This window comes from Podarcis pityusensis (genome assembly GCF_964106645.2).
Source record: "Podarcis pityusensis genome assembly, chromosome: 2".
Lineage (NCBI taxonomy): Eukaryota > Metazoa > Chordata > Lepidosauria > Squamata > Lacertidae > Podarcis > Podarcis pityusensis.
Window position 1 is genome coordinate 24,596,449 of NC_138029.1, and position 120,650 is coordinate 24,717,098.

The window sequence follows — 120,650 nt, forward strand, 5'->3', positions numbered from 1 at the left end:
AGGTACTAAATATAGGAGACGCCATAAAATGCCTTCTGCTACTGTTGTTTCACTGCTGAGGGATGTGGCGGTAAGGAACCAAATTCAATCAGCCATTGGCTAATAACTCAGAATGTTACCAGCAGGACCCATTATTTAAAAGAATGACACTGAGAATTAAATTTACGGTGGGAATTTGCGTGTGTGTGTGTGTACACTCTTCTTTATCGTTTGAGGAATCCCACTCCTGCATTTTCAAAGAGGTTTCTCAGCAATGGACCAGGCTTTCAGACGATTTAAGAGAAGTGGAGGCAGGGCTGAATTTTTAAAAAGAGAAGTGTAGCTGGCAGATCCTTCCAGATTTACAGAGGCCATCCTGGTTTCTGATCTTATCCCAGAATGTCCTGCTTTTCCTTAGGATATCACCCAAAAACTGAGTGGTTGGTGGTTGTAGGGTTGACCACGGGTCCTACTTTTCAGGGTACAGTTCTCTGTTTGAAGGTGTCCCGGTCCATTTTATAAATAAGTAACCAAACAATTAAACCCCTGTGTTGCAAACAATTACACTGGTCAACAACAAATTTGTTGTCTGCGTTTTTTCAGCTGATTTAGGACGAATCTGATGCGCTGAATCCAAAAATCACACTGGTTTTGCTCAATCAGGTCAAGTTTTTGAGTTATGGCCACATGTCGTTTTTTTTACATTTTTGTTCACATATACGCTTGTGTGGAGCATTTTAGAAGAAGTTGGTGGGGGTAAAATGCCATGTTGAATAATTGTTTTGATCGGAAATGATTATTTTAATGACAAGAAGTATTCAGGTTCAATAGTTCTGGGTGATTATGTCAAAAAGGGATCAGTTTGAAGTCATAAAACCTCTAAATCTTCCATAAATTGGTGCGGCAAAGCATAAAGTTGGGGGATCAAAACCCCTGGCTCACTCGAGTACACTGAGGGAGAACTATGAAGGGGTGAGGTATGTGCTGGAGAAAATTGGTTATGATCAGCATAAGTGGTTTATTTGTGTTGACCTGAAGATGGTGAACTTTTTGTTGGGACAACAGTCTGGCTTCACCAAGTACCCATGTTTTCTGTGCATGTGGGATAGTAGGGACCGTGCTCAGCATTACATGAAGAAGTACTGGCCTGTGCGGGAGGAATTGGTGCCTTGCAGAAAAAGGAACGTCATCAATGACCCTCTGGTGGACAGAGACAGAATACTCTTCCCACCGCTGCACATCAAGCTCGTCTTAATCAAGCAGTTCACCAAGGCTCTGGACAAGGATGGTGACTGCTTCACTTACTTGTGCCAGGCTTTTCCAGGATTGACCATGGAGAAGTTGAAAGCTGGCATCTTTGATGGTCCTCAGATCCATCAGCTCATCAGGGATCCAGAGTTCGGAAACTCAATGAACGAAGTGGAACTGGAAGCGTGGAAGGCATTTGTTCTGTAAGTGAAGAACTTTCTTGGCAACAATAAGGCCAGAAACTACGCAGAACTTGTCAACAACATGCTGACTGCTTTCAGAAACCTGGGCTGCAACATGAGCATCAAGATGCACTACCTATTTTCACATATGGACCGGTTTCCTGAGAACCTGGGCTCAATGAGTGACGAGCAGGGGGAGAGATTCCTGGAGACCAGGTATCAGGGTCGCTGGGACGCAGTCATGATGGCTGACTACTGTTGGACTCTGAAGAGAGACCTCCCTGCCACTGAGCATTCCAGGAGTTCCAAGAAACAAAAGTTCAAGCCCTGAAGTTTGAAAAATGGTGAAGCAACATGCAATTTACATATACTTACCTTTATCAATGCCCACCATTCAGTTTGCAGTAATCGATGTTTCTATCAGGTAATCAATATATGTTGTTGGAAAAACATTTTTTCTCTCTTAAAAACATATTTAGGATGATATGTGCTGACCAAAATCAGCCGATAATGCCACAAAAATGTAATTGATTTTGTCACAAGATCTGATTTTTTTCAAATCAACATAGCACAAAAACCTGACCTGATGGAGAGAAACGGATGCCATTTCCTGATTCAGCAGTGCAAAAATACCCTAAATCAGTTGTAGAAATCTAGACAACATTCAAAAAGTAAAAAATTGTTGCCCAGTGTTATCAGTAATACCCAAGGCAACACGATGACCAAGTACAACAATGCGATGTCAATATAAACTCTTTATATAATCTATACAGAACATTGAACAGTATAAAATATATGAAATATGCACTCTCTGCAAAACCAAATAAACAGAAATCTTATAAATCTCTGAAAGTCACAAAACATGCACTCTTGATGGATTCTCTTGAAACATAGAACCAAATAAACGTACGTCTTATAAGTCTCTGAAAGTCTTTTTAGACTATGCAAGTCTCTAAAAGAAGCAATGGGTAAGATTCTTATCTGGTGACAACAAGCCGTAAAGCTTTGTTTTATGACGTCCAACGCTGCCGAAGTGGTCCGCAAACAGACGTAGTGAACAGTGATTCCGGATATACCCACTGTTTTGTGGAATTCTTCTTCAGTACAGCAGAAGGATACAGAAATGCTTTATAAACCCATCTATATGGTGAATGGAATTGTATAACAACAACTGCTATGGAGCAGTGGTCATAAAGTTATTTATTTTATAAATAAAGCAGGCAACCAGGTCACCTGATCCATTTCTATTTAAACTTATTTCCAAATGTGCATCTGTTCGTCTGAATTAGCAAGCACCAATTTGCAGAAGGAGCTTTTGACTATCAGTGTTTGCCCCTCCTCAGAACATCCTGTGTTTTGATGTGGTGGAAAGATCACCTGAAGTCGCAATCCAGAACTCCCTCACGGAGTTCTATAAAGATTAGTGGTGAGGACATCTATGTAAGACAAAGGCCAGCAGCTAAAACAAACCTCGCCGACACGAATTGGATGTTGCTGGAAGCAAAACTCAACTCCCCACTTTGCTTTGAAGTCCTCTTATGCACTTGACTTCGGAGAAATTGGTGTCTATCCTGGTTTGGCCAGACAGCCTGCAGCTTTTTAGCATACACGATCTATGAAACTGATCAAGGAGAGATTGCGTAAACGGGACTCTGTGTCTCTTTTCCTAGAAGCTTGCGAGACAGTATCCTCATAAAATCCTTTCCTCCACCCTGATAGAATTGTGGCACACTCTCTCGGCTCCAGGCTAATCTTCAGTCTAAGGAAACTGGCTGCACTCTTCAAAGCAAATGGACTGCAACTCAGAAGATCTGAATGCAATTCCTGTCTCCATTACAGACTTTGTATGTGACCTTGATTGAGTCACTTAATCTCCCTGAGCCTTGCTTCCTCAGCTGTTAAATGGGTGTGTTGCCTTGTCCTTCAGCTAATCCTTTTTCTGTTTATGTAGCCAACAACTTCTTTGGAGAACAGTCTTTATCTTACTCGATGCATTGATACTGTGTTTACAATGCAGGAAGAATCTGATTCCTCTAGATTTTGAACGTTCCCCTTTAGGTGCAAACCTATACATGAAAGCCATGCAGTGGGGAAATGTAATTAAAAGTTACATCAACATTACTCATTAGAGAAAAAGCGATAAAGACATATGAAGGAGCATCTCCACCTCCATCGTTCTGCCCAGACACTGAGGTCCAGCGCCGAGGGCCTTCTGGCGGTTCCCTCGCTGCGAGAAGCCAAGTTACAGGGAACCAGGCAGAGGGCCTTCTCGGTAGTGGCACCCGACCTGTGGAATGCCCTCCCACCAGATGTCAAAGAGAAAAATAACTACCAAACTTTTAGAAGACATCTGAAGGCAGCCCTGTTTAGGGAAGCTTTTAATGTTTAATAGGTTATTGTATTTTAGTGTTCTGTTGGAAGCCGCCCAGAGTGGCTGGGGAAACCCAGCCAGATGGACGGGGTATAAATATATTATTATTATTATTATTATTATTATTATTATTATTATTGAGTCAAGGAAAAAAAAACCCTGCAAGGTATGTTCCATGTGACTTATTGGCAGCTGACACTTAAAAAAAAAGGTCACATATAGATATATAGATACATGGCTAGGCTGCATCTGCAGCCGCACAACCGGACACCTTCATCTGCCCCAGTTGCAAAAAACATGTCTCTCGCGTATTGGTCTAAAGCCACAGCAGACACTGCAACCTTCCAACAGTTTGACTCCACCCCCAAAGGCGCACCCTTCCATGGTCTCCTGAGACAGGCAGATGCCAACAACAACATGTACATGTGCTTGGGTACAGTGGCAGAACTGCCTGTCCATAGCATGTGACTGGTACATACCCTCCAACAGGTGGTGCTGTGGTCTAAACCACTGAGCCTCTTGGGCTTGCCGATCAGAAGGTTGGCGGTTTGAATCCCCGCAACGGGGTGAACTCCCATTGCTCTGTCCCAGCTCCTGCCAACCTAACAGTTCGAAAGCACACCAGTGCAAGTAGATAAATAGGTACCGCTGCAGCAGGAACGTAAACGGCGTTTCCGTGTGCTTTGGCTTCTGTCGCAGTGTCCTGTTGTGCCAGAAGCGGTTTAGCCATGCTGGTCATATGACCCGAAAAGCTGCCTGCGGACATGTGCTGGCTCCCTCAGCCTGAAAGCGAGATGAGCGCTGCACCCCATAGTCGCCTTTGAATGGACTTAACCATCCAGGGGTCCTTTACCTTTGCCTTTTTACTCTCCAACATTTCTCCGATGAAAATAGGGATGTCCTATTCCATCATTGTCATCATCACCATTTTATTATTTATACCCTACCCATCTGACTGGGTTGCCACAGCCATTCTGGACAGCTTCCAACATATATAAAAACATAATAAAACACTAAACATTTTTTAAAACCCACTTCCCTATCAAGAGCCTTCAGGTGTCTTCTAAAGGTTGTATAGTTACTTATCTCCTTGGCTTTGGGGTCGCATACCCTCCAACATTTCTCCAATGAAAATAGGGACGTGCTAAGGAAAAGTGGGACATTCCAGGATCAAATCAGACACCAGGACAGCTTCTGTAAATCTGGGACAGTCCCTGGAAAATGGGGACACTTGGAGGGTCTGCTGGTATATTTTCCCCAGGAGATGTAAAGAACCAGGAGAAGGAATTCAATGTCACACAATTTTGAGCGTTCTGTCAGTGCAAGACATGTTCATTCTGAACAAGGTCCAAATCTCACTGAAATGGGCACTTTGGCTCTGGATCTGGGATTTCTCCAAAGCAAATGCACCTCCTTTATATAAATTCCTTCATGACAACAATAATAATGTTTTGGAAGGATGATCCTTAAAAGAAATATTCACTTTCTAGTTCCCAATCGGAGGTTAATAGGAAAAGGGAGAAGGGCAGATGAAGGTCTGCGGCTGTGAGGAAGAACACAAAACAATTTTATTTGAACACATATGGTGAGAAAGGGGAAGACTTTTCCTAGTTAAGTAGACAGGCCATTTTTATAAGCCTCTCTTAAGTGCATGAAAATTGCTTGTCTTGTTAAGAGCAAGCCCAGAATTCACACCTGTAAGCTGGAGCTGCTTCATCCCTTCCAAGAGTTGGGGATGGCTAAACAGACACAAGACATCTTAGGTCCGTTTCTCTGCAGCTGCTCTAGAAAGGAAACCAAACACTTTCCTTTACACTGGATTACTTTGGAAGAAAGCCGCATTTGTTTGAGATGGCCTGAATAGTGATTTTTGTTTCAAAGGACTGGCTTTGTATCTCTGCCTGCCTTCGAAAGGTCCTGGAGACTCCAAAGCAAAACAGCTTCACAGGAAATCGTTTGACATATGAGTCAGCTGGACCGAAAATGATGTGCACAGATCTTATAATGAGAAGAAGAAGAGGAAGGAGAGGAGGAGGAGGAGGAGGAGGAGGAGGAGGAGGAGGAGGAGGAGAAGAAAGCTGGTCAAGTCTTTTGACAAATTGTCCTTATCCCTTTGGCACAACCTGTCAAAAGTCTCCAGGTTCTTCAAAATTTGCTAATATTTCAGTAGTGGAGATCCTACATTTTTTTGGCTGACTGCTGGTGGATCTGATGGTTGTAGCATCACTTCTCTCGTATTATAGGTAAGGGAACATGGATGCAACTTCCTGTGGAAGAACACAAGGTTTGTATGCATAAGATCTCAGAGTCCAAATGTGGACTCTGCCATCTCCAAAGAATCTCAAGTCATGAGGCGAGGGAAAAACTGAGATCCTAAGAGCCACTCTCCATAAGAGTTATTAGCATTTGGGTAGATAAACAAAGGTCTCAAGTAAGGAGAGGGAAGAAATTCAGTTCTTGCATTTTCATGGAAACCATACACGAGCGCCAACCATCCTTCAAAATGTTCACTTCTCCAAATTTTGCAGTGCACGTCTCCAGTCAAAGCATGTGTGCAAGAATGTGCATACTAGGGAAAAGTGGGCATAAAAATGCATATCTGTGAAAACAACAGACAAAGATGGATTATATTAGAGGGAATGCTTTCAAAAATAGGCAAAATGTTTATACATTGGGAGAAATGTGGAGTAAAATACTGACAAATTTTCATGAGGACTTTTTTTTTTTTAAGCAAACAGATGTGGAAATGTTATGAGCTGAACTTCAGACTGGGGAAAAACTGAGAAACCAAGAAGCCAGGGCGCCCCTATTTCCATTGGAGAAATGTTGGGATGTCCCTATTTTCATTGGAGAAAATTTAGAGGGTAAGGGGCAGATTTGTTCAGCCCTAGTTCTGAGTTAGTATAAAGGCATGTGTGTGTGGTCATGAGATCTAACAAGGCATGGCCTGGCTGTTACGATTGTGGGTTGTGACTGTACACATAAATGACGCGTGGGCAGAGGTTGATATGAAGTGAAGGAGTTGTAGGCGGGCAGGATTGTGAAGCACTTTCAGGTCCAGGATTTGCCTCCCAGCACCATCTGCCCCTTCTGCCTCTTCACGCAAAACTGCCCCACCCACTTCACCGCTGCTCAGTGGCAACCCATCACTTTTGCTACGCCATGCAATGGTTACAGAGTGACATCTGCATTTCTTGTCAACCTCAACCTAATACACAGGGCCATCTTGTCCCGGGGTGCAAGGGGTGCGGGGCACCCGTGTGCCAAATTTTGGGGGGCTCCAGGCACCTGCCACTAAAGCTGCCTAAGCTCTTAACTATCTACCTGTTATGAAATAATAAATAATTTTCAGCAAGAGTCTTAATAGCACAAGGATGGAAGAATGAGGAAATCCCGACTATGGCAAGAGAAATTGATGGACTACGCAGAATTGGCAAAATTGACACACAAACTACGTGACAAGGATAACTGTGATTTTAAAGATGAATGGGAACCCTTTACAAAGTACTTAAAGAAGCAACAAAATGAACTGAACTCCTTGGTAGGTTTTGAATAAACATTTACTAACTTTTTATTGATAACATTTAGATAGATAAGTTAAGGATCTGTACAGTTTTGTAACATGCAGGAAATAACATATGTTGATAAACGAGAGAGAGGAGCTGAGGATAGTCTGGGGGGGGAGGGGGGATCAGGTTGTTTTGGGGGAGGGGGAAAATAAGGGGGGATTCAAGGATGATATGCTTTTTGAGAAAATGTTATATTGAAATTACTAATAAAAACATTTAAAAAATGAAAGAATAAATAATTTTGATCAAGCTAGAAAAACAAAATACATATATACCTAGGTATTACCGAAACAGATACCTACTGACTAAAGGACTTTCAACTTTCTGCGCTCATTTACCAAAGACGTGGGCAGCCTCCATGGGGCCGGTGCCCCTCTCCTCGTCCCCCTCCTGGTACTGCTCCAGGCGGTGCTCCAGGGTGCCCAGACACGCAAAGGTGAGATGCTCCTCAGGTGGGCACCCCCTCCTTCTCTCCCCCCCCCGACCCTGCGCTCTGACGAGCCAGCTTGAGCGCCGACGGAGAGCCACGCCGGGGAAGGGGAAATGCGTGCGGCTAGCTGCCCTTCCAGGACCCCGAGATGGAGCGGGCTTCAGGGCTGGCAGGCTGAGCATCACTTCTCCTCACCGGCATGGCAAAAAAATAGTTTTTTTCCACTTTGGCAAACTCCTCTGCCCCCTGCCCTAAGGTGTAAGCATGGTGTCTGACATAAGCATAATAAAAGTTAATTTGGGGCTAAACTAAATTCGGGGCTCTGAACGGATCTTTGCACCCCGGTGGCACATATGCGAAAGACGACCCTGCTAGTATAGAGTGGATGTAGAGAAGGGGAGACTTGGCCTTCCATGGGATTTGGGCTGGGTTGCAAGCCCAAAACCACAATTAAAAATGTGTGTGTGTGTGTGTTAGCTATTCATATTCTGCCTGATATGCAGGCATTTCAAGGCAGGGACAGTTGTATCATAAAATGCAATACAATCATACGCAAAGACAATTAAAATCAAGTCCAATCAAGCAGCCAGTAACAGTACAGTGGTACCTCGGGTTAAGTACTTAATTCGTTCCGGAGCTCCATTCTTAACCTGAAACTGTTCTTAACCTGAAGCACCACTTTAACTAATGGGGCCTCCTGCTGCCGCTGCGCTGCCGGAGCATGATTTCTGTTCTCATCCTGAAGCAAAGTTCTTAACCTGAAGCACTATTTCTGGGTTAGCAGAGTCTGTAACCTGAAGCGCATGTAACCCGAGGTACCACTGTACTTAAAATTCTACATCAGCAGACCCTCCAGGTGTCTCTATTTTCCAAGGATACTCCCAGATTTACAGAAACCATCCCAGTTTCTGATTTGATCCTGGGTTGTCCCGCTTTTCCTTAGGATGTCCCTGTTTTAATCAGAGAAATGTTGGAGGGTATGGAGTTATGTGTTCCCTGAGTCAAGGAGATAAGTAACTATACAACCTTTAGAAGACATGTGAAGGCAGCCCTAAGGTTTTTTTTTAAAAAAAAGTTTGATGTTTTATTATGTCTTTATATATGTTGGAAGCCACCCAAAGTGACTGGATGGGGTATAATACAACAACAACAACAACAACAACAACAACAACAACAACAACAACAGGATGTCCCTATTTTCATGGGAGAAATGTTGGAGGATATGTAAACAAGGTAGATGGCATCTCTTAAACTCACTGAATTCAACTGCATCGATGAATAGGGAGGTGGGCAAAATATTTGACTTAGAAAATATAAGTTTGCAATTTGCCCAGCAAATCGGAGTGGAAAGACTTGACTATTTTCCCCCCTCCCAGATTTATTCCATCCCCATCATAAATACTTGGTGTTCCTGTTGAAGGGCTACAAGCATGACCAACATCCACTATTGAGGGTGTGAAACAGAGCCATCTAGTGGCGACATGATAAAGTGTCTGCTTTCAAACCTGCAGAAAAAGGAAGCTTAACATTAGGGGGGCGGAGGTTTCCTGTTGCATGTTAGTTGTGACATGTATCAATACCTGTTCACTGCGGCATATGTTAGTGGCCCTATTGGCTTGTGCTTGCCACCATCTCTTCGATTCTGCCACAATATTACTCAGACTCAGCAGCACAGGCCCCGCTGACAGGTTCTGTTCCACCCTGCAAATTGTAACGAGGTCATGATAACTTTATTCGTTTCTTTGGCTCTAATCTTTTCAAAGAACAAAAAAGAAGTACGGGAAGTAAACACAGTATCTATTGTAAACGTGTGGCTTCTGTATTAAGATGATCAAAGCACATTTCCTGCACATATGAAGCTCAGATGCAAAAGTGATTTTTTTGAACTTAAATAAATAAAAGATTGAGCTTTTTATTGTGATGCAAATTCCAAAGGTAAAAAAAACCTGCCTGATGTGCAGTCTGAGGCACCGTGGGCTAGTTAATCAGAAATGGTTGTCCTTCCGTTGTGTGTTGCCGTTTCCCTTGATATCGGATGCATGAAGCCTTTCTTTGCTCTCATTTGCACAGCGTACTTTCATGTGCTAAGGTTTTAAAAGACTCCCGGAACAAATACATGCTTATTTTGCTATTCCGACAATACATGCTACTTGATATCTGTGTGGTTGCTGGCTGCTGCTAGCAGCTGACTATGCTGCGAGATTGTCAGGATCCCAACCCGCAAAGAACATTGAAAGATGGATCAGGCCAAAGATCGACCTGATCTAGCATCCTGTTCTCACACTGATTAAGCAGATGCTTATGGGAAGCCTATAAGCAGGTAAGGTACAGGTAAAGGACCCCTGGATGGTTAAATGCAGTCAAAGGCAACTATGGGGTGTGGCGCTCATCTCACTTCAGGATGAGAGAGCCAGCGTTTGTCCACAGTTTTCAGGTTCATGTGGCCGGCATGACTGGTGCAACGGGACACCGTGACGGAAACCAGAGCTTATGGAAATGCTGTTTACCTTCCCGCTGCAGCGGTACCTATTTATCTACTTGCACTGGTGTGCTTTGAACTGCTAGGTTGGCAGGAGCTGGGACAGAGCAATGGGAGTACACCCTGTTGCGGGGATTCGAACCGCCGCACTTCCAATCGGCAAGCCCGTGATTCCCAGCAACTGGAAGTCAGAGGCAACACATCAGGAACACACCTCCACCACGACTAGCGGCCATACCCTCCATGCATTTGTCTAACCAACATTTTGAGCCACTCGGATTCGCAGCCATCATCACATCTTATAGTAGCAAGTGCCATCGTTCGTTTGTTCATTTATGCATTTACAACCCACACTTTCAAAAACCTAGATGAAGGCCATCTATAACCTATGAGGTTCCGGGGGCGGGGGGGGGGGAGTAAAAACATCCATAAAAACACCGTTGCAAATGACAATGAATTGGCTAAAAAGAAAAAATTCCTATTGCTAAGGCCCATATGGTTCAGAGACATCTGAAAGAAGGGAGGTGGTAGCAATTTTTTGAGGGGCCACCACTCAAAAGGCACCCCATGCACCTTGGGCGGTGGTGCCCAACAGCATACGAGCCAACTCCAGGGGGCTGTGGGTGCTTGGGCACCCACAGTAATATAATTGTGGGGGTCAGGTACTCACAAAGTCAATGAAAAAAGCTGGCAGGCAGCAGCGGTGCTGCATCCGAGAAGCAGTTCAGCTCCACCCTCTGCAGCCAGCCAGCAAAGCATCCTTTCCCAGGGGGTGGGGCTCAGACATGGAGCCGAGTCTGAGCCCCTCCCCGTGGAAAAGAAGGGTTTCTCACTGGTTGCGGATAGGAAGAGGAAGAGAAGTGGCCACCGACACTGGCTGCTGCAACATGGACATGTGACATCACATGCGCACACCTGCACATAGCTCTCTCTCTCTCTCTCTCTCTCTCTCTCTCTCTCTCTCTCCTCTCTCTCTCTCTCTCTCTCTCTCTCCCTCTCCCTCTCCCTCTCTCTCGACTCAGTGAGGTAAAGGTAAAGGGACCCCTGACCGTTAGGTCCAGTCGTGACTGACTCTGGGATTGCAGCGCTCATCTCGCTTTACTTGCCGAGGGAGCCGGCGTTTGTCTGCTTCTGCAGACAGTTTTTCTGGGTCATGTGGCCAGCATGACCAAGCCACTTCTGGCGAACCAGAGCAGCGCACAGAAACGCTGTTTACCTTCCTGCCGGAGCGGTACCTATTTATCTACTTGCACTTTGACGTGCTTTTGAACTGCTAGGTTGGCAGGAGCAGGGACCAAACAACGGGAGCTCACCCCGTTGCGGGGATTCGAACCGCCGACCTTCCGATCGGCAAGTCCTAGGCTCTGTGGTTTAACCCACAGCGCCACCCATGTCCTGGACTCAGCTATACAGCTGCAAATAAAACGTTTTAAGTGTGTTTCAAGTGTAATATACAACATGACACTAGATGGCGATGGTGAGCCTAATGGAAACTTCAATGTACTTTTAGAAACGCTTTTTTTAAAAAGCATTTTCAGAACATTTTTTATATATGTGTAGATTCCACCTCCCTCCCTCCCTCCCTCTCTCACATACACAATATCAGGATTAATCACTTTTTTAAAATGTATGCAGTATGCCCACTAACTGGACCTGAACATCTGGCAAGTTCATGGAAATGAAGCACACTTCTGAAAACACAAGTCTTTCATTTGAAGAAGCAGCCGAAAGGTTAGCAGTTCTCTGCTAAAGGAACTGATTTTCCAGAGTTAAAGTAAAGCGTTACTTACAGAGTTAATCTAACGGAATTAAGCTGAGGTTGGAAGGAGGAGGTGGAATTTGCAGGTGCCCAGGTCCTGTTTCAACAAAGATTATTAGCCTTTTTCTTTAAGCAGTGCTGCTTAATGTTGCTTGTAATGTTCATTCATGGAGGTTTTACACAGGGAACCTTTTTCCCCTTAAAGAAATGGCACTGATGGCTTAAAGGGGGGGGGGGAATCCCATTGGTTGTGTTCATTTAGCTGCGTGTTTCTATTTCACAGGGTTTGAACATGGTTGCTTTTCAACTTGGAGGTGCCCCGGTTGCAGTTGCACATCTTAGGTTGCGTGCAATTCAACGATGGTTCTTGTAAGGCCTCTTCCAGAGTTCTTTTTGTGCTAAATTGACAGGTGAAGATTATCATACCCACCAACATTTCTCCGATGAAGATAGGGACGTCCTAAGGTAAAACGGGACATTCTGGGATCAAATAAAAAACCAGAATTGCTTCTTTAAATCCGGGACTGACCCTGGAAAATAGGGACACTTGCAGGGTCTGTATTTTTAATTTTTTTAATGCACTTGCAAACTGAGGGCAACATTTCATGCCTCTGATGAACTGGACTCTAGCCCCCTGCACAATAAAATATTGTGTTGTAACTTCATGCCTTTGGTACATTGCACCCAAGGGATGTGGGTGGCGCTGTGGGTTAAACCACAGAGCCTAGGACTTGCCGATCAGAAGGTCGGCGGTTCGAATCCCCGTGACAGGGTGAGCTTCCGTTGCTCGGTCACTGCTCCTGCCAACCTAGTAGTTCGAAGCACGTCAAAGTGCAAGTAGATAAATAGGTACCACTGCAGCGGGAAGGTAAACGGCATTTCCGTGCGCTGGTCTGGTTCGCCAGAAGCGGCTTAGTCATGCTGGCCACATGACCCGGAAGCTGTACGCCGGCTCCCTCGGCCAATAAAGCGAGATGAGCGCCACAACCCCAGAGTCGGCCACAACTGGACCTAATGGTCAGGGGTCCCTTTACCTTTACATTGCACCCAACGTTCTGCCTGCCATAGGTTTTAAGGCAGTGCGCATGGAGTTCCTATGCAGTCTCTCATCCAGGCACACTGACCACACCCAGGCCTGCTCGGCAAGCTGTCAACAATGGATGCCTTCAAATCCGTCGTCCTTGAGGTGCCACTGAACTCTTTCTTGTATTTGTTGCAGGAAAAACATGTGTTGACTGCTCCCTACCACCACCAATCTTGCATGCAAGGAAAGTGTAAGGCCTCCGCCTTCATCATGCTGTCTCTGTCCCTGGCACACAGCTGCTGTTCCAGCCATATGCATCACGACTTAGCCAGAACATAGACTCCGGCCAGGCACCTTCCAAATTATATTGAGCCCTAAAGGTAAAGGTAAAGGTACCCCTCACCGTTAGGTCCAGTCGCAGACGACTCTGGGGTTGCGGCACTCATCTCGCTCTATAGGCTGAGGGAGCCGGCGTTTGTCCCCAGACAGCTTCTGGGTCATGTGGCCAGCATGACCAAGCCGCTTCTGGCGAACCAGAGCAGCGCACAGAAATGCCATTTACCTTCCCGCTGGAGCGGTACCTATTTATCTACTTGCACTCCGACGTGCTTTCGAACTGCTAGGTTGGCAGGAGCAGGGACCGAGCAACAGGAGCTCACCCTGTCATGGGGATTCGAACCACCAACCTTCTGATTGGCAAGCCCTAGGCTCTGTGGTTTAGACCACAGTGCCAGCCACAGCCTAAAATCACAAGGCTCATTCGCCCTGTTTTAGGACAGAGAAGGTAATGGCAGAGTGGAGTAGCGCAGGGAAGGAAGAGGGTACCTCCAACGTGGCGAAAGATATATCCAGTGCCACAGCTGGAAGTGACGCCTTAGCATCAGACCCCCAGGTCCTATGACTAGACAAAGCAAAAGCTTCTGCACTTCTCCTTTTGATTATGTTTCCTCCTCTGCTTTTTCCTTAATGATTGCTGATGTTTGTTCCATCATACTGTGAGCATACCTACTAGATCAAAATAGCCAGTCGTCTAAAAAAAAATAAAAAATGCCCCCTCCCCCTTTAGGCCTTTGTTCTTCAAAGAAACCAAATAATCTGAATCCTCTGAAAAGCTCAAAGGGTGAAGGCAAAGCATCAGGGCTGAGAAGAACAATGGGGGAGTATCCCCCAATGGAGATACGTGTCTACATCTCTGCATGGTTATTACAATATAAAAAAAAAATATGAAAAAAAAAATGCGGGCCTTGTACTGGAAAATTCCTGGGTCAATTACTGTCACCCCAGGGAGATTTCCAAAGATTTCTTTTATTGTGATTTAATGATTCTGTGCAGCTAACACACACGCTTTCACGCACAAAGGTGAGTTTTTGCATTGCACTCTGTGCATCCTGAGTGCTAGATGGTGGCGAGAGAAATAGTTCAAGAGCACTTAGGTTGCAATTCTGCACCTAACTTTAAAAGGAGTCCTTGTTGGTTTCACTAGGACAGGCGAGCATAGAAGGCCTGCTGGGTTGCAGGTTTCAAAGAGCTTCTTCCACTTCAAAGAAAAGTAACAGGTTGCCTGGTTAGGTCCAATGGATGGGCAACCCACTCACTCCTGAACCTTCGGTAAACCTGTACAGGGAGCCCCATGTAAGGTGGCCACCCCTACACAACATTACAGAGACAGGTCATCCAAGTATCCCTATTTTCCGGGGAGAGTCCCAGATTTACATAAGCCGTCCTGCTTTCTTATTTGATCCTGGAATGTCCCGCTTTTCCTTAGGAGAAATGTTCACTATATTCATCGGGAAAATGTTGGAGGGTATGGTAGGGCGTCCCCATTTTAATCAGAGAAATGTCGGAGGGTATGGAGTTATGCGACCCCTGAGCCAAGGAGATAAGTAGCTATACAACCTTTAGAAGACACCTGAAGGCAGCCCTGTATAGGGAAGTTTTTAAATGTTTTATTATGATTTAGATATGTTGGAAGCCACCCAGAGTAGCTGGGGCAACACAGTTGATGGGCAAAGTATTATTATTATTATTATTATTATTATTATTATTATTATTAGAATAGGACATCCCTGGGAGCATGAATGAAGACACAGCTTTGTATAAAATGTGTATCTGAATGTTTAGACATACCAGTGTTCTGACTTAAATGGAGATACATCTCACTATAGCAGGGAAGGCCTACTTAGCCTGTTGTCCAGATACTAACTGCAGATGGGCTTTGTTATGTATTCAGTGGTCTGCGTTTGCCTGAGCTTGAGTCTGGACTAAGGATTCTGAGTCCCTGTGTTCTGATTCGATGCATGATATCCAATCACAGAACATTTCAGGATTTGGGCCTCTGCCATTGGCCCTTAAACTCTGTCATGATTCGCAGCTTGGAAGTTTAGACAGCCAACCACGTTGGGACTGGGAGTGGCCCAGGCCTTCAGAAATGTATATAAGCAGTTGCTTTGCTCCTGTTGTCTAGTTCTGTTAGTTCTTGCTGTTATCACTGTGTCTTGCCTCGTGGGAACCCACCTACACTTCAGGTTTCTGCTAGTGCAACAGCTTAAATGACTCCATCCCTCAGAACTGACACAGTCCCTATTCTCAGGCTAACCATCTGAAAGCAAGACATGGTGCTATCAGGAGGACTATGGAAAGGAGAATAAAAGGAAAGGATGAAATCAAGTGTGACAAAACCAGAGTGTGAATCACTGCTGGTCTTTATTTCTGCCTCATACTGGTGGACTGCCCATTGATGGCCCCCAAGATGGAGGGGCCAGGTCACATGACAGGCCAAGCAGGCAGACAGAAATGGCGTCGTTCTCATTTTTGTGTGAACAATCGCAAGTCAGGTTCAGGATCTGGTTCGCCACTGTGGAAAACAGGAGGCTAGATGAGTTGAGCCTTTGGTCCAATCTGACACGGTTCTTCCTATGTTCTTACAGCAATTAAAGGAGGAGGGTGGGCAACAGGACACCTAATGGCAGGGGAGGGAGGGAGCTCCGGAACACAGTCTGAATTGTCAGGGGAGAAGAAAAGTCTGACCTTGTCTCCAAGGCAACAGCAGTGCCTCAAGAGTTCTTGCAAGTACATAGCTGGACTCTTCCCCATGTTTAAAAGCATGATGAGTAGGCAGGGCTGATGGTTGGAACAATTTCAAGCTCATGTGCATACCCAGATGACAGATCCTGATCCTGGAATCCTGACTCCCTGGCCTTGCCCCAGAACTGCCTTTAGGGAACTGAAGCTTCTCTCTTGAGTTGGTTTGATCCTGGCCTCATTGCCGGCACCCGGGGAAACCTGGGCTAATTTCTGCTCTTCTCCCGCTGCCGAGTTTGAACTGCCAGTTTAAAGGTTGGCTTCTGACGTAAAGAAAGTGTGCCTGTCTTTCTTGGGTGGGAGCTAGGACACAACCTCAATGCAATTGGCCGATACAATGGTACGAAATAGCACAGCAGTAATATAGAACAAAGGGGTGCTGTGGGTTAAACCACAGAGCCTAGGACTTGCCAATCAGAAGGTTGGCAGTTTGAATCCCCATGATGGGGTGAGCTCCCATTGCTTGGTCCCAGAAGGCCTAGCAGTTCGAAAGCACGTCAAAGTGCAAGTAGATAAACAGGTACCGCTCTGGCAGGAAGGTAAATGGTGTTTCTGTGCACTGCTCTGGTTTGCCAGAAGCAGCTTAGTCATGCTGGCCACATGACCCGGAAGCTGTACGCCGGCTTCCTCGGCCAATAAAGCGAGATGAGCACCGCAACCCCAGAGTCATCCACAACTGGACCTAACGGTCAGGGGTCCCTTTACCTTTAATATATAACAACATATATGAAATGGACTTGTAACCTGTGCAAAACTAGGCTCACTTTGCAGCCAAAATAAAACATTAAAAAGCCCAAAAAATAAAAATGTCCCCATGAAGCTGAATCTAAAAAGAATGCGTTGTAGAGTTTTTAGCTGCTGAGTTCTCCAAATTGTACCTTATTTCATTGCTTCATCAAAACCCAGCTTTATAATATCTAGTGGTTGGCAGGGTGTGTAGCAGGAGACACCAAGGTTTGCATCTTTCCTCCCTGCCATTTAAAGGTATAGGTGGCACTGTCTCCTGGCTGAAACACCTTGCAAACCTGCACACAACACAGCTGAAGAAATCACAGCTCGAACCTGTCCAACACTGGAAGCTACTTTCAGGCAGTGGAGGAGCACGGTTGCCCCAGTTAACAGCCCAAGGCCCGGCCCTCTAACCAAGAAAGCGTTTCATCCCTTTGGGTGCCAAGGTCCGATTCATGCCGCCTCGCCTAAATGATCTAGCTTGCTGCAAGGAGGCTGCAGTCGTCCTATATGGATATCAAATAAGGAGGATCTGAATCGTGTCTATCAAGCTAATGCTCTTTGATCATCAGCAGTCACTCATTATTTACACATCAAAGGAGGGATGCTCAACTCCAGAAGGCTCCAAGTCAGCCTAAAAAAGAAAGAGAGAGAAAGGACTGGCTGAGTATTTATGTCTTCAAGAAGTGCAGTCATTAAAGAAAGAAAGAAAAGAAAAGAAAGAGCTAGTCAACCTCCTGAGGGTAGCAATGTCTTATGCTCCGACAATTTATGCACGTCTCATTCAGCCCATTGCTCTGCTGTTCTCCAATGAGTTAAGAGCTGCCTTCATTTCTAATGTCATCAAGTAATTCTACCTCTGTTACCCCTTACAAAATTATCCCATAGGATATCGTCTCTATTATTTACAGCTTTCTCTTAAAGTTGGTATTATAGATTTATCATAGGGCTGCAGAAGAGGGAAGCGTCGAGGGGTTAGAAGGAGAGAGGGGAGGGGCGGGGGAAGGCTATTCCCACTGCGTTTCCAAGGGAGAACTCCTATATCTTGGCTCTGCTTCTTTGTCGCTATCTGCGTCTCCCCAGAGAACGTTGTTTAGGAGGCCCAGGACGAAATACTTGCACTCTCCCACTTCCCCATCCACAATAAGAAAGAAAAAAAGGGTGGGGGGAAAGGTCCCCCACTAAGCCAGCTAAAAGGAAAGCTGGGGTAAGAAGCAGGAAAAGACAAAAAGTTTGCCTTAGTGTCAAGGAAAGGGGCAAAGAATTCAAAATGGAAGTTTGTTTTGCTGAGGCAATCCGAAAAGGAAGGCAGGGGAAGTTCCGTGGGGACTTAAGATGGTGTGGATTCTTTAGGAGTCCTCAGACAGGCTTTCTATGAGGTCAGATTAAGTACTACATGTTATGTAGTGTAGTTTCACCCTGGGCCAACAGGGGGATACTGTATATAGTTTTCACTCAGGTCTGTAGATAGTTTTCACTCAGGTCCGCGGCAGTTATTTTAGGCGGGAACTCTGGGCTGTTGTGGTTACAATGTTGACAGCCGGCTGCCTATAAATACAGGCCGGCTGAGCTGTTCGCAGTTAGTTCTATTCCAGCTTACCATAATAAAGAGCTACTTGAAGAAATCGCTGTGCCGGCTGCTATGTCAACCCACCACCTAACACTGGCGACGAGGATGGGATTGATGGACATCAGAGCACAGCCAGATGCGGCCAGCCTCTGAACTGAGCTGAATCACTGAGCTGAATCACAGAGCGAAATCACTGAGCGAAATCACTGGGCAGAACCAATTCAGAGCTGACTGTTCTGGCTAGAGCACTGTGTTCCATCCATCGCCCTTCACGCCGGCATCGGAATCATGGCTTCACTTGTGCCTCTACCGCCGTTTGCGCCAGCCTCTGAATCATGGGACTCCTACCTCGCTCGGTTCGACTGCTACCTCCAAGCCAACGAGCTGACAGAAGTATCACAGGAGCGGAAGCGGGGCCTATTCCTCAGCCTCTGTGGGCCTGAGGTGTTTGAGACGGCCCGAGCGTTGGTTGCGCCTGAAGCAGTCCAGGCAACACCATGGGACACGATCCAAGAGAAGCTCCGCAACCACTACGCACCAAAGCCGTCCAAGATTGCTGCCCGCCATGCGTTCTACCACCGGAACCAGGCAGAGGGGGAGTCAATCAACAACTACACCACCGCCCTGCGACAGGCTGCAATGCACTGTGAGTTCCGAGACTTAGACGATGCCCTGATGGATCGAATCGTCTGCGGGGTCCGGGACATCCATCTGCAACGGCGCCTCCTAGCCAAGCCAGACCTCACGCTACAGAAAGCCATTGAGGAGGCTGTGGCCTCAGAAGCTGCTGAACGCTCCGCCCAGGAGATCCGCAAGTCCAGCAGCCCGCGTCTTGCTAGGGAGCCAGTTCCGGTGCATCATGAAAAGGCCAGCAGTGAGGAGGCATCCTCCAGTGAAGACGATGACGTGCACCAGACAAAGCGGGAGCGCAGGAAGTTCCAACAGAAGTCCAAGGGCCAACCGGAATGTGCTGGCTGCGGAGGCAACCATTCCCGTGCCAAGTGTCGATTCAGAGACGCCATCTGTAGGAAGTGTTCCAGAAGGGGCCACATCGCTAAGGTCTGCCGATCGGCTCCGTCTGACACCCCCCCTTCATCGATTCGCAAGTCCAAGTCTTCACTCCAGGCTGCCAAGGAAAGTTGTTTCGCTCTCACCAACTGCCGCTGCCCGTCTGGAACCACGATTGGCCAAACCGACTCGCCTACGCGACGCAAGCTGAATGTCACGGTGCTCATTGAAGGAGCTCCATGTGACATGGAGATCGACACCGGGTCTGCCCTGTCCATCGTGTCATGGAGCACCATCAAAAGACTGGTACCCAGAGTGTCCAAAAGGCAACTCGACTCTCACCGCGTACACCTGAGAGACTACCAGGGAAACGACATTCCCGTGGTAGGCGTTGGCCGGTTCCGGATCGCCTTCAAGGATTTTTCGGGCCTGCTCCGGTTGGTGGTGGTCGAAGGTCAGCGGCCAAGCCTCCTAGGGCTAGACTGGTTTGATGCCCTCGGCCTGGAAGTCACCGGCATCAACTGCATCTCTAACGCAGAGACTGAGGGTCTGGTCAAAGACTTTGCCGAGGTTTTTGACGGCACCTTGGGCCAATATACAGGTACGCCCATCTCCTTTAGCCTTGATCCACAAGTCGCCCCCATCAAGCTAAAGCCACGCCGGGTTCCCTTTGCTCTCAAGGCTAAGGTGGATGAACAACTGGACAAACTGATCGCCCAAGGAGTTTTGGAGCCGGTTGACCACGCAAAGTGGGAAACCCCCATCGTCACGCCTGTCAAGCCAGATGGGTCGGTGAGAATCTGCGCTGACTACAAGTGCACGATCAACAAGGCACTTCAGCAGCACGCTTATCCGGTTCCTGTTGTCCAACACCTGCTGCATTCCCTGGGTGAGGGTAAGGTCTTCGCTAAGCTGGACCTTGCCCAAGCCTATCAACAACTGCCAGTCGATGATGCCACTGCTGAAGCCCAGACGATCGTCACCCACCGGGGGGCTTTCCGTTGCCGCCGGTTGCAGTTCGGGGTGAGTGTGGCTCCTGGCATCTTCCAAAGCCTTATGGAGCGTCTCCTGCAAGGGCTTCCGGGCGTGGTACCATATTTTGATGACGTCTTGGTGTCTGCAGACTCACACCAGCAGCTGTTCGAGCGCCTCCGTGCCGTGCTGACCAGGTTCCAGGAGGCCGGGCTCAAGGTAAAGAGGGAGAAGTGCCAGATCGCCGTTCCACAGGTAGAGTTCCTGGGCTATCTTATCGATGCCTCCGGTCTTCATCCAACCACATCCAAGATCCGCGCTATCCAGCAGGCCCCCACCCCAAAGAACAAAACGGAGTTGCAGGCATTCCTGGGGCTGCTGAACTTTTATAACATGTTCCTGCCCCACAAAGCCACAGTGGCTGAGCCTCTTCACCGACTCCTTAGCACTAAGACGCCTTGGGCCTGGGGTCATCGGGAGACGGCGGCCTTCAACGCGGTCAAGGCTCTCCTTTCTTCAGACAGTGTGCTGGTACAGTACAGTGAATCCAGGCCGCTGGTCCTTGCCTGCGACGCCTCACCTTTTGGCATCGGTGCTGTCCTTAGTCACCGTTTTCCAGATGGAAGAGAAGCACCGCTCGCCTACTTTTCCAGGACACTATCTCCGACGGAACGGAATTACAGCCAGCTCGACAAGGAGGCATTGGCACTTGTGGCTGGAGTGAAGAGGTTCCATGAATACCTCTATGGCAGGACTTTTGACCTCATCACTGACCACAAGCCACTCCTGGGCCTCCTCGCCGGTGATCGTCCAACTCCACCGGTCCTCTCACCACGCATGCTGCGATGGACTGTTTTCCTGGCTGCCTACCACTACCGGCTCATCCATCGCCCGGGGAAATCGATGGGCCATGCCGACGCCCTCAGCCGTTGCCCTCTTCCAGCATTTGTGGAAGACCCGGCTCCAGCCTCATCGCTCCTTCTGATTGAGGATCTTCCAGCAGCGCCTGTATCGGCTGCCACTGTGGCCTCCGCATCTGCCCAGGATCGCACCATCAGCCGGGTGCTCAACTGGGTGTGGAGGGGGTGGCCACAAGGGCCTTTTGCATCGGAGTTCCAGCCCTTCGCAACCAGACAACATGAACTCTCAGCTCATCGTGGCTGCCTGCTGTGGGGAGACCGCGTCGTGATTCCCCAGGGACTCCGTCAGCGCGTCCTGGAGGCTCTGCACGTTGGCCACCCGGGAATTGTCAAAATGAAGGCGTTGGCTCGGTGTTACGTCTGGTGGCCTAATATGGACGATGCCATCACTGCCTGGGTGTCCGCCTGTCAAGCGTGCCAGGAGTCGAGGCCTGCACCACCGGCAGCTAAGGGACACACCTGGGAGACGCCAAAGACACCCTGGTCGAGGGTGCACATCGATCTGGCTGGCCCCTTTCACGGCCGGACCTTTATGGTAGTGGTGGACGCCTATTCCAAATGGCTGGAGGTCGCCCTGATGCCCTCCACCACTACCGAAGCTGTCATCCGGGTGCTGCGAGGCCTGTTTGCAACGCATGGGTGTCCTGATGTCCTTGTCTCTGACAACGGACCGCAGTTCACGTCAGGCACGTTTGAGCGGTATCTTTTGGGACTGGGCATCCGCCATGCCCTAACGGCACCTTTTCATCCATCCAGCAACGGGCAAGCGGAAAGAATGGTGCGCTCGACAAAAGAGGCACTGGCGCGCCTGGACCGGGGAGACTGGCATGAGCGGGTCGCCGAATACTTGTTCGTGCAACACATCACCCCTCATGCGGCCACAGGGAGGAGTCCTGCTGAACTGCTTATGGGCCGCCGCCTCAGGTCACCGCTCGACCGGCTACACCCAGACTTTGCCGTGGCTGAACCCCCAGGCTGTGCCAACGCACCACGGTCATTTGTCCCAGGAAACCAGGTCTTTGCCCGGAACTATGTGGGGGACATCCCTTGGGTGCCAGCCACAGTAGTGGGAGTCACTGGACCTCGCTCGTACCAGGTGGCACTCGAAGACGGACGCTTGTGGCGACGGCACATAGACCAGCTTAGGCGCAGGGTTGGGGACTTGGACACTACCGAGGTGCCCCCAACTGCGCTTGCGGCTCCAGAAGAGACACGTACAGATGGCGAGGCCCCACCTACACCTCCCTCACAAACTGCCAGTGTGGAGCCGAACCAAGCCGTTTCAGAACAGACTCAGACCACTCCACTTGCGGAGGCTCCACCCACAGCAGCGGATCCAGGGGAGTTGGTTCCAACGCCACCTAGGGTCGCACCACAGCCTCAGCGAGAACTGTGTGGCCCTCCGGACTTGGCTACCAGTCCCCGGCGGTCTGGCAGAGTTTCCAAGCGCCCAACTTATTTAAAGGACTATGTTGTTGGACAGGTATCACTGTTGGTCTAAGTATGGGAAATGTAACCGATATGCTTTTGTGCTTAATTGAACCATTACGCGTAGTGCTGTATATAAGGAAACCATTACGATTGTAACTAACGCCTTATCTCGGTGGGGAGGGGTGTTATGTAGTGTAGTTTCACCCTGGGCCAACAGGGGGATACTGTATATAGTTTTCACTCAGGTCTGTAGATAGTTTTCACTCAGGTCCGCGGCAGTTATTTTAGGCGGGAACTCTGGGCTGTTGTGGTTACAATGTTGACAGCCGGCTGCCTATAAATACAGGCCGGCTGAGCTGTTCGCAGTTAGTTCTATTCCAGCTTACCATAATAAAGAGCTACTTGAAGAAATCGCTGTGCCGGCTGCTATGTCAACCCACCACCTAACACTACATATGTCTCAGGAGGACGTGGGTGGCGCTGTGGGTTAAACCACAGAGCCTAGGACTTGCCGATCAGAAGGTTGGCGGTTCGAATCCCTGCGACGGGGTGAGCTCCTGTTGCTCGGTCCCTGCTCCTGCCAACCTAGCAGTTCGAAAGCGTGTCAAAGTGCAAGTAGATAAATAGGTACCGCTCTGGCGGGAAGGTAAACAGCATTTCCGTGCGCTGTTCTGGTTCGCCAGAAGTGACTTAGTCATGCTGGCCACATGACCTGGAAGCTGTACGCTGGCTCCCTCGGCCAATAAAGCAAGATGAGCACCGCAACCCCAGAGTCGGTCATGACTGGACCTAATGGTCAGGGGTCCCTTTACCTTTTATGTCTCAGGAGGAGTAGTGGCTACTCATGATTATGTGACAGTGAGTCAGAACACAAAGCAATCTAGGCAAAGTTCATTTCAAGTGGCCAGCTCTTGGCAGCAAACAGGCATTTTTCTTTCCCTTTCAGACACATTTATGTTATTCTACATCAACCCATTTTCGTTTGTGTCTTCCCTTCTCTAGGCATGCAGGGGGCTTACTCAGAACCAGGGCACAGCCAGGAGTCATACTACAGACAGCACCTTTGAGCATGTGCAGAATGCTTTCTGACCACCACAGATAGCGCTCCGTGTATCTACCACTAGAAGAGGTGTGGTTGTGTCATGTCTAGAGTCCCTTCTCCCCCAGGAAAGAAACTGTTTAAAGGTAATTATTACCATATACCCTGCCCATCTGACTGGGTTTCCCCAGCCACTCTGGATGGCTTCCAACAAATATAAAAACATAATAAAAGATTACACATTAAAATGTTTCCCTATATAAGGCTGTCTTCTAAAGGTTATATAGTGATTCATATCCTTGACATCTGATGGGAGGGTGTTCCACAGGGTCAGTGCCACTACTGAGAAGGCCCTCTTCCTGGTTCCCTGCTCCCAGTCACCAGTCTAGCTGCTGAATTCTGGATTAGTTGCAGTTTTCGAACTGATCAGAGAGATGAGAAGTTGTCCTTGCCCTCTCAGAGTCTCATCCTGGAGCCTCTGTGATCCGTTGCTTTCACCATCAAATGCAGGAGGACCAGGAGCAGAGGAGCAGAACTCCTAAGCTTTGCCCACTGTAGTGTAGAAGAGAAATGGTGCCTGTCAAAGGGGAAAACCCTTCTGCCCAACTATCCTCTTTGGCAGCTGTTCACACCAACTAGATGTACCTTTCAACCTGGAGCCGTAATATGCAAGTATAATACAGAACTACCCATCTCATAAAAGCTTTCTTGGACCATTCCAACTGACTACCCTACCTGACAGAAGGCGGATCCACACCATACATTTAAAGCATATGACATGCCCCAAAGGATCCTGGGAACTGTAGGTTCTTTTTAAGGGTGCTGGGAATTGCAGTTAGGTCAGGGCAGAAACTACATTCCCTGGGATTCTTTGGGGGGAGGGAGTCATGTGCTCTGGATGTACTTTAAATGTATGGGCTGGATCTAGACACATTAAAAAAAAAACGTTTCAGGAAAACATGTTGTAAACCTCATAATGGGAAATCACGTTGCCGAAAGACTGAACTCTGCAGCGCCATCTGGTTCAATTTTAAAAAGCTTTTCATTTATTTTACTACTGTAGCTGAGTCCATGGTGTGGATCTGCCCGTATATAGTAAAACAAACAAACACTTCAAATACAATATCAGTCTCTCAGAGACCAGGAACCTAACTGAATGAATCAACCACTTTTGTAACTAAAGCAATAGTATGCCCAATTAGGAAAATGCAGAAATAAGAAAAATCGTTCTGGAAGATATGGCAGTGACCACAGTTGTAGGTGAATTTTAAAAACTCCCACAGAGTTAGATAAATTCATGGTTTGTAAGCAGCTTTTATGATAGCCTTGACAGAACATCTATGTACAGAAGAAGTATACCTCTGAATACAGGCAATGAGGACAAACTACAGGAAGAAGGCCATTCCCCTTATTTCTTATTTGTGGGCATCCAACAGTAGTTAGCTATTGTTGGAAACAGAAAACAGGGGTTGATGGGCCTTTGGTCTCTTGTATAGTGGTACCTCTGGTTAAGAACTTAACTCGTTCTGGAGGTCTGTTCTTAACCTGAAACTGTTCTTAACCTGAGGTACCACTTTAGCTAATGGGGCCTCCAGCTCCTGCTGCCACCGTGCCACCGCCATGCGATTTCTGTTCTCATTCTGAGGTAAAGTTCTTAACCCAAGGTACTATTTCTGGGTTAGCAGGGTCTGTAACCTGAAGCATCTGTAACCTGAGGCGTCTGTAACCCGAGGTACCACTGTATTCTTGTGATTGCAGCAGCACAACCCAACCCAGTATCTGCTTATTCAGAAGGAAGCCCTACAGAGCTCCGGTGGGATTACTTTTGTGCAAACGTGTAAAGGAACACAGCCATCCCCGAATTTATTTTGGCATTAGGCTGAGGAAACCGAGAAAGGGAACAATGTCACATGTACGATCAACGTGAGATCATTATATCACAAAAGCTTTCAACACCGTCTCGTAAAACTGCTGCAGAAATATCTGGATGTATTTATAATGAAAGACATTTTTTAAAACAGCCATATAGCTTTTAACATCCTGGACTTTTAACCAAAGGCTTAACCTGTGAAAGTTACAGTGCTATTCATATTTAAATCCAATCAGTGCTTTTTATAGGGCAGAGGAAAATATATCCAGACACATATCTCTCATATACGTTTGACATGCATTAAATCTCGCAGGAGAAAGATACATAAGTTTTAAAATGAAGTCAGTGGGCGGGAAGTGGGGAAATCTAATAGGGATATCATCCTGCTTGTGGGTACTTTTCAGGAAGAAAAATTAAAATTCTGCGCGCAGGCAATCCAAATTCTGCGCAAAAGCCTGTGCAAACCAAATTCCGCAGCATGTAAACAAATGGAGTGATCCTTCATGGATCACTGCCTTGCCGTGGCAAAGGGGCTTGAATAACTCAGAGAAGCTATGAACTATGCCGTGCAAGGCACCCAAGATGGACAGGTCATAGTGGAGAGTTTTGACCAAACGTGATCCACCTGGAGCAGGAACCGGCAAGCCACTCCAGTATCCCTGCCAAGAAAACTCCATGGACAAAGACAAAAGACATATAAAAGTTATGACGCTGGAAGATGAGCTCCTCAGGTCGGAAGGCGTCCAACATGCTACTGAGGAAGAGTGGAGGACAAGTACAAGTAGATCCAGAGCTGATGAAGCGGCTGGGCCAAAGCCGAAAGGACGCTCAGTTGCGGATATGCCTGGAAGTGAAAGGAAAGTCCAATGCTGTAAAGAAAAATATTGCATAGGAACCTGGAATGTAAGAACCATGAACCTTGGTAACTTGGATGTGGTCAAATTTGCACAAAGTATAATTTTTACATAACCTATTTTGCAAGTTCAGGTCCAGATTGCATGGTTATTTAAAAGGCCTGGGGAACAGAAGGATCTTCACCTGGTGTCAGAGAGACCACAGAACTGACACCAGGCAAACCTTCCTAGAAAGACTGTTCCATAAATAGGAAAACACCCTTCCCATGGTGGTTCCTGACCTTATTTGGTAGGGGCACCTATAGCAGACTGCCAAAGAGGATCTTAAAATGTGGGTAGCATGAGAAGATAGCACTGAGAAAGTAGTCTTGGAGGAAAGTGTGGTGGCTGATATGGTAGGGAAATGGGAGATCACTCCCATCTTCCACTTCCTGGAAAACCAAACTCTGTTCCTCGAGACACCACTTTCTCTACATATTTTTCCCTCTTGGTTGGCAGCTTGCCAGGCCTGGGGGTTAGGCATCAGTCCTTGAGAAGGTGGGAAGATTTACCTTAGGGGCCTCAACCTTCTGGTCGCAATAGTACATGGTTCTTTGTAGCTCAAGTCACAGTCCGCGAGGAGTGGCAAACTTAAAATCCAGCAAACTACTTCTTTTTCAAAGGCATCTTTGGAGAGACAGAGAGATTGAGAGAGGAGAAGCCTAAAGGACCCTTCATGTCCATAATTCTTTAGCAGTCCTGACAAAGTGGAAGCTCTCACAGCAGCTTAATTAGATAGGAAAAGCACATGGAGGTTATTAACTAATTATGAAGGGAAATCTCCAAAGCAGCTGCCTGTTGTCATCGCGAGTGCTCTTAACTAATGACTTTGAAAGGAGCTGCCCCCAGAATCCACTGCAAATTGTTTCAGGTTTTTAAGGTATTCAGTCCCCTGCCCCACATTCCAGAGAAAAGGCATCGTATACTCAAAAGGCGTGGTAAAGGATGCAAAGGAGCGATAGCCTGTCCTCAGATTCTCTACAGACCAGAAACAAACTCAAGCCCTCCTCTCGTCAGCTTCCCTGTTTTCTGTGAATGTGATTTTTGTGCAGAGCTAATTTTTTTTTTTTTACGCCGTATCCACATCCCACCAATACAGGGTAACAGGAAGCATGTCAGCAATTTCAGATTTTAGGAGGTGAAAAGAGTTTTCCAGGGCAGGATGGCTCTGCTGTTGGATTTATCCATGCAACACGTTGACGATTAATATACACAGAATAATAAATTATACATTCTTTATCAACCTTCTGAGAAAAATACAAAACATTAAACAAAGCCACAGAGACTTGCAAACTACCCAACCTAAGATGAACTTGTAATGTCTGGTTTCAATAGATTTTTCAACTGCTTAACTCAGTCTTTTAGCTAAGTTCATGAAGATACCAACAAAAGGTAAGTTCGGTGTTATTCACGATACCGAGAGATGCTAGTGGAGTTGTAGATAGATGTCAATGAAGTTGTAGACGACAGGGTGCCGGCGTTTTGCACCTGTTTCGCCCTGGCAGTCCAAGTAATCAAGAGGCCACTGTTCGCCCCCCATGGGGCCCTTTTACTGGGGCTTGCAGGTAGCAATACTCTTTCTTGGCTTAAGCTTAATAATAATAATAATTTATTATTTATACCCCGCCCATCTGGCTGAGTTTCCCCAGCCACTCTGGGCGGCTCCCAATCAAGTATTAAAAACAATACAGTGTTAAATGTTAAAAACTTCCCTGAACAGGGCTGCCTTCAGATGTCTTTTAAAGATAGGATAGCTACTTATTTCCTTCACATCTGAAGGGAGGGTGTTCCACATGGTGGGCGCCACTATCGAGAAGACCCTCTGTCTGGTTCCCTGTAACCTTACTTCTCGCAATGAGGGAACCGCCAGAAGGCCCTCGGTGCTGGATCTCAGTGTCCGGGCTGAACGATGGGGGTGGAGGCGCTCCTTTAGGTATACAGGACCGAGGCCGTTTAGGGCTTTAAAGGTCAGCACTAACACTTTGAATTGTGCTCGGAAATGTACTGGAAGCCAATGCAGATCTCTCAGAGATTGATTTGCTTAGCAAGAAAGAGTATTCTCTATAAGATTAAATATCAATATATGTATCAAGATTTTGAGATTAGACAACTGAAGAAGCCCGGAAAACTATCTTGGAAGTGTGCTACCTATTATTAAAAATAGTCTTATAATGAAAATTCCAGTGGCGAACATGCCCAGTACACAGATGTGAGAGGATGGGGCTGGCAACCACCCCCAAGCTGAGGGCAGGTCTGTGGCTGCAATCTCACTCCTAATATTGAAAGTGGAGCCTGAGTGCAAAAATTGAGTTACAGGGCCAAAGTAAATGCAACAGTCGTATCCCTCTCTGCTGAGGCTTAAGGCTCATAGGGGATAAGTCAAACCAGGCAGAGTCAGGTCAGGCAACAGCAGGTCAAGGTAGGTCAAGTCTATTAAGCAGAGAGCCAGGAAGTCAGGACTAAGGACAGCTCCCACCTGAAGCCTTGTGTAAACTGGGAAGGCCTACTCAGTTGCTGGCCCACCTTCTTGTTTTTGCAGCTTCTGTGAGGTCAGGAAGATGAAGGTGCTGTTGGAGACTGATCTCTTGAGCCCAGGATGATGCAGTATGGCCACATCAACTGGTAGGGCCATATCTTCTGGCAAGGAGGGTATCAGAGAAGGTACTGAAGGTACTGAAGGGTCACTCCCAAATGGAGCAGTCCGAACCCACCCTCCTCTGATTCTTCATCAGGGGCCACGATATTCAGAAGTGCAATTTCACAATTTGCTGACAAAATGAGTATGAGACAGATATGTGCAAGAATTGGGCACAGGATCTGCAAAAAGTATTGATCACGTTGCCCATCATGAGATGCAACCGGTCTTGAACTAGTCCAATGCCAGTGCTTCTGACAGCAAGTATTTATAGGCTGCTATTCCCAACCCCTTAGTAAATTGCACAACAAGGACCCATTTTAGCAGTGCAGTTGATTTTCAGTGACAGAAATCTACAGGCATCCAAAATCCCTTAATCTGGGAAGCTGGGTAGATGGAGGTGAGGGCTGGAGGTGGAGGAAGATGTCTGAGACACCTTATATCTTACTTTGTAATATGCACATCGTGGAACTCAATCCAACAGTCAACAAACAGATCAGTTTGTAACTATAATTAATAGGTTTCCCTGTGGTCTCTAATAATCCACCCCAGAACAACACAGCCTCTGTTTTGCTGAGGTATATTAGAAAGCTTTGGGGGCTGTTTCAGACAGAGCCTTTTTCATGAGAGCCATTCATTCAACACCTTTATAAGGGTTGCGGTCGTAGGGAGGGGGCAAGTTTACACAGATGCTAGTGTCCCCGGGATCTGCTAGCAGGTGCCTCCTAACTTCATAGACCACCCTCACGCTGAAGGGACTCTTTTTACTTTGAGCCTGTTTGAGTTACATGACGGTGGTCTTTTCACCTCTCGCACAGCCAGTGATTTATGACCTCCTTGTTGATAATGCCGAGAGAAGGGAGGGGAGGGAGAGAGTGACTGTTTGCGAAGCAGACCGGTTTCAGAACGCCTCTTAAACATCCCAGATCTGACTTTAGCAGTTTTGCGCTCTGCAAAACCCAGGGTGTGCGTGCGCATGTATGAAAGGAGAACAGAAATCTAAGAAATCCATTCACATCATTAAATGCTGCTCTAAAAGGGTGGTTTTCTTGCCAAAGACTATGAGGCTTTTCTTTAGAATTGAGCCGTTAGGATGCCATAAGATGGGTGGCACTCAAACTAGGGAAAGGGAGTGAGATGTCCTCTCTCTCTCTCTCTCTCTCTCTCTTTCTCTCTCTCTCTCTCTCTCTCACACACACACACACACACGAACGTTGACACTCAGAAGTCAAGAACGTTCCTTCTTGAAAGTCAGCTTTGCAAATCCCATTTGCAAGATCTGATACATATCTTCATCCCTCATGTAAAAGTCAAATTCCACCTGTGTCAAGTGCTCTCTTATGCAGAAGCTTATAGGCACAGATCACGGATTTGCTGAAATAGTGTTCAGGCCTCAGGCGCATAACCAAAGATGAGGTTTTCGATGCTGTGATTGCTTCATAATTTTCATGAGATAGCTGGGGGGGGGGGGGGGACCTTGTCCAAGTAAGCCTGGCTGGTGGGAGGGGCGATCTCTGGCAATGGGGCATCTGAAGGACAGACTTGATAACTGTGAGAAGAACTAGGCACCCCTCCCTCCCATCCACCAATTTTTATGAATATGCCGCTTCCCCATTTGCATTATGGTTTGTTGAGATGTGTAGTTCTGTCCTCAAAGGATAAGGAACAGCTACTAGCTTTACTTTCATTCAGAGGACAGGTACGAAAAGTTGAAAATGGCTGTTGGTGTCCCAGTGAGCACTCCATACTTCCTCATTATTAGTGTTAGTACACTAGTTCTTGAAGTTGTCTGTTTTGGATAGCATTTCAGATTTTCGCGGGTTATGATTCAACTCACTTTCCCCACCCTGCCCACCTCACGTGCCTTTCAAAGTGAGGTGGCCAAAAACCGACTCTATTTCTGTGGCGATTACTAGAAACACACAGAGAGATTATACCAGCTCCTTGGTCTTCCGGTTGTTGCTAGGGCAACTGTTTTATCAATATCTATTCATTCCTGGCCACAGTATATTTATTGATTTAAATATTTCTAGGCTGCCCCTCATCAAAATGGATTGATTCCAGGAATGTTTATGATAATTAGAACACAGACATATACACTCACACTACAGGGCAACAAGGGCTCTAGATAAGCTATGTGTTTATGAGGCACAACCAGTCTAAGCTTGGATAACACAGACTGCGTACACACTGCCCCTTCAAAGCACATTTTCCCACTCAAATCATTCTGGGCACAGTAGTTTCCCCCCCACAGAGTTACAGTTCCCAAGAGCCCTTAACAAATTACAATGCCCAGAATGCTTTGCGGAGGGGGAAATGTGCTTTGAGTGTACTTTAGAGGTACAGCCTTATATATGTGGATGAATGGTGTCCTCTAGGGATATCTGTTTCTCCACAATTGCCCACCCTGCCTGCAGATTCCCTTCTTTCATCATAGGCAATGATGTAGATTTTTTTCAATTTCGTTGTTCTGTATGGGACAATGACAATAAAGATTATCGTATCGTATCGTATCGTATCGTATCATCTCTCCTAACTCCCCTTCCCTTGCAGTACCCTTAAAAATAAATACAAACAACCAGTAAACAAGTGACATGGATAATAAAAGCCACCACCTCATATGGGCATTGTTCATATTAGATTGCATGGTTATAACATGCAAGCTTGTTGATGATGAAACATAAATTTAAAGAATGGAACCCTTTGTACACTTTTCAAATGTGCCTGTCCTCACTGAACATTCTATTCATTTTTCTGATTAAACACTGAAATATGCAGCACTGGTTGTTGTTGTTTTTTTTGGAAAACCTCACCTCATCCCTTTCCTCACATTTATTCCTTCTTGCCGGGTGTGTGTGTGTGTGTGTGTGTGTGTTTCAGATCCATTTACCATCCTCGTCGGTTGAGTCTACCACTCAGATTCTCTCAAGCCTCTTCAGTTATTTCCCCCTTTCTCCCTCACCAGCCTCCCAATTGCCCTGCGATTCTCTCCACCGCCACCCCACTCTCGCTTTTGCCCTGCTTGCTTCCCAGCTATACACCTGTGCCACACATGTCTAGATATGGCACGGGCCATTATGCCCACCTGGAAAGGTTTTCAAGCCAGCTTTGCAAAGCCGCTTTCCAGCCATGCCAGGAAGTTTTGGAAACGCTCAGTTGAGCCAAAGGGGCTTGACAGAAGATGAAAAAGACCCTTCCCTCGCTCCCAAGCCAGCTGATGTTCCCCTGGCTGTGTGTGTTAAATTACAACCCCGCCTGTTCACTTTGTATCGCCTTGGCACAGAGGTGCAAGCTAAAGCCTTGGGGCTGCACCACACTCTGCTTTCCCAAAAGTATCGCAATTACAAGAGAGCTCTCCGGCAGGGCCACTCCTCTTTGAGCAGAGGAAAAGTTACCACCTGCAACGGATCAAAGTTCCCTCTCTCTCTCTTCCCGAGAGAGCCCCTCGGTTTGCTTGCATGGGTTGTTTATGATGCTTTCCGCGGGAGTGGTTCTAAATTGCCCCAGAGTAGTAGATCTTCATTTTACTGTTACAGTGGTACCTCGGGTTACATAAACTTCAGGTTACATACGCTTCAGGTTACAGACTCCACTAACCCAGAAATAGTACCTCGGGTTAAGAACTTTACTTCAGGATGAGAACAGAAATTGGGCTCCGGCAGCGAGGCGGCAGCAGGAGGCCCCATTAGCGAAAGTGGTGCTTCAGGTTAAGAACAGTTTCAGGTTAAGAACGAACCTCCGGAACGAATTAAGTACTTAACCCGAGGTACCACTGTAGTACTTTTAACCCACAGGTGGTGGGAAAGGAGAGCTTGCTATTTTGCTAGCAAGCTAGAAAAATATTCCAGGATCTAGGGCGTGAATCTAGAGCTTCCGAGCTTCGAGTCTGAGCTTGCCAAATAAGATCTACATTTTTGCTCCCCGATATACCCCAACCTCCCTGGGACCCTCGAGACATTTTGGACTACAACTCCCATCAGCCCCAGCTGTGCGAGTTAGGAAGGCTGGTGTAGTTCAACCTATTTCAGTTGCTTAGGGTGGGGAGAAACAATTAATTTAAAACAGCAAATACAGTGTAACTTCATGAAACCCTAAAGGTAAATAGCAAATGTTTAGTCCTATAATAGTTTAGCCACCATTCCTCTTATCAGGCCCACAGGACCTCCCCATTTGGCCCATGAGGCCATTTTGGCCAAGCTATGCCCACCTGCCCCCCACTTGATGTCATATGTGATGTCAGTGGTGGGGCAGGTAAAGACCTGTCTCAGCTGAAAGCTGAGGTTGCAGGCCCTGCAAAACCAATTTTCAGCTTATCATTGGTACTTTATGGGTTCAATGCCGCACTTGCATTCTAATGTGGTATAGTCCCAGGAAGGCTGTACCATGTTTGTTTGTTTGTTTCTCTCTCTCTCTCTCTCTCTCTCTCTCTCTCTCTCTCTCTCCAGTACAAAACAGTACAGGTTGCATACACTTCAGGTTAGAGAATCTGTTAACCCAGAAATATTACCTCAGGTTAAGAACTTTGCTTCAGGATGAGAACAGAAATCGTGTTCTGGCGGCGCAGCAGCAGCAGCAGCAGCAGCAGCAGGAGGCCCCATTAATTAAAGTGGTGCTTCAGGTTAAGAACAGTTTCAGGTTAAGTACGGACCTCCGGAACGAATTAAGTACTTAACCTGAGGTACCACTGTATTGCAGCAGCTGCCATTTTAATGATACCTTCAGGTCAAGCTGCCCATTCTGAATTCCCCAACTCCCGATTTTGTAACCTTATGAATACAAATCTCATTAAACTGGCTTAAGTCTTAAATTCTCCAGGTTAATTGATGTGAAGGTCTCATTAATTCAAATGGGGCTGATGTGACTTAAGTCCAAATAATCCAATTGGCCTGCGGATCAGATGGGGCTTTCAGAGAGTGCCTCAACTCGACAGTTTGCTCCTCCTGCAAGCAACAAATGCTGCTGTCGCATGCCACATCTATGGTCATTGGCTGAATTCACTTCTTGCTGTTACCAGAAACCTGTTATGCCAGTACCACAGGACTATAATGCCAGTGTAAATACTGAGGCAAATGTTTACATTTAAAGCTATCCCATACAGAAGAAACAGGCAGCAGTGGCAAGCCACAATAGCAGCTTGACTCCTACGTAATCACTGCCTACAACCCTGGACACAGGGGCATTGGAAGGGGGTGCAGTGGGGCGGGTTGCCCTGGGTGTCATCCCAGGGGGGTGACAAAATCCCTCCTGGGCAGATCGCCCCTTGGTTTTGGAACGCTTTGGTTTTGGAACAGACTTCTGGAATGGATTAAGTTTGAGAACCAAGGTACCACAGTAATGGCACAGCCAACAGCAGCTTTCTTGTGGCACCTCAAGTGTAACCGGAGATCAAAACACTGAAAAGAAACAACAGACTCTCCAAGTGTCCCTATTTGGGGGGGACAGCCCCGGATTTACAGACGCCGTCCCGGTTTCTGATCTGATCCTGGAATGTCCAGCTTTTCCTTAGGATGTCCCTATTTTCATCAGAGAAGTGTTGGAGGGTATGGAGTTATACGACTCACAACCCCCAGAGATAAGTAACTATACAACCTTTAGAAGACTCCTGAAGCCATCCCTGTATAGGGAAGATTTTTTTAAAAAAAATTAATGTTTTATTATGTTTTTATATATGTTGGAACCTGCCCCAGAGTGGCTGGGGCAGCCCAGCCAGATGGGCAGGGTAATAATAATAATAGTAATAATATGGAATAGGACATCCCTATTTTCATTGGAGAAATATTGGAGGGTATGCAACAACTCCACTGCACCGGTAAATGTGAGAACCAAATCTACTGACCTAATCCTATACACCGATTTGGAAATAAGCCCCACAGAGTGCCATGGCGGGGTGGGGGGGTCCAAGAGAATGTTTGCAGGAGTCTGGATAAGCATGCTTAGGACTGAGTTGCACGTTTCCTGTTCCCAGACTCAACACTTTGGCCATTGCACTACACATTCCCTCTCCTCTCTTCCTTCTCTACCTAGACATCCCAAGTAATACAGATAGGAGCCCAGCACGTATTATGGTGGGCGCTTGTCAAGCCACACAAAGAGTAAAGGAATCACAATACGCCTTGCATTTTTAGCATGGCGACAAATCCTTGAAAACCCTCTTGGTCCTCCGCCAGTTATTTATCCCTTCCCCTCTACCAAAGCTTACCAAATAATTCCCCCTGCCTGAATAACTCTGCAGTGCGTTTGAAATTCAGATGCAGGCTTTTTCTTCTTCTACTTCTTCCATAGAAATGGCATGATGGCAAATGATGAGGGGATTACATTTCACTTCAATCAGCTCAACCCCAACCCAGTAGGGGATGAAGTCCCAGCGGAAAATATACACAGAGTTCCTTAGGTCCTGATTTGAATCACTTTGTTTTCCTTCCAGACTCTGTGTGTGTGTGTGTGTGTGTGTGTGTGTGTGTGTGTGTGTGTTGCGAGCAGGAGATGGTGGGAGGGAGGAGAGAGAAAAGGAAAATATAAAAGGAGGAGGAGACAGAATTTGGCCTCAAATAAAACATTTTCTTTTTAACTTGAACACTTGAAAATGGCTCAGAGGAAAGCGCTGGAAAATTGTAATATCAGATGCTGAGGAGCAGGCCAGAATGCTTCCCTTTTTTTGCGGGCGGTGGTGGGGAGTGAAGAAGCCAGGGAATGGGTTAGAAAACTAAATGCAGCCCGAAGAAGGAGGAGATTTGCTGCATTTGATCTCCTCAGTCATTGAAACTTCTTGATTAATTCCACTGGGGCCTGCTCATTCTTCTCAGTCCACTGAGGAAAGGAGGCCTGTGCAGCGCACAATTTCAGGTACAGACACACACTATCGCTTCCTCACATGCAGTGCGACAGGGAAATCCAGTTCTGATGTAACAACTTCCACCCACCTTTCTGAAGTCAACTGGAGAGCTGCCATTGTACCCAGTGTTATTTTTCTAGAAAACAGGTGCCGGAATTCACCATGAACCCTTGTTCTCTTATAATGCAATGGCACACACCTGAGAGGTGCCAGAACTGTGTTCCGGCTGGGGGGTGGGAAACAACAACAACCCTGGTTGTATCCTTCCTCTGGAGTCATGCTATAGGAAAGTGATGGGGGTAGCCCACTCTGGCTAATCATTCTCCCATGGATGTCCTAGCATGTTTCAGAAAAAGTGGACCTAAATCATCATTCATATGCACACCCCTTGAACGATTCTATTTGCTAATTTTGTTCACTGTTCTTGGTGTTTTGTCCCACCACCCCAGTAACTTTCGCATGAGCAGCCTCCACGGCACCCTCCTGGTCAGGTCTAAGGTTATGCCTGCAGTGCAGAAACAAGGAACCTGTGGCCCTCCAGATGTGTTACTGGACTCCCACTCCCCATCAGTCCTAGCCAGAATGGCAAATAGTCAAGGGTGATGGGAGTTGTGGTCTACTGATATCCAAACCTTCCAACAATTCTCTGATGAAAATGTTGTTGTTGTTTAGTCGTTTAGTCGTGTCTGACTCTTCGTGACCCCATGGACCAGAGCCCGCCAGGCACTCCTGTCTTCCACTGCCTCCCTCAGTTTGGTCAAACTCATGCTGGTAGCTTCGAGAACACTGTCCAACCATCTCGTCCTCTGTCGTACCCTTCTCCTTGTGCCCTCCATCTTTCCCAACATCAGGGTTTTTTCCAGGGAGTCTTCTCTTCTCACGAGGTGGCCAAAGTATTGGAGCCTCACCTTCAGGATCTGTCCTTCCAGTGAGCACTCAGGGCTGATTTCCTTCAGAATGGATAGGTTTGATCTTCTTGCAGTCCATGGGACTCTCAAGAATCTCCTCCAGCACCATAATTCAAAAGCATCAATTCTTCAGCGATCAGCCTTCTTTATGGTCCAGCTCTCACTTCCATACATCACTACTGGGAAAACCATAGCTTTCACTATACAGTGGTACCTCGGGTTAAGTACTTAATTCGTTCTGGAGGTCCGTTCTTAACCTGAAACTGTTCTTAACCTGAAGCACCACTTTAGCTAATGGGGCCTCCCGCTGCCGCCATGCCGCCGCTGCACGATTTCTGTTCTCATCCTGAAGCAAAGTTCTTAACCCAAGGTAATATTTCTGGGTTAGCGGAGTCTGTAACCTGAAGCGTATGTAACCCGAGGTAATATTTCTGGGTTAGCGGAGTCTGTAACCTGAAGCATATGTAACCCGAGGTACCACTGTACAGTGGTACCTCAGGTTACATACACTTCAGGTTACATACCCTTCAGTTTACAGACTCCGCTAACCCAGAAATAGTACCTTGGGTTAAGAACTTTGTAGTTGTAGGTCATGGGTAGGCAAACTAAGGCCCGGGGGCCAGATCCGGCTCAATCGCCTTCTCAATCTGGCCTGCGCACCGTCCGAGAAGCAGCGTGTTTTTACATGAGTAGAATGTGTCCTTTTATTTAAAATGCATCTCTGGGTTATTTATGGGGCATAGGAATTCATTCTCCCCCCCAATATAGTCTGCCCGCCCACAAGGTCTGAGGGACAGTGGTCCGGCCCCCTGCTGGAAAAGTTTGCTGACCCCTGTTGTAGGTCATATCACCACCTGTCCCCTAGTGGACACCTCAGGATTTGATGGGGGAGCTGTGTGTGTGTCAGGTTGCCAGCTCTTCAAGCAGCCTCTGCATCTAGGCCTTTAAAAGGGGCTTGTTCTGCAGGAATTAGAAGATGAAGCTCTTCATAAGACGGAATTAAAATGTTATCCTTATGCTAATTGCTGAAGATCAAGAGGCGCTTAAAGGCACAACTAACAGGGACCAGCTGAAAGGCTGGAGGCCCTAATTCCATGTCTATAAATACTTTGTCAGGATGCCTCAGACAACCACGACTTCCCCGTTCTTGTCTCCACCACATACTGTTTCCTTTCCAATGTTATTATAGTTGCTGTATCAGGTGCATTGCACAAGCCTGGCCTGAAACTGAAGAGCCAGAAAAGAGCCTGCGAGTGGATGAGGCCAGCTTTGTAAATGATGGCAGATGCATGGTCGATGCCTAGCTATTCTCATGTATGTGAACAGCTAGCCGTGTGAATCAATGTGGGATGTCTCCAAGCCAGAGGCACATCTGGAGGTTGGCTTGGAAATGATCCACGCACAGCTGTGTTAATCCACATGGCTAGCTTTTCACGTGCAAAGGAAGGTCTTGGAGCTCAGTGGTGGAGCACCTGCTCTGTAGGCAAATGATTTCAGATTCAATCCCTGACAACTGCAGCTGAAAGAATTTCAGGTCACAGGGCTGGAAAAGACAGGAGAAAGAGAACCACTGCCAGAGTAGACAATTCCAGGCTAGATGGGCAAATGTCCGGACTAAGGATACAGCAGTTTCCATTTAAAAGCCAGCAATGTGGAAGCCACCTCTGTAGAATGATCATTCCATATTCTGGGTGTGAGAAATTGAAAGTTCCCATCAGTGGAGGGATCCCTGAGGAGATTTGTATGGGAAGAGATGACTCTTGAGAGGACCTTTTCCTAGGCCATTTAAGGCTTTAACCATCAAACTTTGCACTTTGAATTCAACCTGGAAACAAACTGGAAGTCCCAGGCTGCCCTAACATGGCCCATCCTATTAGCTTCAGGCAACTTTGTGGCTGCCATATTGTGGACCATTTGAAATGTCTGGGCAGTCTTCAAGGGCAGCCTCACAGACAGCATATTACAGCAGTCCACTCAAACCTTGAATGACTGACCAGGTTTGACATGACAGGCCTCAAGAAAGGGAGATTCAAGTTAGAAAAAAGGAGATTCCGACTAAACATACAGAAAAACTTCTTGACAGCAAGAGCTGTTCGACAGTGGAACGGTCTCCCCTGGGAGGTTGTGGACTCTCTTTCCTTGGAGGTTTTCAAGGAGAGGTTGGGTGGCCACCTGTCATGGACGCTTTAGCTGAGATTCCTGCATTGCAGGGTGCTGAACTAAATGACCTTTGGGTTCCCTTCCAATTCTATAATTCTGTGACATCTTCAGAAAAGGGCAAATAGTTCTCAATGTTCAGTGTCCTCCATCCCTTCCTGTCCCCTGCTGTGTAACTGTGATTTTTGTCAACATACTTTTTTTTTTTTTTTTTGGAAGGGCTGAATGGGACCAAATGATCTTATTAAAGCTGGCTGGGGCTGAGAGCACCAGGCCCAGCCTAATTCATATACATCCATTTAACAAGCAAACTCATTGATAAGCAAACCACCTGATGCTTGCGCAGCAGAAAAAGAAAACACCTGGTTTTGCCCGTGGCTTGATAAGCCAGTATCTTTAATCTCAACCTGCCCCCCCCCCCCATTTTTTACCTCAGATGACTGGAGTACACACTCTGCGAGACCCTCTGCTCCATCCACACTGGCAAGAGTGACTACGCTTTGATGTCCCCCTCATTCAACAGAATGTTGTTTAGTTCAAAGCAGAGAACAGAGGCACCTTCTTTGCTTTTAAATTATTAGCTCCCTAAGTCTTCTGTAATGATATAGTTTGACTGAAGTGTGCAGTTTATTAACTACATAAAGATGATATTATTAGAGTGGAGAAAGGCAGCTGAAAGTTTTGCCTTTCGGTTCAACAGCAGGGGTTTTAAATACTTTGATCTCAATCAATGCTAAATGTCTTTGTATGAGAGGGGGGAAGAGAGAGAGAGAGAGCACAGCTGAAATTACCTTTGGCACCGGGGCTGCATCAATTATTTAGCTCCTTTTCTTAAAAATTAAAGTCTTCAACTTTTACCCTAATTTCTTCTTCAGGTTCTTCCCCTTTTATCTCGGGTGGACTGGTGGGAGGAGTACAAATTGGAAGACATTTTGCTGCGTGCGCTAATAGAAACCAAGCTGACCTCACCCCCAAAAGGTCTAGTTTCTGATTGTGCCTGGGGACAGATTGATATCGGCAGCCATTTTAAGCCAATCGACATGAGTCAGTTTCCTCTTACGATGGCCAAGCATGCTCCCAAAGAGCAGCGGACCAAATATTTCATTTTGCCATTAGCTTCCAAGCCAGGCACGGCTTCCCTCAGCCTCCGTGACTTCGCCCTTAAACAGAGCTGGTCGGCCCATGAGGATGGATCAAGGGGCCACCTCAGGTGGCACACACACACCCGCCAAGGTGCGGCACCCACATTCTGCTGCCCAGCTTCCAGAATAGAGAAGGACTAGCAGCAAATGTTTGAATTATGGTGCTGGTGCTGGAGGAGACTCTTGAGAGTCCCATGGACTGCAAGAAGATCAAACCTCTCCATTCTTAAGGAAATCAGCCCTGAGTGCTCACTGGAAGGACAGATCGCGAAGCTGAGGCTCCAATACTTTGGCCACCTCGTGAGAAGAGAAGACTCCCTGGAAAAGACCCTGATGTTGGGAAAGATGGAGGGCACAAGGAGAAGGGGACGACAGAGGACGAGATGGTTAGACACTGTTCTTGAAGCTACCAGCATGAGTTTGACCAAACTGCGGGAGGCAGTGGAAGACAGGAGTGCCTGGTGTTCTCTGGTCCATAGGGTCACGAAGAATCAGACATGACTAAACGACGACAACAAGCACCAAAGCTCTGTAGAACACCTCCCTTGTTGCCTAGTTGGCGAGAGAGGACGCATTCAGGCACCCAGCTTTGCCAGACATCTCCCCCACCCCCAATCCGGTAGTGTGACAGGGCTTTGCATCATCTTCTCCTGAAGGGAGAAGCCAGTGCAAAGCTTTGCCACCAGTCTGGAGGGCAGGGATCCCGGAAGGATGTCCACCACAACCCAACGAGGAGACTTCTCCTTAAGAAGCCCTTATGGAGTCTCCCGCCCCCGCCCCCCGGCGTATCACGGGGGTAGCAATGGGGTGTTTTGCCTCCGATGCTGAAATGCTTTGGACTGCCCATGCTCTTAAACAACTTTGAACATTTGGTTTCTGACTATCTCCTTGGTCAAGTGATCTAGATAATATACCCAGTCCTGATCTCCTTGGAGGAAGACAGGCTGCAAACATGGTTAATATTTTTGTTGTTGTTGTTTAGTCATTTAGTCGTGTCCGACTCTTCGTGGCCCAATGGACCAGAGCACACCAGGCACTCCTGTCTTCCACTGCCTCCCACAGTTTGGTCAAACTCAAGCTGGTAGCTTCGAAAACACTGTCCAACCATCTCGTCTTCTGTCGTCCCCTTCTCCTTGTGCCCTCCATCTTCCCCAACATCAGGGTCTTTTCCAGGGAGTCTTCTCTTCTCATGACGTGGCCAAAGTATTGGAGCCTCAGCTTCACGATTTGTCCTTCCAGTGAGCACTCAGGGCTGATTTCCTTCAGAATGGATTGGTTTGATCTTCTTGCAGTCCATGGGACTCTCAAGAGTCTCCTCCAACACCATAATTCAAAAGCATCAATTCTTTGGCGATCAGCCTTCTTTATGGTCCAGCTCTCACTTCCATACATCACTACTGGGAAAACCGTAGCTTTAACTATACGGACCTTTGTTGGCAAGGTGATGTCTCTGCTTTTTAAGATGCTGTCTAGGTTTGTCATTGCTTTTCTCCCAAGAAGCAGGCGTCTTTTGATTTCATGACTTCTGTCACCATCTGCAGTGATCAGGGAGCCCAAGAAAGTAAAATCTCTCACTGCCTCCATTTCTTCCCCTTCTATTTGCCAGGAGGTGATGGGACCGGTGGCCATGATCTTCGTTTTTGTTTTTTGTTTTTAAGTCACACTAAAACATAGCCATAAACTTCAGAATGCAGCAAGAGGGGAGCACCAGATTCCTGAGAATGTAAGTCGCTAAGAGGTGAAAAGCAGAATGTGTTCACGTTCACACAAAGGCGCACACATTTTCCCTATTACGATGATCAAAGTTGAGAAAAATGAGAACACGGTGAACTCTACCAAGAAGTTACGGCCACAGGAATTTTTAAAAGGAAATTTGGTTTCCAGGATGTTGTTTTTTGAATAATAATAATCCTAGCACCTTGGAACAAAACCTAATAAAGAGAGCTGCTTTACATTACATGTTTGTGTACAAACACTCAAGTCTTCATTCTCAGACATGAAGGCAGCACTTTTGTTGGAAAGTGACCACCATGCATTAGCCCACGACTTCTGCAAATCTGGTGCATTTAATTAAGGATTTCTTTATGCTCCGATGGATTTATCGTTGTGCATGTATTGATTTTATACGTGTAAACCACTTGGAAGGCATTTTGGCATGTGATATACGAATTGATAAATAATAATAAAAAAAATGAAATCAAAACAAGTAAAACGTAAGAGAGACACAACATGTTGATCATAAATATCCTATCGCAAGCAGAGTCATTCAAAGTAGTTTTATTTATAACTCATTAGAAGCAAAAACACTTGATATAGATAAAGGAAATATACTCAATTATCAGGAAATCACCCATATAGAAAGGCAGCTATAGTGTGTAATGAGGGCAGACAGCTGAAAAAGCTGTGCAGTGTTGGTTTATTAAAGGCTAAAACAAATATATGAACATAGAGGAACGCTTGATGGAGATGCAGTCAATCTGCAAATTTCAGCTGAACCAAACACAGGGAAACAGAAGCAAAAAATAACCTCAGTGAGAAAGTGGGTAACAAATAAGGGGCTCGTGTTTCAGAAGAATATAGAAGTATCTGCTCTACAGTTTAGACTGGTTTTACATCCCAAATATTATGTGAATGGTTTGGTGAGGTGCTGATAACTCTGTTAGAAAACTATTCTTTCCATACAGAACTAAATCCTACAGTTGCTTGGGAAGAGGGAATGGGTTTTAAACTTGTTTGAACCAAATCGAACTAGATTTGACAGTCTGATCCCCAACTTGTTTGTAGAGGTGTTTTGCATTTAGTGTTTCTGATCTTGTGACTGGTCCCAATTGTAGGGAAGGTCATGGGGATGCGGGAGGGGAGAATACAGATTGAAAATGGACCTAATAAAGAACTGATCTGATATTGCGGTGCCCTTGATGCAGGTACAAGTCCGAATGCATGGCTAGTATACAGAAGTGTTCTTAGTATTTAACTGTGTTATAATAATATAATAATAATAATTTATTATTTATACCCCGCCCATCTGATTGGGTTTCCCCAGCCACTCTGGGCAGCTTCCAACAGAAGACTAAAATACAATAACCTATTAAATATTAAAAGCTTCCCTAAACAGGGCTGCCTTCAGATGTCTTCTAAAAGTCTGGTACAGTGGTACCTTGGGTTAAGTACTTAATTCATTCTGGAGGTCCGTTCTTAACCTGAAACTGTTCTTAACCTGAAGCACCACTTTAGCTAATGGGGCCTCCCGCCGCCGCTGCGCCGCCGGAGCACAATTTCTGTTCTCATCCTGAAGCAAAGTTCTTAACCCGGGGTACTATTTCTGGGTTAGCAGAGTCTGTAACCTGAAGCATATGTAACCTGAAGCGTATGTAACCCAAAGTACCACTGTAGTTGTTTTTGACATCTGGTGGGAGGGCGTTCCACAGGGCATGTTAGCATGAAATGAGGCCTCTGGTCAACCATAAGATTATCACAAACATGAAGTTATTGCAGGCATCTCAGGCAGATAAATCGGTGCAGATGAGATCCAGAACAGTTCAGCGTGTGGACAGCTGGACAAAGACAGGGATACCTTGTGTCTGTCTGTTTGGCTACAGACAAAGTCATTCCCTTCAGCTGTTATTTATATATAAAACAGGAGTGATGGTGACTTACCTTTACAAAACTGTTGAGAATGCAACAAGATAAAAAGATGAATAATATTGCAGTTGAAAGTTCTCTGTTCTCTAAGGGATTAAAAGTAATAACAGACAACGGACTTCCAATTAGTCGTGTCAAGTCTTTGGCTTCGCTGAAATATGGACTATGTTGCAAGGCTGGAGCAACATAAAAAGGCAGGACCCTGCTACCAATATTTCATCAGCTTTATAATTACCCAGACATAGGATTGTCCAGAACCTGAGTCTGATTTCACTCAGAAGCTACAAGCCGTTTATCAGAAGGCAACCTTCATCATCACCAAGAGTCATGTGGATTTAGCAAATAACATTCAATATGAAACAACAAAAAAGAAGAAAAATGTGTCAATTTAGCTACATCAATTGCAGTAGAAGTTCCTGATAAGGAAATATCAATCTTCCCTTCACAGATGTTTGCAAAGGATTTTGTGAAGGGCAATTAAAGTTCAACGAAAAAATGTCATATTTATCTGATAAATGAAAATGATGTTGTATCAAACATATATTTTCCGCTCCAAGATTTGAGTCTAACTCAGAGTTAGATATCGGGCCTGAAGATATAGCATTGTTGAAGCCAAGCAAATGTCAACCTAATCAGTACCTGGTTAGGAGATCTGTAGGAGATATACGTAAATATGACCTTCCAAAGGAAGAGCAGGGCACAGGCATAATAAATACAAATGCAATAGTTCTGAAAGGCTAACAAAGCAGGAGAGTTTCCTAAATACACTTGATGTAGTTAAGAGTTACATAAAAGAAACCAGGAAGTGATGGCACTGAACTGCCAAAAAAAAGGTCAACCTTAAATTTCTGAATTTTGAAATAAATATGTATCTGGGTTCTTGCTTTGCAATCCATGTGGATTATTCTCATTCTTTATTCCATTGCACTCCTTTTAACAGCATTATGAAATCAATTGAACTGTCGGAAATTATACCTGCCAATTCAGGAGCAGGATAAAAAATTAACCATTTAAAAATATCCAAATAGCGTCAAAGGCTTCTTTTTATCCAGCTTTTCCATCTTCTATCAGATTCTCCCATGGGCAGATAACTTCATTTGCAGAATCCTTGCAAGCCCAGTGGCTGCCCTCTTCTTCCTCCTCCGAATCTATTGGGTAGACCTTGCTCTCCAGAGGTATTTCCATTTTTATCTGGAAGAAGCTGGGATGCAAAATGAAAAACTCGTCACAGTGTGGGCATCTGCCAGACAGACAGTCCAACATCAAGGTGTTTGGCCTGGACTTTTGCTATTGTGATAAAATCAAAACAGGGCATCTTCCAGCACATCTGCCTATCAGTTCCACATTACTATGGTTGCCTCAAATTGTTTCTGGGGCAACCAGAGGGTACTGTATTTTTTGCTCTATAAGACTCACTTTTTCCCTCCTAAAAAGTAAGGGGAAATGTGTGTGCGTCTTGTGGAGCGAATGCAGGCTGCGCAGCTATCCCAGAAGCCAGAACAGCAAGAGGGATTGCTGCTTTCGCTGCGCAGCGATCCTTCTTGCTGTTCTGGCTTCTGAGATTCAGAATATTTTTTTCCTTGTTTTCCTCCTCCAAAAACTAGGTGCGTCTTATGGTCTGGTGCGTCTTATAGAGCGAAAAATACGGTATGTGATTTGCATTCTGAGTCTAGAGGCTCCTGTCCCACAGATATGGCTGGCTGATGTATTTGGAATTAAGATGTGAATGAATTTATTTATTTTATTAAAACATGTGTATCCCACCTTTCAGTTCTACAGTGGAACCTACAAAGTGGCTCCCAACCACAATAAATTAATAACTGGAATACTAGGCTACTGATTCCTAAGGTGTAAGTTTTTTTAAAAATGCAAATGCTCTCACAGTTCAGAACTTATGGCTAAACCAGAAGTGGCTTCTTCCAAGAGACACACAAGGGGGGATGTCCATCTAGAGATGGATGAATCTGTTAATTTGAGTTTCTCATTTTCCCAATCTTAAATTCAGTTCTCCACATTTCTGCAGACATATTTGATTTTTTTTAAAAAAAATAAATCCTCATGAAAATCTATCAGTATTTCAGTGCAAATTTCCCCCCAATAAAAACATTTTTGTAGTTCAAAAAATGATGGTCAAGGGTTTTTTTATGTATGTAACTATAAGAGCTAGGATTCTTTATGCACAGAAATGGAAAGATGAGGAAGTTCCCATCAAAGAAGAGTAGATAAGCAAGGTAATGGACTATGCTGAATCAGCAATGTTAACAGCTAAAATAAGGGAACTTAACAATGACTGCTTCACTGAAGAACAGACGTCTTTTTCAGACTATTTATAAAGAAATGTTATAATATGGTGAATTCGTGAGCAGGATTTGAACTATGAGCAACAGAAATCATTGTACTATGATTATGATACGAGAGAGGAAAGATAGGGTGCAGCATAGAGGTGGCGGGAAAACACCAACAAAAATGGGATGGGAAGTCTATAAAACAAAAGAAAAAAATATTATGTATTGGGATTTTATGTGAGATTTGTGGAAATTTAAGAAAATATATTTGGGGGCAAAACATTTTTGCATGCAGTTTTGACTAATATACACATTTTTGTAAGCAATTTCTCCTAACATAGCAATGCATTTCTCCATGTTATTTTCACCAAGAGATACATTTTTATGCACACTTTCATCTAATGGATGTTTTTTTGGAACACATTGGTTGGAGAACTGAACCACCACAGTTCAGAGACATTTCCATTCATGTACAGTGGTACCTTGGTTTACAACCATAATCCGTTCCGGAGGTCCGTTTGTAAACCAAAACAGGTTGTAACCCAAGGCGTGCTTTCGCCAATGGGGCCTCCCCCCAAAAATTGTTCGTAATAATAATAAAAAAAGGTTGTAATCCAAAGAAAAGGTTGCAAACCGGGACATGCACTTCCGGGTTTGATGTGTTTGTAATCCAAAACCTATGCAAACCAAGACATATGCAAACCAAGGTACCACTGCATTGGTTAGATAACAACGACAAATTAGATATTTTCTCATTAAGATGCCTACACAATCAGAGTTCTCCCGAATCCTTATCTCCCCTTATAGCAGCTCTCAAAGCAAAGCACGATGGAATAACTCAGAGGGATACTCACTTGGACACTTTTTTGGACCTCTGTTGCAGTTGTGGGTTCAGACCATCGAGTGGTTGCACTTTCCCATGAGTCACTCCAGGGCACTTGGGTGAGAACGTTGCAAACATTGGAGAGTTCAAGCATCCCAGTTTGAGGAACCTGCCGAGGGATGAGGACATCTGGGGCTTGGGCAGCAGCTTGGTCTTAGAGCTCATAGGGTACTGGGAGCTGCGGCAGGGCTCCAGCTCAGAATCCATGGCGATCTCAGTGCTTTCCATGAAGGAAGGGGCGGAGTTAGAGCTAGGCCCATCCCAGTTCCTGCCCGTGACAGAGGTGCTGTCTGGAGCTACCTTAACAGAGGAGGAGCTAGCACTGTTTGGTAGAGTAATGCACCCAGGGCACTGGAGAGGACGATCACTAGGCACACGGCGGGAGGAAGAGAAAGCATTGGACGTCGATGGAGAGTCAGAGGTACCACTGTAAATGGCCAGATGGGCAACAGGAGCAGTGAATTGGCACAACTGCATGGAAGAAAAGGAGAACATTTACAGCACAGGAAGCAGAGTGGAATTCCTAGGAAGCATGGTCATGTTGTATCTGCCAGTCATTCTCATGCTCCCACCTCTTTACCTTAAGGTCCACAAAACCATGGAGCTGGTCCTGATTTGGATCTCTTTCCCACCTCACCTTTAGCTAGTTAGGTAAAAGTAAAGGGACCCCTGACCATTAGGCCCAGCTGTGGCCGACTCTGGGGTTGCGGCGCTCATCTCGCTTTATTGGCTGAGGGAGCCGGCGTACAGCTTCCGGGTCATGTGGCCAGCATGACTAAGACGCTTCTGGCGAACCAGAGCAGCGCACGGAAACGCCGTTTACCTTCCCACTGGAGCGGTACCTATTTATCTACTTGCACTTTGACGTGCTTTCGAACTGCTAGGTTGGCAGGAGCAGGGACCGAGCAACGGGAGCTCACCCCGTCGCGGGGATTCAAACCGCCGACCTTCCGATCGGCAAGTCCTAGGCTCTGTGGTTTAACCCACAGCTCCACCCGCGTCCCTTTAGCTAGTTACCACCACATAATATGACCCATCCCATTGCTGCTAGTTGTTCTCAGAAAGGACTTGGGTAAGAATATGCCTCTAAAAAACTAATCTCCGTTACATGCTGCAACTTTCTTTAGACAAGGAGAGGTGCTTCAATATCAGACTGAAATGCATATAAATGAAGGGTGGAAGGATAACGTAATGATGAGGTGAATGGTGGGAAGAAACTCTACTATTACTGTTGCAGCTGTGGGTCACATTAAGTCCCCCCCCCCAAAAAAAAAAGATTGTTGTATTAACATTTGGACCCCAATGGCTACAGAGACTGGAACAAAACTCTTCTTTTCCCATCCTATATCCAGACAGATCTAAGTCAGCTGACCCATAAGGCTTTTTATTTAATTCTATGAAACATTAGCTAATCTGGCCAGCCATCTTGCTTCACCTAAAGGAAGGATGCACATAATTCGATTGATCTTCTTATTGCTATTCCCCACCCTCCATTCTATCCAGCAGTCCCCCCCCCCGAAGATTTCAGATCTTCAATCAGATGTGGGGCTTATTGCTTTAGTTCTGTCCCGCGTTCTAATGTTCCCTTTACATTGAAGTATCTTGTGTTATGGAACGATGGCTTCTTGATCAATATACCAGCATGCCATGCTAAATGTTAAATGGCAGTAAAGAAGAGTTTGCTGATACAATGCTCCAGATTTTGTCAGTGCAAAACTCCTGTGATTCTCCGAGTTGGCAGGGTTGCAAACAATTCACATGGAAACGAGTGTTAAAACTTTCACTAGATTCCACCATGATCACATAAAATGTGAAAAGGAACATCACGAAGATAAACGAAAGTGATGGTCTGAATACTGCCAAAGTTGCCTTTCAGTACAGTTATGTGCAAAGCAATGTACAAAGTACCCAATAACCAATAAAAGTTGCTACTAAACATGGAAAAAAGTTAGTGCATTAAAAGGGGAGGAAGAAAATACAGGGGTACCTCAGGTTAAGTGCTTAATTCATTCCGGAGGTCCGTTCTTAACCTGAAACTGTTCTTAACCTGAAGCACCACTTTAGCTAATAGGGCCTCCTGCTGCCGCCGCACCGCCGGAGCACGATTTCTCTTCTCATCCTGAAGCAAAGTTCTTAACCTGAAGCACTATTTCTGGGTTAGCGGAGTCTGTAACCTGAAGCGTATGTAACCTGAGGTACCACTGTAATACCTATCCAATTCAAGTACAGTGGTGCCTCGCAAGACGAAATTAATTCGTTCCGCGAGTTTTGTCGTCTTGCGATTTTTTTCGTCTTGCGAAGCACGGTGTCGGGAAAGTTTTGGAAAAGCTTCAAAAATCACCAAAGTCTTTAAAAACCTCAAAAAAGGCTACCACACCGCGTTCTATGAGTTGCTCCTCGAAGTCAAGTATCAACTGTATTAACGGTGTTAAGAAAAAGGAAACAAACTTGCAAGACGTTTCCGTCTTGCGAAGCAAGCCCATAGGGATAATCGTCTTGCGAAGCAACTCAAAAAACCAAAAACCCTTTCGTCTAGCGAGTTTTTTGTCTTGCGAGGCATTCGTCTTGCGAGGTACCACTGTAAAGATGTTTAATTAAAGCTTTGACACACTGTAATAAATTCTGGTATTCTACTTAAAAAACATGGTCCTGGGAAGAAGGAATCTCACTTTGAATGTCAGCTTCTCCTTCCCATCTCTTACCAAGTTCTTAATTTTTTTTCAAAAGTAGGGTAAGAGAAACATTTTCTCTCTCTTCTTTTCTCAATGATCAGGTGAAGTACATTCGGAGTTGCATGACAAAGCCAAAGCTGCTGATGTAGATATGTTGCTGGTGGAATGAATACATGAAGACAGATGGGAGAAAATATGGGGAATATGAATTTACGCACAGCCTTGATATATGCCAATAAATGAAATGGTGCCGGTCATATTGGTGCAAGCCGGAAGGAAGTGATGTTTGATGGCAGGTACCCAAGGACGATGATCCAGGAATTCATCAGTGACACTTGAATAACCTCTAACAAAATGGCTTGATATTTTATAGGGCATTTGCCCTGGATTGTTTAACTTTATAAAAATTGCATGTTTCACTTACTTTGTGCCATGTACCATATGTAACGAAAGGCTTGTGGACCGATAAAAATGTGATGGAGCCAACCCTATAATTCTGTCTAACTAAATAATTGCATGCACAGAATTCTCCCGCAAGTGCAAAGGAATTTCCCACCCACCCCCTGCTTTCCCCCTAAGCCTGCTCTGGGTTCCCCCCACCCCCAACCCTCTAGAGTGGAGAGTTTGGTTGTGCTTGTGGGAGTTGTTCTGCACATGCAATGATTTAAGTTGGATGCAACCTAAACAACAATAAAGTATTCAAACATGGCTATTTGTTTCAGTGGGTGCCCTTGCATTTTAAAGAACTAACTCATAAGTGCAAACTCTAATGTGGCTTAGTACTGTGTTGTCATTTTTCTAAAGTGAAAAAAGGGAAGCTTCAAAGTTTAACTGATAGCCAATTATCGTGTTGAACAACAGTTCAGACTATGTGAGCCTGCCTGACCATTAATGTCTTCTTCTGAGAACCTTCTAGGTATGGGGAGATTGCCTTTTTGAGTATTGCCATATCGTCTCTGGAACTCCCTCCACCGAAAGATCAAAGAATTGCCTTCTTGGGTCTCATTTCGGCATCAGGTTAAGACTTAATCTGTGCAACAAGGTTTCTAACTGAGCTCTGCTTTTCAAAATGGTTTGGTTTGGTTATTTAAGTGTTTGTTGTTTTCTAGTCTGCTTTGTGGCTATCCAATTTCTCTGTTTGTTGAATTAGACACGCTGTAGAGAAGTGATCCACAAATCCTAAACCAAATATAATGGAGAATACATAGGAGTAGTCCATCAAGCAGAGACAGAATGGTGTGATCTTGCACAGATACTGGGCTTACATTGCAACTACTGTCAGGAATTGTCCTTCACGCGTGAGGTGGGATGCCTTTTAGGCAGTCACCCCTTGGGGAATGGATCCAAGTGTAACTTCACTCTTTTCACTAGATTCACTACACGCTTTGCAGTAGCATAATTGTGTTCCCAGTAAATTTTGTGATGTTTCCTCACCACCACTTTTTCCTGCCATGTGACTGTGGGATAGAGGAGCAAATAGTGGCCAGGTTGAAATCAGCTTCCCTTTATGAAAGCTGCATTCCTATGCCCACTTACTTAGAAGTACGTCTAAGTACAGGTGCATAGGACTGGGGTGTGTATTGTTAGGATAAGGATGTAAATGAGGAGCTTCTGAAGACTATTAGGCTCTGGTATTGCTACAAACACAGCCAGTAGAAGGCAGTTTTAGAAGATGGTACCTTATGATTAAGACATGTAGCAAGACTTAATGTTGACAAATTAAGTAGAAGCCCACCTAATTTGACATTGTCTTACACAATGGTTTTTCAAGCTCTCTTGAAGCACTAAGGATCGACGTATGCACTATTCACCAGTATTTTAGAAAAGGAAAACCAATTCAAACCAATGGGACAGAGGCAACACAGTATGAACAAATGAAAGACGCACAGAAGAGAGGCAAAAGACATGGCAGACAAGCACAGTGATGGTTTCGCTTTCTAGTTTTATTTGACCAGAGGAGATAAAAGAAAGGAAAAGTGAGAAAAATAAAGCAGTATTCTGAAATCCCACTAGAAGTCCCCCTCTTCTTAATTTATTTAACTAGATGTGAAGCCCATTCCATCTTGGGCATTTAACAGAAAATGAAAAGCAATGACATCATATACATGCACTGACATATTTGCTACAAGGAAAGAAAGATGGAAGACAGCACAAGCTTAGAGGCCAACAAACAGGCTTACAGCTCTGTGGTATCTTAAGCAGTTTTCAAGCTTTCTACTGGTGAACTTGAACTCTTTCCACACTGAAGGCCACCTACTCATTACAAAGGGTTTTAGGGTACCTTTTAGGGCATACTGGGTGGAATTCAGTGTAGTGCTAAATGGGGTATTTGTGCACAACCACACCTCCAGAGCAGATGGGGAGAAGGGGCGAGCGGACGTCATTCAATGCACACAACTTAGTTGAATCTCACCCACTATGTCCTTGGCCTTACAGTCATCCCATGTAAATGGAGAATGTAACCTACAATGCTTCCAATGCTCTTCTGTCACTGTACATTGCGGGGGGGGGGGCATCAACACTGATGGGCATGCACTTTTTGGCTGCCACTGCTGAAGTTACCACTGAAGATGTCCCCAAGGAACCTCAAGGTTGCCTGAAACACAGTTTGAAACCTCTTGCTTCAGGCTATTCTGTTGTTTCCATGTTGGCCTCGATAAACAAAGAGGCAAGACAAGGTATGGGGTTTCCTTTAATGAGCTAATCTCCATAGTCGCAGTTTCAAACTTGAGTGCTTCATGGGACTCTGCTTACGAAATAAATGCTTATAACCAGAAAATAAATAATAATAATAATAATTTATTATTTATACCCCACCCATCTGGCTGGGTTTCCCCAGCCACTCTGGGCGGCTTCCAACAGAATATTAAAAAACCTATTAAACATTAAAAGCTTCCCTAAACAGGGCTGCCTTCAGATATCTTCTAAAAGTCTGGTAGTTGTTTATCTCTTTGACATCTGATGGGAGGGCATTCCACAGGGCGGGTGCCACAACCGAGAAGGCCCTCTGCCTGGTTCCCTGTAGCTTTGCTTCTTGCAGTGAGGGAACCGTCAGAAGGCCCTCGGCGCTGGACCTCAGTGACCGGGCAGAACGATGGGGGTGGAGACACTCCTTCAGGTATATTGGACCGAGGCGGTTTATGGCTTTAAAGGTCAGCACCAAGACTCTGAATTGTGCTCGGAAACCCAGAACAAACTTAGTTGGTCTCTAAGGTGCTACTGGACAACATTTTTATTTATTTCCCTTGGCTACCTTTACACTTCCTTGAGCTGGTAGAAGCTATCACTCCTACACTGCTTTTAATATTGCATTTTTGTGGGGTGGGGGGGAGGGTATTTTCTCGCAGCCTTTTTGACTGTGGTGTTCTGTCTGCCACTGTCAGAGTGCATTTTGCAGGAAATGATGAAATGCAGTGACAAAGAGGAGAGAGAAACTGCAAGCAAGCCCAGAGATGGAGCAGATGATAAAGAGATATAAATCATACAGCTGAAATAACTTAATGGGAAAAGAGATGAGTAGAAGGGAGTCCCGATTCCATTCAGATGCCCATAAGATTCCAGAATGTTTTAAACACTTCTTGATCCAGACTTATGAAGCACTGAACATTTAAGGAAAAAATGATATTGCCGTTGTTGTTGTTTTTTGAGAGGGTGGGAGGAGGCAAGAATTTAAGTCCTCCTGACTATGCCCACGAAGGAAACAAGAGAGGCTACATTTTATTCAACACTTCCAGTCAGTACAACTCCGATGGCTTTGACCTATGTTATTTTCAGTCTACACAGCAAGCAGGGATAGATCCCTATGGCTGTCAACAGGCTTTCCACACTACGGCAGAGAAAAAGCCTCTTGCCTAGAATACCATATCTCAGTTCTTAAACTTTCAGCAAATGTAGGGGTAGTCAACATGGCTACCACTCGTCAGTCATGTGATCCTCCCTCCACAAACAAGATGCATACAAATTGCTTGCCTTGTGTTCCAGGGGGTTGGCTGTTGGAGTCAACACAGGCCAGCTGCTTGCCAGAACAGGCCTGAAGACCACCGTAGAGTGCTGCAAGAATATTAGGAAGATTCCTTCCGAAAAGCACCCGTCTTCTTACTTTACAGTATGGCAGCCCCATGTGCACGCCTCTAAGATATTAGGTTCCCATCTTTGGGGAAGTTCACAGCAAATAAAACCAAATGGGACTTGGAGCTAGGTGGAGGAAAACGAATGTTCTCCATTTGTTAGCTTACCTTTTAATACAAGAACCCTAAGGAACATAGGAAGCTGCCTGATATTGAGTCAAGACTATTGATCCATCCAGTTCAGTATTCTCTACCCTGATGGACAGCAGCTTTCCAGGGGATATCTCCAGCCCTACCCAGAGATGTTAGGGACTTAACTTGGGGCCTTCAACATGCAGAATAGATGCTCCAACCCCCCAAGCTACGGCCCTCCCTGTTAGGGAGGCTCTGAATCCATAAAGGACTTCCCCTCTCTATGACCAAGTTGCACCCCGGCCAACTGATACTCCTATTCCACTCAAACGAATATGCATTTGAGCAGACAGCTGCTTCAAGTTGCTTTGGAAATGCGGAATGCATGCTTACATGCACAAGATCACAGTACGTACTGCTTGTTAATTCGTATGGGCCAACTGCGGCCGCTTGGTTCTGTGCTTAACACCAACAAATACTGATCAGAATACCTAATCCCCAAGCATACCCTGAAAAGAAAGGGGGGAAATAATCTACCCTTTGTTTGATATTTAACCGTCTGAACTGTTTGCATGGCAAGGTGAGGGGTGCCTGAGCTGTGTTAAGTATGCACCCTTATTTAGGATTCCTCAACAGCGCCCGGAAACCAGAATGAGCTCTGCCCTGTGCCTCACAGCACACTTTTGCCATCTCTTCCCCTCCATCTTTTGCAGGCAGCGGGAGAAGAGGGAAGCCAGTTGCCATGGTATCTCGATTTCCGAATATTTAGAACCGGGAGGGATGTTTCAGGCAGTTTATAGAAAACATTGTTTCCTTGCCTTGTTTAAAACACACACACACACACACACACACACACACACACACACGCCCATTTGATATGGGGAAAGTCACTGTGAGGTTCACATGGCAGCTTCTGCCATCTGCGTTCAACGATTCTACCAGCGATGGCTTGTGAAGTGACACTACTCTGGGCGCCATGGCAACAACATGCTGTGTGGAAAGGAGGGATGGAGAGCACAGAGAAATGTTTTGTATAATGACGAAGCACCACTGCCACCTGCAGGGAAGAGACAGGAAATGCAGCTCTACATTCAGCCAACACCCTCACGACTCCTCCGCTTGGCCTTTTCACCAACATCTGAGCCCTACTTAGCAGGTGGGGGCTCCTGCTTGAGCTGGCTTCTACGATCCAGCTTGCTCATAACCTGGGTGATGTCCACGTTGGCCGCTGCTTCTTTCGCCTTGGCTTCTTCCTCCTGTTGCCTCAAGACGACGGGGCTGGGGCTGGAGCGGAGGTGCCGGCGAGCAAACGGATTATTAGAGCTAAAAAAGAAAACAGAGGAGAAGACAGTAAGGGGAGGGTCGTTGTGTACGACAGTGGAAGGCGGACGTATCTGAGGGCGTCTGGGGAGGCAGAAAAACACAGGAGCGTCGAGAAACCACATCAGACCCAGCTCTGCGCCAATGGATTAATCAGTGCCTGTTTACAAAACGAATTGCCCTGGCATAACATCCCATAAACTCAGTGTGGTTTAGTAGGTTAAGTGCGGTAGTCTTGTAATCTGGGGAACCGGGTTCACGTCTCCGCTCTTCCACATGCAGCTGCTGGTGACCTTGGGCAAGTCACACTTCTCTGAAGTCTCTCAGCCTCACTTACCTCACAGAGTGTTTGTTGTGGGGGAGGAAGGGAAAGGAGATTGTTAGCCGCTTTGAGACTCCATAGGGTAGTGATAAAGCGGGATATCTAATCCAAACTCTTCTTCTTCTTCTATACAGACAGGGGGAATGAATCAGGGGTTGAATCAAACTGCTCTGGAGGGTAGGACTCGAACCAATGTCTTCAAGTTACAAGAAAGAAGATTCCGACTAAACCTTTCTGACAGGGAGAGTTGTTCGACAGTGGAACGGTCTCCCTCGGGAGGTTGTGGACTCTCCCTTCCTTTGAGGTTTTTAAGCACAGTTTGGGTGGCCATCTGTCATGGATGCTTTAGCTGAAATTCCTGCATTGCAGGGGGCTCGACTGGATGGCCCTTGGGGGCCTCTTCCAACTCTCAAATTCTATGATTCTATGAAAGGGAGACAGCAAATTCTGGAAAGGTCAGAGGTCCTTGCCTTTCATCCCAGGGCTGGATGAAGAACATGTGGCTGTTGCCGGGCTCCAACTCCCTAATCGTTGGCCATGCTGGCATGGGCTGATGAGAGTTGGGAGTCCACAACAACATCTGGAGCGCTGCAAGGTCCCCATCCCTATCTCAGGGTTAGAGGTAGCTCCACCCTTTCTGTAGCATATTTGCTGCACCTACATCGATGTTCCACACTTTCAGTGGCAAATGTGTGCACATCAAAGGGAGAGCAAGATTTCCTACATCAAATAACATGACGTCATTACTCCTTTGGCGCCGCTGGTCTCAGACTCAGGATGGCAGACTCTGGGGGAAGATGGGCAGAGAGACGAGAAAGAATGGGAGGAGGAGGCTGCAACAGATGGAAGCCTCCCTCTGAACTCATCTGGTTCTAATGTTGAGACAGGAGCACTGTCAAGAGTCTCAGGAGGACTCTGAGCTTGGGGTGGCCGAGCAGGATTCAGATAGGGAGGTGAGTCCGATACTTTCTCCCAGGACAAGGCCGTGACTCTGGAGAAGGAAGGTCTGCCTTAAAACTTGATGGCTTGGTGTGGGAAACTTGTTGGGACAACTTCTTAGCTCCTGGGCAGCCTTGCACTTCTTGTTACCAACCCTGGACTTGTGAACCCTGTCCCCTGGCTTCTAGATTGGGCTCATCCCCACCAACCCTTTGCTTTGTGAGATCTTCATGACAGCATTAGCTCATTTCCTGCCGCAGCTTTACTCATGCCTTAATAAAGATCACTTTTGGGTGGCAACCAGGACACATATAAAGCATTACACGGCTCAGAACCTCAACACCTTAAGGAGCACCTCTTCCTGTATGAACCAACCTGGACCCTGTGCTTGTCATCTGAGGCCCTTCTCTGTGTCCCCCATCCCAGAGAGGTTCAAAGGGTGGCAACAAGAGAACGGGCCTTTTCTGTGGTGGCTCCTGATTGCAGAATGCTCTCCCCAGAAAGGCTTGCCTGGCGCCATCACTACATGTCTTTAGGCACCAGGCAAAAACATTTCTCTTTACCCAGGCCTATGGCTATTAAATAATCTATGGCCAGTGAAAGCGTGATCGAGTGGACTGTTATTAAGATGACTATTTGATTATTGGCTGCCTGTATACATTTTATCACTGATGTTTTGTAATGTATTTTTAATATTGTACACTGTCCTGGGATTTTCTGATAAAGGGCAAAATATATGTTGAATAAATAACAACAACAACAACAAAAATAAACATCCACATTTCTGAGTAGAGATCTCTGATGGGGAAGGTTCAGAGTACTATAAAGAATTCCAAGAGATCTGAAAATTATCTAGGATAGCCAGCAAGGGAGCATAGTAGAAATATCCTAGAATTCCTTGATGGATAGGTCTGTCAACAAGCTTGAGATAGTGACCTCTAATTGTCCTCTGTGTGTACGTGTGTGTACTTTTCAGGACCTGTCCTCCAATGCGAACCCCTTCCTAAGATATAATTACTGATTCTATAGATACGTGCTCCCTAAATCCTAAGCAAAACATTTTAAAAAGCAAGCGCTTCTGTTATTAATGCTAGCAACCAAACTCCATTTGGGAGGAACAAGATCTCTCCTTAGATTTTCAGCCTGCAAGTGTTTTCAGAGATATATTCATGGCTGAAAGATGGTAGCAGATCACTCTCTCAGCTTTACACACACCTGCTCTGTGCCACCACTTCATTCTGTACCTGCAAATTATTCCAAAGTGCAGTTGAATGCTGTCTGCAGCCTTCTGGTTATGTGCGAAGCCTTTTCAGAAGCACTTCACAGCAAACACGACTACATTTGCGAGTGCTACTTGCAAAACTGCGCAACATAGCAGCGTTTGAAAATCGCATTGGTGGCAGCCAGGTATTTTAGAGAGCTGCAGGCTGCACACACTTCAGAGTTCAAGTATGACTGGACTTAACTGTCCAGGGGTCCTTTACCTTTTCCCTTTACACCTTGTTAAAATGCAGATAGAAGGTGGCATTTGCAAACACCCTGAAACAGGCATATGAAATTCTCTTTGTGAGACTTTGGTAACTGGGAACTATATATATAAAAAAGACCTAGACTAAGTTCCATCTACCTCATTGACACACACACACACACACACACACACACACACACACCAAATGACAGTCTGGTCCCAGAATAAGAGAGCCACATCCATTGGTGGGAGGGGAAGGCAGGGAGGCAACATTTCGATTAAAGTCAATGAGATTTGTCAGGGAACTGCCATTGGCACAGAGGCGAGAAATAGAAGGGCAGTTGTGTTACAGGGAGCCTCCAAAAATCTTGCGAAGCAGTTCCTCTTCCGGGGAGGAGGAAAGCCCCACCTCCAGAGGGGAAGAGGTGCAAGGACCAGAGGATGCTGGTAGGAGCCTCAACACCGCTCCTGAGCAAGCCGGACAGGAGGGAAACACGCCTTTGCCATCGCCCATCCTGCGCAGTAGTCTGAGGCGCAGAGAGGGGCGGAGACGGTTGGGGGTAACAAAACTCTTATGTTGGGGAAGGTCCAAAAGAAGACCACTCCCAGATTCTGCTAGCGATTGAGCCAGACATGAGCTTTGGGGGCCTTCACTGTAAATAGTTTGCACCAAAATAAAGCCTGTCAAACACAGGTCGGAGTCCTGCCTGGTTACTCTCGAGCAACCGCAACAGCCACCTGACAGGATTACTTTGGAGGAGTGTACCATATATGGCAAAAACATGCTACTGCTGTGAATGAGATATCTTGTTCATTTCTCAATTCAGGATTCAAAGGTTGTTATGTGAATTGGGGGGGGGGGATACTTCTAACTCACAAAGGAAGTCTACAGACGATGACCATTTTGCATGGGGGTCCCATTCCCGGCCTCTGTGCATGTCAGTACTCCAGGTATAAGTATCCCCACCCCACATCCGAAAGGATCCGTGTATTGGCAATCGCTTGGATGAGGACAATGTTGAGTGGACAACATGAGATGCATCAAATCCACTTTAAACTACCATGTGTGCACAGCCTTTATGCACTTAATGAAGGAAACACTGGCCTTGCCACAACAAACACAATTACCACATAAAAAGCGGAGCAGTCCTAAAAAATAGAACACTCAAAAGATTATACACAGAGTATTCAAACACATGCTTAATCTGGGTTTCCCAGAATCTGGTTTTGATTAAACTACGGCAATTCTCTGTCTAGACAAATCTTATACAGGGTAACGTTGAACTCTCTCTCCTGCTAAGAGACAGAACCCAAGACTCACATTCTTAGTGTAGATCCAAATGTTATCACGCAGGGATATGAGATCGATATCTAGTCCTCTGAACCCTTTGTTAATTTATGGGAAGCCACATTGCCCATTCTAACTGCTGTTAACAGAGGGATATAACACATGTTTCCATTTGAGTGTATACACACGGAAGTAAGAACTGTGTCTTAGAACAGGGATGATGGCTGCCAAAGAGCCACAGAGCAAGGGAGGGGGCTCAAAAATTGCTGACTTTCCTCACAACCGGCCCAAAGACTAGAAAGAAGTCCAGCTTGGGGACAGCCCAGGGAAAAGGGTGAGGAGAAGCAGCAGGCAGGAGAAGCACTTATTCATTGGGTAATATATTTCTATGTTGGTTTTCAAAGCAAAAGGCAGCTTCAGCTACCTTCTGTGTCTACTGCTTCTCCCTTGATGTAGCCCAGGGGTAGGCAACCTAAGGCCCGGTGGCCAGTTGCGGCCCAATCGCCCTCTCAATCCGGTCCACGGACGATCAGGGAATCAGCGTGTTTTTACATGAGTAGAATGTGTGCTTTTATTTAAAATGCATCTCTGGGTTATTTTGGGGGCCTGCCTGGTGTTTTTACAGTTGTACCTTGGATTACAGATGCTTCAGGTTACAGACACTTCAGGTTACAGACTCAGCTAACCCAGAAATAGTACCTCGGGTTAAGAACTTTGCTTCAGGATGAGAACAGAAATCGTGCGGCGGCAGTGGGAGGCCCCATGAGCTAAAGTTGTACCTCAGGTTAAGAACAGTTTCAGGTTAAGAATGGACCTCCGCAACGAATTAAGTTCTTAACCCGAGGTACCACTGCACATGAGTAGAATGTGTGCTTTTATTTAAAATGCATCTCTAGGTTATTTGTGGGGTTCATTCCCCCCCCCCCAAAAAATAGTTTGGGCCCCCACATGGTCTGAAAGATGGTGGACCGGCCCACGGTTGAAAAAGGTTGCTGACCCCTGATGTAGCCCTATGTCATTCTACACTAGGGATGGAGGGGGAGAGGGTTTTGATTAATTTCGCATTTAAAGGCGAATCTACCTAATTCACGCTTTCTGAACTCAACAACACTGAAATGCAGCTGCCTTTCGAAATTCGCACTTCTCGTAATCTTGCAGTTCAGAAAGCAGCTTACTAAAAACATGCATGGCGTAACAGCACGCAAAGAACAAATAAAGCCCTGCTGCAACAGCAACAAAAGTGGGGGGGGGGAGGGGGGGAAGTTTTCATAAAGAAGCAGTCGGAATACAGTGGTACCTCGGGTTACATACGCTTCAGGTTACAGACGCTTCAGGTTACAGAGTCTGCTAACCCAGAAATAGTACCTTGGGTTAAGAACTTTGCTACAGGATGAGAACAGAAATTGTGCTCCAACGGTGCGGGAGGCTCCATTAGCTAAAGTGGTGCTTCAGGTTAAGAATAGTTTCAGGTTAAGAACGGACCTCCGGAACAAATTAAGTACTTAACCCAAGGTACCACTGTATTTCAAAAGCTTGCTGGAAACAAGTCACCTTGTTTTGCCATCTGAAGCAGCAAAGGTGGTTTGAGGGAACCGTCCCTTAAAGGTAAAGACAAACACGTCCTTGAAAGAGAAACTGCATCATGTTATTCACCTGTAGGGTGAGCTCTCAGCTTTGCAGTTTGCGTGAGAGTTGCACATTCCAGAAGGCAGAATGCTAAGCCAGCCGCTAGTCTTGTCTTCTGCGCTGCATGTCAGCAGGCTGCCTGGCCTGTAGGGAACCCCTGTTTCTCAGCCACAGCAACATGAGGGTAAACATACAGGCCTACTACACAAGGATGCTAGTAAGGATCTCGAGAACACGCCCATCAAGCTGCTTGGGAAACCACTCCATGAATACACGACTGCTGCTAATATTAACAACTCTTCTTACTGCTGCTGCTCAATAAACCAGCTTCAGGAGCCTGCAGACGGGGCTTACCATAGGGTGGTTTCCATGACAACCAACAGCAGTGCAAGGTACAGCTGTTTCTGTCCAGCTATGCTTTAAAGAAAGAGGGGAATGTGGTGCAGGCTAGTGGCCAGAGGAAACTCCTGTTAGGGCAAAAGGTTTTTCCGCAATAGCCATTCCTTCTTGGAAGCGAAGCATCTGCAGCGTCCAAAATGAGGGGTTATCTGTCTGTCCCGCCCACCATGAAAAACCCACTTTAAATTATGCAAATGCTTAAATCACTTTGTGCCCTCGTTTAAACCAACAGCAAATAACCCGCAATTAAACCCCAATCAGCTTGCCTTTTCTTCACGGCGGCTTCTTGCGGCACAATTGCCTTGGACAGTATTTCCTTGTATATCGGAGACTTTAAATAGCGACCGAACGAATCCTACTGGGGAGAAGGAAAGGGGAAACGGTAGTTATAGATTACAAGCATCCTAATTAAAATCATCTCTCCTTACAGCTGTTTGGGAGTCAAAGTGGCGGGTGGGGGGGGCGTGCAAGGGAAGAGAATAATGTCGCCCAAGAGCACAACGGAACATCTCTTCTCCACATTACATATGTGTTATGAAAACCACTGGTTAAATTAACGCCCATGTGGTTAGAAATCTGTGGCCAGAGTACTCAGTAAGAGATGGGGGAGAGGTTCTCATCCTAGGAAGGAAAAAACATCACATAAGCTCCAACGCTCCCTTCTTCAAGTGTGCTTTTCAGCCATTCAAAGCCAGTGAAAGGAAGTGGGAATTGTATTATTAAAGGGTATATATGCTACGACTCCTTGAAGGCTATGGCCTGATATACCTCGAGTCACCCAGAGCTACTATATTATGTAAGCACCTTTGCAGGGCACATACCCTAAGTGTGGTGGGATTACCTAACTGAGATTGGAAGACGTAAGATGGTCCTAACAACAACAACAACAACAACAACAACAACAACAATAATAATAATTAATTTATTTATACCCTGCCCATCTGGCTGGCCTTCCCCAGCCACTCTGGGCAGCTTCCCAAAAAAATTAAAATACTGTAATACATCAAACATTAAAAGCTTCCCTAAACAGGACTGCCTTCAGAAGTCTGGTAGTTGTTGTTCTCTTTGTTCTCTTTGTTCTCTTTGACATCTGGTGGGAGGGCATTCCACAGGGCAGGTGCCACTACCGAGAAGGCCCTCTGCCTGGTTCCCTGTAACTTGGCTTCTCGCAGTGAGGGAACCGCCAGAAGGCCCTCGGTGCTGGACCTCAGTGTCCGGGTAGAACGATGGGGGTGGAGACGCTCCTTCAGATATACTGGACCGAGGCCGTTTAGGGCTTTAAAGGTCAGCACCAACATTTTGAATTGTGCTTGGAAACGCTGCTGCCGTTTGGGCTAGATGGCTTTCTGGTTTCTTCAATCTATTGGATCTATTGTTCTTGTAATGACACATCATTTTGCCACCATCTGCCCCAACACATTTCAAGTCACATTATCAAACTTGCTGGGGTGGGGGGGGAGGACAAATGTTGTGGTTAAACTATTTCGCTTCCTCCATCCATCTCCTGTGTCAAGCTGCTGTCGGTGTCAGCTGAAATTAAGTTTCCTGTGGTTGCATTACATTTTCTGAAAGCACACTAAGAGGCTTTAAAGTCTTCTGAGAAAGCTGAACCCCAGAGAAATAAGTTGACTATTGAACTGAATGCTACCTTCGCAACCTTCTTCATTAGGCCACTGCTTCTGTAATGTTATGAGGTCAGCCAAACAGGAAAAGAGGCAGGTATGCCTTCATCTGAAAAAGAGTGCCCAGGGATGGGAAAGGGGGTGTTCGCACATAACGCTAAGTCTTGTTTTAACCATTGCTTGCTCAGCAAACCACAAGTCATCCCATAGACGGTGAATGAAGGGCCATAGCTCAGGAGAAAAGCTCCTTTGCACCTGAAATCCCAGAGAGCCGCTGTCAATTAGTTTAGACCACACTGAGTTAGATGGACCAACGGTTTGAAATGGCTTAAGACAGCTTCCTACATAGATGAGCAAACAAGTCATTCTTCATTTCCCCGAAGCTTTAGTGTGTTTTTCAGCTGCTCCAGCCTTGTGCCTCTGCAGCTTAGCAAGCATCTGAGGTAGGGTGGCCAAGGCTAAACCATAGTTAAAACGAGCCATGGTTTGTAAGCCAACACCATACCATGGCTTCACATAATGGATTCCATTAGAAAACAAACCATGATTAGTCTGTTAGACTGGGTTTAGATGTTCAAACAGAAGTCACAGTTCAGTCAAACAAAGCATGGGTTTGCTTTAAGTGCAGACGGGGCCACTTTATAGGAAAATGCCAGAGAAATTAAGAACTGCAGCTCTGTTATACAAAAGATCAAAGCTATCCTGTTTTGTCTTCTAATTTCAAAAATACTGCCATTGTATACATTGGGCATTCTTAGATCTTACATAATTTTATTCTGCATAAATAGTATATTAGTTTCTCCCTCATCAAAGTGTAGCTTTGATTATTTTTGCATGGCCAAAATAAGGGCCGAGTCAACCCCGAAAGGAGGTGTCCCAAGACTGTCACAAAAAGATTATTTCATGTGTTTTCTTCAAACTTCACCAGGGTAGATTTGGACAACAGGCAAATACTGCTTCTCTCAAAAAGGCTTGGGTGGGAGTGATGGCGATGCCACTTGAATAACTGGGAAGGACAGCCAGCCAGAATTAATAAGCAAAAAAACAACAAACCTTCTTCATCAGCATATAAATGTGAGTCTGTGCGGCATCTAAGACATAGCGATGAGGGTGTTTGAGGCCTCTGACCGTGATGCCCATAGTGGTGCCGTCAATATTGATCCAGCGCCTGGCTCCAGGTGCCAAGAAGGTCCTGAAATCGAAAATGAAAATAAAGGGGATTAAAATAAAGCTAGCGAAGAAAGGCTGTAGGGCCATACTTCCTGTTTGAGGCAGCTCTAAATGTTCTCCCGTCGACCGACGGAATGCAATTCTTACTCTTTGACGTGAACAGGTATCGCTAAAGGTCTCCTGTTATCTTGGACGCTGCACGTGTACCTAATGATGTGTAGCTTTAATGCCACCAGTCCTCCACTGGAACCACTCCAGCGGCTCCAGCTGACATTTCACTTAGGATACAGCGGTACCTCGGGTTAAGAACTTAATTCGTTCCAGAGGTCCGTTCTTAACCTGAAACAGTTCTTAACCTGAGGCACGCTTTCGCTAATGGGGCCTTCTGCTGCCACTGTGCCACTGGCGCGCAATTTCTGTTCTTATCCTGGGGTAAAGTTGTTAACCTGGAGCAACCACTTCCAGGTCAGCGGAGTTTGTAACCCAAAGCGTTTGTAACCCGAAGCGTCTGTAACCCAAGGTACCACTGTATTCTAAAGACTCCTCAGTGCAAAAGTCTCAGGCCATGTAGATAGTCTTCCAGCGCTAGAAAGAAGAACGTTCCGGCGTGGCTTATTGCCTGGCAAATGTGCTTACAATCATATTCTTAAGATGAATTTGTGTGACCCTTCTTCTCCCCGTAAAGTAGCTTTTTTTTTGCATCTATCATGTGGCAGAAATCTATGTGCAACTAGGTCACATGAAGACTTCTGCATGGATTTACCAGTGCTTTGAAATCCTACTAAAAGCATGAAAGAAATTGCAACTCAGCGTTTCGTTTCATTATTTTTTTTACAAAAACTGGTACAATGTAGGAAAAGGACACCAGGGAAAGTTTTTGTAACACTATATACTGTGCTCACTTGTAAATTTCTTCTGCTTTTTCTTTCACCTTGGATTGGTCTCCATACTTCAGATCTTCACAAGCTTCCCAAAATCCCAGATTCTCCCCTGAATTAAAAGAGAAAGGAAAATAATCCTGCGTGATATATAACATTTTAAGTCAATAGCCTAAATCGGCTGAATGTGATTCTAGTGTGGTGATGCAAAGGGGGACCCTGAATTGACTCTTCTAGAAGCAGGTGCAGAGATTTTCTTATTTCCCCCTCATGGAAAGTTGCCCTTCCCAGAATTCTTGCTTTTGCACAAATGTCAGAAGTACGGGAGCTTTCTCTGTCTTTGTATCTGGGCATACTACTTCTTGCCCTATTCATTTGTGGCCTTGCAGATACAGAGAGGAGCTACAATATGCAAAAAGCTTTGCGTTTTCAAGCCCATTTAATACATCACAGCAGCCCCTTTGTGGCGGCAGGCTTTGTATTGTTTTATGTCTTGAGCCACTTGGATGTAAAGCCATGGGCAAAAGCTATAATGGACAGATTTGTACTCTTTGCACTGTTACCTCAGGGCACCTCACTTATTGTAAAAGGAGAAAGGAAGCAGGGTTTTTTTTGGAAAATGAGATTCATCTCAGGGGAGCCACGTATGACATCAGAGTCCTCCAGCACTTTAAAGAGGAGCTAGAGAGGTGGAAAAGCAGAGGCACAATTTCACACCCACCGCTGAACTCTTTCTTCAGGAACAGCTGGAAGTTCTGGCGGCCTTTGGGATCCCTCATCAGCTCGCTAAAATTGAAGGCCCATCTCTCCACTCGTGATTTGGTGGGGATTTCCACCCTGCAGAAGTTTAATGGCAAAGAGGTTGCACTGTTTCTTTCTGAAATCATTTCCTGTGAGATTCAGTCTATCTATTTGTGTGCTTTAATAGAAAGCAGAAGCCCCATGCGCAGGCACACACCCACACACACCACACAAACACACCCTCTCTCTCTCTCTCTCTCTCTCTCTCTCTCTCTCTCTCTCTCTCCACACATACCAGGTTGACAGCATAGAGATTTCCCCTCTCATTTCCAATACACCACAATGAGCTCTCGAGTCCAAGTAACTAGTAATTAAGCATTGTTGCATATAGCAGGATAATAATAATAATAATAATTTATTATTTATACCCCGCCCATCTGGCTGGGTCCCCCCAGCCACTCTGGGCAGCTTCCAACAAAACACTAAAATACAATAACCTATTAAACATTAAAAGCTTCCCTAAACAGGGCTGCCTTTAGATGTCTTCTAAAACTATGGTAGTTATTTTTCTCTTTGACATCTGGTGGGAGGGCGTACCAAAGGGTGGGCACCACTACCGAGAAGGCCCTCTGCCTGGTTCCCTGTAACTTGGCTTCTCGCAGCGAGGGAACCGCCAGAAGGCCCTCGGCGCTGGACCTCAGTTTCCGGGCAGAACAATGGAGCTGGACCGAGGCCGTTTATACACAAAGCGTCTGATTCTAATTTGATTCATAATGCAATAGCTTCACTGAGCAGGTATTATTGATTCCCATTGTCCAACGACAAAGCACGAATCCTAATTACATTTTGGAGAAGGCACACCGTAACAAGGAGGCATATATTTGCGTTGGCACCTGCAACTAACACCAGAGCATGCTCAGATCAGCTCTTCACCCAGGGTAAGAAGTGTGCAGCCCTAGACCTAACTTCCTGTAGGTGGCAACAGGGGAGAGACAGGAAAGAAGGCCAAACAGAGAGGATGCAGTTTGTCTCACCTGTGTTTAGCTCTGGTCTCGTCCACTTTTGCCAACCACTGGTTTCAGCTACTTTCCACCACTGACTCTGACTCTGTCCACCAACAGCATGGCTGCCAACAGATTATTCCTGACACAGCATAGTTCTCAATAACAACAACGACAAAGATTCTGCACCCCTCTCTTAGGCCAACATTCATGAGGCTTGAAGCAGCTCTTTTTGAAAACAGGTTTGTAATGGGAAGGTAAAACCTATCTCGGTCAAGAATGCTCATCCGTGTTACAAATGCCTCTCCTCTGCTTTCCAAAGACACATTTTCCAAAACCAGGGGTCTGCAACCTTTAAGACAAAAAGAGCCACTTGGACCCGTTTCCAAAGAAAAGAAAACTGGGAGCCGCAAAACTTGTCATTATAAAAATAACTTTTTTGTCACTTTTTTATTATTTCTTTGTTTGACCCCTCAGAATTACTCCTCCTCATAGAAATAAATGTTAAATTAACAAGTTACCTTTTTTGTGTGTGTGTGTTCTTCACTCCCCTTCAAAACAGTGACCAGCGTACATGCCCCCTTTCAATGCAGTGACCAGCGTACATGCCCCTTACAATGTAGCGGGCGGGCGGGAAGGTGACGTCAGGACGGTGCGTGACTAACGCATGCACCGCCCCCATGCGACGTCACAGCCAGTACAGCGCCCGCCACAGTGGGGAGTGTCGGGGCACACAATGCACCTCCTCCCCTCGCTAGTATCCGCCCCAGAGCTGCGGCAAAGGTGTAAAAGAGCCACATGCGGTTCCGGAGTCGCGGGTTGCTGACCCCTGTCCAAAACAATGTACTGTAAAAACCGAAACACGGTCATCCTTCAAAATGCACACTTGTTCTTCAGCCAAGTAACGTGAATATAATGCATATAATGGAGATAAAGCGTTCATTATATAAGGGGAAATTGCTTTGCCAAAAAAAAAGTGTATATCAAGCAAAATTGCACAGAAACATACGTAAGGAGAAATTTGCACAAAAAAGGCTGGTGAATTTTCATGTGAACTTTTTTTTAAAAAAATAAAATCAAATCTCAAACTGATGTGGAAATGTGGAGAATTGTGCTTAAGATTGGGAAAATGAGAGCCTAAGAGAAACTGAAACTGACAGATTCACCCCTGCTTAGGTAAAGTCACTGTAACTCACAAAATGAATGTAAATGTAGTACATACAGCTTTGCATTGTAATCCCAAAAGTCAACCTCATCTGAGATCCAGGGGTTGCTGGGGAGGCATCCTGAGATTATGCAGTCATTGGAGCGGAACTGTTCACAGTACTTCACAATTCTGAAAACATTGGAGATGAAAACAAGGTGATCATCTGTGGGCAACATCATAAACAGCACGGTAGGAAGGAAACTACGAATGACTTCAACGACTGCACAAGATGAAGGGCGTTCTGTGCTGTGAATTATAACACTTGGAACCTTCCTACCTAGCCCAACAGTGATTTTTATACCCGTCATTTCACAAAACAGTTACAAATTTTGTGTTGGTTCTAAGCTCACTGCAGAAGAGCGAAAAGGCTGAACAATCCATTACATGCATATGCCTATGGGGAACTTAAAGCTGGACAACACATTCCAGAATATCACCTGGCAAAGCCTAGCCTGGACTCCACCACTTTGGAATGCAGGTGAGGGATCATGGGTTTAAATGTACCCCTGAATGTATAAAAAAAACCCCACCTATGTAGCGGAAAGCAACTACATGGAGGGAAAGTGGCATAGCCTAGCCTTCCTGTAGATATGGTAGTTTCTCTCTAGAAAGCTATTTTAACATGGGAGATTATTAAAACCTGCAGTCTGAAGTGCCAATGTCCAGAAAGAGCTGCACCAAATGATGTTTCTAGGCAACCAGTTTGCTTAATCATGCAATGAGTTGATGGGAGCTGGGCCTCCGTTAGCAGACACTCAACCTGGCAGGTATCCAACTTTGTGTTATCTTACTTTAAAAACTCAAAAACCTGGCTGCATTCCTGGTGTTTGCATGCTTCGGTGCAAGCATGCACCTGGGCTTTTTTCCAGCCTGGCAGTGCTTTCCAGCTATTGCTTGCTCATGCATGCCAGAAAACAGACGGCCGTTTTGGCTGAGGAGGCCAGGTGCAAAACCGTAAAGCGATCCTGCACTTTCTTCAATAGTTGTGCAGAACAGGGAATTTTAGCAAGTGTAATTTGACGTGCATCTGGTCCCCTTAGCTTTGGCTTCCCTCTAGGCTAATAGAAAGCTCCTGCTTCTAGATGCTTCCGCTGAGAAAGATTCTGTCCCCCTGCCCTTTCCCAGCCTGTGGAGGATGGGGAGCATTCAGTGGCCCAGCCTGACAAAGAGCAGGAGAGTTCAGAGGGGGAGATTCACATGGCGATGTCTCCCAGGGGCAGGCAGTGTATCAGGCGAAGAGAAGAGACTCCCCACTGCCCTATTCCGTTCAGGCCAGGAATTCTTGAACGGAGGTGGATTCGTGTAACTTAGCCTTGAATAGATGAGCCTTCCAACTCGACAATTCTATGGTTCTATGATCTGAGATTAGAAAGAAAGGCTTCCAGGTCAGAAAGGGCAAAGCTCAAAACAGATACCCTTCCTGCCATTTCTTTTCTTTTCTTTTTAAAATAACCACTAGCTAAATCACATTATTGCAAGTATTGAATTAGGGCCTATCCACACTGACCTTTGGGCCCACTCTTTCTAGACAGTGGCCTGTGCTGTGACACTCGTGTGTCAGAGCATTTTTAATTTTTTGCCCTGAGCTTTCCCCACGAAAACCCGCTCTTTAAAGCTGAATCGGAGCAAGCATCAATTCAGGTTTTCTGTGGATTGACATTTGCTCTGATTGAGCTTTAAAGAGTGGGTTTTCAAAGGGAAAGCTCCAGAACAAACAAACAAAAAATGGGGTGGGTGGGTGTGCTTGGACAAAAAGCTTTAAGTCACGGACTGCGCTTGGAAAGAGTGGCGGAAAAGTTAAGTGCGTGTAAGCCCTCAATCACTAATAAATGGAAGGGCATAATATGCTATGCCTTAAAACAAAGTTAGCACTTACCCTCCCAGGGAGACAGAGGACTTTACTGTGGTTTTCATTATGGCCTGCTGGTAGTACATGATCTAAGCAGGAAAACAGTTTTCATTATGTCAGCAGAACCACAGGCGCTTGCGAGAAATCCTCATCCACCAAGAAGCTAGCAAGAGGTTTCCTATACCCTTATAAGAAGGTTACCTAGGTGAGTGTCCAGAAATCAGCTTCCTGCATTGTAAAATTCTCACAATGGAAATACAAGAAGTTGAAGCAGATACCATTTGGAAGGCTCCATTCATGGAGGAGAAGGCTATCAGAAGCTACTAGGGCCTTTTAGATGTGCTTGTGGGAACAGGGCTATTGGATTAGCTTTTGTTTCATTATGCGCCTCCTTCCCATAGCCCAGGAAGCTTCTGCCCAGCTTAGGGAGGGAGGCGCAATGCTCACATGCGCAACGTCAGGACATCAAAACATTGCTCATGTGACATCGCCCTCACAAACTGGCACCTCTGGCCCTAACTGTTCGCCTATGAAAAGTTTCACCACACACCACTGATCATCATCATCAACAACAACATTATCATTTATTAAATTTGCATACCTCCCTTCCTCCGACGATCACAGAGAACACAAAACGCATAATGAAACAAAAGCTAATCCAATAGCCAATACTGATTGATGATGATGGCCACATTCAACCTCCTTTGTCAGAAGAAGAAGAAGAAGAGCTTGGATTTGATATCCCGCTTTATCACTACCCTAAGGAGTCTCAAAGCGGCTCACAATCTCCTTTTCCCTTCCTCCCCCACAACAAACACTCTGTGAGGTGAGTGGGGCTGAGAGACTTCAGAGAAGTGTGACTAACCCAGCAGCTGCATGTGGAGGAGCGGAGACGCGAACCCGGTTCACCAGATTATGAGACTACCGCTCTTAACCACTACACCACACTGGCTCTCAGAGGGAGCATGTCCCCAAATGCCAGTTGCCTGGAATCACAGGTGGGGAGAGTGCAACAAAAACAAAAAACTCTATACTTGCACTATATAAAACCCTACTCAACAGGAAGAAATATGATTTAGAATATGAAAGACAAAAATGGAGTTTAGAGTTAGGGGTACAGATAACAAATGACATATGGGAGTCAAGTATAAAATCAACAGAAATAGCCTCTATGGATCTAAGACTAAGACTTATTCAACAGAAAATAATATTCAGAGTCCACTGGACTCCAGCAAAATTATACCAGAAGAAAATAACAAGTGCAGACAACTGCTGGGAGTAAAAATGCGAACTTAGTACATATGTTGATTAACTGCCCGATGATAAGATCATTTTGGTGTGAGGTGAGGATATTTATAGCAAGAGTAATAAAAATAAATTGTTATTTAGGGGAATTGAATTTAATTCTAAATTATATTACGGAAATGTGGGAGATTTCAAGGGAGAAAAAAAAATGGGTGTACCGTGCTATATTAGAAGCAAAAAAAACTTGTTTTGATGAATTGGAAGAGCCGCAAAAAGATTCTATTGAGCACATGGATTGATAATATGGACAGATTAGCTACATACGAACAAACTGCATGTCGACACAAAATAAGAATGGATAAATATGAAGAAATATGGAACGAATCCGCCTTAAGCGATAAGGCGGATATTGGTGGGAAGTAGGGCGAGGAGAGAGAGGTGGGGAAATATTGTTTAAAAAGGTGTAGTCATAGGTATATCAGTGTATTCAAATCTGAATTGTCAAATTGTGTTATTATTGTTATTATGGTTTTTGTTGTATGTGTCTTTTGTGGTTGATGTTTGTATTGAAAAAATGGTTAAATAGTGTGTGTTTTTTAAAGTCCTACTTGGAGGCTTCCCGTAGGCATCTGGTCGGCCATTTTGAGAGCAAACCGCTGGACTAGATGAGCCCTTGGCCTGGTCCAGATCAGAGCTCTTCTTCCATCCACGCATCCCCTGCTATGCAAAGAGCCCAGTCTGGGCTATTCCTACAGTCACCTCCATCTGCAACAATGTGAGGCGTGGCTAGTCAAGGGGACCAACATGGGATGAAGTCACAAACACACACACTTGTGCATGGGTGGGTGAACTGTGAGGGTTGTACATTAATTGACGTGTAAGTGCAAATGCGCTACATGTGGTCTCAAGTTGGTAATTTGGGCTGAGCATTGGTAGCTGGGGAGTCGGGGAGCGAGGGCAAAGAGCTGTCCCTGCAATTAAACAGCATGTGTGGACTGAGGGGTTACCAAACCTTCACCAACGATTAAATAATTTGGAATTTTATATATTTCACCATGGCAGGGGGAGGATTTTAGATCTTCTGCACCAAGGTATCATGAAATACTGTTGGAGGGGAAAGCTGTTGCCACGCCAAGGACACAAGAGATAGAAAACCCAGATTGCAGCTCCCCAAGAATCCTTATCTGGCTGCCTGTAAAGCAGAAGTACAAATCCCTCCCTCCCGGGATCGTTAAGGACGATATTCCCTTGGAGTTGATTTGCTGGAGGCTGCATGCTGGCCTTGAATGGGACCAAAGCCCAATGGCAGATGGGGACCAGGGGTGAAAAGTGGGTGTGGCCAGCCCTCCTCTCATTCTGCCATCTTGTTTTCTTGTCATCTCTCTTTCTGCCACAGTCTTTTCTCTCCCCCACCCACCACCCCCTGCCACAGCATGCTGTGAGAAGTGGAAAACTCTTGCCAGCATTCATTTTAATGGGTCTACTTTGAGTAAAACTTAGTTGAAGGCTTGTGAATAAGGTTTCAAGGAAAATGCGGTTTTTACCAGGACTGTATTATTACTTGTTATTAACAGCAACAACAATCACTGATTAATATGTGGGAAAGAAATTACCTCTCTCCTGTAAACATCCATGGTTTTTTTCTGTAAAAGAAAGGAACACGGTAGCAAAATAACAACAACAACAACAACAACAAACAACAACAACAACAATAATAATAATTGACTGGGTGTTCAAAAAAGCTGTATCTGAAAAAATAGTGCATTGCTCTCTACCCAACTCACTTTAACAATTAGTGCTAAATTCAGACTAGCATCTACTGAGCCTATTTAACAAAGAGAACATTGATGTGAAGAGTTTTCCACCCGCTGTACGATTTTGTAAAGCCTAACTTTGCAGATAGCGTTGCCTGTTCCCCTCTCAGCCCATATATGTGTGTGCATTTAATTACAGGGTTATTCTAATGGAGCTAATACAGATTCATTTAGGAGACAGGGATTAGATCATTCAGTATTAGTTAAAGGCGACAGGAACTGACATATTGCAAAACATAAACATAGCAATTAAAAGCCTCAGAAACAATATCTGCTGTGCTTATGCTGCTATTTAAATAGCTCAGATGATGTTATGTGTCATCCACCAGCCAGCAAGCAACTGAAAGCTAGAAATTAACTGCAGGCTGTTTGTTCCTGCAGCTCCCTTTGAAGTATCATGCCGTGACTTTGTTTGGAATAAGCAGATGGAAACAGAGGAGAGGCACGCCAAGCGAGGGCTGTCAGGAAAGCCTCCAAGTTTTGTGGAGGCCCTTTTCCTTCTATGACATCCAAGTACGCACTCAGCTCATGCCTTGCAAACCTGCCATGTGTAAGGGGCTAACTAATTATAATATGCAAATGCATGCAATAGGATGTGGGTGCCCGTTCTCTTTCTTTATTTCTTGGAAAGCCATTTGAGGAGGGCGAGGGATTTGTCAGCCAGATTTCTACTCAAAACTCCCCAACTTCTACCCCACCCACCCTGCTGGATTCCAAATGGATATTTGCATTTCATGGAAGATGGTTTTCCCAGAAAACAGCTAGAAGGGAGGGGTTTTAGCACCCGTGCTCCCCACCCCTTCAAGTGGCTTTGCTTTTTAAAGAGCAGGACTGAACTACTGTCATACACACTAGTGTGTAACATGTAGCTAGGCCCTTAATCCAATATGTAAAGGGACAGCGCTTACCAAATAAAAGCATGCAAGAATTAATCGACACAATAGCTGCTTTTAGACAATCACTGAGCATGCATGAAGCTCTGGGCACCTTGCATGTAGAACCTTCCCTGTGATTAATCACAGCCTCCCATGATGTCCAAACCAGGCACTGTAGAGAATGGCTTCCAAGCACATCTGGATTTGAAAGCCAGCTTTAAACCATTACTTAATTTCCTGGCTCAACAAGAAGCCATTAGCTATGGTTTGCTGGTTTAGATCTAGCAGGAAGCTATAGCTAACTTCAGCTTCTTGGTTTGCTTAGCTGATCTCGCAACAGAAAGAGTGGAGCGGAAGCAAAGAAGCTATGTGAAGATGTGCAGAGTTCATGCATATCCTGGCTTATTTAACCATGAGTTGACTGTCCAAACCAGGTCAATATGACATGACACCAGAAGAGCCACATAGTGTCTATATAATACCTGCACATTTTGCCCCTATGTTCAGAGACAGGTGCAATTTTCAACAGGAAAACAGCGTTTTTGGGGAAGGTTAACCTGCTTTTCCCAGCACTGCAGTCCCAAGTGATGCCAGGGCCAATTGTGACTGTTAAAACTTTTAGGAAACGACAGCTTGCAGGTCCTGCCAATGTCTCATCTATCAACACCCTTAGTTTCTTAGGATGAACCAGGGCTTTCTGCCAGCTGCAATGCTACAGCATAGGGAATACCAGTAGATGTTGCTTCATGCTACTGACTTCTGGAACTATGCTGTGAACACTTAAAAAGTCTGACAATCAGGAGACAATAATAAACTGTATCAAAATTTACAACTGTATGAGGACTTCTTCACAAGCTACAATTGCGCATTTGACTTTACATGTGATTTAAGTGCACAATGCAGTGAGGAAATCTATCCCTGTGGTTGTTGATACATGTGCCTAAACTGAATGTCAAGTTCAGCAAATGGCTTGCCTGTCAATGTAGCTTGCCCAAGGCTTCCCCAATGGAGTCCTTGAGGCTGGGCAACTGTGTCAGGGGTGATGGGCAGAACTGCCCCCAAATGAAGCACATTGATTTCCCCCTTAGGAGTGAATGGCAACTATTAACTGATATTCAGGGGGGAAATTTAAAAATGCACCCACAGACTTCACCTGGTGCGTGACTCTAAAATGGAAACCTTTTTGCATGTTTAGGCAGTTCATCATCCCATTAGAAAAGTCCAAAGTTACACTCAAATCCCATCAGAGTTCCCAGGAAACATTAATTGAATTGTGTGGCTAATCCACAGAAAGCAAGGGTTTTGCATTAAAAGATAAAAAAGTTGCTAATTTAAATTAGATCTGTCCCTCATTCCCATTAATCTTCATTTCCAAGGATGACATTTCTTAGGTACACAGTACAGTTGTATAAGGGGAACAGAGGTGAAATAACAGAATGTGACTCATATGGAGGTTATAGAACTTTAGTCTTCTACGGAACAATCAACCCAGGACTTCACAGACAGGAAGGTCATGCACACATCCCAGAAAAATAAACTGGAAAGAAAGAGAAAAGAAAGACAGGGGGAAATGGTTAATTAACTATTTCAGAAAGAAACAAAGCTCTTAATTAAATGGTTATCATATTTGCTATTCCAACATGAATAGTATCATCCATGCTATTTTCCCCCTTCCATTTTAGTCATTGCTTTGTTATTTACTATTCATTCATTCTCTATTTATAATTTCTCTAAATGCAACGAGCTGTTAGTTCAGGGTTGTCACCCCTATATTCTATTGGTCATGGACTCAACTGAACAAATCCTAGAATTCACTGAAAACAGTAACAAAACTCACAATGCATTGAACTGTCTTACAGAAGCTATTTGCTGCATTTCCCCCCATCGATACAGCAGCTCATGAAAGTGTCTCTCCAGATTTAACATAATCTTCTCGTTTGACATTGACATTGATCAACAACAAAGCACAAAGGGCCTGGACAAAGGGACTCCATACAAAGTGTTCCTGTTGCGCTCTATTAGCTAGTTAAAAAATGTAAAAATGCAGTTTACCCAGTATGGACTTCAAAGAGATTTGTGCTAATCACAAAACATAGCACCAGGGAAGAAGTCAGATTCTGGCATGTTATTATTTGGGCTGTTTGCTCCAAAATAAACCCTGAGTAATAAGCCAAGAACAAACCCTGGATACCACTTGTAGTTTGTTTAGAACTGTTTTTCTCAAACTTAGGTCTCCAGCAGTTGCTGGACTACAACTCCCATCATCCCTAGCTAGCAGGACCAGTGGACAGGGATGATGGGAGTTTCGTCCAATGACAGCTAGGAACCTAAGTTTAAGAAACACTGGTTTTAAAGAGAAACAAACCATGAGCCTGGTTTCAGATTTCATGACAAACCAGACTCTTGCTTGTTTCCTGGCAGTGTGGCAGCAGCAGGAGTGGGACAGGGGGCAGGGGCAGAACTAGAACTTTTCAGCACACTGCTCAATCACATTAAACCATAGTTTGTTTCAAAGTATGGTTTGCCGTGAAGTGTGAAGCAGGCTATAGAATACTCCAAGCACAAAATATAGCTGCACATAAAACACAAAAAACACAAAATACATAAATCTATAAAAACAACCTCCATGTTTCAAATTTAGACCATAAATTCATCATATGGAAAGGGGTGGTCCTTTGGTGAACCAGTCACAAAAGAATTCTCCTTTGCAGGGAGATAGATGTAGCCCAACGATACTTATATGATTCCACTCCTGCCATCACTCCCCACTCTACTGGGCTCATAAAATTCCCACTGCTTTTTGTGTTAAACAAACAAACAAACAAACAAACAAACAAACAAACAAACCTCTATCGCCTTCAATCAGGCTTTCACTTCTCTATTTGATACCAGTTGCCATGAGAGTTCATATTATATCTGTATTTTCACAGGATGCTTATTTAAGGGAAACAAGGCCAAACAGCATCAACCTGTTTCACGTTTCCCAACTATCTTTCCCTGTGCACAATTGCAGTGGGCCTTTCCGGATGTGTGTTCCTAGCCCAAACTGTTGTGTGCGTTCTCCAGATGCCGCCACCCTGAAAGTCTGGATGTGTTATAGAAGAATCCAGGAATCATTCTTCCTACATGCCCAGCACTGTGGTCCTGCGGATATTGTTAGACTCCACTTCCCATCATCCCTTATCATTGGCTTTATCATTGGCTATGGCTGATGGGAGCTGAAGACCAATTAATATCTAAAGTATCATCTGAAGAAGTGTGCTTGCACACGAAAGCTCATACCAAGAACTAACTTAGTTGGTCTTAAAGGTGCTACTGGAAGGATTTTTTTTATTTTGACTATGGCAGACCAACACGGCTACCTATCTGTAACTAATATCTAAAGGTAAAGGGACCGCTGACCATTAGGTCCAGTCTTGACCAACTCTGGGATTGGGGCGCTCATTTCGCTATATTGGCCAAGGGAGCCGGCGTACAGCTTCCGGGTCATGTGACCAGCATGACTACGCCGCTTCTGGCGAACCAGAGCAGTGCACGGAAATGCTGTTTACCTTCCTGCTGGAGCAGTACCTATTTATCTACTTGCACTTTGACGTGCTTTTGAACTGCTAGGTTAGCAGGAGCAGGGACCGAGCAACGGGAGCTCACCCCGTCGCAGGGATTCGAACCGCCGACCTTCTGATCGGCAAGTCCTAGGCTCTGTGGTTTAACCCACAGCGCCACCCACGTCCCATGAATTAATATCTACAGGAATTAATATCTACACGTCCCATGAATTAATATACACGTCCCATGAATTAATATCTACAGGGCCACAAATTCCTCACTCCTGTGCTTGTCTGTCAATTACTAAGGGGCTGCATTTCACCGGCATTTAGGTGTGTCTGTCTGCTATTGCTGTGGAGGACGGGGACTCTATTTTGTCCTAGGTACTCTCATCCGCTCTGCTCACCAGGAAGGGGAGGAACCAGCTCGTCTTCCCCGCACAGCTCCTGCCTCTCAGATTTTCTGCGTCTAAGTCTGTCTCTTTACAACCTGCTGCTCCCACAGCTTCCGCTCATTGTGAAGAAGCATTGATGAGTTCACTATGACATGCCTCTCCCGTCCAGTACCCCAATTCAATCTGCATCTCTCCCCAACAGAAGAGGCGCTTCTGAGTCTCAAGAGAAATGGAGCATTCAACTACATCGCAGGGAGGGAAGAGATTTTAAAAAGACAGAAGCCTTATTAGTCAGGATTGGGGAAAAGATGGAAAGCAGCCAGTTCTGAAAGTGTTGAGGCTTGCATGTGTAAACAGGTCCGGGGAGAGTAGGATTCTGTAGCATTAAAAAAACACACCAAAATCTTCCCTCTCTGTAGGACTCTGTAAATACAAGCATGATATGACATAGTTTGGCATGATAACCTCCTCCTGAAGTCTATATTTGGTCCCCTACCGGCTGACATAGACTCCTGTTCTCCTTTCAAAAAAGACATGCCAGCCACCTCCTCTTAACGGTAAGAGGTAAATCCTCAGCCTCAGCATTTAGCTCTCCTCTTCAGTCTCCATGGCAACCAAGCCCACTTGGCCACCGCAATTATTTGCAGCTGAGAGTCCTCACGCAAATGGAAAGTTTGATTAGTACTGTGCAGGGTTTGATGAAAACAATTGCTATAAAGAGGGTTCGGACAAGCAGCATACAAGCCTCACCTTCAGCTGCAGGCCCATAAATAACAGATCACTTCAACTGCCTGGTTTGCGGTCTCCCCTATTCCCTTCATTCTCCGCGAGAAGCTAAGTTAACATGACTACAGAATGTAATCTCAGCCAGGGGCAGAGGAAGGGGGTGCGGTGGAGGTGGTCCGCCCCGGGGGGGTGGCAAAATGCCGGGCGGCACTCGCTGCAAGGCCTGCAGTGCGCCTGAGCCACGCATCTCTCCTGGGAGTAATGCGGTGGCTTGGGTGCCCACAGGCTCCACGCTGCCCCAAATGGTCTGCCCACTAAGTGAGAGGAGGCAGGCAGACTCCTTGGAGGCCCCACAGAGCGTCCTGTCCCAGCTGGCCCCGCCCCGCTCCCGTGAGCGGCTGGCCCTGCCGTGAGCACAGGGCATGCGCACCATCCCAGGTGCCCGATCGGCTTGCTCCACTGCTGCTCTCAGCCTGCCCTACACAAAATTAAGCTACAGTATCCTATTCATGAAGGGACATGGGTGGCGCTGTGGGTTAAACCACAGAGCCTAGGGCTTGCCGATCAGAAGGTCGGCGGTTCGAATCCCTGCAACAGGGTGAGCTCCCGTTGCTCAGTCCCTGCTCCTGCCAGCCTAGCAGTTCGAAAGCATGTCAAAGTGCAAGTAGATAAATAGGTACCGCTCCGGCGGGAAGGTAAACGGTGTTTCCGTGCGCTGCTCTGGTTCGCCAGAAGCGGCTTAGTCATGCTGGCCACATGACCCGGAAGCTGTACACCGGCTCCCTCGGCCAATAAAGCGAGATGAGCGCCGCAACCCCAGAGTTGGTCACGGCTGGACCTAATGGTCAGGGATCCCTTTACCTTTATCCTATTCATGCTAAGGCCTTGACTGAATTTAAATCTGACGCAGGGAAGCTAGGTTTGGGCTGCACCACTTCGGGTCACAACTAATAAAACTTCTGTCTCTTTAAACTATTGCTGCCAGAGCTTTTCTTCCCTCTGCATTATTGCATGGCTGAATATCCCCCACGAATAACCCCACTCCAACGCAGAACCCTAATATGGGAAGGTAGGCTAGGACCCCTTTTCCATGAGGTGCCCATGATGTTTTTAAATCGAAATCCTTCCACGTAAAAACTAATTAAATTCCAGCTGCAGTCCGAAGGTCAACTAAGATGGCAGAGATCCATAATCACATCCCATACCTCTTCATACAGTGGTACCTTAATTCGTTCTGGAGGTGCGTTCTTAACCTGAAGCTGTTCTTAACCTGAGGTACCACTTTAGCTAATGGGGTCTACCGCTGTTGCTGCCGCCGCCACGCAATTTCTGTTCTCATCCTGAGGTAAAGTTCTTAACCCAAGGTACTACTTCTGGGTTAGCGGAGTCTGTAACCCGAAGTGTTTGTAATCCGACGTGTTTGTAACCCAAGGTACCATTGTATTTTGGCTGTGGGAGGGATGCAGTTCAGTTCAGGACCAGGGCACTGGTGGAAGGGAGGGGTTTAACTTTTCCCCTACACCTGCTTTGCTTGCTGAAATTTGACTCCCCTATCTGTTCCAAGCTGCTATTCGACCTCAGGGGAAATTCCCAGGTGTCAGGGCTGCCTCAAGTCTCAGCTCACAAAAGACCAACGCCTATCTTTTCTTATATACAAAAGTCTTTATTGCAGTTCATTGTTTGCTTCAGATCCGAGGCGCGCAGCCCTACGTCTGCTAGGCTTAGACCGCTGAAGTCCCCTCTGAATCCGTCCCTCCTCTGCACCAGTTTAAGAGGCTTGCGCTGCTCCACCTCTTTCTCTCTTTCCTTTTCCGCAGGGTCTTTCTGCCCGCTGGGGTTTCGCCCCTCCTGGATTCCTCCGACGCGGAATCAGACTGCTCTTGCCCCCTCCTGCGGGCTTTGGGACCTGGCCCCTCCTCCGGGCTCCCTGTACTTCCGCGCGCCTCTACATTTGAACTTGGCGCGCGCCCCCAACCTCTAACTTTCCTTTTGACAGCTACGCTACTCCCTTCACTACTCCCCTCCCCTTCCGGGAGGGTGGCTTGCTCCGACCTCCCTCCTTTCTCTACTGCCGGAGCAGCCTCCCCTGATACACTGGAACCTCCACCCCCTTCGCTGCACTCTGGCGGGGAGGCTGGTCCTGACGCCCAGCTGCCACTTTGGGATCCCCCGCTGGCCCCCTGCTCCTGACACGTCCCCCCTGGGGCTCCCCTGGCCTTGACCACCGGCGCCCCCTTCTGGGAATCCTCTGATTCGCTGGAAAGACTCATGGAATCTCTAGAGTCATTGTCATCCTCTTCCTCGCTGTCCTGGGATTCATCCCCATCGCTCTCCATCTCCTGCCTACCCTGTGCCTCTGTCCCTGAACCCCTGACATCCATCCCCCCCTCGAAGCCCCCCCTTCCCCCCTCCCGCTGCTCGGGCGCAGGTTCCGGGAGCTCCGTTGTAGTGGGGGTAGATGCTGGATACAGTTCATCGACGTCGATCTCCTCTGCTTCCAGTTCAGTGTATGCGTGCTCGAAACCAGGGTCCTCCCCCAACACATCCAAACCCTTCCCTCCCCCTGTTACTTCAGGCGATGCTGCTTGCCAAGGCCCCCTTCGCCACCCCACTTCTGGTTGATCGTCCCACCAATAAGAGCGGTCCGTGTCCACCCCCGAGCACGATCCCCTTGGAGGGCTCGATTCCGGCGTGGTCTCCTCTGCGGAGGAGAACCCCCGGAAGGTGCTGCCTGAAAGTGTGGGCGTAAAAAGCCAGTCGTCAAAATACTCCTCTGGCATGGGCCTGTGTGGGAAGAGTGCATGGAACTCGTCTTTAAGAAGAGGTTCCTCCAGAGCATAATCTGGCACCCAACTGTTGGCGCTGGCCGGGGTACCTTCCCTGGCGAGGAGGTATTCCACTCCCTCCTCCCCCCATCTCGAGTCCAGAATTTCCGTGACCTCGTTGAGTGTCGGGGTCCTCGGTGACTTTTCCCCCCCCTGGTGACTCTCTACGTGGGTCTGGTGCCGTCCCCGGCTCCTGAAATCTGTGTGGGGCCTTGTAGGGTGTAAGCACCGACCTATGAAAGACCGGGTGCATTCGGGAACCTTCTGGGAGGGTCAACCGAAAAGCTACGGGATTGATCCTGCCCTCAACTTGGTATGGCCCTAGCTGTCTGTGTCCTAGCTTCTTCTTAGCTAACGACTTGGCCGGCACCGCCTGGGCTGCTAACCATACCCAGTCCCCCACCTGGATGTCTTCTCCTGCCCTCCTGTGCCTGTCTGCCTGCACTTTGTAGGCGTGTTTAGCTAGTTCCAAGTGCCGTCGTAGCTCCTCGTGGACCTCCTGCAATTCTGCTGCTAAATGCTCAGCTCCCTGCGACTCCCCCTGCGTCGTTGTCTCCAACGCCGGGAAGGTTCTGGGATGTCGCCCATTGTTGGCGAAGAACGGTGTCACCCCCGTTGACGCGTGCTTCGTGTTGTTGTAGGCAAACTCGGCCATCGGTAAGTAGTCCACCCAAGTTGCAGGCTTTTGATTGGCGTAACATCGCAGGTACTGCTGCATGATGGCGTTGACCCTCTCCGCTTGGCCGTTGGTTTGCGGGTGTCTCGCCGACGCTAAGTTGATCTTGACATTCAGGATGCCCAGGAGCTTCTGCCAGAAACTGGAAATGAATTGGCGACCCCGGTCGGACAGGATGGACCGCGGTAAGCCGTGCACCCGGAACACGTGGTCTATGAACAGCTTGGCGGTCTGTTCCGCTGTTGCCACCTTCGCGCAAGGAATGAAGTGCGCCATCTTGGTGAACAGATCTACAACCACAAGCACCGCCGTCTTGCCCCGCGAACTGGGCAGATCAGTAACAAAGTCCAGCGCCACCCTTTCCCACGGCTGTAGTGGCGTCTCCAGCGGTTCCAGCAATCCCGCTGGCTTCTTGTGCACTGGCTTGGACCTCTGACAAGTGTCACACCTGGCGACGTAATCCGCGACCTCTCCCCGCATCTGGGGCCACCAAAAGTCTCTGGCTACTAAGTCCGCCGTCTTTTCTTTGCCGAAGTGACCCGCGCTGGGTGCGTCGTGTAACTGCTGTAAAACCTTCGCGCGGAGATTGTCTCCCGGCACGTAGAGAGCACCTTTGCGGGTCAGCAGGCCGTCGCGTATCTGGAATTCGCCGTCCTTTGCTGTCCCTCTTCGCACCTCCTCCATCTTGGATTGTGCGAACGGATCCGTCTGTAGCGCGCGTCGTACCGCGTCCAGGTCCACGGCGGCGGAAGCGCACGCCCACGCTTGCGGTGCGAAAATGTGCCTGGCTGCCACTGGTGCCGCTTCCTCGAGATACTGCGGTTTCCTGGAGAGCGCATCCGCTATGACGTTGTTGTCTCCCGGGATATACTCTATCCGGAAATCGAAATCCGCAAAGAACTCTGCCCATCTCATGTGCCTCTGGCTCTGGAGCTTCGCCGTGCGCCAATACTCTAGGTTCTTGTGGTCCGTGCGGACCTGCACGGTGTGCTTGGCTCCGATGAGGAAGTGCCGCCACGCCTTGAAAGCCGCGTGGATGGCCAACAACTCCCTGTCCCAGATGGTGTAGTTCTGTTCCGACTTGCTGAGCTTCCGGGAATAGAAAGCGCAGGGCCTCCAGTTCCCTTGCGGATCTTCCTGCAAGAGGACGGCCCCCACTGCTCTGTCAGATGCGTCAGTCTCAACCCGCATGGGCCTGCCGGGATTCACGTGTAGCAGCTGGTCTTCGGACGCGAAGAGACTCTTAAGTCTCCTGAAGGACTGCTCCGCCTGGTCCGTCCAGGTGAACTTTTTCTTCTTGGAACTGAGGGTGTCCGTGATAGCTGCCGTCTCTTTCGCGAAACCCCTGATGAACTTGCGGTAAAAGTTGGCGAAACCGATGAACCTCTGGACCTCCTTCCGATTGCGCGGGCTATTCCAGTCCAACACCGTGCGGACTTTGGCGCTGTCCATGGCTAGTCCCTTGTCGGACAGCCGGTAGCCCAGGAAATCCACCTCCGTCACGTCGAACTGGCACTTCTCCAGTTTGGCGTAGAGTCTGTGCTCCCGTAGCCTCTGCAGGACCTCCTTTACGTCTCTCTCGTGAGTCTCCTGCGATTCTGAGAAGATCAGAATGTCGTCGAGGAAGCATACGCACTTCTTGTAGAGGAGTCCTGCTAGCACGTGGTGCATGAATGCTTGGAAACAGTGGGAGCCATTTTGGAGACCAAACGGCATAACTCTGTATTCATAGGTGCCCAGCGGCGTGAACATGGCCGTCTTCCACTCGTCACCTTCCCTCATGCGTATTAGATTGTATGCTCCGCGTAGATCCAACTTGGTAAAGATCCTCCCCTTCCTCACCGTCGCGAGCAGGTCGTCAATCTTGGGCATGGGGAAGGCCTTGGGCTTTGTCATCGAGTTGATGGCCCTATAGTCCACAATGAGCCTTTTTGGGGGCGTGTCCTTCTTCTTCACGAAAAACACAGGACTGCCCCCCACGGCCTTGGATTCTCGGATGAATCCCCGCTTCAAATTGTGAGCTATGAACTCCCGGAGTTCCTGCATCTCATCTTCAGACATGGAATACAGCTTCGCAGTCAGCAGCGTCGCCCCTGGTAAGAGGTCAATTGCACAGTCGTAGGGCCGGTGGGGTGGTAATTGGTCAGCTTCCTTTTCGCAGAAGACCTCCAAAAACCCCTTGTACTTGTGGGGCACTGCCTGCACCATGCCTAGATGCAACTGTTGCCCTTCCTCCTGGCCCTCCTCCTCCTGGCCGGTCTGGATGCAATGTTGTGCGCAGTAGGACGAGCCAAAGGTGAGCTGCCGCTGGTACCACGCTAAGGATAGGCTGTGTCTATCCAGCCAACTCATGCCTAGCACTATAGGCGTGTCTGACAGTTGGGTGACATTGAAACTGATGACCTCGCGATGATTCCCAATTTTCAGCAGCATGGGTGGCGTCTGTTGTACCACTTGCCCACCCAGCAACTTTCTGCCATCTACCGTGACGACGTTCAGAGGCAGTGTGGCTGGTAGTAGCGCTATGCGATGCTGCTTGATGAACTGCATCCCCACGAAGTCTGCGTTGCTCCCTGAGTCAATCGTAATGGGGACTTCCAGGGTGAGTCCATTAGGTAGCTGGAGAGTAGCAGTGAGCTGCACCACTGGCTTGGGTGGTAAGGGGTCTGTAGGCTGCAAAAGCGCTGGGGACTGCTTCACTGACTTGCCTGGCGGAGCCCCAGCATCTCTGCTTCCAGCCAGGCATTCTCGTTTCCCTGAAACTGTTCTCCTTGGAACGCTTCCCCTGTTACTGTTGCTAAGGCTGCAGTGTGCTTCTGAAGCCTCTGGGGACACTCTTTAGCCATGTGCTGTGCACTGTCACAGATGTAACACTTCCTGGTCCCTCTAGGAGGCTTCAGCTTGACTGCTCCGGACGCTGAGGCTCCGGCAGCTGGCTGAGCCTTTGCACGACCCAGCTCCATTGGTTCCTCCCCTCCCTTCAGCATAGGCGAGGGATTTGTACGTCCCAGGTCCCTGTGAAGAAGAAAAGGAGGCGCTCTAGCTGGTGGGCGGACGTGACGCCCCTCCTCACTGTGCCAAGGGCGTTCTTCGTGGCGCACCCCTATCGTGAGTGCCCTCTGCACGACGTCTGCTAGGGTTTGAGGTCTGTCTCCCCTAGCCAGCTCATCTTTTACTGAGCCATGAAGCCCCTCCCAGAACAAGTCTCTCACTGCCAGGGAGTCCTTTTCCCAGCCCAGCACATTCAGCAATGCAAAAAAGCGAGAATGGTACTGACGCACTGTAGCCTTGCCCTGCCGCAATCCATGCATCTCCTGGCGCGCCACATCAACGTCAACGGTAGATTGGAAGCAAGCGTCCATGGCTTTGACAAATTCGTCAGAGTCCCTGTGGGCAAGACCATCTTCGCGCCACAAATTGCGTAACCAGGTTCTAGCTTCCCCATGCAAATGGGACACAATAAAGCCTACTTTCTCCTCCTCATCTTTGAAGTCTTTTCGAAGCAAATGCAGCGCGTATAGGACGTCTGCTCTGAAATTGGGATAATGCTTCAGGTTCCCATCGAAGTGGGCTACTAAATTGCCCCCCCTCCGTCCGAGACCGATTCCCTCTGATCTGGACCCCGGGAACCCCTGTTTGCACGCCTGATCCCACCTGGCTTGCAGATCCTGGCATCGCGCTTCTGCTTCGGCAACTGTCTTCTGAGAGACCTGTACTGCAACGGAGAGTTCAGCGACTGCGTTTTGCAGGGTCGTTATCTGCTCCTCCGTAGTCATGTCTGCCAAACTTCGTGAGCTTTGCAAAAAAAATTTTTTGCAGTTTTGGAGAGGGGACTTACTGTCAGGGCTGCCTCAAGTCTCAGCTCACAAAAGACCAACGCCTATCTTTTCTTATATACAAAAGTCTTTATTGCAGTTCATTGTTTGCTTCAGATCCGAGGCGCGCAGCCCTACGTCTGCTAGGCTTAGACCGCTGAAGTCCCCTCTGAATCCGTCCCTCCTCTGCACCAGTTTAAGAGGCTTGCGCTGCTCCACCTCTTTCTCTCTTTCCTTTTCCGCAGGGTCTTTCTGCCCGCTGGGGTTTCACCCCTCCTGGATTCCTCCGACGCGGAATCAGACTGCTCTTGCCCCCTCCTGCGGGCTTTGGGACCTGGCCCCTCCTCCGGGCTCCCTGTACTTCCGCGCGCCTCTACATTTGAACTTGGCGCGCGCCCCCAACCTCTAACTTTCCTTTTGACAGCTACGCTACTCCCTTCACTACTCCCCTCCCCTTCCGGGAGGGTGGCTTGCTCCGACCTCCCTCCTTTCTCTACTGCCGGAGCAGCCTCCCCTGATACACTGGAACCTCCACCCCCTTCGCTGCACTCTGGCGGGGAGGCTGGTCCTGACGCCCAGCTGCCACTTTGGGATCCCCCGCTGGCCCCCTGCTCCTGACACGTCCCCCCTGGGGCTCCCCTGGCCTTGACCACCGGCGCCCCCTTCTGGGAATCCTCTGATTCGCTGGAAAGACTCATGGAATCTCTAGAGTCATTGTCATCCTCTTCCTCGCTGTCCTGGGATTCATCCCCATCGCTCTCCATCTCCTGCCTACCCTGTGCCTCTGTCCCTGAACCCCTGACACCAGGCATATGAATTTTCCCTAAGGCAGCAACCAGGAGCTCCAGTCGTAGCCTATTTCACCTGGAAAATGGCACAAGGAAGCAAATAGATAAGCCCTCTCTCCCTGCAACACTATAGTCCCAATCTGGACCCAGTTCCTCTCCCCTGCAACTCATATTTGCCCAAATCAAAAGCGATAGGGGTTGCACTCACAGATCTCCTTCGCCTTGTTTAATATCCCCCTGAAATAAAAACAGCTAGGATATAGGTTGACTGCCTTAGTAAGAACTAGGTCAAACAAACCCTGAGCAAGACATTATATTTGTATTAAGTTGTTATTCCTATTCAAAAGAAGAAAACACCCAGTGGCAGAAATGGTTAGCACTCTCATACTTTTTGTTGGTACTCAAAACTGAGTGATCAGTGTGGATCAAACATTTTCTGGAACTCCATAATGATTGTATACTGCATCATGTTGTTGTTTAGTCGTTTAGTCATGCCCGACTCTTTGTGACCCCATGGACCAGAGCACGCCAGGCACTCCTGTCTTCCACTGCCTCACACAGTTTGGTCAACCTCATGTTCATAGCTTCGAGAACACTGTCCAACCATCTCGTCCTCTGTCATCCCCTTCTCCTTGTGCCCTCAATCTTTCCCAACATCAGGGTCTTTTCCAGCGAGTCTTCTCTTCTCAATACTGCATCATACCCCCTCCATATCTGCCCATTTTCACCCCCAGCTGTCGGACATTCAATCCCAATCTTGACTTCGTTGGGTCTTATGTCCTTACAATGCAGATACAGAAAGCTTTGTCACCATTCAAAAATACAATCAGAGTGCTACTAAGGAATGCAAACTTACCTAGTTTACCGTATTTTCACAAGGATCAGTTACTCGGTCTAAGCCATAGTCAAGTGTGTCCTGCATCCCTGGCTATTACAGTCAAAAAACAACAAAACATACAATTACATATTTGTGTTGTTTTTAAAAAAATATTGTTTATAATATCAAGTATGATTGCATCAATTATTTAGCTGCCAGTGGTAAGACAAATAAATTTTGGAATAATTTTTGACCTCCACATATATATATATATATATATATATATTCCAAAATTTTTATATATATCTTCTGTTTTACAATTTAGAATACTCATTTAAACATCCTTAAAATATGAGTGACTTCCCTTCTTCTCTTTCCATAGTTCATTTTGCATATCATAAATCCCTGCATATTTTACATAAACTAAACCATTCATTATTCCATTATTGCATCCATCAAAACTTATTTACACTGTTGAATTTATGTTAATGTTGCCAATGTTTTCAAGTGTACACAATTTCCCCCTGTAATCATTTTCCAATCTTCTCTAAACGTATGTTCTTCTTGTTCTCTTATTCTATATGTTAAGTCTGCAAGCTGTGCATATTCCGTCAGCTTAAGTTGCCATTAGTTGGGACCTCACACGTTTTCCATTTTGGGGCTAACAAAACATGGGCCACAGTAGTGGCATACATAAATAACATTTTTTGACACCTGGGAATTTCCATCAAAACTATCCCCAACAAAAAGGTCTCCAATTTTTTTTACTTTCCCAAAACTTCTCCAACTCCACCAGCTTGTCCACCAGAGAAGCCTAAATTACAAAAGACCTTTATTCTAGTTGTGTTTGCTGCAGAAATATTAATTAATATGCCACAGCTAGCGTTGTGTGTTCTCTACAATTCTGCCCGAGTAATCCCTGGGCTATTCCTAGGGTTAAGAGAAGCAGACAAAATTCAATATTCTGCAACTGCTAATTCAATACATAAAAATAAGCAGCTATGGGGAAACAGATGCAAATTTGTTCCATTTTGCAAATTTCCACAGAGCACAGTATTCTTGGTGGAAAACGCTGTTTCGTTTCCAGTGCAGAGCAACCTTTGCCAGCCTTTTGCCAGATGTTTTTGGACTTCAACTCCCATCAGCCCTCATCAGCACAGTCATGCTAGTTGGTGCTAATGGGAGTTTTAGTCCTAAACATTCTGAGGGCACCAGAATGGTGAAGGCTGGCACAGACTATGCACAGCCGTGGCTGAGTTCAGCATTAGCACCCAGCCCCACTGGGCAGGTGTCAGAGCCCTGGCATCCTGGCAGTGTCCACTGGCATTGACACACTTGCTATGGGCCCAGTATCCCAGGTGGCCGAGTCTTCAAGTCTTATGATGTTCTTGCAGGACCAGGCATCGGACTTCCCATAACCCAACCCGTATAATGAGAGACCAAAGAGACTGGTGAGAAAACCCAGCGCAGGAAGAAACCAGCTGAACCCAGGGTGCTGGCTGCTTAAATGAGCGAGGGGCAGATCCAAGGGAAGCATGAAGCTCCACCACTGGGTGCAGGCATAGGATCCGGTTCCTGATAGGCTTACGCCCCCTCCGCCCATCAGGAAGAGCCCAGCCAGGTTGAATTCCTCCATAGGGGCCCCAGTGAAGCCTCCTCCATCCCGCAATGAGTTTGGATTTGGATTTGATATCCCGCTTTATCACTACCTGAAGGAGTCTCAAAGCAGCTAACATTCTCCTTTTCCTTCCTCCCCCACAACAAACACTCTGTGAGGTGAGTGGGGCTGAGAGACTTCAGAGAAGTGTGACTGGCCCAAGGTCACCAGCAGCTGCATGTGGAGGAGCGGGGAATCAAACCCGGTTCACCAGATTATGAGTCCACCGCTCTTAACCACTACACCACACTGGCTCCTACAATGCCGCCGCACGCGAAAGGGTGAGCGGGCTTATCCTAGCAATGGCCATGGTAATGAACAGTTGAGAATAGCACCACTGGGCAAATTTTCCTTTTCATCAGGTCTCTTAAAAGCACGCGAGTCTCGTCTTTCATCGCACCTGACAAACTGAACGATAACAGCACCTTCTGTATGTTTTTAAGTGTGTTTTTAGCAAAAAATAAAATAAAATTATTGGCATGGGAACTTGGGACAATGCAGAGAAAACCCTGCCCAGTGAGGGAAGGGGGTGCCTCGACATGGCAAATAGACTGGTACCGCTGTCGCATCTGCTTGGAGCACAGCTTTGCTTTTGATCAGCTATCTGACGTCTGCTGAAGTTTGGCCATCAATAATTAAACTCCAGCCAGCGCTATCTTAAAAGGGCGAAAAGAGGGGAAACAGCTCAAGAAAGAGAAAGATCCAAATTCAGCTCTGGTGTGATCAAAGGGGATTCTGCAGGGTAGATGAACCAGGACCAAAGGGGCTGCTGTGGCACAGGGGCCTTTTCTACAGATGGTATTTCCCCGCCCCCCGCAAGCTAAGCTCCAATTACAGCCTGACATTTGCCGGAGGCTTATACCTTCTCTGTCTGTTAACCGCTGGGCTCTCAGTTGGCCGCTTACACCGTGTGCACAATTAAAAGTGGATCTTTGATTATGACTTGGGATTAGCGAATGTAGCTCTTTGGCATGTGTCAGAGCCATGCGGCATGCTGTGATCAGTGCGGCACTGCTCAGGAAGACACCCCACCGGCATCTGCCAGAAGTGCCTCCAAAATAACAGAAACTTGGTGCTGTGCTCCACAGCTTGGAGTCTTTCCCCAGCATGGAAGATTCGCCCAAAAGCGCTCGTGGGCGTGGAAAGATCAACGCGGATAGATCAGGCCATGAGAGGAGGCAGTGGTGCCGTGCATTTGTGTACAGTGGTACCTCGGGTTAAGTACTTAATTCGTTCTGGAGGTCCGTATTTAACCTGAAACTGTTCTTAACCTGAAGCACCACTTTAGCTAATGGGGCCTCCTGCTGCCACCGCGCCGCTGGAGCACGATTTCTGTTCCCATTCTGAAGCAAAGTTCTCAACCTGAAGCACTATACCTGGGTTAGCGGAGTCTCTAACCTGAAGTGTATGTAACCTGAAGCGTATGTAACCTGAGGTACCACTGTATCAGGCTTGCCTCCATTCTTCCTGCTGTGTTTGGCGGGTGGGAGTGCGATCGCAACCCCTTTGCAATTACTGAGGTCAAGCTGCAGGAGCTGACTTCAAGGAACTAAATGCACCCGACACAGATGTATGCAGCATGCACAGTTCTCAGAAGACAGGGGCTTAAACCCCAGCTGCTTCCTGTGCAAGCTTGTGCCTCACTTCCCCCACCTGCAGGAAGCAGGATATCTGGGCGTCCTTATCTCTCTGCCAGAAGAGCCATTCCTCCCTTCTCCCTTGCAGTGATTCCAAACTACCTATTGCAAGAGTTAAAACTGTGAGATGAGATTCTGTAGAAAAAAGATAATGCCAAAGTGGACAAACCAGTCTCTTTGTTAAGCTGACGGCTCTTGTCAAGTTTGTCTCCTTGCATGTCTAAAGAGTACAGGCAACTGGTTGCCAAAGAAGCTACTAGCTACAGAGGCTTCTGTAAGGTGAGCTAAAATTGGGTCCCAGCAGGAGGAAAGTGTTGAAGAATAGTCAGTCTCATCTTGAACTTGACTTGACGTGACACCTCTACTGAATCCAAAGCCACGGTTTTGGGGACGGAACCACCAAAAACTTAATAACAGCTCAAGATTTGTACAGTGGTACCTCTGGATACGAACGGGATCCATTCTGGTTCCCCGTTCGCATCCTGAAGCGAATGTAACCTGCGTCTGCGTATGCGCGGGTTGCAATTCATCTCTTCCACGCATGCGCGTGACATCATTTTAACCGTCTGCGCATGCGCGAGCTGAGAAACCCAGAAGTAACGCGTTCTGTTACTTCTGGGTCGACGCGGAGTGCAACCCAAAAGCGCTCAGCTTGAAGCATATTTAACCCAAGGTATGACTGTATTACTAATACAGTTTTGTCGTCCACCTTTCGCTCCAAGATCCCAGGTGGGTTGCAACAGTTAAAACACAATATTAAAACTGTTCCAAACAACTCACAATCACAGAAATAAGGTGCGTCATAAAATATAAGGGTGTTCATGCTGTGAACCTCTTTCATATGCTCCGTTTCCATGTACGTTGAAATAAAACCATACAGCAGAAAGAAACCACGGCTTCCCATGACCTTCATTCTAAGGAAACGTTAAGCCAAAGCCCCCTAGACCTCTTAGTACTCACCGATTCGGGTGTGCAAAACTATAGCGCAGGGACTTGGACCACATAACACTTGGGGTCCCTTCAAACTCTACAATAATATGATCCTATTATTATTACTCTAATGAGAATCACAGAACCACATTGTTTACTAGATATGTCTATTCTTCACTTACAGCTGTTCGGTGCACTAGCCAGTAGGCTTTCTCCTGACAGTCCAGAGCATATCGATCTTCCTTCTTTCGTTCTTTTCCTGTCCTGCAAATTCAGGAGGGAAGTGTTATTTCAACAAATCAAAGTGGAATAGGCCCACTTCCCTGTCACAGGACTACCTGCACATCCCTGGCAAGTAGCATAACATGGACCAGGAATTTGGTGTATAATGAAATTATTTCTTAATTCTCATGTTCCAGAATGGTCCACTGCCTACGATTTTACTGTGAGTATTTTCCTTTTTGGTTACAGGCACTCTTCCTCCCATCCTTCCTCTCCTGACCACATGACTATACCCTTTAGCGACTGAACCAAAAGTCAGAGTAGAATCCCCCCCCCCTAAAATCACCATCAGTGTTTTTTATACAGACACTACTTTTCCATGGTGAACCACGTACAAAGTGGGCTACTTAAATAGAATAAAATAACTATCCACAGAATGATAGGAGGGAACAGAAAGTTCCCTGGCCCAAGGGCTCCACACATCTACCAGACTGCTCAAATCGCAACCAGCATTTTAGAATTCTTGGTGAGGCACCTGAGGACTGGAGTTGGGGAAAAGGAAGACCTAGGTCACTATTGATGTCAATACAAGGAAAGGTGCTAGAACAGATAGTTAAACAGTCTGTTGGTGAGCACTTAGAAAAGGATGCTTTGTTTACTAGGATGCAGCAGGGGTTTCTCAAAAAGAAGTCATGCCAGACGAATTTCTTTCTCTCTCTCTCTGATAGACTTGGTGGATCAGGGGAATGCTGTGGACACAGTGTATCTTGATTTCAGTAAGGCTTTTGACAAAGTCCCCCATGATATTCTTGTGGAGAAGCTGGTAAAATGTGGACTGGATGAGGTGACTGTTAGGTGGATTTGTAGCTGGTTAATCAACCAGCCCCAAATAATGCTCACTAATGGTTATTCATCATCCTGGAAATAAGTGACAAGTGGGGTGTCACAACATTCTGTTCTTGGCCCATTACTGTTCAACATTTTTATATATTGGGTGAAGGAATTAAGGGGATGGCTCATCAAATTTGCAAATGACACCAAACTGGGGAGGAGGAGTTAATACCACAGATGCTGTGCAAGCAGACAATGGACGAACTGCAGTGAAGAGCCTGCAGACCTTGTTGGTAAAGGGAAAGTTACAATGGTTACTACCGAATTTGATGTGAGGACAAGACACATTCCCTAAGTGTGAGCACAATCATCCTTTCAAGTTATCTCACAGGAAAGGCCATTTAACCAGCAACCACAGAGGTCACAGCAACTCTGCTTTTGTAGACTCACTTAAGACATTTTGTTAAGGTTTCCTGGCTTAGTACATGGTCAAAGATATTGATGGACATCACCAAACACCGACAGCTTGAGCCAGATCCAACCACCCCAATTCCACTAGCTGAAACCAGCACAATGAGCCCGCCAGTGCAAAAGAGCAGCTACTGCCAACAGCTCTAAAAAAAATAAAAACCTGCTACTGAGAATCAGTAGAAGAGTTCTCTGAAAATGGATTTCCAAGTCAGGCACCCTCATTATCAGAGAAAAATGAAACTGCATTGACAGAAAGCAGTATTTACACCTTTCAAGCAGGCAGCACAAACTGCCACCAGTGTGGTTATTTGTAAGCAGAACTGCAAGCTCATTTGGTAACAGGCAGGTGCAAAAGCAAAGGCAGAGTTTCACAGATGTAGCAGCAGTCCGTGTCAATTTTTTAAAGCTGTTTTAGAGAGAATGGGAATGTGTTATAATTCCTCGGCTACTGAGAATTTGAAAATTGCTTACTGCTCACTGCATCACTCAAAACAAAGGCGAAAAGAGGGGGGGGAAACAGTGTTAAGCATCTCACCTATACTGTTCCTGGGCCTGCATAACAACGAAGTCCCATTTGTGGTTGATTTTTTTGTGCAGCGTGTTATAATTTTCCTGGAAAAACAGCAGCAGTGAGACAGCAAGGAAAGACACAGACTTCTGTTTCGCTCGCAGCGTGAAGGATGTGATAAAGTGCTACAGCACACGGCCACACGTATGAAACACGGAACAAGTAAGATTGATGAGATTTCTCAGTAAGATTTATTAGCTTAGCCCACTGCTGTTGTAGCAATGTGGTGTATATTTAAGCTGACAAATCTGTTTAATAGATGTAGTTTAATAGGTGAGGGGGGAAACCAAAATCTGAAAGTAGAGAAGTGGGGGCGGAAACACTACAGTTGTGAATCTATGATGCTGGGACTACATGCTATCCAAAAGCTCAGGGCTGCTGCTAATCTTGGTAGTCCATGGCTGAATTACAGGAACACAAGAAGTTGCCTTCTGCTAAGTCAGATCATCAGCCTAGGTAGCCCAGTATTGTCTTCAGTTAACCTGCAGTGGCGCCCTGCCAGACCGATGTCAGAGACTGTGATCTTCTGCATGCAGAGCACATGGTCCACTACTGAGCTTTAATGCTCCACCGCCATGGATGTGCTTTACTAGAGGCGCAGGTTGCCCCCAAGATTGGGGGAGCCAACACATGTCGTCACATACAATGCTGCGCAGTCTGGTGCAACCTTCCACTAGTCAGCATGGATTCCTGCAGCACCTGGAGACACTGCGCAGGCCAATGTGACCTCACACCAGGCTGCGCCGATCCCTGTGGCATCTCTCGACATCATGCATACTGGGGCAGCCTTCTATGACGTCCCACTGGGGCCCCTCAACCTTTGGTTAACCAAAAAGCTTGCACAAGATGCCATAATACTTTCTTACCTTTTCATATTCTTCTAAAACTCCTTTCCTTTTGATATTTTTCTTGGCTAGGTAGATGGCTGGGGATGAAAAACAACAACATACGCATGTAATTAATGAGAAGGCCCAGTGAAAGAAAAGTAAAATTACATCTTTTCCAAATAAAGATTCTGTCCCAGGTGAATCCACATGGCGCAAGATCCACATAAGCTTGTGTCTCCAGCCAGTGCTGTTTTCCACAACAGGTGATTCCCACAGGGATAGCGAAAGGAATCTGCATTTTGGTGACAACTCTGGTGCAGCGGGAAGCTTAGGGCAAATGTAGGAGGGGGGAATATTCTAAGTGGTGTTAGTAAGCTTCACTGTGATTGTAACTTTTTTCTTAATGTGTATAGGACTAATGTGTATAGGACTAAGATCAGAACAGCTGTATGTTGTTCTGAATGGCTTTGAATTCAAGAAACAAATGACCACACTTCCTACAGAAGCCCATTCAGCAGAGAGTGCTCCTATTTTCCTGGCATGCACATCTAGAATTTACTGTAAGCAGCCATCTTTCCCACGCTTTGTTTTATCCGGAAGTCTTATTGAAGCTCTTTGAACTAAATATCTAGCTATGGAAATTATTTCTCTTAACTAGGCAGTGTGTCCATAAAAGCTAGCAATTTAAGCAGCGTATAATTAACACAGGTAGAGGGTAATGAATGCAGCACAATTGCAGGTTTGGCTAATACCAACATGATTGGAAAAGGAACGGCAGTTTCGTTTCAACATAAAATTGGTGTCGTGCATGAGAAAATGTTCTGAGGGTGTGTGTGTCGGTTTGTTCAATTTGTGTGGCGTTTTTATTGCTCCGTTCTTATTTTCCCGCTGTGAATTCTAACCTTGTGCTCTGGTTAAAGCCAGTTTGCTGATTTCTGGTGTCTCAGCTACATATTCATGCGGCAGTGAGGTGCAGAGGAAGGCAAGTTAAGGAGCCAAATTAACACATTTCTAATAACACATTCCACAAACCAAATTAAGCCGGAGAAGTTTAGTCCAATCCTGTAGCACGTTTATGCAAAAGTAAGGGCCGCATCCAATCAAGCTATATGCAAAATGGACCAACTGAAAAGAACGGACCTCGGTTAGAAATGCCCATACATTTCAATAGGTCTACTCTGAGTAAACTAATAGCTAAACCAGGGGTCAGCAACCTTTTTCAGCCGTGGGCCGGTCCACCGTACCACAGACCGTGTGGGGGGCCAGACTATATTTTGAAAAAAGAATTACGAATTCCTATGCCCCACAAATAATCCAGAGATGCATTTTAAATAAAAGCACACATTCTACTCATGTAAAAACACCAGGCAGGCCCCACAAATAACCCAGAGATGAATTTTAAATAAAAGGACACATCCTACTCATGTAAAAACAGGCTGATTCCTGGACCGTCCGTGGGCCGGATTGAGAAGGTGATTGGGCCGCATCTGGCCCGTGGGCCTTAGGTTGCCTACCCCTGAGCTAAACCAAAGTTCAGTTGACTTAGTCCCACGTAAGGGTGTATCAGACTGTGGAATATTTATTTAATAAAACATAATCTTATTCTTTATTTAAGGCTTAAAGTGGGGAACAAAATTCACATACATTCTCTAAAAAGTATAAGAAACAGATGGCCCAATTTGCATATGCAATCAATGCATCTTGGCTTTCTGTGTGTGGATTGCCTTAACATGTCATTTCAATCCTTCTTTTCGGTGGTTTCAGCACTGCCAGAATTGTGCGAGGTACTGCTTCACATTGCAACTTGCCACATGGAGCAGCGTCTGTGAGGCTATAGTTTCAGGAACCTGCTACCACACCATTGACCAGGCCTAAGGCAATTAAAGATGTTCAGAATTATCAAGGGACACAGCTTTTACCTGTACTGTTACACTCCAGACTACAGGCGGAAGGTTGTAAATTCAAATGCTCTGCTATGTTAAAAACTCCCTACCTGTGGATAGCTAGCATGTCAGGGAAAAGGGATTCTGACCTAGCTTTCTCCTTGGTGCCAGTTTTCAATATGAATGGATTGCCTTCATATGAAGAGGTGCTTAAACATGTGAACATCCCATGCATACCTTGAAGTACTACAGTCCTAGGAAGGGTCCAACGCATTATATACAGTGGTACCTCGGGTTACAGATGCTTCAGGTTAAAGACGCTTCAGGTTACAGATGCTTCAGGTTACAGATTCCGCTAACCCAGAAATAGTACCTCGGGTTAAGAACTTTGCTTCAGGATGAGAACAGAAATCATGCTCCGGCTGCGCGGCAGCAGCAGAAGGCCCCATTAGCTAAAGTGGTCCCTCAGGTTAAGAACAGTTTCAGGTTAAGAACGGACCTCCAGAACGAATTAAGTTCTTAACCCGAGGTACCACAGTATCTGAATGTTTTCTAAATCATTTTTTTAAAATGATAGTTGAAATGAGAGTGTAAGTGGGTACCCTCCTCTTCAAAGTGAATTACCTCGGTTTTCGAACGTAATCCGTTCCGGAAGACCGTTCGGGTTCTGAAACGTTCGAAAACCAAGGACTCAACAGCCGACAGCTAGGCCTCAGGATCTTGCACTCAGCGGAAACCGCGTGGCATGTTCGACTTCCGAGGCGTGTTCAAAAACCAAAGCATTTATTTCCAGGTTTACGACGTACGTAAACCGAATATTCGTCAACAGAGATGTTAGGAAACCAAGGTACCACTGGACCTTTCCCAGAACTGATTAGTTTCTACAAACATCATCTTTGGAGTTCATACAAACACTTACTCCATCTTTTCCTCCAAGTGCACATGATTTACACAGAGCTGTCAACTTTTCCCTTTTCTTGCGAGGAATCCTATTCAGAATAAGGGAATTTCCCTTTTAAAAAAGGCAAAAGTTGACAGCTATGGATCTACACCTTTAAGATTTCACTAAAAGGGCAGAGAGTGCCTCCCCGATCTTATGGCTTACCATAGTCTGTATCATCTGCTGCCCACTGCTGAGTCGGCCAAAAATACGGTGTCTGTAAGAAAGAACACAAAAACTAAGACCCAGGTTATCAATTGATTCTTTAACTAAATTCTTCTAAATCATTCTACCAGCTGGCATGTGAATGGCAGCCCTGCATATTTTTCATGTTTTTGTAAATGTATGTTCTCAGCTATTTTATATCCATTCTGAATGAGGCCTGGAAAACAAAAGAATCAAATAAAATAAAAAAGGCAGGGAGAGGCAAGCCCCCAATCTTTGGGGGTGGGGGCTATTGTTTTGTTTCGGTTCTTGCTTTTTATATGTATTTTGTGTTTTTATCATGTGTTTTTATGCTCTGAGCCACCCTGATATCTGCAAATGAAGGGTGGTTATACAAATATTAACAACAACACTTAGAATAGTAACTTTCACTGGATGTTGCAGCTGCAGCTCTCTCCCTATGTGAACACCACTGTGAGGTTTTTAAATGATTGTTCATGGCCCCTTCCCACTTTCTGGTCCAAATAGGTAAGGTCCACCCAACTAGGGATGTAAGAAGGTATTGGTTTCCGTTCCAACCCATATTTGTCACGTGCAGAGCTGCTTCCATTCCACTGCATTTCAGCCTTTCGTAAAACTATGTTATTCGGTCACACTGTCTGCTATAGTGAAACTTTGCACAATTAATCACGTAATTATCATGTTATTCCACACCATTCCTTTCAATGCAAAGGAAACACAATGCAATTGGAGAGAGTTATCCACTGGAGACTAACAGCTGCAGACTGAAAATAACAACAACAGTGAATGCAAATCAAATTCGCCGAATTGACGTCTGTCCAGGAAATGAGATGGGTAAGTGAACATCAACGATTTCCATTCCTCCTTCCACCAGAATTTTCCAACATCTCTACACCCTTCCTGTGTATGTATGTGAGAGAGACAGAGGGGGGGAAATGGGAGGATGCTGTGTCACTACATTGCCATTGCTTCCTCTTCGCCTGGATTGTTGCCAACTTCCCAGGCCACAGGTCTCTGACAGATTCTGTCAGGGGGTTAAAAATGAGAGTTTTTGTGTACTGTTGCTGACAAATTCAGTGAGGAGAAGTACAGATGGGGTGGAGTGGGGAAACAATAAAGAGAAGCAGAGGAAAACGGGAACTGGAGGAAGGAAAAGGGAGCGACTGAGGACCCAGTAAGATGGGGAAAGAGGAAGTAACCAAGATAGGGGTAGAGACCGAGCATCAGACCATACGGGTGCGGGTCCCAAATGTACACTTGTCCTGGGCCTAGGAGGCCAAAGCCAGCCAGGGGGTCCTGCAAGGAACCAGGTGCTTTTTTGTTTGTGTTTATAACTTTATTCTAAAATGACTCCTACCCAGGGCCTCAGACAAGCTCTGCTTGGGCTTGGTAAGCACTATGGTGCGAAGGGAGAGAGGGAAAAAGAGTGGACAAACAGACATGTTGGATGAGTGACAGAAATGAGAGGCTTGTGGCAATGCAAGAGTGCTATGGGGAAATATTTATTTAGGAGACCACTGTAAACAAATGAAAACACTGGAGGATTCTAATAACACTTGTAATGTAACAAAGACTATGGACAATATGGAGAGATATAAAATATGGATGATGATATATTATGCAGTTGAAAATGTTGACAATAGGACCCAGGGAGGGGATGGTGGTGAGTCTGGAGATTCAGAGAAATCTCTAAACCTGAACATATATTTGGTATTGTTATAACTTTGCACTTGTAAAATCAAATTAAAATTATTTCAAAGCAAAAACAAGAGTGCTATGGGATGCCGACTTTTGGTGGTCAAATGAGAAAGAAGCAAGGATGGGTACAGAGGCAGAAGGCTGCAGGGTTAAAAGAGAAGGTGAGTGAGGCCTGCAGTGGTGCAGAAAGGGAGACCTAGAGGGAGAAAGGGAGATCAATAATAAATTCATTTAAAGGGGGACACTGAAGCAAATTGCAATAAAAATGATGTCCTGTGGCTAACTTAGTGCTGGGGCCTTGCTGAGTTAACAAAAACTGCCCTCAGAGTGCAGCACAGCCAGGAAAGGGAAACAAAGAAGAGAATAATTTTCCTTGTGTGTATTTTTAGGTTGCTGAACCCGAGGGGAGGAACCCGTCATACCTATACCTTGTAAAGTGACATGTACACAGACCACAGTATAAAAATAATAGACAGTAAAATTACAGCTGCAGCCCTTCCTCTACGGCGCCCCAACGCTGCGCACCTGCTAACATTAAAACAATCTAGTTAAAACATTTTAAAAAGCTAAATGTAGCACAATAAAGTCACTAAAAAGTCTTGCAAATAAGAGTATCTTTCAACGTTTCCTAAAGGCTGACAAAGAAGGACAGAGGTGAAAAATAAGGCAAAGTCACAGATTGAAAGGACTGTGAGAAGCTTCTCAGAGTTAAGAGTAAACGCATGCAGGAATGAGTTGCTAAAGGCTTTAAAGAAGTCTTAAAGTCTGTGGCCCACTTCATCCATCCTATTAAACCATCGTTAAAATAAAAGCATTGCTTAACATGAACAAGCAGCATGCAGGTGGATGTTGCTTGAAAGGTCCCTGTTTGTGACCCCCACCCCACATGCTACAGCACTAGGGAAGAATCAAGTAATACTCTGGCTTTTCATTAAATCCGAAGCCAGGCTTGTGGTTTCCCTTCAAATCAACCACAATCTGAAGCCAAGGTTTGTTCCTGGCTTACCGCTCGTGGTTCGGTGAAAATGAGTCCCGGTTCAGTAAAGATGCCAAACCAGACTATGACTCACAGGAGCCAACACCTATGGGCTGAGGTCCCTTTCCCTGAGCCCAAATAAAATATGGGGAGGGCATCCCTCAAAGTTGATGGGCGTTGCCATTCAAATGGTGGGGGCGTTTAGTAATTGATTATGTGGGGTGGGGCTTACCTGCCCCCCCATTTTATTCCTGTTGGCACCCTTGCTTTGGCTTATTTCCTCCCTAGAGTGGCACCAGTTGGAGCTGGGTAAGAGCTAAAGGGACCCCTGACCATTAGGTCCAGTCGTGGCCGACTCTGGGTTTGCGGCGCTCATTTCACTTTATTGGCCAGGGAGCCGGTGTACAGCTTCCGGGTCATGTGGCCAGCATGACTAAGCCACTTCTGGCGAACCAGAGCAGCGCATGGAAACACCGTTTACCTTCCTGCTGAAGCAGTACCTATTTACCTACTTGCACTGGCGTGCTTTCAAACTGCTAGGTTGGAAGGAGCAGGGACCAAGCAATGGGAGCTCACCCCATCGCAGAGATTTGAACCGCCGACCTTCTGATCAGCAAGTCCTAGGCTCTGTGGTTTAACCCACAGCGCCACCTGTGTCCCTTCGGGTAAGAGCAAAGCACCCACAATTTCAGCAACAAGAATTAGCATGCTGCTCTTTCACATTTAACCACTGTTAATTTTATCCATGGTTTCATGGAAGGGTGGTGAACCTCCTTGCTAGGATGGAGAGTCCATTTTTTGCATGGCTGGAGCACTGCTGACTGTAGAAATGTAAAGAGTTCCCTCTGCAGCTTGAGTCCCGGTTCCTCTGGGTTGCAGCCCCAGTGCAGTTGTCTATGAAGCAATGTGAACCTTGAGTTGAAAAAGGTTTTAACCTGATATGTGAATGAGGTTTATGTGAAAAGTCTAAAAGACCTTAGCAGACTTCCATTTCTTCTGCTTGTGGCTCACTGCTCTGCTCACCTGAAACCTGTAGAGGCTGCTGTCTGGTCTGAGATTCAGATTCTTCGAATCCTGAAGAGGATAGATGTATCCGTACCTGATAATCATACTTCCCAAACTGAGTGCCTCTAAAAAAGAAAGATATCAGCTGCCTTCACTGGTGCACACAGAGCACAGCCAAACATGCAGAAACAATCAGCTATTAAAAAGACAAGAATTCGAATACAGTGGTACCTTGGCTCTCAAACTTAATCCGTTCCAGAAGTCTGTTCCAAAACTAAAGCGTTCCAAAACCAAGGCCCACTTTCCCATAGAAAGTAATGCAAAATGGATTAATCCATTCTAGACTTTTAAAACAACCCCTAAAACAGCAATTTAACATGAATTTTACTATCTAACGAGACCATCGATCCATAAAATGAAAGCAATAATCAATGTACTGTACTATTCAATAAATAAGACAGTATCGTAGATGATAAAATAAAAATAAAAAAATTCTTCCCTGCATTGATAATAGTCATTGTTTGGATTGGGGGGCTTTTATCCATTTCCGCAGTCACACAATCAATCAATCAATCAATCAGTAGCTGAACTGGGTTCCACACAGTCACAAAAACAAATTAACTGAAAAAGCCTCAAAAACGAAAACGCAAAATAAACAGCAAAAACTAAAGCGCCAAACTTAATCCGTTCCGGAAATCAGTATGACTTCCAAAATGTCCGAAAACCAAGGCACAGCTTCTGATTGGTGCAGGTGCCCTGGAAACAATAGCCAACAGCTGCATCAGACATTCGGCTTCCAAAAAACATTCGAAAACCGGAACATTTACTTCCAGCTTTTCACAGTTTGAGAACCAAGGTGTTTGAGAACCAAGGTACCACCATACTGTACTGGGGGGCAAAGAAGAGGAAAAGGGTGGGGAGGAAGCTTGACTAAATGCCACCTGTGTTTCCCACCAAAACTCACCTTCGTTGGTAATCTGCAGGCGCTGCATAAGCCACTGTAGCATATCGGAACCTGGAAAGCAAGAGCAAGAGCAGACAGTGTAAATCATCAGAATAACAAAATTTCACATTCTGACCTCCACGACCTGCTTACAGGAACCGCCTCTCATCTGGAAAGCCCCCCCCCCGCCCCTCAGGAAAATACAGATCCAGACCTGCAACTCCCATCCTCAGCCGCTACAAGAGACTTGTCAGACTGGAAATGGGTAACAGTTTGGTTTTTTTTCCAGATAGGTTTCAAACCTATGGTGGTTTGAAAAAGTGACAGTCACTTGTAGCCACGTGTACGTACGCTCATCCCACTTTCACTTCTCTTTGTATTTAATATTTTATTGATTTGTTTCAGAAGGGCAAACATTTGTCCATAGCAAGGCGGTGTCATAGCAAAGCATAAAAAGAGGGCGGGCGGGCAGGAGATCCGGTGAAGGGTGCGAGAGGGCGGTCCCCCAGCCGCACCGTGGTTTAAGTTTTGCTGCAGCCTTGCCTCTCGCCAATGCTGATTGGACAGCGGCCGGATAGCGTTGGCCTCCGCCCCCAGCCAGATCACTGCGAGCCCGATGCCCACCCGCAACGCCGCCCACTGAAAAGCGGACAACCTTGACACACAAGGGACAGTAAGGAAAGAAAGAAAAATCAATCAAAGCTTGGCCACCAATTTCCTACACCAGATGTTCCTATGATGACCAGCTGGCGCAGTTCTGGGGAAGGAGATACTCGATGGAACTTTTAATTCAGCAAAGCTGATGAAGTGACACGTGCTTCCTGTTTCCCCCATTGATGCAGCTGGAATGGCTACTCGCAAATGACAGATGAGGGGAGAGAAGGCAGCTGCCCTGCCACAGCAGAGTTGATGGAGTGAGCTGTGGTTCACAATTCTCCCAACAGGGACCAGGAGAATCTGGGAAACCATGTGCACAGTGTTCAAAACTCCCATTGTCCCAGGCGCATTTTGTGACAGGGGATTTCATTAATGCCAGCAGTTTCTGGGCGCACTACTGCGCCTAAGATTTCAGATTAAAACTGCCACTGCTGGAAGAAAAGGAGGGCCTTTTTCTGCCTCCCCACTTCCAGCCACTCTCTGAAGAATGGAGAAGGGACCCTCATAAGAATATCAGAGGGGTGGGCAAGGGAAGCATGGCTTTGTTTTTTGCAGTCTTTAGATGAGGACTAGACCACGTGAAAAATGAACACAAGACTTTAGCTGCACTTCATTCAATTTCAGTTTTGTATTCTTGTTATAAAAAAGCATGCCCAAACACTCCATTGCAGCACCCATAACCTAGGTTTAAGGTTCCATTTAGCTCCTAGCTTTCATATTTCAGTTTCTAACACAGTTTCTGAGTCACAGGTTGGTTGGTCATACTTTTTTTTAATGAAGCTCTGTTTTTAAAAAAAAGCAGGATGAATAAATATTTGAGTTTACATCCCTTTCTTTGATGAGCATTCAAAATTCTTTGAGTCATTTTTAACAGACTCTTTGAGACATTTTTAACATTGAAAATGTGGAGAACTAAAATTAAGGTGTGGCGGGGGAATGGAAACACAGAGAATCTGAAGTTGAAAGTTAGCTATCTGGGAACAAAGCAGTTTCAGGGCAGTAAACTATTCTGGTTCATTTGGTTACAGACATCAGAGGTGGCATGGAAGTCTTAGCAATACAGCAACCAAGGCGAGAGGCGTGGGATGACAGGAGATGCTCTGTTCTTGTGATGTTGCACTTCCTGTTCAAATTCTAAAAGCCGTAGGATGAAATAACTGCCTTCTCATCCTCTCACCAACTCCTTCATAGCAAATGGGCTGACAGAAGTTTTAGACCAAAACATCTGGAGGGCACCAGGTTGGGGGAAATTGGTCTTTTTTAAAAAAAAAAACCACTTCGGGAGTTAATATTATGACTCTAATGATCTAAATCCCTCTGCTTTCTAAAAGCTCATATTTCTGCCAGTTCTCAATGCATATGTTTTACTGCATACTTTCGTGAAAGAGGGAGAGTATTCAGGATTGCCACTGAAAGGCTAAATCATAATCCAACGTCAGGGGAAACGGAATTGTGTTCTCTCGACAAGGTGACTCATTGGGAACCTTATTATTTCCTGCGTGAAAGAGAAAGGGCAAGCTAGCCAGGAACTGTGCAATTCAATTAGTGGTTTGTAAATTAAAACGGAACACAAAGAGAGATGTCAGGTTTCAGAGGCCAGAGCTTGTAACTTGGGGAGCAAAATAAAAGGAGGCATGGAACCAGTACAAAAGGACACATTACCATCTTCAACAGAGGTATGTTTGGTGAGCTGTAGGGGAATTGACTGGGTGGAGGAAAATGATAAATAAGCCTTTGTTTCAAAGGCATTAAAAATATACATACATAGATACATACAGGAAAAAATATAATATCAACCAGTTGGAGTCGGGAGAAGAGTTTAATACATATCATGAATGAATCTGGCATTAAGCCACCCCTGTTTCTGCCACCTATCTTTGTACTCTGCACTGTAGGACAGGTTAAAACTAGAAGTTTTAAATAGGGCAAGGCTTCAGGAATGCACTCCCTCCCTGAGCATGTCCTAATCTTCATCTCCAAATGCCTCCACAATGCAGATTAAAAATGTTAACCTTTCCTGACATTGTGCTGATCACTTGAGACTTTTGCCAAGCAGCCAGGAGCTCTTATCCCTACTATCTGCTTCCTGAAATAGATGAAATTAAAAGATTAGCCTGTAACGCAGACCTGTGCTAGGCAACCCAGCTTGCACCTGTTCTTTTCCCTTAAAGAGGCGGTGCTTATTTTCTGAATGCTGGGGAAACATCATCCATCCCTGGCACGACGTGAGTGGAGCTGTTCCTGTTTATTCCAGGCAAGACTGTGGCCTAAGACCTCTAAAGTTCATACAGTTGTAGCCAATGGTGTTGCTCAGCTGCATTTATTCGTCGCTTACTCTGTAAAGTACCTCAAAGCGGCTTATGATAAAAAAACCATATACAGTGGTACCTCGGGTTAAGTACTTAATTCGTTCCAGAGGTCCGTACTTAACCTGAAACTGTTCTTAACCTGAAGCACCACTTTAGCTAATGGGGCCTCCTGCTGCCGCCGCGTTGCCAGAGTACAATTTCTGTTCTCATCCTGAAGCAAAATTCTTAACCTGAAGCACTACTTCTGGGTTAGCGGAGTCTGTAACCTGAAGTGTATGTAACCTGAAGCGTATGTAACCCAAGGTACCACTGTACAGTGTGTAAAATAAAATGCATCCAAATGATATTAAACATTATTGACTAAAAATGCTCATCCTGCAATAACATAAAGGGGGGAAATCTTACCCTAAGAGCCAAACTCTTGGGTGAACAGGAATATCTTTACCTGATAATGATAGTGCCAGGAGCATCGTTGAAACACATACATTCAACTATTCGAGAGCCGCCAATGAAAAGGCCCATTCTTGTGTTGACACCCTCCAGACCTCCCTCAGTGGGGCACATCAAGTAGGGACTCAGATGACAAACACAGGGTCTGAGTAGAGCGGCAGATCCTAAGGTATTAGGGTCCTGATCCTCATAGGGGTTTATAGCTCAAAAACAACACTTTAAATTGAGTCTGGGAGATGATCAGCAGTATAATGGTATGGGGTTGCTCGTGCGTAAGTTGCCGCCTCTCCTGGCTATGTTGCCTTGTTAAACCTTTCTGTCTGGACAGCCCTTCAATTCGTGGCTGCCTCAGTCGCTAGCAGAATCCGTCAGTGGGCGTTTCTTAAACCTTTTCCAACATAAAAGTTGTTTGACACCCAGTCTCCTCCTACTTTCTCTGCGCGGAAGTCTCCTGCGCAGGGAGGGCGTGAGTAGCGGAGGACCAGTGCTCTCCCCGCTGGTGTCAGGTGAAGAGTCTGGGAGCCCTCTCTCCGATTCCCCCATCTGCCCCTCCTTATTCCTGGTGTTGCACTGAATTGCTTCCCCATCTGCTGAGCTGCCTCTCTCCCTGCTGGGCCCTTCTCCAGCATCATTAGAGAGCCTCCCCTCCACCTCTAGCTCCGATGTCAGTTCCCTGACAAGCAGCCAGTGCAGCTATGCTAAAAACGAAGCTATATGCTCAGACCTCCTACCTCTGATCAACAATCTGGCCAACAAACTCTGCACTAGCTGCAGTTTCTGAACCATCTTCAAAGGCAGCCCCTTGTGCAATGCACTGCAGTAATAAGGTTTCCTTCATTGCATATGTTCTTAGGTGCCATTGGGCAATGAAACAATCTATGGCCTTTAAAACTGTGGGGTATTGTTTTCATTTGTTACTATGGTATGCAATTTTGGGTCCTTATTTTGCAAACCACCCTGTGGTCCTCGGCTGAAGAGCAGCATAGAAACTTAGTTAATAACAATAAGAAAGAAATTTTCAGTTATTCCCCCCCTTTACCCTGCACGCACACACAGAAACCAAACAAATGCGCGATGCACCGTAAACATGCTCTGGAGAGTTCCCCAACCTTCTGAAGCTGATTTCAGGAGCTGGAGCTGCAGAGATTGGGGAAAACATGGAAAACTGTACCCCTACTTGTTGGAAGCCTTACGATCAGCTGCTAACCCCCAGAAACCTTCTCAATTATCAGCATCAAACCAATAAAAATGCAGTGTTAGCAGGACTGTACAGATGTTTAACATCCAGAGAAAGGCAGCTATGATTTCAAAATAGAAAGTACCCCATTTTCCTGTTGCCTCAGTCAGAGACGAGACTGATTTTATACTGTTATAGGAGATGTTAAAAGTTTGGTGAATGTTGATATTCTCATGTGAATGCTGACTACCTAGATTGGATTCTATTTGTTTAATATGCAAACTGCCCTGGAATTTTTTAACCACAGTGCAACATACAAATATATCAAATAGATAGATAGATAGATAGATAGATAGATAGATAGATAGAGTGAGTCCTGGTTCACATGACACAGCCAGTCAAACTATGGTGTACCAAGACTGCACTGATATCCAGTCTCCTGGAGAGGAACTCACAGTTGCTTTGCTTCTCCCCAGTTCTTTAACTCCCATGCCATGCTAAACCAAGGTTTGGCTTAGTGCAAACAGCTGCAATGTACGTTTCAGCACTCTTAAGTCATTCTGTTGACTTCAGTGATACTATCAACTAAGAAGAGGCTGGCTTTGTCTCAGAAGTATGCATTTCTCAAGTCATCTCTCCATTCCTGGCGTTTGACATAAATCTCTCAGGTGCTTGTTATTCATTAGTCAAAAATTTGTTCCATCTTTTGTTGAATAACACTCAAGGCAACTAGCAATAACAATAGCAACACCAATAATATTGCTATCAGCAATATTAGGGAGGGAAAACAAAGCAAACGAAACAGCAATAAAGTCGATATAAATACCAATCAAAACCAGTTTTAACAAATTTAGTGTTCAGCTTGTGGCCAGACAGAGCGTGGTCTTGGAAAATTTCACAGAACTGTTTTCCCCAACCTCAGGGCAACTTTCCGTACACACCTTGTAGCGAAGTTAAAAATCAACCTCATTCTTTTGAATAAGTCAACAATTGTTCCGGGTGAGTCCATGCTCATTTGGCAAACTCACTAAAACAGGTTCCTACAGGGCTGCCGGTTCTTCACTGAGAGACTGAGCCTATGCCTTTAAATATTCTAAGACACAATGACAGAATGCAGCTGGTGAACATGATCCTCTCCTCTCCTCTGTCTGTTGTGGAGCGAAATTAAAATCTGCTGGCTATAGCAATCATCAGATTGGCAAAGAAACAGTGTGGGACAGGCAGGGGCTGCACTTTCTCTCAGTGCCTTGGAACATTTCAAGGAACAATCGGTGGGTTAAGAGCTGGTCTCCTGAACTTATTGGAATATTACCATGGGATGGTGGAACTTGTCATACAATCAGCACCCGAGTGGCTAAAAAGAAACAGACAAGTTCTACTTTCTTCTGTGAATCTACCCCTTGGACTGAGCTTTTAAGCACATTTGCGTGGTTCTGGTTTTCCATTGAATTCAACCACAATGCACTTGGCGATGCTCTGCAGTTTAGTTCCTTCATTAGAAAGATCACACCGATGCTCCTCATAACAGGGGCATACCTAGGGGTGGGTCAGGGTTGACCCTCTGCCAAGGACGCAGGCCCAGGAGAGTGCAGAAACCATGCCTTTCCACTCTTGGCTTGTAGTGGCTAGGATTTCACCCACCCATCTACCCGAGTCCTCACTCGGCCACTCTTCCACTGCTCTGGGCAACCAGGTGAGGCACACATCTCCTCTGGGTGCCTCAGCAGACAAACACAAGGGATGGGGGCGGGCACAAATACAGCTCCTTGCCAAGGGCACAAGAGAACCTAGGTACGCCTCTGCCTCATAAAGGCACAAAGGAACTACTGTGAACCATAACTTCCCCTTCCAGTTCTACCTGCTAATTTCAACTGACTTCCAGGACACCTTTGTCTTCAGTGAAGAGGGTTTGGTACATATGACAAGGGCAAAATGGTAGTAAAATATTTACAACATGCTCTGGAGCTTGCTTTTTTAAAAAAATAATAATAGCAATCCACAAGGAGGTGCTTAGAGTATGTTTGCAGGGTTGCCTTGTGTGAACATAGCTGGCAGGCACCAGAGTACAATTGTTGTTGTAGAATACTCAATAGACAGTAATGACAGGCTCGCAACTTCAAAGCACCACCGCTACCTGCCTATTTCAGATTCAGTGTGTTCTGAGGGAAGGACTGCTGTAATTTACAGGCATAGGGGTAGGTTGGATATTTTGCTCCCAATTTTGTGATCCCACAGCAGCACAAACATTCCTTATCATAAATTGTCTTCTTTCGCGGTGTCAGGATGGCAGTCCCCTTGTGGCTGAAGGACTGTGTTGCTGTTGTGACTGTCCTCCCAGCACCAGAAAAGTAATTTTGACTGTTGGATTATTTTATACAAAAGGGGGTAAATGGTTTCTGTTGCACTTTGTAGCTGCTACTGTCAGACTTACCAGTCATTGCATGCGGGATATCGACGACCGTGACCTTCTGAGCATGCGTTTTGATGCCAGAACTTGGGTCCTGCATCTCCACCAACAGAACTTCCAGCTGCAAATTGGAGCAGGTGCATGTTAAGAAAAACAGGGGGAACGTGTCGAGCATGCAAAACAAAATCAAGAGAGTCAAGAAGTTTGGTCGGCCTCACTTTCTCTTCCAATATCCCATCAATTTCATAGCTATTCCAGTGGTGTTATTCTATTACAGAAAAACCAAATGAGTATTTCCGTGTCCCATGATGCTTGTTGTTGCATTTGGTGGTCAAAGCATTCCAGTGACAGCTACTACTTATAATACACATACTTCTCACTAGGAATGCATTGCATTAGCAGTCAGATACTCTTACCTAGACAGTATCTTTTAAAGCAGAGACATCACCTTGCCAACAAAGGTACGAATAGCTAAAGCTATGATTTTCCCAGTAGTGATGTATGGAAGTGAGAGCTGGACCATAAAGAAGGCTGATCGCCGAAGAATTGATGCTTTTGAATTATGGTGCTGAAGGAGAATCTTGAGAGTCCCATGGACTACAAGAAGATCAAACCTCTCCATTCTTAAGGAAATCAGCCCTGAGTGCTCACCACTGGAAGGACAGATCCTGAAGCGGAGGCTCCAATACTTTGGCTACCTCATGAGAAGAGAAGACTCCCTGGAAAAGACCCTGATGTTGGGAAAGATGGAGGGCACAAGGAGAAGGGGACGACAGAGGACGAGATGGTTGGACAGTGTTCTCGAAGCTACCAGCATGAGTTTGACCAAACTGCGGGAGGCAGTGGAAGACAGGAGTGCCTGGTGTGCTCTGGTCCATGGGGTCACGAAGAGTCGGACACGACTAAACGACTAAACAACAACACTCTTACCTGCCAGAGCTCATCCTGCTCTCCTGCTTCCCATTCCCACCCCACATTTCCCAATGGGATTATGATGTTCTTGGGGAAGATAGATAACAGCAGGGAAGAGGAGAGAAGGAAATAGGGAAGAACTGGGTTGCTCAAGTATTCCTTGAAATTCCAGCCTCAAAGTCCATTGCTAGGCACGGCTGAGATTCATCAACGTACTTAAAAACTTTATTGAGGTTTTTTATTTTTACTATTCAACATGAGCAACCCAACATGTTTGGGAGCCAATCAGGTGGGTGGCTGCCCATCCCTAATCATAAGAAACAAATAAACAAAGCAGGCAGAAATTAAGAATCTAGGTGGCTGCAAAAGGCACAGACACAAGGCAAAGCAAAAGGAGAAAGCTTAAGGCAGGGGTAGCCAACATGGTGCCAATACAAATGTTGTTCAACGCCCATCAATCCCTCCAGCATGGCCAAAGTCCTGGGATTATAGGAGTTGTGGTCTAACAGCACCTGAGCAGTCGGCTACTCTTGGCCTAAGGTGTAACAAGTCTTTCTTCTTTTCTTATGATCCACAGACCACTACACTAGATAGTGGGGGGGAGAGGAAAAGGAGTACTGCCACATTCACATTCACCAAACCAGCTGACCACTTGCACTTGCGGACCAAGACAACTGCAACCTCGGTTGACACTGACTACGGAGGAGAACTGTGTGTCAGTCAGGAGCTCTTGCTGTTAACATATGTCTGCTGCCCCTGGAAAGCAAACGGCAGCCACTGGTATCAGTGGCGTAGCATGGGTTGTCAGCACCCGGGGCAAGGCAAGTAATTTGTGCCCCCTAACCCTAACCCCCAGATGTTGCGCCTGGTGCAGCCGCACCCCCCCGCACCCCCCACGCCACGCCACTGACTGGTATGAGGAACAGAAAGGGGATTCAAATGGAAGTGTGGTGGGGAGGAGGAGACAAGGGCACCTGAGAGCAGGAGCCAGAATGTTGCTCTACCTGTTCTGGCAAAGCACTCAGTAGACAAGGCAGGCTGATCTGCTCCTCTTGCTGGTACTGAAGGTGTGCTGAGCTATAAAATGGTGCCACTGTGTGACTCATGACTTACAGGTCACACATTTGTTTTTGCTCTTTTCCTTCTTCCTAGCAGAAGGGAGGGGGAAATGAAAGGACATCTGCCTGTTGTTCCAGCCTGATGCAAGACAAAAGGTGGGGGTAAAAGAACTCTACACTCGACAATCTATTCATAAGAGATCATAGGGCCTGTCCCAGCTCAGTGTGGAGAGTTGAAGAACGTGCAGGTTGGGATAAGGACTTCTGCCCCTCGTCTTGTTGTTCTGTATTAAAATAAAGCAGCTGTTGTATGCAGGTAGGGGCTGGAGTAACTGCAGGAACATTCAACCTCTGTGAGAAAGGGGCAAATACATCTCATTTTTGGACATGAAGACCGCACACCTGCACAACACATGGGGCTGGAGAAATTGTCTCCTGATTTGAAAGTATTGACCTAAAACCCACAATAATTTGGAAATATGTCCTTCTCCTTAAAAAACTTTATTGTCTATGGGAGGGATAAAAAAGTATGTCCTGCAGTTGGAGAAGTTACAGGAAAGTGGTAATGCCGCTCACATCTCTTCCATTTTATCAAGAAGGCTCTGGTCACAGTGGAATAAAATGGATTGCTTAGAGCCTGGAGCATAGTGTACTTTTTTCAAATGTGAAAGGTACGGTAAGTCAAGAAGGAACAATGACATTCCCAATATCTACTGATGCCACCGAAGACGGTTCCATCCTGTTCACCTTTCATTCACTTGAACATAACCCAGAATGCATGTGGCAAGGACCTGCCACGTGGTGGTTATGTCTTAACACTTATCTATTCACACCCAAATAACTGCATCAAAAAGCACTAGTAATACATCTATGGATCCCAGACACATGTCCCTAAATGTATGCTATCCGCCATTTGTGTTTGCTGCAGGAAACCCCAATGTTTCTTGCAGAAATCATAATATGTATATGCAAACAAGTGCTTTCAAGGATTCAAAGAATGGCCAAGTACATACGCGCCCACGCCTTCAAGTGTCGCAGACCAGATTTTCATGCATTTGCCTAACTTAATTCCCCTGAACAATAGGAAGAAGTCAGAAACGTTCCGTAGAATCTTCAGTAAAAATCAGAATCTTGCTGCAAGTCTCACTGTGTTCAAAACGAAGCGAATCTCGCAAGCCCCTCTAGGTCTTTGGCCAAAGTAATTTGTCAGGCTGTGCTGTTTTGAGGCCGCAGGTTCTTAACATACACAAACACATGACTACTGCTGCCTCATCCCTATGTACTTGCCTCTGTAAAGAGCAAACAGTGTGTTCAGAAAACTCGCATCAGTCGGATGGTGCAGGGCATACTGTTTTTCTAATGAGCAAATAACTCCAGAGGCTTGTCACTTCCCTCTTCCTGCCGAGTGCCCTCTTGTCATTTAAGAAATATAATATATATCAAAGTGAACAAGGGAGATTGGGTAGGAAGCTTTCATTAGGTGCTGCTGTACTGACTCAGCCACAAACCATGCCTTTTGCTGATGAGAACGCAGCAGGCCTTTTCCCTCATCTGAGAAGGAAAGTGGCTGCTTATTAAGAGTTCCAATATATTAAAAATTGCTAGCCATGCTGGCAGGCCAACCAATGCCCAGAAGTGCTAGTTTGCATAACAGTCGAGGAAGGGATGGGGAGCAATTCAATTCAGTTTGTGTTTCAGCGCAAGCCTACCTCATTCGCACTTCCTGAAATAATATAGCAAATTGAAACAAGGCTGTCTTTTGAAATTCACACTTCTACAAATTTTACGGTGTGGTTCTTTAAACAAATTAAATTGTACGAAAATGTATATATAAGACGAAAGCACACATATTAACGGAAATTGTTGAAAGAATCAGGGTGCGACTCAGCTTCCACTGTGGAATCTGCATGTGAGAGGACAGAGGAACCTCCAAACTTCCTAGGCTGACCTCCTTGCGCAGACCTGCGAGACAAACCAAAATTAACAGATCTGTCTATCCCGAAGATGAGGCTAGCAAGCAGTGGAGCTATCTGGCGCAGCTCTATGACCCCAGCAAATATTGCACAACTGCATGAGGGAGGCTGTGCGTGTGCCCTCTGATGTGAAGGACCATGGGCCAGTACCAACAAGGCCCTGGATCCACTGATGTGCTAAACACTGGATAAGAAACTTGAGGGGAAGCAGCAGGAAACACGGCAGGCATGCCTTGAAATAGGTTTCTGACTGAAAACTTAACTAAAGGAATAAGGGTACTGTATACTTAACAGTCTTATCCTTGTGGTCATGGGCAGGCAGCAAAAACATCAGTGTTGCCATACCTTAGTACCTCCCAGATGTGGGTGGCGCTGTGGTCTAAACCACTGAGCCTCTTGGGCTTGCCGATCAGAAGGTCGGCGGTTCGAATCCCTGCGATGGGGTGAGGTCCCGTTGCTCTGTCCCAGCTCCTGCCAACCTAACAGTTTGAAAGCATGCCAGTGCAAGTAGATAAATAGGTACCACTGCGGTGGGAAGGTAAACGGCATTTCCGTGCACTCTGGCAATCGTCATGGTGTCCCATTGCACCAGAAGCAGTTTAGTCATGCTGGCCACATGACCCGGAAAGCTGTTTGTGGACAAACGCCAGCTCCCTCGGCCCGAAAGCGTGATGAGAGCCGCAGCCCCATAGTTGCCTTTGACTGGACTTAACTGTCCAGGGGTCCTTTACCTCTCATTCAGCTTGGTGTGTCAAAAGATGTCTCAAGCCTTTCCTTACCTGCTTTTACTGCTCTCTCAGTATCTTTATGCTAGATAGGGTTGCCGTATTTCAAAAAGTGAAAATCCGGACACAAAAGTTGTTGAGGTTTGTTTGTTCGTTGTGCTCCCCCCCAAAAAATCTCAACAAAAAATGAAGTTTTTAACCTATTTTTTAGGGAAATCGCCAAAAAAATCAACACTTCCAATATGTGCTAACATATACCCAGGTTTTCCCAGACGTTTTAACCACTTTCAGAAAATTCTGCCTGAACGCCATTTTCGAAGGACAAACCCTGACTACGTCTGAGAAATTCTGAACATATAACAGCCCTATGTTACATTGTGTCACCTTGTTCCAGGTTGCCAGATGCCCTATATAATGTATTATATAATAAGGCTCACACAATAGCCCTCCCTCATTGAGCTTTCGGCATCTTTCTATTGTTATTGAGATATCGATCTACAAATCCTGTCAATCCATCCCTTGTTGTCTCTCTACTTAAGAGGAGCGCATGACTGACTGGTTTGGGAAAATCATTTGCAGCTGCAATCTTCTGATGCCCGCTTACCTGAGAGTAAGCCCCAATGAACTGAAAGAGGCTGGCTTATTCTGAGTAGACAAAGGTCGGCAACACCACTGCAGTATAATTTAACCTTCATTGCATTATGGGGCCCAAGGCAGCATGGTTCTCAGTACCATCCAGGTACTGACTAGGCCCAGACCTGCTTAACTTCAGCAGAGTGGTGGCCACAGGTGTCTTAGTTTTAGACCAAATTCTCAGGTATGAAGTATGCAGTAGCATCTCACAAGAGGCCCCGTTTTCCTCAAAGCTTCCCACAGGCATCGATGGGAACTGCTTTTTAAATTTTAGAAACAAGTAACGGAAGACAATGTACTTAGGTTGTTGCAGTAAGGCTCAAAAGGGAAAGGGGTGAGCCCTGCAACTTCTTTTTAAATATTAGAGGAAGGCAAGATGAAGAGACAAATATGCGGACATCATCACTACTATCCCATCTTTACCACCTGTGGGCATTTTTTATAAACTGGATCCAGTTTCATCTTGTGCTTTATGATAAGTGAACGATATGAGGATAATTCATTATAATCTGCGGAAAAGAAAGAAAAAGATCTCCGTGTGTGTTTTGGTTTAAGTACAGGCATATTCTGGTAGAATCATGGAATTTATAGAGTTGGAAGAGACCACAAGGGTCATCTAGTCCAACCCCCTGAAATACGGGAATACTTTGCCCAACATTGGGCTCTCATGCTCTACCGACTGAACTACGCCAGCTGTCTTAATATAAGGAAAATGTAATTCCTAAACTGATCTTTTGTTCCTTCCGGAGCTGATCTCCTTGCCTTCTGTGGAATTTGCAAGAATGTAAATCAAAACAGAACATGGCCCAATTGCTCTTTTAAATAAATCTTGACAGGCTCTAGGAACAAACAGTTCCAAAGGAAAACATTGTGGTATCCCGCTTTGAGCATGAAAAGTACAAGTGCTGGTGATATATGACAAATATTGTGACACAAAATAAATTCACACTCCCTCTCATCTCTTTTCTTTTTTGCTTGTAATCCTGTCGCTGCCTCCTATGTTTGATACTCAGCTAAAACAGCTTAGATGTGAATGTGTTCCTATGTTGCGCCATAGTGTGTGCGCACACAATCTCTCACACACACACCAGAAATGGGCAGTTGTCCATATCACTGGGAAGTCAGCTAATTCTATTCAGCAGGATAAGCCACAGACAAGAAAGGCAGGAACGTTCAGGGGAGAAAAGCTGGGCTAATACCTTGCCTGCTTAAACTCTTTTCACATATTGGTGCTAATAAAATGCTTTCATATAGATGCTTTGGGGGAAAGAATGAGGTAGTTAATCCCAAACACAGTTATTTGTCAACATGCTGTCTGTAAGGCTTAAACTATTATAAAGGCATATATACACCCACTTTAAAGTAGATCATGAACAGGCAGAGAAAACAGCTTGCAGCGTCTTTTGAGGGGGCGGAAAGACACCATCAATATGTCAAGTATATTTACTCAAATAAATGGCTTAGGCGGCAGTCTAAACCCAATTCAATAGGACTTACTTCCGAGCAGATATGGTTAAGATTGTACTGTCATTTACCTCCAAAAAAGGTTGATGAAAAAAAGGTGGGTTTTTCTCATCCTTTCCTCTGCACGTTTATGAGTGAGGTAAATGAATGCAAATGAGGTTGGCTCTCTTCTCCAAAATCAAATAATGGATAATGGATTATGTGATGTAGACCAATCTGTTAGCTGCTTAGAGTTGTTGGGTTTTTTCCCTAAAAATGTTAAGCAGTCATAAATTATCTAAATAAATAGGATTCCAAATCTATGTGAAAGGCTGGGAGTACAGCACCAGGGGGTTGTAGATACTCTAGATTAATAACCTCAGCATAAAAACATCTGGGTCTACATGGGGTTAGGATAGAACTTCAGCAATGAATAACGCTTGGAGGGGGACGTGAAATTAACCGGGTTACAGTTCAGTGCTGAATTAGTGCTGCAAACCCCGGGGTGATGAGCTTTTATCCCTCAAAATTAAAATATTAATGGCCATCAAAGCAAAAAAATACCCTCCATGCAAGAAATTGTAGCCTTATGAATGAGGTAAAATAATAAGAGCTATTTTTTAATATAAAAAATAATGATATATCCAAAATGCTTATAGCTGCTCAGTTTTATTTCAAGCAGCTATTGCTGCTCCCATTCGCAAACAAACTGTGTGTAACAGGTTGCTTTCATCCGGTGACCTCCGAAAACAAGGATATTTTTGTCTTTATTTGCTCTGTAGCAAAAGGGCTGGGGAAAACAGCAAGCAAAGGTTCTTTTTAAAATACTCCGCTAATGGAATCATAGGCTCCTTGGAAAATAATTAATTCTGAAAACTGTAAGAAACAGCACACCTTATCCGTATAACATGCCTATTGTTTGCATGCAAAAATCTTTGTGATATACAATTCTGGTCAGAGGGCAGATGTTTCCCAGATGTGTTCAGGGTTCCTGCACTAGCCAGTTCATCTATTTCTCAGGTAGACTCTTAAAATAATAGCAAGTTACCTTTTTCAGGAATGCCATTCTTGGCCTGTAACGCTGCCCTTGATCTACGCGTCTGATGGTCATGGTGGTCTACTTAGCCAAGCCGAAAGCTACAAAAAGAAGAGGAAGAAAGAAAAGAAAAAAAACCGGCCTAACCAATTGCAGGGAAGCTGGTCCTCTTGTTACTGATTTCAGGCAAACTGCATGAGTCGAAATCCCCTGCCTAGAGAATAAAGACAGCGGTGGAATCGGGCACTGTCCCGCCATAGCCAATCAGCAAGGAGCGCCGAGGTCTTATTTGCATGTGTTTTTGGAGTCTTTCCAAGCTGCCAGCATTAGGGGGAGCCCACTCATCTATTTACAATACTAACGGGATAAGAAACGGAAGGAGAATTCGGATCGGAAACTAATCTGAATCGTTTACGAGATTAGAAATTGCTAGCAGGTTGCACGTCCCAGCAAAGGAACAAAATTGGAACAGGTGCTCTTTTCTTTCTTCTTCAGGATGAGTTGAGGTGTTGAAAAATATGGGGAAACAGACTTGTTTCAATCTCAAACGCTGCTTAGCTGGAAACGCTGGATTTATTTAGATCCCCACCTGCAGGTAACATTATAAAGCTGTAAAGCAGCCGGTTGCACCGAGAAAAATACAGGATGCATATTTTCCACATTCCACTGTTGTGGAGCTTCTCTGGGCTGTAGTCCAGATCCAGGCCACAAATATTCAGAATCCGGACTGAGGGGTCATGGCCTCACCTGATGATGCTCCCTGTTTGGCTGTTGTAAGCTTCAGAAAGATGCTAAGGCTTGGACATATCTCCCATGGGGAGGAAAACCCACATAGCAGAAGCTACTGAAAATGCCTTTGCATGCAGCCTTGCCATATTAAACACAAGAGGGTGCTTGGAGTCAAAACTTCAGCCCATGGCCACCTGCTGTTCTTGCCCCCCAATAACTAGTACAGTGGTACCTCGGGTTACATACGCTTCAGGTTACAGACGCTTCAGGTTACAGACTCCACTAACCCAGAAATAGTACCTCAGGTTAAGGACTTTGTTTCAGGATGAGAACAGAAATCTTGCTCCGGTGGCGCAGCGCAGCGGGAGGCCCCATTAGCTAAAGAGGTGCTTCAGGTTAAGAACAGTTTCAGGTTAAGAACGGACCTCTGGAACGAATTAAGTACTTAACCCAAGGTACCACTGTATTTGATCAGTGCTCCAATGAACAGAGAAAGTGTCAAAACCTGAGTTTTCAGAGATGCCATCATCGTGAGCCTACTATTTGTTCCTGTTGGAAATGTACGTTTTTCCTTCATACCACCGACGTTGGCTGGCTTCCAAACAACCACAACTAGTTCTGCAGACCTAAGTTAGCTTTGGGTTTGTGTTTCTAAAACAACAGCTCTCCACATAACGTATGGCAATTCGTTTTTTGAATTGAGGGGACCTTTCAAAGGCAGATTGTAATATGGCAATTAGGTCTTCTGTTCGTCGTTGTCGTCATCATCATCATCATATATCCCTGGAAATTCCCTAGTCCTGGGGCAAACTGAAAGTTGCTCTTTAAGGATCCTAGCCAGCATATGAGTGTTAAACGCAACTGCCATACGGCTTTGAGTTGTTTCATAGGCCACAATTTGTAAATGGAAAAGAATAAATTAGAATTTGATTTCAAGAGAATATGGCAGAATGTCCCCAAGCACTTGAGGTTGCAGTTCTCTACACGTATATCTGGGAGAAAGCCTAATTGAACTCAGTGTGCTTGTTTCTGAGTACTCATGTGTAGCATTGCAGGAAACCAATCGCAAAAGTAGGGTAACACCATTAATCACCTCCCATAAACACACACAAAGGATAGGAACAGAAGAAACTATGGCATTACAAGTCAGCATTTATCAAATGCATTTTGGAAAAATTATCAAGAGCATTTTTATATATAGCAACAATTGACATATCAGGGGTATTGTAACAACCCCTGTTACTGTCCTTACTTCATAAGATACATGCCCTTTTATCCTGAGTTGCAGGTATATACACACATGGTGATGGAAGGGGGGGGGGAATTGTAAACAGTGAGGTCAGAAAATGAAATGAAATGCAGAAAGGTGCAGGGATACATTACATTATTAACAGCAGCTATTAGCACATAAGCAAACAGTTGTGTGAATAACATTGACATTAGCAAGCTAATTAACACATGTAGTGTGATGAAAATCCATTGTGCTCATTCAGTACACAAATGATAGCACTGAGCCTCTTGAAGTCTCTTGAAGTCTTGTGATCAGAGCGGTTTCACTTTGCAATCTCCCTTTGAAGTTCCTTCGGTTCAAGGATGGCCACCTTTAGGTCACTGGTAGGGTATCCTGGGAGTTTGAAATGTTTTCCCCTGGTTTTTCAACATTTGTGCCTTAAGTAGGGTGCTGCTAGCAAGTATTGCCCTATATCACACTGGAAGATGTGCAGGTGAATGAACCTCCAGTGTTGAGGATGACACTAGGTCTTGTTATAGTAGACATAGAGTCAGTTGGCTACGAGACCTGATTCCTGTGTTCATTTCTGCTACATGTCTTGTTGTTGTTACTAGTTAGTAGCTACAGTATTTTAACTTGTAGAATTGCCTGTGAGCAGGTGTAGGATTTCACCCAAGGCCTGCGCTATTGTCCAGGATAGACTGTACAGTGGTACCTCGGGTTAAGTACTTAATTCGTTCCGGAGGTCCGTTCTTAACCTGAAACTGTTCTTAACCTGAAGCACCAGGTTATGGGACCTCCTGCTGCCGCCGCGCCACCGGAGCACGATTTCTGTTCTTATCCTGAAGCAAAGTTCTTAACCTGAAGGATTATTTCTGGGTTAGCGGAGTCTGTAACCTGAAGCGTATGTAACCTGAAGCATATGTAACCTGAGGTACCACTGTATATCATTGATCTCGAGGGATTTTAACTGGGAACTGAGGTGACAAAAAAATGTGGCCTGTCATTTTCTCTTCTAGGCAGTGCTGTAGTTATAGGGGGGATTTTTTGCTCCGGTTAAAGCTCCAGAGGGGCACAATTGAGGCTCCCAGCCTGTATGTGTTTGTACGCAAATGCACATGGGGTGTGTGCCAAACTGGGTCTTTGACCTGCGTGAAATAAAGCCTAGTTTTGCCTCTGCTTTTGGATAATAGATAATACTTCCCAAGTATTAATCTGTTCTTGTTGGTCTGTTGTTTTTTCACTTTATTAGGGGAACATTGTACTAAGAGGAAACTCCGGTTGTTGTTGTTGTTGTTGTTGTTTTGTTGTTGTTATAATCTGAGCAGATGTGGTTACATCATAGGGATTAGCTGTAGACAATGGTGTGTTGGGGTGAAAACAGAAAGCATGTTAGTATGTGCAGCTACCAGTGAGTTTCCTATATAAAGAGATGCTCTGTTATGAACTTGCACAGCGGCATGTGAACCTCTTGTGCAGACTGGTCTAGGATCACACTGATGGTGAGGTAGAAGTGGTGGAATTGTTCAGATATCCCCAGTCAGTGAGTCCGGATGACAAAGATGACAATCATCAATATATGTATCTCAGGTAGAGGAGAGGCTTTGAAGAATGGGAGATAAGCAAGTGTTATTCAAGGTCAAACAGGAAGATCTTGGCATACTGTGGAACCATGCAGCTGCCCATGGCTGTGCCACTAGTTTGAAGATACATGTTCTCCCCACAACAGAAGTCATTGTGGGTAAGTATAAAGTGGCAGACTTTGGAACTAGGCAGGGTGCCTTCTTGGTAGTGGCGCTCTCCCTCTGGAAGGCCTTCCCTTCAGATGTCAAGAAGATAAAGAACTACAGTACGTACATAACTTTTAGAAGACATC

At 45.9% G+C, this 120,650-nt stretch overlaps 1 protein-coding gene and 1 long non-coding RNA gene across 6 annotated transcripts; both read right to left on the bottom strand.

The window, feature by feature from the left end:
- Positions 1-42,489: 42,489 nt before the first annotated feature.
- Positions 42,490-117,037, bottom strand: RGS9 (regulator of G protein signaling 9). Of its 5 annotated transcripts, XM_080994548.1 has the most exons (19): positions 116,827-117,037; positions 109,059-109,155; positions 102,056-102,106; positions 101,110-101,216; positions 97,392-97,443; positions 94,443-94,501; positions 93,544-93,620; positions 91,667-91,748; positions 87,309-87,371; positions 72,598-72,627; positions 69,767-69,828; positions 67,906-68,019; positions 65,663-65,778; positions 64,966-65,053; positions 63,947-64,085; positions 61,538-61,626; positions 55,115-55,232; positions 47,010-47,509; positions 42,490-45,071 (listed from the first exon to the last, which is right to left on the bottom strand). In XM_080994548.1, the coding sequence occupies exons 1-19, from the start codon at positions 116,887-116,889 to the stop codon at positions 44,915-44,917; spliced, it is 2,064 nt and encodes a 687-aa protein (XP_080850674.1). In that variant the 5' UTR covers positions 116,890-117,037; the 3' UTR covers positions 42,490-44,914. The 5 variants fall into 5 exon arrangements, 4 of the variants coding, with proteins under 4 accessions (XP_080850674.1, XP_080850677.1, XP_080850676.1 ...); XM_080994549.1 differs by lacking the exons at positions 42,490-45,071; positions 47,010-47,509 and having other exon boundaries at positions 53,362-55,232; XR_013982677.1 differs by lacking the exons at positions 42,490-45,071; positions 47,010-47,509 and having other exon boundaries at positions 55,200-55,232; positions 61,538-61,629.
- Positions 66,079-67,748, bottom strand: LOC308471275. The gene is made up of 2 exons (XR_013982867.1): positions 67,531-67,748; positions 66,079-67,028 (listed from the first exon to the last, which is right to left on the bottom strand). It is a non-coding gene; the product is annotated as an uncharacterized lncRNA (long non-coding RNA).
- Positions 117,038-120,650: the final 3,613 nt, after the last annotated feature.

What these genes read in the sequence shown, in the direction of transcription:
- RGS9 (XM_080994548.1), bottom strand. Translation starts at nt 116,889, where the DNA reads ATGACCATCAGACGCGTAGATCAAGGGCAGCGTTACAGGCCAAGAATG. An exon ending in GCAGCCTCTACAGGTTTCAG is followed by an intron (nt 97,444 to 101,109) that starts GTGAGCAGAGCA and finishes TCTTTCTTACAG; the next exon opens with ACACCGTATTTTTGGCCGAC. An exon ending in TTTTAGAAGAATATGAAAAG is followed by an intron (nt 93,621 to 94,442) that starts GTAAGAAAGTAT and finishes CTGTTTTTCCAG; the next exon opens with GAAAATTATAACACGCTGCA.